The 144,179-nt window shown below is 41.6% G+C and overlaps 2 protein-coding genes across 12 annotated transcripts; one reads left to right on the top strand and one right to left on the bottom strand.

Moving 5' to 3' along the window:
• Positions 1 to 14,998: 14,998 nt before the first annotated feature.
• mapk10 (mitogen-activated protein kinase 10) lies at positions 14,999 to 39,964 on the bottom strand (the record flags this gene model as incomplete). Of its 7 annotated transcripts, none has more annotated exons than XM_083794025.1 (13): positions 14,999 to 15,141; positions 18,357 to 18,434; positions 18,765 to 18,828; positions 22,170 to 22,196; positions 23,184 to 23,308; positions 24,956 to 25,138; positions 29,284 to 29,355; positions 30,555 to 30,720; positions 33,153 to 33,291; positions 33,430 to 33,488; positions 34,108 to 34,237; positions 38,147 to 38,316; positions 39,896 to 39,961. In XM_083794025.1, the coding sequence occupies 13 exons, from the start codon at positions 39,959 to 39,961 to the stop codon at positions 14,999 to 15,001; spliced, it is 1,422 nt and encodes a 473-aa protein (XP_083650151.1). The 7 variants fall into 7 exon arrangements, with proteins under 7 accessions (XP_083650151.1, XP_083650152.1, XP_083650148.1 ...); XM_083794026.1 differs by lacking the exon at positions 22,170 to 22,196 and adding an exon at positions 21,786 to 21,809; XM_083794022.1 differs by lacking the exon at positions 22,170 to 22,196 and having other exon boundaries at positions 23,157 to 23,308; positions 39,896 to 39,964.
• Positions 39,965 to 63,030: 23,066 nt separating this feature from the next.
• On the top strand, positions 63,031 to 140,322 carry ptpn13 (protein tyrosine phosphatase non-receptor type 13). 5 transcript variants are annotated; one of them, XM_083794018.1, is made up of 49 exons: positions 63,031 to 63,354; positions 71,340 to 71,459; positions 80,132 to 80,298; positions 81,866 to 81,931; positions 84,077 to 84,262; positions 85,296 to 85,383; positions 91,374 to 92,003; positions 103,275 to 103,367; positions 106,202 to 106,301; positions 109,550 to 109,775; positions 109,883 to 109,957; positions 110,618 to 110,792; positions 111,280 to 111,430; positions 111,684 to 111,822; positions 112,226 to 112,378; positions 113,527 to 113,709; positions 113,828 to 113,990; positions 114,639 to 115,101; positions 116,796 to 116,902; positions 117,762 to 117,821; positions 118,683 to 118,772; positions 118,958 to 119,065; positions 120,083 to 120,214; positions 120,749 to 121,278; positions 121,731 to 121,847; positions 123,828 to 123,921; positions 124,427 to 124,512; positions 124,648 to 124,807; positions 126,311 to 126,525; positions 126,755 to 126,853; positions 127,061 to 127,443; positions 127,901 to 128,060; positions 128,991 to 129,146; positions 129,892 to 130,063; positions 131,988 to 132,198; positions 132,640 to 132,725; positions 133,304 to 133,359; positions 133,868 to 134,023; positions 134,998 to 135,163; positions 135,445 to 135,534; positions 136,024 to 136,112; positions 136,363 to 136,418; positions 136,856 to 136,956; positions 137,153 to 137,301; positions 137,401 to 137,491; positions 137,673 to 138,010; positions 138,482 to 138,697; positions 139,197 to 139,259; positions 139,750 to 140,322. In XM_083794018.1, the coding sequence occupies exons 2-49, from the start codon at positions 71,345 to 71,347 to the stop codon at positions 139,825 to 139,827; spliced, it is 7,788 nt and encodes a 2,595-aa protein (XP_083650144.1). In that variant the 5' UTR covers positions 63,031 to 63,354; positions 71,340 to 71,344; the 3' UTR covers positions 139,828 to 140,322. The 5 variants fall into 5 exon arrangements, with proteins under 5 accessions (XP_083650144.1, XP_083650142.1, XP_083650141.1 ...); XM_083794016.1 differs by having other exon boundaries at positions 136,853 to 136,956; XM_083794015.1 differs by having other exon boundaries at positions 121,731 to 121,862.
• The last annotated feature ends 3,857 nt before the right edge of the window (positions 140,323 to 144,179 follow it).

The raw sequence follows: 144,179 nt of genomic DNA, 5'->3' as shown, positions 1-144,179 counted from the left end.
TTTTCACTCTGATAAACTTCTCACCGGACCTTCCCGCTGAACACCAAGCGGACTTACGTAGGATCAACGGTTGCCTTGAAAAGTACCCACATATTCCTCCCCTACCAGCGGGAGATCTACTGACCCAGACTGATAAAGTCCACTGGCAGAATACAACGGGTGAAAAATACTGGCAGTTATGGCAGGGCTACTTAGCCTGAATATGTCTCCTTAGGACTCCCACGATAGGAACCTCCCACCTCGGCCCTCCTGTATGGAGTTACCACTAGCTCTTTTTTTCCCCCCCTCTGCCCTGGAACCCCCCACTGGATTGAACTAAATAAGAATATTATATTCGGACATTATGTTCCTGTGAAACTACAAATGTAAGACTCCTATTTGGCTTGTTATTAATGTCATTGATGATGATGTAATTCTTTGGTTTTAGTTAAAACTGGAAAAAAAAACAACAACTAAGACTATGATAATACTACCGTGGGACTTTCCTGGGCTTATGGGTCGCGAAGCGTCACTTGAGATTACTTAATTCCATCCACTTCTCTCGGGTAAAAACGAAGCGACACTTTATTCAACTCCATCTAAGACTCTCTGCGCACACGCGCGTGCGGATCTGCTATTTCTCTGTCTTAAAAAACATCACTACCACGGGACCTTTTCGCTTTCTTAGTACAGTACAGACGCTCTAGTACGCTCTGACGACACTGCTATAGACTGGGCTAAGACATAAACTGGGCAACAAAAACAACGACTGTGATAACACCAGCACCGGGCCAACTTCAGTATCAATCATTATGCCTTTGAAACCCCCTCAAGGACCGCTGGGCGTTCCCGTACATACCCTACTTTGAGAACCACTGGGCTAAAGAATGATGGGAGAGCTACAGTACAGCCAGGTAGTAAGCCATAGCAATGGCACAGGCAGGGTGGGGTGGGGGCAGGGTTACGCTAGCAGTGATGCCAGTGCTGGCTTGCTCTGTTGTGGCTATCTTGCAGGACGGAGTGCGCAGCTGCACGTGTGGAAGACCTGCTATCTTCTTTTCCTCACTTGTCTTGTCATCAAACAGTCTATGTTGTCCGGACCTGGGCGTGGCGTGTTTTGGATCTGAAGCGACAGAATATTAGGAAAGGATCACTTAAGTGAAGGAATGTGGTAGGAACAACATGAAAACAGGTCACTGTGTGCGCGTGTGTGTGTGTGTGTGTGTGTGTGTGGGTGGGTGGGTGTAATAAGTAATAGAAAATGGTGCCATATTATCATAAACATTAGTGAGGACCAATTATATGAAGATAGGTTGAAAATGGGTGAAGTCTTCCTTCAATGAGCATGGACTGGACTGCTCCATCTTACATGGCCTTTTCCGCCATCAGGTGGCTAAATAGAGCAAATCCACCCAAATGTTCTGAAAACTAAATTTTAACTCCTGAAATTTAATTCACATGTAAAAATCAAAGAAAATAAATAAAGAACTAATTATAAATGCAACGATTCAACACTAAACCAATTAGATGATTGTTAATTGTATACTGTATGTAAACAACAATGTAAAAGTACTAATCATAATTAGCACTTCACATTGATGAAAGTCTGTGACATCATAAGGGTGTAACAACAACATACATTTATTACACTACAATGTATCACATTATCCGTGATATTTCTATCCCAACTACTCTACATCAATCATAACTAATATGGACACTAAAATCACTGACCACGGTTCAGAACACAGAACAGCAGCTGTGGAACTACTAATGTTTATGATGTTAACTCTACTGCAAAGGGGTTATGATAATGACATTACTGACTATGTTAACCACTGTGATGTTTTGATGTAAAATGAGTTAGTATTTATAAAACCTTGTTTTTTGTACAGCTCCTGTTCATCGCCCACCTCATCCTCGGTGACCTCTGACCCCGTCGTGTACTCCTCGTCCTCTGACAGGAGGGACTGCTGCCTCTGGCAAAGGTCAAAGGGTAGAGGTCAATGTGAATACGGACACAACAACTCAGCGAACAACACCAATCATGTCAATATTTGATTCAGCTGATTTTTCTGAAGCGACGGGGTAGAGAATTTACATTCAAGTTACGTTTCATAAGAGTAGACAGGTGCAAAACGACACTGAATAGAGCAGTGGTTCCCAAACCTTTCAGGTCGAGACCCAAAAGAGAGATTAGACGTTTGCCTGGACCATTACTTCTTAATTATTTATTTGTTTATTTTAATTTATGGGATTTCTTAGATTAGTTTATTTAAGGCCCAATTGCTTCTCGCCCACTGACTTGTATGACAGACTTTCCCATGTAAATAATCGATCATTTCAGGAGCAAAAGCTTCAAAATCTCTTTTAAATCTATAGTCAACAAGGCCTGCAGTAGGCTAAGCACTGGAAAAATGTGCATGACATCATTTCAATTAACTAAGTCTAAGAACACGGGGAAATGTTAGCCATTGTTCACATGGTGCTCGTCTTTCACAAGCTTCATGGGCTTTTTATTGAACAAACAGAATGCACAGGTGCCAATACCCACCTGAGCAAAATTCTAACATTCTAACAGCACATCTGTGTGATGTTAAGCTGTGTAATATGTGTATATGTTCAACAGGTGCACGCCTTGCTGTTTAAGTACAGATTTCAGCACGGTAATGCACCCTTTTGGGTTTTCTGGGTATGTGGAATCTGTCGCTGGACACCATCGCGTTATCCTGGTATTCCTATTCTTGCTAATAATATTGCAAATGATTGTATGTGCAGGCAAAATAACATTTGGCAGCTATGGCAGGAGATGGAAGCTTGTTCAACTTAGCAATGGTTGCTAAGCATTGGACAATCGCTTTTGGGGAGGGATTTAGCAAAAGGTAAAAATGAAGAAAAGTCATACAACATAATTTATACACTCCAGGAGTTAAATTAACGACCTGTGTAATGCAGTGTTTCTCAAACCTTTTCATGTCAAGGACCCACAAATGTCTATGTATTTGGCTGCGGACCCCCAGCTGAAAAGGTTTTGTACCGGGGACTCCCAGAAGAGAAGATTCATGTTTAAAAATAGCAGAAGCATAATCTCGCAACACGGCACGAAGTGACGCGCTGTGAGATATGTGTGCTATTTTTGTATAGCCAACATATAAATGGATAAAGTGGTTAAAATGATTGTGACGCTATGTTAACTACTTTTGCTGGGGACCCCCTGAAACCCTCCCCCAAAGGACCAATGATGTAATGATGAACATGAAGGGAGAATCCTACCAGTTGCAGACTTTTTCAACAGGGAGAAAGTAGGTGAAGTTAGAACCGGAGGATAGAAAGAGAAAAGAGATAGAGAAAGAGTGAAATACAATTTACAATTTACAATTTAGGCATTTAGCAGACGCTCTTAATCCAGAGCGACTTACAATAATCAGGAACAAAAGCATGGGAATATATCACAAAAGCATTTATCATAAAACATGCGTAAGCTAAGAAAGTAACAGTGGAATATCTATATTATGAGACTATACATATAAGCTATATATATATACTACTATGCTATACAGTACATATGTACTATGGCGTGCTATGACTATATACAATGCAATTATAGTGCAGAGGAATTATAGGAAGAGGAGGATGAAGAGAAGAACCTACAGTGCTGCCATCTCCTCTTAGCGGTCCCAGCAGACCTGGCTCCAAGAAAACGTCACTGTCCAGAGCCTTGGTGGATCCACTGGACGAAGACTCTTCAGTCCTGACCAGTGGTGGAAAAAGTAAAACAAAATGTTTTACTCAACCCATTTAGACCTGTTGTAACCTATAGGTTGTCATACCTTTCAATCCGGGAGCTTCCTCTGTGTCTCGTTAATTATGTTGCTATACAAGTAGCAACATAATTATTATTATTTTATATTTGAATAAGAATTTCTAGGTTTTCAGAAAAGCTTCTGGTCTAAATGTAAAAGTATCAATACCGCAATGTAGAAATACTGTGTTGAAGTCAGTAATCCGATTTCCAATCACGTGATCGGATCGGGACAACCCTATTTTGTAACTAGTCAAGTAACTAAAGTTTTCAAATCATTGTAGAATAGAAGTACAATATTTGCCTCTGAGATGTAGTGGACTAGATGTAAAAGTATAGAAAAATGGAAACACAGTACGGTAATAAAGTAAAAGTATAGATTTGGTAAAGGACATGATTTAGTCATTATTATTTATTTATTTTTCCCTATTGCACAGTGGTAGGAGTCCTGACAATTTGTGGCATCTTTGGTCCCGGGGGGAGGGGTGGGTGGGATTGTTTGTTTGTTGTCTGTTTTTGTGTTCCTTTCTTTTGCTGTTATGTGTTATTTTTATGTGTTATTTTTTCTTTATTTCATTCATGATGTTAACATGTTTTATTGTGATTTTTTGTCTAAAATAAAAAACAACAAAAACAACAAAAAATAAAATAAAGTAAAAGTATATCAACATTTTACTTAAGTGCAGTACTTGAGCTAAATGTCTGCATTTATGTCAAAAGGTGGAAGGGAGGGTAGTTCTGCAGCCATGTCTTTGTGCCTTTATGGTTGCTTGAATTGCGTTTTTTTCTTTCCATTCATTTCCACCACTTTCGGTTTGGCCTCTTATCAGTGTAATTTTCAACTTTGCGGACACATCAGCAATCTGGCATCCATTCATGTGCTCTGCTCACTCACTTTACTCCTTGTTGTTGTTGTTAGCTGCTGCTGTTAGCTGTTAGCTGGCTGTCTCCATAGATACAACAAAAGTTTCCGTGTTCCGTGGATTCTTTAAGCTCTGAAAAGCTGCATCTCTCGTCGCCAATGTAATGAGCTGATGTCCACACAGCTGTGACGGTATTGTAGTTAATGCTACGAAAGTATCGTGAACAGTACAGGACAGGCATAGAGTATACATTCTGTCAACAACTACCACTCGGCGGCGAAGAGAAAGTGGTGAACGCACATGCGCAGCGAACCTAGTCGGAACACTATCGTTTCTGATTGGTGGAGGCGCTGCGCGTTGTAACCATGGTAGCGCCGCAGCGCGTTATTTAAGTTGGGCCAGAGTCAGGCTGTTTCCACACTAAAGCCCCATTCACAAAATAGACTGTAAAAAAAAGGTTTTAGCACGTAGTCGTAGAAGCTGGGTGGGCGTGTCTCAACTTGACCGTGACGTAGCCCCGACCTCGCTGTGAGGCGCCGCGTTGCCATGGTTTGTCAACAAGACACGTCACGTTAAACTGCCATGCAGTTGTAACGTGACGTGTCTTGTTGATGGAGTTCGATGTTACCATGGTTTCCACTTCGTTTTTGTTGATTTTGATTCACTTAAAAGGACAAGTGACAGGATACCATAACTCATTGTGAAATCAGCAGCTGCATGTTAGAGTTTTACAATAGCACCTACTGTACTTAAACTACAAAGTGAGCAGAATGATCGAATCAAAATCCCACAAGTTGGAGAACAGCACAGATTGTCCTTCTGGTTCCATTGAAGAAGGGGAGACAGGAGAAACAGCAGGGTTCCTGAGATGGGTGAAGAAACGTTTGTTCAAAGTGCAGAACAGCCCCGATCCAGTAACGCTACTGCGTTTCTCCAGAGTGGAGGACATCATCAGCACAGACACCCATGGGTCCAGTGAGGTGGAGGAGGGCAGAAGAACGACAGCAGGCTACCAAGTGAACAGATCGGTGATCAAATCAAAATCGTACAAGTTGGAGAACAGCACAGATCATCCTTCTCCTGGTGCCAGTGAAGATGGGGTTACAGGAGAAACAAGGGGATTCCTAAGAAGGCTGAAAAAACGTTTGTTCAAAGTGCAGAACAGCCCCGATCCAGTAACGCTACTGCGTTTCTCCAGAGTGGAGGACATCAGCACAGACACCCATGGGTCCTGTGACTACAAAGTGAACAGCAGGAAGGAGAAGAAGAGTTTCTTTGGAGCATCAAAGAGTACAAGCGGTTCTTCACTCATCATCAGCGCTCCAATGCAATCACCTCAAGCCCAGGATGAACCTTTTGCTGAAGATGGCTTTAGCAAAATCTGCACTCCACCACCATCTGATACTGAGCAGCCATCCACTGCCACCAACATTATCACAACTGAATCATCCATCCAGGTTGTAGCATTAGTTCATGCTACTGAGCATCCATCGTCCACCGCCATCAGCATCATCATCACACCTGAATCCAGTGAGGCAAAGCCGTCAGTAGTTCAAACAGACCATTGGGAAGAGGGTGCTGATGGAAAAGACAAACTGATTGAAAGTCTCCTCACGCAAGAAGAGATGAACGAGATGACGGCGACAACAAAGAACAACAACAAGGTCCTGAAACTGGAAGGAGAGAAGAATGGGGTGTTCAAGAAGAGAAGAACATGCCCCAAGTCTCTGCCCAGAATGGTGGATGAACCCTGGGCTGGAGATGCAGGGAACTTCACTTCAGAAGATGATTCAAACCTCATCAGCACACCACCTCAGGCCCAGCTTGAACCTGGGCCTGAGGATGAACCTGCTCCACCACAACTAGTCCAGGAGATTGGACCTGCTCCACCTCTATCATCGTCACCTCAGTCACAGGATGGACCTCATGCTGCTGAAGATGCAGGGACCTTCAGCACCTCAGAGGAAACTCCTAAAAAGAAGAAGAAAACCTGGAAAGTAGTGAAGGAAAGAATCAGGGACACTGTTGCTAGATGCATCATCACACCTGAATCCAGCAAGGTGAGGCCAGCATCAACACATTCAGATGAATGGTACGAGGCTTTACTAGAGATACGACAGATACTACAACTAGATGAGTTGGAACGCCAAGCATCTCAACAAGCCCAGGAGAATGGATCTTCTTCACCACCTCAGTCACAAGTGGAGGTACCCTGGTTGGAGGAACCCTGGTATGTCCAAATTCATCAAAAGTTGGTCAAAGGTTGTCAAAGCATCTATGATGCTCAAGATATGGCATTTTTGGGCCTTTTTGGAGATTTTTTAACCGTAAAAGAGTATCTATGCAGAAAAACAGCAACAAACGAACCGCATCTTTCAGAGGCTGTAATAGAAGCATGAGAATGCTTCGCCCCGTGGGCACCTACTGGCACAAGAAAAACTGACTAGCATCTCTCCCAGCCTGGTATCTTATCCCAACAAGTCTCATGTTTTCATGTGTCTTTATACCTCTCTCCCAAGCCAGGCACCCAAGGGTCCCATGAACAAGAAACAATAGGTGTGGCAATGTGTAGCTCTGTGTACACACTGTTTGTACCCCCTCCAACTGTATATATTTTCTCCATTTTCAACAGTTTTTATATTTTGACCCTTGCTTTGACAATGTAAATGTATGTTTTCTCGTGCTAATAAAGCTTCTTTGAGTTTAATTCAACTGAATTGAATTGCTGTATTGTGTATACAGGTGGGGTGTGCCCCCTGAAAGGACGTCAGGCAAATGACAACTTGTGATATGCTTACATTCAAGAAATGGTAGATCAATAAATGACAGAAATTGCCATAACACTCCCTCCTCTTGGCACCTTTTGCATACATGAAAATTGTTAGATTAGTAAGATAAACAAAAAGAAAATTGCAAGATAATAGGCCTAGAACAATACACAAACATATTACATATCCATACGTTATTGCACACAATGTAAACAAATAGCCTATAACCGATAATCGAAATTGAAACATACAGTACATGTTAATGTGATAATGTGATGCAGAGTACACGAGAACTCTGCATTGATGCTTGTGTTTTTCTATACATGCTTGTTTTGCTTATTTTAAGCACTTTACAGTGACATAAAGTGTGTGTCACATGGACACCCCCCCCCCCCCCACACACACACACAAACACACACCGGTGGAGTAACAATGTTCTGATTTGAATCTACGTAATATACTTTTAGACCCACATGTTTGTGCCAGCATGGGTGATTCACACTATTTCTTCATCACCTCTTGTCTTGATTGCTTAAACATGACATCATGGGCCGCTATATATGCTTGGTAACAGGCTTGATAAGCCGGCTTATTGATACCGGCTGGGTACTCAATAAGCTTGTTATCGGGTTTTACAGGTTATCGGGTTTCCAGCTCCATCCCAGGAGCCTGGATGGCTTGGTTCCAGGCTTAAAATAATCAATATATATATACATTTTTTCAGAAATCTCTACAGGGAAAATGAATGGGCTTTCTATCTGTGCAAGCAGTCAAAATGACCACCACTGCACTGCTATGCCCTATTCCTTCCATGCTATTGGCCAAAAAAAAAGCTATATTGTATAATCATTAAACAAACAACCCAGGATAAAACAATTAAAGAAACACTTCTCCAAGGTCAAAGATTTTGTTTATTTTCAATCACATACATATATTTTTATTTTTATTTGTTTTATGTTTTATACATACACAGTTCCTTTAAAATGTTGAGTGTTTACAGTAACAGCTTCCAATATTCATTTAATTTTTTTAACTTTATTTTTTTCTTTAGCATTTTTGTGATTGGAATGCTATATCCTGAAGCTTGAGACCATCAGCGTGAAACGGATACATTTCTTAAATTTATTTTCAACCTGAACAATGTCAACAGAATAATTTCCTGAAACAATAAACAGCACAGTCAAAAAAAGAGAGAAGAACCAATCAAAGGATTAAGGAATACAACACCACCTGATTCTGAAGAACCAAACTGGCTTTTCATCCATTTTAGAGTTTAGTTTTTCACATAAAGAAACCCCCCTCTAAACAATAAATATCAGCTTCACCTCATGGCCCTTGCAGTACAAAGTAGCCTGCCTCCCTGTCTGACTGCACTAAAGTGTTTATTGCATTTTGCATTGTTTCCCATTTACAATATGACATCCATCAGGAGAGAACAAATTGAGAGAGAGAAAAAAAGAAAAAGAAAAACGTCAGCCATCACTACTGTCTGAAGCCGCTTCCTGAAACCACATTTGATTTGATGGATTTGACTGTCTAACAGTTTTTGAGTGATGCAGAAAAGAACATAATAGCAAATATACAGTAGATACTTATAGCACTGGTCCTCAACATCAGTACAGGGACCACTAGGGGTCCAAGAGTAGCTCTGCTCCATAGCCTTAAGCTGTTGCGGGCTTAAGGCTAATTGACCGGAGCTATTTTACTAAAGATTTGACCAAGATTTGACATTAAGGTTGCAGTATAGTTTACTTCAGTCATTCTCAACTTGTTTTTTGTTGTTGCTCTGGAAGCCCAATCTACACTGTTAAACAGTGCCCCTGATACACCAGGGGGTCCAGTCGGACCCCCGGTGGTCCCCGGGCCGTACCTGATGTTGAGAGACAGTGACGTACAGTATGAATGTGCTCATCCTGAATCCTAAAGAAATCAGCTTACGTCCCCAGTGGTCAAATTAGGAGTGAAACGAGACAAAATATGGTTTGAATAGTCACAAAACTGCAACCTGTCTTTTGGACAACTTTGTTTTAAGCATACATTTTTATACAGGGTTGGGGGGGGGGGGGGGGGGGGGCATCAACACCATTCTAATTCTAATGTTGGTGTGACCGTACATGAATACACACACCCCTCCTATTTCCAGTTACACACAGTAGGCCTACTGCAACCCATTAAGCTATCACACAATTACACAGAGTACACAAAGAGTATTATGGCTCTTTACCAAAACCTCTCCATTAACTCCCTTAAAATCCATCACACAAAACTCAGGTCTGCTTCTTAAAGGCCAAAATATAAACACATTTATAATCTGAGCACATGTGTGGAAACTGCCTTTTTGACAAGAACCCAGATCATATACAATTCAGCCTTATAGACAGACAGATTGTAATGAATGCACACGCACACCGCACACACACACACACACACACACACACACACACACACACACACACACACACACACACACACACAGATAACAAAGCTGACCAGCTTTGACAAGCATCATAGAAAAACCACTCTTTTCTACATTCAGTGCTGACACCACGGTTTCTTTGTATAAGATTAATGAAGACTCAAGCCATTTGGAATAAAAAAAGGTCTAAAGAGCACCTTTTAGAAAAACAAAACTCTCTGGAAGGATATTCAGGAAAATGAGACAAAGAAAGAAAGAGGCGTTTTAAACTTTTTGCATTGACGACCGGAATAATTATGCTTATTGAGAGTTCATTACTTCAAGGTAAAAATTAATTTCATGGGTATGGTTAAAAATTCCCAGTAGAAAAACTACAACAGTACATTGGGAGAATCTGCAGTACTGGAGCCCACTAATATCACTCTAAAACCAGCGGTAAGAAAATCGTAGTCATGAAAGTTCCACCCTGTTTTTTCTAAAGAATGCCCTGAACAGACCCTGAACACAAAGACAAGCTATAGCTTATTCTGGAGAGACCGCCCTCAGTAACCCCCGTTAGATCTGTGGCCATAATCTTTGCATGTTTCACTCTACATAAGCCACTGGCAAAGAAAGTGTAAACTAAATGTAGTTATTAAATATCATGTACTATAGGTGTAGGTTTGGGGTTACGATCCTGTATGTACATGGTATATTATAGGCGTAGTTCATGCAAAAAGTCACACCGACACCGATGCAAACAGTACAGGACTGTCCAAGTAGTGTAGCCAAAATATGTCAACGAAAGGTCTATGGAACAGTCTTACTGTATCTGTGAGGCCTCGATCTGCAAAGACTGTATAGTGGAAACATCCCTCATTGTGTGGAACAATATTGTATAGTGATTAGTATAGTACCTTTTATTCTGAGTCACGTACTCAACACAAGCCATGCTACAACATACAGTACAAGCTATTTCCATAAGTTTAAGGGTTGATTCAATTCAATGTTCAATGTTGTTTGAACGCATTTTCTTTTGTTAAACACATAGCCTAATGCTGATTTGATTCAACCGTTTTCAATCTTGATTCGGAATCAACCACATTGGTGATCACTGTGAAATTATATAAAACAAGAGCAGATCACGGCCATTCCGTGAATCCGTGAAATAATCTGGTCCTAGTTATTATGCAAATGATGCATAGTGATTGCACTCAAGGTGTGGGTAAAAGACATACAGTAGCTCACAACGTTTCTACTTTCTACTTGTATACAACACAAATATCATGACCTCTGTAACTCTCATCAGCTGTGCCCAATAAAAACATCAACACTACACGTGTGTGGAGAAACAATAGAATGAATGAATGACAGAATATTGTCCTTTTTAAATGTAAAGCAACTGACCTAGTAAGACATACACAAAGTACAAAAACTAAAACTAATCCAACATGGGTCATGTGTTCCATTTGCTAATTGATAGGAGTACATCGTAAATGGTGGCCGCTACCTGATTACAAGTATGAGTAACATAAAATGTTTTGTAATAATTCTAAGATGATTGATTATTTGGAAATTGGATAAGATGTGATTGTGGATGAAGGTGGTGCCGTATTAGCCGAATGGAGAATGCAAATGCTGTTCTACAGTGTGTGCATGTGAGGGGTCGTGGAGAACTTCTAAACCTGGGCCCAGATGTTGACAAGAAAACATCCCCTGGGGGGTCCACGGAACTTCCAGACCCACAGGAACGCGCCCAGGGTTCCGGCCTGGTTCAGGCGAGCCGCCCCGCGTTCCAAACAGTAGAGAGAACAGAGTTTCCATGTGGGGGTCCCTGTACTGTACTGTCACACCCGAAATCACATAATGGCTGCTAAAAACTCAGCTTCCCATCATGCAGCTGTGCACAGTGTGAAGCTCAACAGTGCCACTTTGTCACCTGTTGGTACTCTAAACAGACATAGGGACACACATTGCTGTTCCTTGGAGTGGCTGCACCACTCAATAACGAAAACATTGAAAGAATATTGGGGTGGTGCGAGTTTATGAAAATTCCAGTTTGAGTGTGACGGGTTGTGAGCTTGCAGAGTAGATCTGCTATTCTTTGGTGTGCGACACCAGCACGCAACCAAGTATGAATCAGATATTAAACCTTCACGATTACGGCTTTGACCACTTGACCAGGCATGTTACTCTGAGAGAGGAGATTGGTAAACACAGCATAAAAAGACAGGCCATGTACATTTTCACTGTAAACTTGTGATCTGTTATTTTAACTTTGTTGTGCAGCCATGTAACTCGCCCCAAATTAAGTGATTATCGGCAAGCAGCGCAGTCTTACGTCAAAGTCTAAATTAGCCATGATCCAATGGTCGCACCTCCTTAGTGTCTCACACAATGGGCTCTATCAGTAGCTTCAAGCTTCAGTACCACGACTAAAATGGATAAATTCTGTATACAGTGAGAGGGAAAACAAAATCTGTATCATTCCAAAAGGCACTTGCCATAATTCAGCTTTCCGCGTCTATCAAAATAAATAAATTAAAATATACAATACATCTCAAATGTGATCTTTTCAACGCAACTGACTGTTAGGTAGTCTGTATATCCAATTCCCTTTTGATTTAACACAAACATTGCATGAGTCGTCATTCAGTGAAGTGTGTTTGATGTTTACATTGGAACAAAACATGGTATGAGGTAAACGGTGTGGCTCACTGCCTTCTCTATACCGACATTATCACATCTAGTTTTCCGTAACATATTTCCTTGTATAGTCTTCTTCTAGTAATGCCACAATAACTTATAAACAGACCAGGCTCATGTGTCTACACAGTGAAATCATCAGTGTTCATTTAAAGGTTATATAAGTGTTTTATTATAAGTGTTATATAGCTATATTCATTGATATAGTATAGACTAGTGTTGCAATGAAACACTCTTCGTGGGGTTGTGGATGACATTGTTGTCCCTGGAAATGTATACCAAGCTGGAGAGACAGGGAGATTGACCCCTGTTACTGAACAAACTATCTATAGAGACAGGGAGATTGACCCCTGTTACTGAACAAACCATCTATAGAGACAGGGAGATTGACCCCTGTTACTGAACAAACCATCTATAGAGACAGGGAGATTGACCCCTGTTACTGAACAAACTATCTATAGAGACAGGGAGATTGACCCCTGTTACTGAACAAACTATCTATAGAGACAGGGAGATTGACCCCTGTTACTGAACAAACCATCTATAGAGACAGGGAGATTGACCCCTGTTACTGAACAAACCATCTATAGAGACAGGGATATTGACCCCTGTTACTGAACAAACTATCTATAGAGACAGGGAGATTGACCCCTGTTACTGAACAAACTATCTATAGCAATAATTGCTATTGCAACATAGATCTTTACCGTTTTAACAAATAACCCAACAATATCACTTACCACAGCTTTACTGTAACACAGAGATGGCAGGTAGATAGTGTACACTCTCAGAGGAAAAGTGGGACGATTTGTAGTTTGTTTGCCTGTATGTTAAAAACTACAGAAAGGTAAAGACACGGGATGCTGAAATGTAGCACACTTTGTTGTACAGTAAGCAATGCAGCTGCAGCTAATATAATTAATAATGGTTTAGATTTAATGTGCAAATGGCAGTGTACCAGTGTAAGGTCAGCCATCTATGTTTTTATCCATCTGTAGTTTTTCCACCTGCACAGGAAACAAAGTACAAAATAGGCCTTTCAAGTCCCTTTAACCACTTGAGTCCTTTGATATACTTTATCACACCATGTTATTGTGTGGCAGAAATACCCTATCTACAAGCTCAAAATGGGTTGCATGGTGCCACGTTGTGAGCTTGTAGATCTCCTAATTTTCGCCATTTCTTTGCCCAAAATAGGGAAATGGTTAAATGAACACTCAGGATTTGACAGTGTCTGTGGGAGTGATGGGCCTGTGGAGGGGTGGAGGGATGTGGAAGGATAGATCACACAAACTAAGTAAAATGGAGTCAGGGACATTACACTGGAATCAAGCCTCATCCAGAAGAGCACCGAACACAATGCAGTGAAGTGTGATTTGTGAGTGCACTGACCCTAAAAGGCTTGATCCCAGCCCTAACATTTACAGAGCAAAGTGTCTATGCCTCGCTCATACACACACACACACACACACACACACACACACACACACACACACACACACACACACACACACACACACACACACACACACACACCCTATCCTCTGACCAGAACCCCCCGTGTTTGGAGCTTATTTACATTACATTGTATATAAACAAAGGTCTGCAGATTACAGACTTATTTCAGCATACAGTGAGATTAGCATAGTTTCATCTAGACATGCAGATCTATAGCTACACGCAGGGGCAACTAAGGTGGAAAGCAACGATGTGGCAAGGTGCGCTCATCAGAGAACTCCCAGTGTACTGGCCATCGGTCCCACTCTGCGCCCCTCAGCTGTACACAATTACATTATTTACAAGTAAGACAGGGTCTGCTTCAGAGCAAAATACATACCCTGGTGGATGGAATAGTCACACACAAACACACAAATATGGCAACCTCACATTAGGGGTGACATGTGTTGGATGGGGACAGGAAGGAGAGTCTCTGGGGCCATCCCTGTAGAGACGGGCTTGGGGGATGAAAGTGAATGGAAGTTTACAGTGTTGGTGAATAAAATGGCAGCCCACCTTGTCACATTGACTGAAGCATAGATGCTTGTGTAGGGGATTAGAAGACCAGCAGCCAGTCAATATACACTTTACAGAAAGATGCCAGTTTTAAGCATTGTTGATGCCATGTACAATAGGGGTGGGGAGATATAAGCAAAGCAACTAGAAGTTCATAAACATATATCTCAGCTCATTTAATTGAGCGTCAGTACCATTTTTTGTTTCTTTTTTGAATGAAAATGCGCAGGCTTTAGATTTTCGTCATTTCAGATTTCGTTATTCTACCCGTTTCCTTAAGTCCGTTTTTGTTCTCGACATACCCATTTTCATATTTTCGTATCATTTATTTGTATTTTTAGTTGTCGTCGTATTTCCGTCAGTCATTTTTCTTTTGTTGGGGTAGTAGCAGTAGGTTGGTTTCCTATGTATGGGGGGGTTCTTTCTTTCTTCACCTTCGGAAGAACGTGGGGTTGCGCAGGCAGGCGGCTAGTCACCTGCAACACCCCAGGGGTCCTGCGGAGGTCTCCAGGCTGCTGTCGGTGTCAGAGGCCAGGGTCTGGTCGGTGGACATGGATGAGATGTCGTTGACGGAGGACGAGGGAGGGAGGCTCTCGCTGCTGTTCACGGCTGCACCTGTGCTAAGGGAATACAACGGCAGCGCGGGGGGTTCAGTGGTGGAAAAACAAAGGATACTCGCATGTTTTACTGTAAGTCAGTGATTTTCAACCAGTGGTCCGGGGGCCACCAGTAGTCCTTGAGGGGGTTTCAGGTGGTCTAAAAGATGGATAGTTAGGGAGCCATAAGTGGACCCTTATAGTATAGATCTGTAACTGATAAGAGCATAAAATGAAACCAAATGGATCCTTGCGGGTCCATTTGGTTTGATTTCACACTCTCAAGAGTTAAACTATTGTTTAACATGTGCATTAAACTGAATTAAGAAGTTTATATAATTAGGGAATTAGAATAATAATTGTGATTAACGTTTGCCTGTTATCTCCCTACCACATCAATACAGCTGATGGAATTGTGGAGATAATCTTATCTAACAATAACAAAATATTCAAAGTTTTGGGTCTGAGAGGCTAAATCTCATTAAATGGTGGTCCGTGGCTCAAATGCAGAATAAATATTGGTCCTTGATATGAAAGTGGTTGAAAACTTAGCCATTTTCAAATAGCTGAAATGAAGTGATTATATGTATGTTTTGTAATAATAATCTAAATCTACAAAGTAACTAGTAAATAAATACATTTTTCAAATAATTATAATTATATTTGCCTCTGAGTTGTAGTGTGGTAGAAGTAAAAGTATTGAAAATGGTACTTAAGTACAGTACTTAAGTAAATGTAGTTACTTTAGTTTACACCACTGAAGGAGTTACAGTGTACAAGGTTCAGTCTAGGGACAGACGGCAGAACAATGAACAAAACACGATAGATAACAACAGAAAACACCAATAACACCTACAAACAGTGTTTGGGATGTAACACCGAGAATTCTGCCTAATTTATGCACCATCCCTGCACGCCAGCACCGCGTTAATTATAGCCGACCTGCAAGCTCACAACTATCAGGATTTGTCACCTTGTGTTTTATTTTGTAGTGATCTTTTTTTGTTTCCGGTTTTCTGTGGTGTATTCAGGTTGTAGTTTACTGTCATGTTCCTGTGTTTATTTTGTAGTAACGGCCTTGTGTTTCCTGTCTTCCATTGTAATTGCTACCTGTTTTGTCCCTGTTTTCCCACAAAAACAAATTTCACCCACTCTTTTACTTGTAAAACCGTGATGTGACAATAAAGTTGATTCTGATGGTGCTATCGAAATTCTAAATTACATTTTCAGCGTTCGCATAAGCCTGCTTCTTTGAAGCTAGGGCAAGTGCTACGGCAAGTGCTAGTCTGAAGAGGTGAGTCTGGAGAGGTGAGTCTTTAGACTACAGCGGAAGATTGGGGGTGAGTCGGCAGTTCTAATTGCAATGGGAAGTTCAAAGCCTGCAATGTTTCGTGTTCACCTGTTTCCAGTTTCTGCATATGCCTTATTTTTGTTAAGTGTCTGTTAGTTTGTTGTTCCAGTGTGGTTTGCGAATTTTGTGTTTGTGCTCTGTATAATTGTATATTGTTGTTGTTTAGGGTTTGGGTCTGCCCAGTTGATTAAAAAAACTTTAGTTTAAATTTAACTAAAACCTTTTGACTTAGGGGTCAAAAGGTTTACATAGAAGTCAGTCAATTTGGCTTGTTTGGAGGGGGGATTAGGGGGGGCTACGCCTCCACCAGAGGGGGTTAAAGCGCTCCCTTGCACCCCTCTGTAGCCGTCCCTGTGTACTGTGTGTGCGGTGGCTCAAGCAGAAGGAAATGCACTCGCTCTCTCTCGGCCCAGGAAGATCACTTGTATCTTTGTCTCCCATTTGATTGCTTTAAGTGCATTGTTTGTTCAGTCACAGTGGTCTCTCCAGAACTTCAGTAGGCCTAAATAGAACATTTGGCATACCAATTTCATCCAATGAGGAGAGAGAACGCATACAGGATAAACAAGTGAAATTGGAAGTGATGAAACAAAAGCAATGAGCAGCAGACAAAAGAGACCCTTGTTACTGAACAACCACTCTAAAATCATACTGCCAGGCTTTGCACTGCAATACATTGGTTTGACTCACTGCGCGGCAATACTACGCTGCACTGCATGTGACTTAAGTCATGTAGGCCTGAGTCATTTTCAGCTTTTTACAAATTATCAGTACAGTACAGAGTGCAGCACTGCAATATCCTGAAAAACATTGCATTACAGTACTGCGTCGACTAGTCTCAGCATGTGCTTGATTACAAATGATGGAGAAAGAGAGAGACAGAGATATAATAGATTCATCAAAAGAACCTATATGTATTGTCTTGTCTTGAATGTAGGCCTGTGCATTGACCTGAGCAAAACGATCTTCTCTTGTGGATAATCTAACCTAAACTGAACACACGAGCAACATTCAACAGTTCCCATGAATGGCTGCATAGGAACAAAGGTGAAGCACACTAGCAACACACATTCCCTTTCCTGAGTCAACACTCAAATGTTAGGGAATCCCAGGGAGACTAAACATGCATAGGCAGCTGTTATCAGCACTGGATTCTGTGTGGCCCATTTTAAGCAGTGAGTGATTCACTCCACTATGACCAATACTGCACTCATGTGGCAAAGTGTGATAATTACACTCACTTTCCAAAACTGGTGGAATAATGCCATTAAGAGCAGACTAAATACAGCACAGACAGTACACTGTACTTGATCCAGGACCCCAACCTTAAACATAGATAAACATTAGCTCTGGTCCATAGCTCTAATGCCTTCATTAGAGCTATGGAACCGCCTTTGTATTGGTGAGCAGCTTAAATGTTTTTGGAGGAGAGGCTGGTCTGCGTTTCATGCGAGGGCTAGAAGCAAAGAGTGGCAGAGCCTTAATGCAACAGCAACAAAGGGCATTAGGGCTATGGACCAGAGCTATATAAACATGAACAATTTCATTAATAGTTCAATAGCTATAGGAGTTCCCGAATGAGAGTGCGGTGGCTCTGGCAGCAGCAACGACCAAACACCTTCAGGAGGTGGAGCGGGCTAGGAACAATGGCAATGAGTACTGGTACAAATGTTCAAAAATTGCTATTGTAATGCAGTGTGTAAATTAACCTTACATACATTATAGCGTTGCACAAATTTGCAATCAAACAAACAAGATGAAAAGGACAGAGACATATGGGCAATGGGCACAGTGTTTTTTCTTTGGTTACAAGAGTAATAACTCCATTAAGTTATTATAGTAGGTTCACTTACAGAGCGATTAGGGCTATGCAGTGAGAGTACCTGAAGGTGAAGGCTGTCCCTTCACGACGCCATTCTTCGTTCTCTCCTCAAAGTTCATCACCTCTTTGTATATTAGTTCTGTCAAGGAAAAGAAAAGCATTCAAACATAGTAACAGAAGAGTGTGAAATGGAACAAGAACAAATTCCATTTGACTCAGATTTATTTCTTGATCGCCTCTTGTCTTGATTGTTTAAACATGACGTCATGTGGGCCACTATGCTCGATAACAGGCTTGATAAGTCCAAAGCTTATTGATACCGGGTACTCGATAAGCTTGTTATCGGGTCTGTTTGTGTATCGGGTTTCGAGCTCCATCCCTACTCAATGCACAAAATTGAATGTGCATAACATATCCCCGTGTTTGAACTAGTATAACCACCTAATATAATGAGTTTTCCCAACATTACCTTTCCATTCATCAATGGAATGTTCTCTCTCATCAAGCGCTTTGTCATAGATGGCAGGTGGAGGCTGGAGAGAAGAGAATACAGAACACATTTAGATTTGGCTTGGTTGACCAACCACACGTCACAGAATAAACCTAGTTGTTTCAAGTAGTAAAAAAAAATGAAATTCGTCACTAGACAACTAAATACTGTAGTCCCTGAAAAGGCATCAAAAAATGAACAACCCCGTTACAAAACTGCTTTGTTCAAAACGTTACAACCACTGTGGAAGTACTGTGACTGGGTGCAGTCACAATGCATCATCCTCAGAATATGCTAAATGAAAAGATATTCATTCACAAACTATTAATACAGGGATTTCAAACAGTTACTGTTACTGCAGTACTTTTGTCAACATGACAAAATGTCACATTCAGTGGCAGTAGAGCACTCTGACGCTGTAAGAACTTAATTAGAATGAAAACTATTTGAGGTGAATGAAATAAAATGAGCAGTTAATAGCCTTGGTTATTTATCATACAAACGACATATCGAGCTTTAATACACTGTACTTGTTCATTAAAATCACTCTTGATATATATATTTTTTCTTTTAAGATATTTTTGGGGCTTTTTTGCCTTTTTATTGATAGATATTCAGTAGCTTGACAGGAAACGGGAAGAGAGATGGGGGGGAACACACAGCAAGGTTCGTCGGGTTCAGGACTCGCACTGTAATGCTGGATTACCAACCAAGGTGCCTAGACCGGCCCAGGGCCACCCTTGATATCTTTACACACACACACACACACACACACACACACACACACACACACACAGCCAACAATGAAGCAACTCAAAACCTCATAACTCTGACCAGGTGTCCAACCACCTGCTCATGTCCTATTTTGACGTCTACTGGGTTTTTCCTTGTCCTAGTCTGGTTATTTTATCCCTGTCACAGTCTAGTGTGACAGTTTGTCCCTGTCCTAGGCTGGTTATTTTATCCCTGTCACAGTCTAGTGTGACAGTTTGTCCCTGTCATTCTGAACCTGTGTTGTTGTGCTAGTCATTCTGAACCTGTCCCAGTGCTGTCCCTGCCTCAGTCTAGTTTGAATGTCTATCCAGTATCCAGTCTAGCTCTTCTGAATCTGCCTCAGTCTCAGTGGATGTTGGATTCCCTGAAATAGAAAAATAGAGTCGCACTCGGCACACTGCATCACGTTCCCATAGGTAATTTATTATAATACCTATGCCTCTAGCTCTTCCTCAGACAATCAATGTAGCTGGTATTTACTTTTATCTGTCAAAAAGATGAAACATAACAAAGCTCTTGAGCTTATTTCTCCCCCCCCCCCCCCACAGTTTTAGTCATTATGCCAATTACCGTAATTCCTCCCCACACACATTTGTCACTGCCATCATGACCAATGAAGGGCCTTTTTCAGGTCTTCAAACCAAGTACCGTGCGGCCCACTGAGAGCCAAGGGCCCCACTGGCCCAATGGCTCATTTGTCCCTGAGCCTCCGTCCTACTCCTCCCGTACAACGCTCCCTGCTGACAGGTGCCGCCCCAGCCCGTCGGAGTACGTGCAGCGACAAATATCACCCTCCCCGAACACGTGCCAATGGGCTATGCACGCACGCCATTTTGGAAAGAACTTGGGCCCCTTCCCTACTTCCTTCACAGGTGTTACATAATGATACTAATTAAGGCTCTGTTCCATTCTGGTCAGACAGTCAGGGTGCTGCTATCGTGCACGTTGGCTCACTCTGCTACACCAGTGGGTCTCAAAGTGTCCTTGAGTGGGTTCCAAATGGCTCCGTACGGGTGTGTAACTCTGAGAGTGTACAAATGTGTGTGTGTACATTTTGTGCACTCTCAGAGTTATGGGGGTCCTTGAAAATAAAACATTTGAGAACCACTCCTAAATGGAACAGAGCCTTAATATCATCGGTAACACCCGTGAAGGAAGTAGGGAAGCGGCCCCATAGTATAGGAAGAGTTATTCTGTGTGCATATAGCCCATCGTGTTCATTATAGACTCCCGACAAAGCCAGATGTACCGTGGTAGATTCAAACCCACACACTCTGTAGGGGTGGGCAGGTACTTAACCACTGCGCCACCGGAGCACCACTCCAGCAGCCTCTCTATTCCATGTCAATGTTTTTCATTTTTCTGTCCAGCAAATTTTGCGCCTTTCTAAACATTGAGTTGGATTCACTGACAGGACCACACAGATATACAGTAAAAGTCCTGAGCGTTCATTTAACTCTGGGAGTGTACAAAGGACATCAAATGGACATGTAAGGGTCCATTTGGTTACATGATTTGTACACTCTGAGTTATAAATGGATAAATGAACGCTGAGGGTTTCAGCTTGGGGTGACAATTATACAGTAGATTTAGTGGACTGGATGTATATTCAGAGAAATGTATTCAAATCTATACAGTTTGGTAGTATGTAATTGTAATGTGATAACAGTCTTGGACTTTAAAGTACGTAAGACATGAATCACACAGACTTAATCATGTTCAAAATATGGAAAGAATGAAATAATTATTACCACTAGCCAATTACTTTAGTTTGGTAACAATAATTTGAAGAAAAGTTGCATGCATTCTGAATCATTAATCTACAATTCTACATAGTATTTCCTGAATACATGCAAAATATAGCAGGGCTTCTATTAACCCATTCTGAACGGGGACCCATTTTGGTGTCAGCATCATGTTATGCTTTAGCTATTGAAAAATAGCAGATCTACAAGCTCATATCGCGCCACCAAGTGGCGCGATACGAGCTTGTAGGTCTGCTATTTTTGAAAAATCGAAGAACGACTGACATTTTTAGAATCTGATCTCAGGTCAGAATGGGTTAATCAGACCAGTGTGTGTCCAGTGGAAACCTCGTATGAATCTGATCTCAGGTCAGAATGGGTTAATGGCAGAGGCCTATACTGTACCTTTATACTGTACCCTTGGTTACATTCATGTCCTACAGCCTGGGTGAGTAATATTCTGTTTCACAATAATCACTTGAAGGGAAATGTGCTGATTTCCAACCTAAAGGGCATTGTTCTAGTCAGTGAGGAGATCATTTTTAAAGTGTGGCAAAAGAATGCCCTATATCTTCTATGTATTTGTCACGTATATGTCAAGGCTGTGACTTTCTGGTGCAAAAGGCATATTATAAACACTTACATTCTACATGGTCAATATTGTGAAATGATGCATTTGACATCATTGTTTTGCAATGTCAACATTTCGCAGAGATCTACACCACAATATACAGATCTCCTCACATCAAAACCATGGGATTTAGGATGACAATATCACACATTTTCCTTTAACATAAAGCACGTAAAATGTGTCTTATGCCCACAGAATGAGATATTTCCTTGATGTCGGGCGGTGGCTATTTACCATGGATATTTGGACGAGATCTCTTGCCTTCATCAGCATGAAATGATATTAAGAGAGGGGGGGGAAAACAGCAGAAAATGTGTTGAAGGAGAAATGCCATTGAAAATACATCACATAGCCTTAAGTGCTAACATGGAAATGCATTAATATAATAACCAATCACCCACATCCTTAGCTAGCTTAGTAAGTAGTCGCTGGTATTTGGAGGAAGGTTAACTACAACAACAGAACTGAGACATCATGCTTGTTTTCCATAATTATGAATCAGAATGTGAACTACCCTGAAGGTAGTATTTTGGTGTGAACTCAGAAGTTAAAGGGGCACTAGACAACATTCAGCCACTAGATGTCTCCCCTGTACAACACCTGTTACAGTACACAATTAAGGTTTGTTATTTCCCTGGTACATCTATACTGTATAACTATAAGTCAGCAAACATGATAACGCTATCGTGTTACTATGTTGCAAGAATATATTTATGGATAATGGCTGCCATCAGCTTACGTCTTGCAAAACCTGAATCCTGCCGTCCCGACAAAATTATTAAAATAATTATAATGTTTTTTGGGAGGGATATTAATGATGTATTTTATTTCTAATGGTTAATTTTCATAAACGGGTATTCAAATGAACACTGATTATTTTAGTGTGTAAATAGGGGTCACAAAGCTTTAAACAAACGAAGATCAGGGTAAGAGAGTGAATTTGATATGTGCTCATCCACCTACAAGACTTTTTTTCACAGCAGCCATTTTGACATGAAATAGTAGGGTCAAATTGTAGGTGTTAACCTGTCGTTCAGGTCAAACCGAGTCAATTGGTGCTGCCACTGTATAATGTTGGCTCAAAAGACTCTACTACGGAACAGAACCTTAATAGTATCATTGACAACACCTGTGATTAGCCGACTATTTGTTGTCAATATGGCTGGCTGAAAAAACCTGTACAAATGCACTCTGAGCATCAATAAATGCTGACACACACACCCCCAAAAAAGCAACGGGGCAACTCACCGCCTCCACCTCAGCGGGATCGTACCACACGTTGATGTAAGGGTGCTGTAAAGCCTCGTCCACCGATATCCGCTTAGCGGGGTCAATGATCAACATCTTAGACAGCAGGTCTCTGGCCTGGCTGGCTGCGGTCGGAAGAACGGAACAAAACAGAAAAAGGATACATTTAATTAATTATTTCTACCAATCTGTATGGTGTAGTAGCCTATATAAGTATGTTAATAATACTATATATAACGTATCATCTCTGTCGGATGGAAACCTCATATGTTCAACCTTTTCAGGATTTAAATAAAACAATTCACACCTGTGTGAAGCAAAGTGAGGGGGCGCTCTTATCATCTATTGCTTCATTGTTAATGGGAATTGACTTGTGTAGGACCGAAATAGCCAATTTGCTCGTCTACATTGTGTAGGTATAATGCTCAGATACATGGCATAAATTCTCCATTCATTGTCAATAGGAATTTGTGTTTGTGTAGGACAAAAATAGACTATTTGCTGAGGGGTTTCTGCACGACAGCAACGTACGTTAGCACGTCTGTGGTTGGAGGTGGCATTCCTACTCCTACTAGGATAGGAAATATCTCCCCTGGCCACGCAGGGATTTGGGACCCCCCCTCTCTCTTCTGGAACCCCTCTCTCTCTCTCCACACTAACGACTGCTTCCTCTTCCTTACATTCGACTCATAAAATACATAGACCTGATACTGTAGGTCTTCAATACAAAATGATACTTTGTGATATCTCCATTCCTCTCTCTCTCTCAGTGGGTGTGTTTCCTCTTTACCACAGAGATCCCAGCATGCGGCGCAGGCAGCCAGAATACAAGTGATTCCTAGCTGAGAGTTTTACCACATAAAGGCTTTGATGCGAGCGCAGTGGAGCATACGGTATTCATTATCTTCTTGGTTGGATTTTCCACATTTAGAAATGGGCTGCCTACCATAATAAACATCCCTCTAATCTCAAATGAGTCAGGGAGGTGTTTTGGCTCAACCTATTCCCTAGGTAGTTCAGTTAACACACAATATTGTTCTCAATCTATTTCAGTTGGTTTATTATCATAACTGCATTGTGGCTATATATCTCACAAGCTCCATGCTTGAATTATTGAATAAGTCTCGATCACAAAACCACATAACCATATGCACAGAAGAAGGCATCAATACATCTGCAATGGTTCAAGTACTCGTAGTACGTAGAAAAGTATAACCATTTTAGGCTACATTTAGTATGAACGTTCGTTATAATAAGGAAAGTCATTCACATGGTCAGTGCAACGCAACATATAGTTTTAAGGATATTTATTGCACTGCTATATATAATTATAGCTCCAGCATTCTGTAACATTAGCCCCTCCTACACTATGTCCAGCTTTGTTGTCCTAACACAAACATTGTATGCCATTGACGATGAATGGACAATTTTAATTGAGTGTTTGTGTAAGCACAAACATTGAAGACGAAGGTGAGGACGCAAATTCTGATTGGCCGGAATGAGATGATGTATGATGATGTGTACGATGATAAGAGTGCCCCTCACTTCACATGGGTGTGATTTTTGAGAAACATTAAATGCCATTGACATTGACAATGAAGGGAAAAAAGGGTTAAGATCAATACACACCATTAGTGTTAAATTGGAGTAAAAGTACTCACATTTTCCAAAGGTGAGTACCTTTGCTTTTTTACTAAATAGCAGATCTACAAGCTCAATTAGTAAAAGTACCTCAGAATGGTACTGTGCCAAGCAGTTTTACAGGTTCTCACCTTTGAGTTTGTTGTGTTCGGAGTCAGCAGGGAACAGACAGTCAGGGAATAGTTTTGGGAAGGTAAGACCAGCGTACTTTGGCCGGTTCTCCACATAGTTCCTCACGGTGGGTTGCAACTTCTTCATGAATTCAGGTGTGGGTGTACCTAGCTGCTCAATCACCTTGTTCCATTGGTCAATGTCTGGAGCGAGGGGTGCGGTTAAAGAAAACACATACACACAGCTGCCTAATGCACTCACATTTTCAGTGGCACATCAACATAAAATACCACAGATTAATTCTGATATGAGTGAAGTATATGTTATTTAATGTCATTACATGACAGCCACATTACCAACACGTACAAAACATTTTTGTACGTGATGCAATTTTTTAAAAGTAGGCTAGCATTTTTAAAGTAGGCTAGCTGGCGCAACAACACAGTGTCCTGAAATCAAAACTGTCAAGAGGACATTGTTGGAAATAGTTTAAAAAGTTACCTGAGGCCTTTGGAATAGTGGTGCTGGAGTTACATATTATAAATATAAATATATTATAATATAAGAAAAAAATATTTTTTTGTAGGCCTATATATAACTTTGTAATGCTACTGATTTTTGTGCGCAACATTATTGAAAACAAAGTATTGCATTGTGGGTTCACATTTTTTTATGTCAATCAATCAAGTTACCTTAATTCAAGTGATGCCATTTTGTCATGTTATCTACTGGTAGATCGCGATCAACCTTTTCGGCACCCCTGTCTTAATAATTGTTATTTTGATCAATGTTTGCCTGTAATCTCTCCTAATTGTACCAACATCAATACAGCATGGGATTGTGGACAAAATCTTATCCAATGATAACAAAATATTCTTTAGTTTTGGGTCATGCTAAATGTCATGAAATGGTGGTCTGTGGAAATGCTGAATAAATAATGGACCTTGATATGAAAAGGGTTGAAAACCACTGGGCTAAAGTGCCATAAAATGCCAGACATCCTGCATGTGTCTTGTTTAAAGATGTCACATCCTGTGTTTGGCCAAAAGCTCAAAGATGTCCCAACGATGAACCCACTGATAGTCTCACAAATGAGAGATGAATTCAGCTGCACACAGTAGACTAATGTGAGTGATTAGCATCTTACAACAAAGCAGGACCCATGGATAGACGATCATTTTGTGCGCGCGCTTGCATTGCACGGAAACTGAGTGAGAGAGTGCGTGTCCGTCCGTCAATCCATTTGTCCACGTTTGCGTGTCTATTTAAATTGATTCAAGACAGTTGCATTCAAGAACGTGCATGCATGCGTGTGTGTGTCTGTGTGCGTGCGTGCATGTTGGCTTGTACGGCTGTGCGCGTGTGCGCGCTTGTGTACTCATACACCCCTTCATCCCATTCAAACATCCTTCACTATCCCCATCCTGCCTTCTCACAGACACTGCCAGTAGAGGTGGGAGGCTGCCAGCACCGCCAGCGAGCCCCCCCCATTACCTCATCTTACTGGAACGTCAGTCACACACTGCCACCTCTCCCTTAGTCTCCATTGCACTTTGGCTGTGCACACGAGAGAGAGAGAGAGAGAGAGAGAGAAACACATTATGTAGACAGAGGGGGAGGGGGGTTCTTATATACAGGATGTTTTATCCATGGTTGTGAAGCACTTTGCTGGATTCACCCAGTTAGAATTCCTGCTGATCTGAGGTTGTGCACAAATCCCTCTGGTGGAATAGGGGGAAATCGGGTGTGCACTGTGAACAAAAGAGGGAGTCATACTGTACAAGCAAAGTTTCCGGGTGTAAATTCAACTCTTGTATATATGTGGTTCTCAAACTTGAGAGTGGTTCTCAAGTGGTTCTCAATTTTTTTAATTTCAAAGACCCCCAGTTTGGTATAGGCCACAGACCAATGATTTACCTGATAACCCCATAGAACCCCGTAGAACCTTACAGGGTTCTAGGGGGTAATCAGATAAATCATGAAGGACCCCAGCTTGAGAACCACTGGAGTGTAGTTTGGGGACAGGCATAAGGATACGGTCAGTTCCAGGGAACAGCACTGTTCCTCTTATCACCTCTCCAAAGATGCATCCAACTGACCACATGTCCACTGGATTCGTGCACATACACACACACACACACACGCACACGCGCGCACACACACACACACACACACACACACAGGCATATTGTCAACACTACACACGTATTTAGGGTTTCTTCTTGGAGGCTGAAACCTTGACAGTCAAACGTGCCAATGAAAAGGAACAGTGATATAGTGACATCACAATATCATCCCCTCCCCTAACCCCTCCCCCTTTATCAATTATCATACAAAGCTGTTGGTGCGGCTTCAGTTCAGGTGGAGCATCACCCATCACCACCCACCAGGCAAACCAGGCATACTTAATGAACTGGTGCGCATGTCCACATAAAAAACCTAATTTTAACAAATACTGTACACTTACAATTCTTCTATATAATAGAAGTTCTAAATTCTATATAATAATAATACCTGATGATCATGTTTTAGAGTGGAAAGAATCACGGCACTCCATCTTTAACAAATTGAGGAGGACACACACACACACACACACACACACACACACACACAGCAGTGTTTCTACCTCTAGGTATATTGTACATCCCCTCACACATTATGTAGGCAGCTCTCTGCAGATGCTCTAATTAGCACAACGGACCATTAATATTCATAGTGCGCGAGCAAAGGAAGGAGAGAAAGGGAAATGAGCTCCTCCTGCCAAAAGAACGCCAACAATGGATCGGAGGCAACAACTGTTGCTTCGCCCACACAAAACAAAACAAGGAATTCAATAGACTGACTTCATGCCTGAATGTTAATGTATGATGCATGTTATTGCGTGATTAAAAGATCAGTAGAGGTAGATGCTGAAAGAGATGTTACAAAGTCAGCCATGTGTGAGTTTGTTTGGGTTAGAGTAACTACAGCTATACACCTCAGTATTGGGACAGTGAACTTATGGTACAGTGCTGACCGAATCGTTCAAAATTATTGTTTTGTTCGAGTGCCTGCTCACAAGTACCCACTCCAAAGGGTGATAAAACAAATGTAAAAGGCAACCAGTAATTCATTATAATTAATTTGCAATAATTATGTACAAAAACATCATAATTCTGTGTTGCCTTGCCCAGATGATGCATTTCTCCAATTCATCCTGCCACTTTCCACAGCAATGCTGTTGTTTCGTGTCTAATTTCTTCTGTCACATTGTATCATGGATGGTTGGAATGCCATCTAGCTTTCCTCTTTCTGTTCATGCCAAACCATCTTGAATAGAGACAACAGTATCTATCGTGGTGCAGAACCAATGATGATCCACAATCCTTTTAGATTGTTTGATTTTATTTTATTTATTTTTTTAAACCATAATCAGACCTTGTTTATCCTCTTTTACAGCACCATGCCTAAAATATGTACAGTATGTAATAAGAAAACACTGTGTGACAGTGTATCCATTAAATATAGGGCAACAGTCAGATGGGACAACAACTGCAGATATTTACATAGGCTACTAGTCCATATTTAGACAACATCGGCTTCTTAAACAAAATACTGTATGGAAAGAAATGTCTTAAAATAAGAACATTTCTCGATAACTGCTGAAAAAGGAGCTAATACCAAAGTGGGGTTGCCAGCCACTGCTTGCCAGCCCCCACCATAGACCAGGGGGAGGGTGCAGAGTAGACCACCACCTCCTATGGTACACATGGAGTGACCAGCCCCCACCATAGACCAGGGGGAGGGTGCAGAGTAGACCACCACCTCCTATGGTACACATGGAGTGACCAGCCCCCACCATAGACCAGGGGGAGGGTGCAGAGTAGACCACCACCTCCTATGGTACACATGGAGTGACCAGCCCCCACCATAGACCAGGGGGAGGGTGCAGAGTAGACAACCACCTCCTATGGTACACATGGAGTGACCAGCTGCCACTTGACAGCAGAGGAGGGCACAACGCTAACGGGAGAACACATTTATATCCCTCTTAGCTCCACCCTGACCAGTAAGTAACTAATGCAGCAAGAACACCATGCCCTGCACGCCTGAGGCACCGCGTTGCTAATCCAGTCCCCATGCTAATTATTGTTCTGTTATTGTAAATTAAAAAAACATATTTCTCTATGCTGAAATTACTGCTTAACCTCTAACCCAGATGTCCCTATTTTGATCGTGCGGATTATTAAAAGATGTTTGGAAAAGTATTTGTCATTCGCTTCGGAGATTAACAAGTAAAAAAAAACAAAAAAAAAACAACAGTTACCATCAGATAAAGTCACATATCAAAGCTGTCTGTTAAGGATACAGTCCCGTCCAGGGAAGAGGATTTTGTGGCGCACCATTTCTCCCATAATGCACCCCACCGACCATATATCCACTGCACACACGGAGGTGAGTGAGAAAAGGGAGAGAGAGACAACGCAGGAAAAGTTAATACGGTGTTAGATAAAGGTCTACTCCTCTAAGAGATGAAACAGTGAGTAGACAGTCTCTGTTATTCAGTGTGGGAGAAAAGCATTATTCAGAAGGATGATATTATTATGAAAAGCACAGATGGTGGAGTCTGTGTGTGTGTGTGTGTGTGTGTGTGTGTGTGCGCGTGCGTTGTGTTGCGTTGCGTGCGTACGTGCGTACGTGCGTGCGTGCGTGCGTGCGTAAACACACAAGGAGATACTGTTTAGACAGAAGGAAATGCAGCAGAAGAAAAGAGAAAGCCTGAAGCCTGAGCCTCGCACATCCATCCATTAACATTGTTGTCAAAGCAGGACCATGGTTATAATAGTTTTGGATTTTTCATTATAGTTTAGTTTTAGTTAGTTTTGACAATAATAAAAAAAAGAAATCAGTTAGTTTTAATTAGTTTTTAGAGCGGGTTTGAAATCGCTTTAATTTGAGTTAAAAATTGTATTAGTTTTAGTGTCAGTTTTAGATTGATTCATATTTTGGGTCAGGTGCAGGATTCAAAAGGGTCAGAGTTAAGGTCCTCCGCACACTGAGCGAGTTTTTCGGATTTTTAGCAGAGCGTAGCGGAGCGTTTCTCCATCGGTTTTCCGAAAAACGCGTCCAGTGTGTGCAACCACCTTAAGTAGTCCTATTGTGTAATAAAAACTCAACAAAATACCATTTAAAAACTAGTGGTAACCAGAAAAATTGGCATTTTGTCTATAATTTCAGTTTGTTTTCATTAGTTTTGTAAACGCACAATACAGTTTCAGTTAGTTATCGTTTTAGTTTTTTTATTATAGTTTTTATTTAGTTCAGTTAACACAAATGATTTATTTATTTATTTATGTTTAAAATGTACAGTAGTTAACTATAATAAACTTGAGCAGGACAAACTACTAAATGAGAGGTGGGTAATTTAACATGTCCCGCAGGCAGTGCTGAGGTCCCAAATGGCATCACAACACATATTTTCGCTCCCTGAGAATATATTAATAGGGTATTTACGGAGGGAAGAAATCATAAAAGCATCAAATATGGATGGAGATACAAGGTTTCTGCTGAACAGTGACAAATATGCACAGTATATGACATGAATATTAACAGTATGTACAGTACTCACTCCACACTCACCATTCTCCTTGTATCCCATCCCCAAAATGACTTCTGGGGCTCTGTAGTATCTGGTCACCACATAGGGGGTCATCATGAAACTTGTGCCGGCGGTCCTGGCTAGGCCAAAGTCCAAGATTTTCAGGGTACAGTCTGACTTCACTACTATATTGCTTGGTTTTAGGTCCTTGGGAGGAAATTGAAATGCACATTTAGGGCTCATTAGAATAGCGGTTCCTAAACTTTTCTTGATATATCTCTGCTGTCGGGAAGAAACCACCTACCTCCTAGTTGTTTTTAGATTAATTGGCATCGGTTCGATTAATCAATCAGACCGATTAATTAATCCGTCCGATTAATCGGTCTGTCTTTACAGATAAACAAGCCCAAAGTAACAGCTTGAACAGATCTACAAGCTCACAATATTAAATATAAAGGTATTTAAGTTAAATATGACTTGCCTAAGCCTGCAGTGCAGACAGACATGTTACATGTATTTTTCAGAATGGACAAAATTATTTTGTCAAAATTTTCAATACAGAATGATATCATATCGACATCGGTAATATCGGTGTCACGGGGCAACCCGTGCTCTATATATACACATAAAACTGCTCTCTATAACATGAAAGGACTAATGTTTTAAACTGGTGTGTTGGTATTTTCATGTTCACTGATTGCTTGCAAATTTTCTCTCCTGCACTGCTGGTGGCATTTCCCGTGATGAGGAAGTGGCCAAGTGTTATGCAGGAGAGGGGTGTTTCTTATGCTTTGAGAAATTGTCATTGAGTTTCATGCAGATTTATACTTGTTTAATTGTAACGCATTATTGAGAATGTGTAGGTTACTTTGTATTCAAGGTGTTATTTATGGAAGTATTTATATTAGTGAAGTATTTGAGAAGAAATGTTGTTAATTGAATCTATGTCCTGTGGTAGGATACACTCCTATTTAAAGGAGGCTGCAGGGACAGGCTAGTTAGTTAGATGTGGGCAATGACACAGTAACATCCCTGAGGGAGAGCTACAGGGCCTTGTGTGATCAGTAACACAGTAACATCCCTGAGGGAGAGCTACAGGGCCTTGTGTGATCAGTAACACAGTAACATCCCTGAGGGAGAGCTACTGGGCCTTGTGTGATCAGTAACACAGTAACATCCCTGAGGGAGAGCTACAGGGCCTTGTGTGATCAGTAACACAGGTAACATCCCTGAGGGAGAGCTACAGGGCCTTATGTGATCAGTAACACAGTAACATCCCTGAGGGAGAGCTACAGGGCCTTGTGTGATCAGTAACACAGGTAACATCCCTGAGGGAGAGCTACAGGGCCTTGTGTGATCAGTAACACAGTAACATCCCTGAGGGAGAGCTACAGGGCCTTATGTGATCAGTAACACAGTAACATCCCTGAGGGAGAGCTACAGGGCCTTGTGTGATCAGTAACACAGGTAACATCCCTGAGGGAGAGCTACAGGGCCTTGTGTGATCAGTAACACAGTAACATCCCTGAGGGAGAGCTACAGGGCCTTGTGTGATCAGTAACACAGTAACATCCCTGAGGGAGAGCTACTGGGCCTTGTGTGATCAGTAACACAGTAACATCCCTGAGGGAGAGCTACAGGGCCTTGTGTGATCAGTAACACAGGTAACATCCCTGAGGGAGAGCTACAGGGCCTTGTGTGATCAGTAACACAGTAACATCCCTGAGGGAGAGCTACAGGGCCTTGTGTGATCAGTGACACAGTAACATCCCTGAGGGAGAGCTACAGGGCCTTGTGTGATCAGTAACACAGTAACATCCCTGAGGGAGAGCTACAGGGCCTTGTGTGATCAGTAACACAGTAACATCCCTGAGGGAGAGCTACAGGGCCTTGTGTGATCAGTAACACAGTAACATCCCTGAGGGAGAGCTACAGGGCCTTGTGTGATCAATGACACAGTAACATCCCTGAGGGAGAGCTACAGGGCCTTGTGTGATCAATGACACAGTAACATCCCTGAGGGAGAGCTACAGGGCCTTGTGTGATCAATGACACAGTAACATCCCTGAGGGAGAGCTACAGGGCCTTGTGTGATCAATGACACAGTAACATCCCTGAGGGAGAGCTACAGGGCCTTGTGTGATCAGTAACACAGTAACATCCCTGAGGGAGAGCTACAGGGCCTTGTGTGATCAGTAACACAGTAACATCCCTGAGGGAGAGCTACAGGGCCTTGTGTGATCAGTAACACAGGTAACATCCCTGAGGGAGAGCTACAGGGCCTTGTGTGATCAGTAACACAGGTAACATCCCTGAGGGAGAGCTACTGGGCCTTGTGTGATCAGTAACACAGTAACATCCCTGAGGGAGAGCTACAGGGCCTTGTGTGATCAATGACACAGTAACATCCCTGAGGGAGAGCTACTGGGCCTTGTGTTTTCGCACTGTTGAACCTGTACTGGACTTTGGTGGAGGAGTTTGGGGGGAAAATAAAGACCCTTACACTGCATTTCTGACTGTTCTTGGAGCCTTGGCCGTTCTGGCAACTTCACAGGCCATAAAAGCAATTAATTACATTGGATAACGATATCGGCCAAAATGTCTCATCGGCACATCCCTAGTTTATATATATATCCTACCCTGTGAATGATGCCAGCTGCGTGCAGGTGTTTGATTCCACAGAGCATCTGGTACAGGAGGTAGGACATCCTCTCATGGTCTAACTCCATCTGAATCACCTGGCAGAGGTTAGCATCCATCAGCTCCATCACTAGGTACCTAGTAGAGAGGACAGACAGACTCTAATTTCTCTGCATGATAATATAATCCAAGAGTTATGAACACATCAAAGCTCATAGAATGACATTACATATCAAATATTTAAAAAATGATTGTTTTTTTAGTTTATGTACTTACACATCCTGGAATTCCTCTAATGATTTCTGTTGCGTGAAAACATTTAATAAACTGATGATCTGTAAGAGAGGAGGAGACAAGAAGACAGAAGGAAAAGGTTCAGCATACAGTACACATACAGTATGGATACAAATGCACAGACAGACACTACAAATGAAAGAGAACCTTTTTCTCAGAACAAGTGCACACACCCCCAAATGTCCTTATGTCCGAATGGCTTTTTCATGAACATTTCGTGACATATTATTTCCTAGTGAAACAGGAGCTGGAGAACAGCTATTAACAAGCCTATGTCTACGGCTTTGAAAACCAATCATATCACCGTCCCAATAATGAATGATTGGTTCTGCCTTTTTTTTAACTGAGCATGTCATAATATAGGCAGACATTCAGCAAAGATTTAGAACGTTCAGTTGAAGCAGCAGATTTACAAGCTCACAACGCAGTATTGCAACATAATGCATTATGGCCTTATAAATAGGCTATTTTTTATCTATTTGATGTATAGGTTTTAAGAATTTAAACTCACACATTTTGTGAGTTTCCACTCCGTTTAAGCAACAAAAGTTGTGAGATTATCCTCTCTAGTTGAGTGTAGCGTTTACCGTGTAGAGACTGAAGTCTATTATTTTAGGTCATCTATTGACTCATTCGCCGTTCTTCCACACAGTCACTTACATTTTTGTGATTGACACATTTCATGAGCACCAACTCTCGGTACGCCCTCTTGGCGTGGGTCTGGTTCTGGAATGGCCGACTCAACTTCTTGATGGCGACGTTTCTGTCCAGGACGGCGTCATAGCCTGCACTGCAACACAACAACAACATGGAGAAGAGAAGAGAAGGCAGGAGGACAACATAATGAATCAGCCAGGGAGTGTGAGAGAGAACCTTTAATGTGACACTGAGGGTGAAAAACTACACTCTCTAGCTGCCGTACAGAGTAAAGACACCTGCAATGTTAGTACTCACAATGCATAAAGCAGAGGGGCCAAGAACATAGCGATGATGGGATAAAAAATATATATGTCAAGCTTAATATATCTTAATATGTCTCCCTCTGACATTCAGAGAGAGAGTTAGAGAGAGAGAGAGAGAGCGAGAGAGAGAGAGAGAGAGAGAGCATGCATTATGAGAGAGAGATAACGGTGTCTGTCATTGCGTTCAAGATGTCATGATCACAAGTGCAGCTACACAGTAAAATAAAAAATTCTGAGAGTGTACAAATATAACCAAATGGACGTATGGATGTATTCTTTTTAGCGTTTTACTTTTACCACTTTTTCTCCCCAATTTAGTTGTTATGCCAATTAATTTCTCCCCCCATTTAACTCCTTATCTCTTCTTTTGGACTATAGAAAACATATGTTATTATACCCAATGCCTGATTTGTGTTTTTTTTTAAGAACTTCAAGATACTGTAGTATGACCTGACATCTGTTCTATGTGTAAACCCACTCTGTAATATAGTAGTAATAGTTGGAGTGTATCAATAACCACCAGGCAGTGCTATAAAGACCATCATAATAGAAGTTTTGAATTGAAGAATTGAGTGCAATTTCTAGACTCCAGTGTGAGAGTACACAGCAGGGTAATTACAGTAAAATACAGTATACTTAATACTGTATTTTACTTTACTACTGTTTATATACCAACTTAGTACAAAATGTTTTCTAGCTACGGGCGATTAGAGAACAACTGTTTCTCTCAATCCCCAAGTGCTGCCAGAGGACTAGAAACAATAAGGGACTGTAGTTTGAACGCCTTGATGCAGGCCGTCTCGTTATTGCTGATGTTACAGGTAGAGTAAATGGAACACTTTGCAATTTCAGGGAGAACAGAGATACTACCACCCTCTTGTGAATTATAATATCGACCTGCCCTATCCTGAGCTATTGCTTGCCGTATGTAAGGCAAAGGAAAGTCGCGATTTCCTTCACTATATTTTCACAGCTGAATTCCCGCAGTGCTCATTGCTTTCATCTAGAGGAAAGTGTCAGAACAGAATCCTTTCAGTCTGTTTCACAAAGATATGGAACAGGAAGTCACGGAGAGTCATGACACTAATTTACTTGCCTCTCCAAAGGAAGTACTAAAGTAGCGTAGATAGAGCAGTGATTCTCAACCCTTTTTAGTTCAAGGACTGGCAGTTTGATATGCGTTAGGCCAGAGACCCCCGTTTAAAACCATTTAAATATCTCTGGGACCCCAATTCGGATATGCATCCGCACACACCCATTATTGCATGATGCTGGGCTCAACTGTTCTTACCGGCAGCTCTTTCAGGGCGCATTTGTCACTCTGAGAAAGCACCCGTTTCTATTGAGATATTGAGGCCATGTCAAAGGTCATGTCCACACTCCAATATATTTGGGAGTCCAAACTGTACACGCTAAGAACCGAAATCAGACTTTACAGCAGCAATGTGAAGTCAGTGCTGTTGTATGGATCGGAATGCTGGCGAGTCACAACACGGGATATGAAGAAGGCCGATGCCTTCCACAATCGATAACTCGGGAAAATCTGCAAATCTTCTGGCGAATTCAACCTGGTAAAGGTTTGAACTTATTTTGATGCTGTGAGTGGAATGTGTGCGTGCGTGGGTGGGTGGGTGCATGTGGGAGAGGAGGATACAGTATAGTATTCAGTGCAGCTCCTTGTCTCTCTATGGAGAGATGAGATGCTGTGTGGCCATGGAAACAGCAGAACCCTGGATTTACCCAATAGGGATTTGGGTAAATCCTCCCAGCTCTCCAAGCCTAGTAGTGAGAGATGATGTCAGTAGCAGGTGAACTCCTTAACGCATCCCTCCATCTTACACAGCTAACAGCTTCATGAAGCCCCTCGCCCTGACCAAGCCTTCAGAGGCATGCCGATTATGTGCTGATTGTGTGGGGTCAACTTTACCAGATTAAGTCTCGGCAGTTTCAAAGACACAAGTACTGTTTACCGTTTCTGTTGGACGTTTCTTGGCCTTTACGTTACATATAAGGGAAGCATGACATGAGGCATAACGATGTTTATGTATGTTAAACCTTTGCATCATATCTTATTCTTGGGCCTTGGCTGTTAACAATGTTTTTGTGGCAGGCCCTTATAGATTGTACTGCAATGAGGACAGTTAGATGTCAGGGACAATTCGTTTCATTTATTATTACAGATTATTAAATGCCAATTGTAAACTATAAAATAATTTAAATCTGAAAAGGTTTAAGGACATATACGTATTTGAATGTTGATAACGACTTGGAACCCAGCGCTGTGTTTCTATTCTATGTCTGAGCATAGACATGTCGCGCGTCATATCGTACTTGTATTATTTATTTATTTCCCACCACGGAGTAACCTCACGGCAGACTATCCTATATAGTCTGCCGCATATACAGTAGCTATCCACCTCGGAGGAAAGTCTGGTAAAGGCTGGCAGTATCGGTCGGTCAATCAGAGGCAGGCGGGGTGTTACAATGTCTATGCTCAGACGTAGAATAGATCTAGGCGTTTCTACTTTCTACATATTGTAGATTGTCTATTTTTGGCAGAGATTTGGTGTAGATGGACGGCTGGATGGCATGCCATAGACTGTAGAAAGAGATTGACCATAGACTGTAGAAAATAGAGATGGACAAAAGCAGTTGTAACACAGGTCCATATTTTTTTTACTAAGAATAGAGGGTGGATAGAAAGCTTAGAAAGACCCTGGAGGGTATCTCACACCTCTAACAGCAAAGGACATATTATGAGTAGTTTAGGATTCTAAGGCTTTTGTTTAAACTGAAAAACAACAGCATAAAAAAACATATTCGTCTAGCAGCACATCCTATCAGACCCTGTTTCCCCTGGCAGTCTGCTACTGCAAGATTGCATCTACAGTATGTGTTACTCCTTAATTCATTTTCATTATACGTTGGTTCTTTTTGCTTATTCATTGTACAATAATGTACTTTTGTATATAGTGCGTAAGTAGTTGAGAGGCCTCTTTCCATCTAAATGCATGTAGCCTATGTCAGTCAGTGAGGTTTATTTAGTTCATGTCGTCCTATAATAGCATCACATATGACACAGAATGACAGCTTTGCGTATAACCGAGGGCAGCACCGAGCAGAGATCAGGCAGAGCAGAGGAGCAGAGGAGGCTCAATTAGATTTGGTTCTCTCTCTCCCTGCCATCCAACACGCCGACGTCCCGCAAACAGACCTGACCCACACATTAGCAGTCATAGCTTGTCTAAGCTCTTTTGCAAATGTATACAATTACTTTGGAAGGGACTAGGAGATGGAATGAGGCCATGAGAAGAACGTGACGGGCGGCTGAGGAAGGAGTTATGATGAGAGAGGAGAGGTGGAAAGCAGCAAGATATGGGCTCATAGTCATTTCTAACAGAGGTACTCGGATTATATTGGGCCGTTATTTGCATTGTTTTTTTACCACCTATAGTTGGAAGCGATGCAAGTCGGGAACGATGCAAGTTGGGAATGCATGCCCCACCCATGTACAGTATGTATGTGTATGTGTTTCCACTCATCTGAAAGCCAGGTGACACTGGTGAATGCAAGTGCTATAATTGTTAGGATCATCCACCCACACGTTATTTTAAGATTAAGCTAACTAGAGGATAATTTCTCACATTTTCTCCATGATGATGAGATAAACAACAATCATAAGATGATATGATGAGGGACAAAACGACAGCAAACATCATTCAGTGTTGAATTCTTACCAGACGATCCCCTGAGCCCCAGAGCCAATGGGCTTTAGGTTCTGGTACCGTTTCAGTACTGTGAAGGTGGAGTCTCCCACTTCCACACTGTAGAACTGGTTGTCCACTTTGCTTTTACTCATGTTGTAATGCTTGGCGATGTACGACACATCCACTTGTTTACCAAAACCCTGCATGAAGCAAACACAATGGAGGGCATGCATTAATATAGCTTAACACTACAATGGAGTAGCTGGTTTACATTTAATTGAATAGCATAAAATGGTATCACTTTGTGCAGTAATATAGAGGTAAGGCAGTGCACAAAACAGATGCACAAACAGATTTCTATGTAATTATAATTGAAAACGAATAGTCAGATGGTATAAGTATGTCTAAACAGAGATGATTTGAATCAAATATTTAGGAAAAGTCATGGGAGTCAGGGAACCTTCTGAGAGCTTCACTGGCAAAGTTAATCAACTTCAAAATCTCAAAATGGGTCAGAAAGACTCTCAACAGGCCCCGACAAATAAACAAATAAAAATAAAATGTAATTCAAATTGTGATATAGTATTACTTATAGCTGCTTTAATTACCTGTTACTCCAATATAATCAATAAAAAACAAACAACAGAGACAGATGAAACAATATTTATGTGTAAACAATGGTCAAAATGAGGGCATGGTCCTGGGAACAAGACAATTGACAGGACATACAGAGGTGCAACACTTTTATTTATTATACTTATTCTGTAATAACCAGGTAGTGCTTCTAATAGCATTCTTTTTATTAGAATATTGTTCTGGACTGTCTGTACAAATCAGCAAATGACAGTCTAATTGCACGATAGCTCACATAAGGCAGTATCGCCAAGACAAAACAATTTGAGATCATCTATATGAAGACCATTTGAATGATGTGTGAGAAAAATACATTTCAGTAGGCTTACATTAGAGCTAACATTATCCATTATTTATTGCAACATCAAGTTCAAATTTGTGATTGCCAAAATATGCAGTTAAATACAGTGATGAACTGAAACGGAATAACTTTAGAATGACCTCAAGTCAGAGCAGTATAATGCAATTCCAACAGCACACCATCTCTCACACATGACTTAATAGAATGCGCCCTTCATATAAACATCCTTACAGTATGATTACACTATAGTCCACAATTCAAATACAGATCAATTAAAGGGAAACATGCTTTTAAAGCACATTGATTCCAGTGCATTGTTGATGATTATCATAGTCTATTCCCATCATGCATTTTGTGGGCAAGCATGGGTAACGTATGGGTATAGTCCCGATCTAATATGGTTACATCATCCTGAAAACTCTTTGATCTATTATGGTTACATCATCCTGAATACTCTTTTCTGAAGTAAGAACCTTTTTTTTTGCCATAAGCACACCGACAAATTCAATAATTTTGTGACACTTTCTTTTTATAAATAAAGGTTGCTTTTGTTCATATACAGAGGTTGACACTAAGGTCTCAGAGGCACTTGCCCATCGGGTGAATACAAGTCATGTTCCCTGTACTTGCTCAAAGGTCACCTTCAAGTGTTTAGGCAAACTACAGGGACGTAGTTGCCTGTTCGGGCAACCTGAAAGCATGCAAACTACACTTGCCCGAACATTTTATTTACTTGCCACAGGCAGTGTGGCAACCGTTAGTGTCAACCTCATAAACACATAACAATGGAAGGGGAATGGAAGGGAATGTATACTGTACCTTTTTTACCTGTACGGAACACACACCTGACAAAAGGCTATCTTCACATCCAGGATTGGTTGGCTGCAGTTATATAAGAAATGTCTACTCATAAATACCTGCAAGACAAGACAGAAGCACAGGAGAACACACGTTCTGCATATCAAATTGTGGGAGTTCTTGAAATGAATGAAAAAGTTTCAGAATCACTGGTCTAGATTAACAGCCACCAGGAACAGTAAGGACTAGTTGCAATGGTATGGTCATTTGTCTTTGTTCATTCTGCCATTTCTGGAAGTCATCCGACGGATCGTTAATTTATGTGATCTTATTTTCTTGCTTTTTGAGTGGTGCAACCACTCCTACAACCAGCTTGCAATGTCCTCGTACGTGTTTGTGTGTCTGTGTGTCTGTGTGTCTGTGTGTCTGTGTGTGTGAGCATGAGTATGTGACTTAAAAATAGCAGTAGGGGGCGCCAGAAACAGTGAGAGGGGTAGTGACTCTAATGAGAGAGAGTGAGAGAGGTAGTGACTCTAATGAGAGAGAGAGATAGAGAGAGAGAGAGAGAGGGGGGGGGGGGGGGGGGGGAATTGCACCACTCAGTTCACACGTGTGTGATTTTTTTTTTTACGAAAGGAATTCAGTGTCAGCAGCAAGTCAGCGTTTATAAGCCTTGAACTAGAAATTAATTTAGGTTTTTGGACAGACCTCGGTTGTGTGTGTGTGTGTGTGTGTGTGTGTGTGTGTGTGTGTGTGTGTGTGTGTGTGTGTGTGTGTGTGTGTGTGTGTGTGTGTGTGTGTGTGTGTGTGTGTGTGTGTGTGTGTGTGCACGTGCGCGTGTGTGTGCGTGTGCAAATACTATAACCTCCATTGGTTGTCATTAAGTGACACACTATTAAACAATAATTGGCACATTGATCATTACACTTATTATTTCTTACTTACAGAATGCAATAATAAAATTCAATTGAAGTTCATTCCAATTATTAATTATTTTAGCAAATACCAAAATTTCAACCAATTGCTGTGGTTGAAAAGTACAGGCTATTATATTAATCACTTATACTCTATACTTAAAATATTGTATTGTGTTTTCACCTGTAATGGCATGCGAAAAGTAATAATAAGAAGAAGAAATGTCAAGAAATAACAAAGTAGGGATGCCAGGTTTGAAGTGGTTGACAGCTTTTGTCATCTCACATTTGTAATGAATCTATCATTACTGGTCACGGTATTCTCCACCTGCACTCTGATATTAAAGCTTAATATCTTGGTCAAATCCAGTGGGAGCAACACGGCAGTTTTAAAAAAGTGATCTGGGGGAGGATTTTAAATTTATGCCTATTTAGGTCACCCATTCATTGGGACCTAAGCAGTTATTAAGTGTACCATTCATAAATTAAAGGAATAGACCTACTTCACCCCCAAAAATACTTTTTTCCATTACTCACGTGAGAGAATACTTTGTTTGAGAGTTTATTTATAGTTTATAATCAATGTTAATTTAACTCTGTACAAATGGAACCAAATGGACCCGTTCACATGGAATCAGATTTTTTCCAATGTGACTTGAGCCACATTCAAAATCTGATTAAAATCTGATTTGAGGAGATCTGTCTCAGTCTGAATGCAACTCGACTTGTGTGTGACTTGTTTGCATATAGACTTATTTAAACAAATCAGATTCCAATCTGGATGTGCCACAGATCTGATTCAGGCTGGATTTGGCTGCCAGTCTGAACACGCAGATCAGATTCTGGTCACTTGCAAATGCAGTGTGAATGGTCGGGCCAAAAGATCAGATTTGAAAAATAAATCTTTATACCAAATTTGAATCAGATTTGACTGGATGTGACTGCAGTCTAAATGGAGCCTATAAGTACCTCTTCCTCCTGACCCTGGTGTCTCTATTTTGAGCATGTGTGACAGTGTGACTGCTTGTTTGTCTACATTCCCTTCTCTCAACTTTCTCTAAAGCCCTTGTTTATGCCATATTCATTAGTCCAGTGGTTCTCAAAGTGGGGAGAACCCCAGGGGTACTTGAGGGAGTTCCAGGGGGTCCCCAGCTAAATGATAGTTTGGAACCAAATGGACCCTTTATGGTTCTGTAACTTTGAGAGTGTACAAATGGAAGCAAATGGATCTGTGACGTTATTTAAACAAATAATCTGATTGTGGCACAGCTAGATGTGATTCAGGCTGGATTCAGGCTAGAGTTAGCTGCCAGTGTAAATGGGGCCGTATTGTTGTGGGCCAAAGAGAATGTCATAGGTATACAGTAGAGTAGGCTATTTGGCTGCATAAATGTATGTACAGTATGCTTGCTAAAAGTCAGTTCCACTCTGCAAGCCTCCAAGAGAATGTTGAACCACAGCTGTATGTTTGGCATGGCTAACATTACAGCCACCACCACGCCAGCACATAGCTCAATATTTGCTGTTAATCCAGCAGGTCAACATTGACTCCACACCATGTGTGGACATAAGATATTGAAACTTGTACATTGTTTGTCTTCCAAGATTATTAACTGGATTGGATTTGAATTACCCCTGAACCATCCCTGGACTCATGCGCTCTCCCAGGGTGGTCTCAATTTGTCCACTTCACAAAACAAACTGAATGTGAATTATGTCAAATTTGCACTTCCTACAGCTCTATTTCTGTTCAGATTAATATATTTATTCCAGCTGTATTGATATATTTTTCCAGGACCTGCTATACATTACATCTGTTCATGCTAATGTTTCACAATGTTATGGACTGATGGAATTACACACCATGAAGATGGAATAAAAACGCTACACAGAAGGTTAACCCATTCTGACCTGAGATCAGATTCATACGAGGTTTCCACTGGACACACACTGGTCTGATTAACCCATTCTGACCTGAGATCAGATTCTAAAAATGTCAGTCGTTCTTCGATTTTTTTCAAAAATAGCAGACCTACAAGCTCGTATCGCGCCACTCGGTGGCGCGATATGAGCTTGTAGATCTGCTATTTTTAAATAGCTAAAGCATAACATGATGCTGACACCAAAATGGGTGCCCGGTCAGAATGGGTTAAGAAGACCTACAGTAATGACCAAATACTGTACTGCAGGGGTGCCCAAAAGGTAGATCGCGATCTACCAGTAGATTACAAAGGCTGTGCAGGTAGATCACATGACATGCCCCTAAAGAATATTTAATTGAAATATAAAGAATAGACTTGAATTAAGGTGACTTGATTGATTGATATCAAAAAGGGCCTTTCAGCTCAAACCCACAATGCAATCTTTTGTTTTCGCTGTGCACAAAGGTCGGTAGCATTACAAATTGAATACAAAAAACCCTACCTACCGGTATTCCATTTCTCTCCCTCTATTTCCCAGTCCAAGTACAATGGTGTATAATTATTTAAAGCGCAAATAACATGCATTTTAAAAATGCTTTTAATATTTAATAATCATATTGTCTATGTCCCTCAAAGTTATTTCTAATGGTTTGAGCCTCAATCACCACTCTGATATAACCAGGCCTTGTCAATTCTTTCTGGACTTTGAAAGCAGTTTTAGCTGCAGTACCACACTGTCCTGAGGTGGAGAGGGTGCTGATATGCAGATTATTTAATATTTGAGTCATTATAATACTCATGCTAGATAAAACCAGGCTTGTTTCCATTCCATGCCAGCTTGGAAAATCAACAATGGTGGACATTGTAAACAAAGTGGAAATGCAAATTTGCAACTGAAGACTGAAGAAAAGGAGGAATTATACAAAGTAGGGTGACATTGATGACATCACGATGAGGCCAAAATCAGTCGAGCTGTTACTGAGAGCAATTTCCATTAAAACACCCATATGACATGAAGGCCTGATTGTTCAAAATTGGTTATTTGTGGGGATAGAAAACACACATGGGAGCCCCAAAAACACAAAAGAAATTGAAAAAGTTGAATTTTATGTTATAGGTCGTTTAACACCAGCTCTGCTATTCCAAAGCCACCTCAGGTACATATTTAAACTATTTTCAGCAATGGTTTAATAATTCTTTAGGTGGGTAGATCTTGTTGAGCCGGTCATTTTGAAAGTAGCTCTCAAGTCAAAGAAGTGTATAGGCACCCCTACATACATTTGATCTCTGAGTATGACTATGAGATATGACATTGTAAAAGGCTGTGTTCATCGTCTTTGCACACCACTAGTGTTCAGTTGTAACTGGTATCATGTTGCTCAGTTATGTCATGTGTGACAAATATTGTACTTTTTACTCCACTACCATTATTGGAAAAGTTTGGTTGATTTTGACACACACATCAAATAGCCAATCTACAGCTCTCATAACTGCAATGCAATGCATTGTGAGCTTGTAGAAGGGCTATTTTTGAACGGTTTTGTACTACTACTTTTGGTACTGCAGGTATATTTTGATGCCAATACCTTTGTTGTTTTACAACAGTACAATTCTGAACAGGACTATTAAGGTCCCTGCACACTGAGCGCGTTTTTCGTATTTTTAGCTGCGTTTCTCCATTTGTTTTCCGACAAAACGCGCCCAGTGTGCAGCCACATTTATTTGGATTAGTATATTATTGTTAAAAATCTGATTGCTTCATCCACCACTGTGTTTTGGAGGGGAAAATAAGGTTATGCAATTCCACTCTACAACAAATTATCAGCAAATGTTTGAATACTCTTGTCATTGTCAGGATATTAGTAATTGAGATACCGGTAATTAAAGTACAAAATCATGGCATAGGGGAAGGAACACATTATTTCAACCAGTCGTCCCCCCCCCCCCCCCCCCCATCAGGCCATGTAAATACAATCTAAAGTACAGTGATCAGCAGTCTCTAGAGTAACACAAACCATTAAGGACAGGTGTTGCCATTTCCTCCACCAATTTACCAATATTGTTTTATGAAAATGAATTCACCATAATTAGTACCAGTAAGACGTCCTGAGGGCGAGAAGCGAGGTCGCGGTGAAACGACAGGTCTGGGAATGCCCATTAATTAATTGACGTTTTCGGTCCGGGTATAGGGCGTAAAATGTGTGCTAATTAGTAAGGCCAGGCGCGGCCTCGGGCCAGCCCAGTTAGGTTCCAGTTAGGGCCCAGGTAGGCCGGGCCTTCATTTTCCGGCCTGTTGAGAACTCTATTTTTCGACGGCTGCCAGTGTCAGGCACCGCTGCACTACCTGTGTTACACTTAGCTACATTAAGATGTTTCACAATAAATATATTTCAAGCAATAACAGCTAGAATTGTGTATAATGTGTCAGTGACCTGCAGACATAGTTTCATTCCCTCCTAATGTTGATTCAGTCTCATCATTACAACACACCAGGTGGCTCGTTTATCCCTCCCTGAACTAAAACCTGCTGACTGAGTTTAAGTGCTGGTCTGGTAGTCTAGTCTGCACCACAATGCATCATTCCGATTGCATGGTGTCTAATCAGGACAAGCTGAGTAAGAAATTACAAATTAGAAAAGTAATTTACAACCTGGTGTCCCGCAAATAAGGGGAAAAGGCGAATTGCCAGAAAGTTCACAATGCATCGTATGACTATATGAGCTGTGAGTTTGTACATTGTCCATGGTGCCATCGTCAAAAAGGTGTAACATCGGGCCTATGAGAAAAGAGACTGTTCTGGCTACAGCTAATACAGCTATTCACCCATTTCTATTCTCTCTAAATAAGATACAAAATTCATAGTTTATATTATGCAATGAGATGCGAGAGTGTGGACTATAGCCACCAACTTAGGACTCCTGGATGGCTGCCCTCCACTCCCAATATTATCCAACGTGAGGGTCCGGAGCCCTGCAGTGTTGCTAGCTCCACTGTCACACTGAAGTGCATGGGTCTACATGAAGTGGGTCTACGTATAGGTGGGGAGCCTACATGTATTTCCCCACCAATGCAATAGGTGCGTGACGTGCGTCCTGTGTTGGCTCACAGTGTCAGTTCACTCAATGAAATGTTCTGGGTGCCTGACACAGTGCCCTGCTAGCCTCATCCTTGGCCCTGTGGAAAGCAGCCACGGTTCTGATACAGTCCACCCATCAAGTGCTATTTGTAGCATTCCTGTGTATAGATGCCATCCAGGGCATTGTCCTGCTTGTACTGTGAGCGTCCGTGTCCCACACAGTAGTACCTCCACCGAAGCCACGAAAGCTTTAGTTTAAACCCATGCCAGATGCACCCGAACTTTCAGATCCAGTTCAGTCCAGCGACATATTTGATATATTCAAATATAATTTCTATTTAACACACATTCTGGAAATCATTGGTGCATAATGTAGTTAATTCATACTGTAGCCCATACTTTCTATGTTCATACTACTTTATGTAATCTTCCATAACCTACAGTAGCGATACTGTACCTGACCATCTCATATCTTAGCAGGTGAATAAGAAGCCAAAATGGCTTTTCAAAACACAACTCAGCTTGATTGTTATTTGTCGGTGGCAAAGGTGGGCGTGTCATAGCATAGCAAGCACACCACTAACTCCTACCTAGTGCAGGAATCTCCTTAAACGTGTCAAAGAAAAGAACGTGAAGTTAATCAAAATGTAGTCATTATGGAGATTGCCTATATCACCAGCATGACAGGTCAATCGCTGGGATTATCACCCCTCTGCCACAGTCCCCATGATTAAATGGGATTTCTTCATAATCTGGCCAGATGGAGGATTTCTTTTTATGTAATCACATTATTAGATCAAATATGAAATGATACTGCCCCCAAATCCTCATTTGGTTTTGGATGGTTATTGTAGTGCTCAATTACTCATCACATTATGAAACTCTTTTGCAACCAAAGTAAGAAACGGATGATATTCAGAAAAAAAATGAAGAAATGTGAAGGAAACTGCCATGTCAGCAGCATACTGAGGTATGTGTACATGGAATAAACTGCTACCTAATCGCACACACACACACACACACACACACACACACGCACACACGCACACACGCACACACACACGCACGCACGCACGCACGCACGCACGCACGCACGCACGCACGCACGCACGCACGCACGCACGCACGCACGCACGCACGCACGCACGCACGCACACACACACACACACACACACACACACACACACACACACACACACACACACACACACACACCTTTTAATGTCCCAGTATACTATGCATTCACCCACTGACAAGACAACAGCTTTTGTATAGTTGGAGTAAAATAAATAAACTGAGTGAGAATGAAGTAACAAAAAAAGGATGAAGGACCTTTTAATGGTCCAGGATCAAGTCAAACCCTATTACTAATAGCGAGGCCCATTAATCTTTAAGTGTAGGCCTGCCATTGCTGAGTAGCATGTCTGTGAAAGGAAAGAGCGAGAGGGATAGAGTGATCAGAGAGAGAGAGAGAGTGTGAGAGAGGAAGAGAGAGAGAGAGAGAGAGAGAGAGAGAGAGAGAGAGAGAGAGAGGATAGTAGGACCCTGCATGGTTACTTGCTATTCAGATTGTGTCCCTGCTAAGAGTCAAGGAAGTAAACACCAGGGAGCACGGGAACAGGACTGCGTTACACCAGCGCCCTGCTGGCCACGATAACTCATAGCATGGGCTAAAATATCACAGTGAACTAAACCAGTTCTCCTCCATGATATGTTTACTAGAAGCATTGCGTCCAATGTATAAGACATCTGCTGATTAAGATGTGATCCTGCAGTCCATCTGATTCTGGTATGAATCTATTCTATACTCCAGGGGTGGGCAACTGGCGGCCCGGGGGCCACATGCGGCCCCCACCTTCACTTAATGTGGCCCTCAGGTTAATATCAGAATACTGATATAGTATTGATTTCAGCTGTTTACAATTCCAAACCTGCTTTAATTACTTCATGACTAGTATTAAATGATTATAGTACTTAATGACTAGTATTAAATTGTTATTGTCTTTTTGTGTCCAATGTATAGTTATGTTAACAGTTCAGAAAGTTTGAAATTCAATAAAAAGGTTACTTTTCAGGATTCCAATAAAAAAATAGCAAAGAATTATTCAGGTTTTCAATTCAAATATAGCCAAAATAGCCGATCTACAAGCTCAAAACGCGTCGCAGCACGACGCGTTTTGAGCTTGTAGATCGGCTATTTTTGCTACGACAGTAACATGCACTGTGGCCCCTCTGGAGTGAGTGTGGAAATATATATTGTCCCTCGCCATCGTTAAAGTTGCCCACCCCTGCTATACTCTATTCTTGATAGATTAAAAGAGCAGTATTCCTAGTCCAAAGATGCAGAGATCGAAGCCTGAATTGATATGTATGGTAATTAAGTAGCCTAAGAAGGTATGCCTTCATAGAAAAGCCGTTCTGTCATTTGCATTAGAGTGCATTCTGCACATATTTAGCAGACTACTGCCACTAACACAGTTTGTCGATTAGAATATTTGCGTCAATATCTTTGTCAAGTCAACCACTCTGGGGTTTGGCAGTCAGTTGATTAGAGTAGTACCATACTATACACTATTTCAGGTTTAATAAAAATCACTGTAATTTATACTCGTCGTACAATGAAGTATGAATCAGCATTTTACTGTATCCAGCTGTTGAGTATAGCCAGACTGTAGACAGCTACATGAGTCTGCAAGACAGACAACTCTTCCACAACCAAATGCTACAGAGAGCTACATGCAGTTTCTTTGCATTTTCAGCACTTCCATCCTGTTAAGCATAACGGAAACATCAGAACATTTTGTGAGCCAACAGTTTGTCTTGGCAGAATAATATCAGCTTATCTATCAGCATGTCAATTGATCGTACACATCTTGCATAATGTTGTTCTTAGACCGTGAATAAGCTGATAAAGTGCTAGAAAAGCAGAGGGAAAGCACACTCACTGTCTATTCCAACTACAGTATGTACTGCAAATGTCTGATATCAATTCTGTAAGCTCCATGTTTTTCATATCTTCTCTGGTAACACCCCTCAGAGCTCTTCTCTCTCTACATTGCCACACACACACACACACACACACACACACACACACACACACACACACACACACACACACACACACACACACACACACACACACACAATTGAGGCAGCTAGACTCGAGTTCAGCAACACATTATTACATGAATGTCAAAGAACGTCCCCAGCTACATTCTCCTTATTTATTTGCTCATTCATTCATCCCTCTCTTCATCCACGGACCACAGCTCCATACAGATCGTCTCTCAGCCACCCCATCCCACCATCCCAGGTCCCAGCTTCCAGCCTGACTGCAACCCTCTCTCCCCTCCCCCTCACTCAGCATTCCATTGTGAGTGCCTGGTTCAGCAGCTCTCCTGCAGTATGCAGCCTTCCCTTAGTGTGCAGTCTGAGGCCGAGCCAACCGCGGCACAGCCTCCCATCTGGGCTCAGGGGAGGGGAAGGGAAGGGCTTCACGCTGTAGGCCCGGTCAGGAAAAACAACACACAACAACACTGACACTCTGAGTTGCTGCCGCATCTACATGCCGTGGCAACCAGAATGGCCGCCGAGATCTGTTGATTTGTTTGTTTATGAGTGAAAATAACACAAAGCATGAGCTTTCTGTCTTCCTCTGTTCCATCCTTTGTTTTTGCTTACATAATAAAGGATTTGTGAGATGAAAACTTGCTGACATTGCAGTTTCCAGACGGGTTGGATGGTTAACTTAACATGCCGTGCACAGTGGCAGAGGATGCTTGCGTTCATTTATCTAGTATCTAGTCTGCAGCACCTCTTAATCAACAACACAATGGGAGTTGCAGGCCTCGTGCTGAGACTATTCAGCCCTTTTCTGGCCCAGCTTCTTACAGACAGCTCACAAACAAAGATGCACATTTTTAAATGTTTTGATGGTGTATATGTGTAGTTGTTTTTGTTGTAAAGAATCAATACACAAATTGCTATCTATTCTAAAACTACTACTATAAGGTACGGTTGCTTGCTTTGGTAAGCAATCGTACTTTTATTGGACTAAAATACCCGGACTGTGGCATGATGACAAAAAGATCACGATTGCTATCTAGTATCTACTCATTGGCACAATGGTAGATGATCACATTTTCCCAATAAACTAAGGAATGGTTAGAGTTAGACAGTCATACAAAACCAATCACAATTGGTAAGCACTGTATCTGCACTTCAGAAATACAAGGTAGATTTTCAGAATTGTCATTAGTCCAGGATTAATACTCCCTGACTGATAAATCCTTTGATGGCTTCGGATGTTGCTAAATTGTTTGACCCTGGGTGACTCTTAATTCTCTTTACAGATGTGATGCTTTTTGCAAAGCAACTCTACTTGAATTTGTATTAGCAGCACAAGCTTAACGTCCAGCCCTCAACTGACTACAGAGAAATGAAAGCCATACATCAGATCAAATCCATTTATGTAACTATGCAGACTATACATGCGACTGACTAGGCTGGGTTTGTCCATCGCAGTAAGCAGTATTGCAGCCTAGGGTAACAGTTGCATGTCGTATTATGCATTCATTTCAGAAATTAATTTAGTTTGCATGCATTTTGTATAATCAAACCTGAAAGAGTGTATTAACATCATAATGATATGATAGAGTTTAGGGCGGCTATACAGCTAATCGGGCCAAACATCGTTGTGTAGGATGTTACAACTTCATCTTCAACAGAACAGAGCTTTGAAGGCCAATCGTAGCCAATAGGAATGGACAAAATCTGTAGGAGAATTAATGGCAGAAACTTTTGTCAGCTAGAAAGTGAGCCAAGGAATACTGAGGAAAATATTGGATTGTATGCTAGTAGAAGTTCTGGGCTAAAATGTGAAGCGCCACCATGAGGCCAATTTGAAACATTTAGAGCAGAGGCTCTTCCTAGCCTGCTGGGAGTGTGCGCTAACCTGACTTTGCCAGATGGGGGCGGTATTGGGTTCCCCAACACCACAACCATCTGGGACCTCTCAGGGAGTTCAGCTAACACCGAACCACTCCCGGTTCGAACCAATCAGCGTGAGCTAAGGGCGGGATATGTACGAAACCGGATGTGAAGCTATTTAGACACGTCAATATGATTGGTTGTGTTTGCACGCCCACACGGTGATAGACAGACGGTCCCATCCAATCATCTACCAAGTATCTTGAATTCATCCGCAATCCCAGATCCCAATAAGCTGTGAAACAAATTTGTGTAGCAAGCTTCTTGGATCTGGCAGCGTCAGGTTAAGTGTGCACGGCACTGGGTATGTCCACACTACAGCGGATTTTTTTGTCGGCAGCCGACACTTTCGGTTGCCGAGAGCCGACACTTTGACTTCTTCCGGGGCTTTGGGCGGTCCCCTACACGGAAGCCTATTTATGGCCTGTAGTCCTCTATTTCGAAGTGGGCGTGAGAGTGAAAAGTGAGTGACAAGCAGTTGACACAGACAAAGGCGCATTCAAGTGTAGGCTATATAGGTGCTGCTTTGCTATGCGGCCATTGAGATGACAGTCCAGTCGACTGGTTAACAAACGTGCCTTTGGAACGGGCAACCCGGGTTCGCCTCCCGGCTGAGGCTATATTAGTTTTGTTTTCGTCGACGACGGCCAGTTTACATCTGACGCGGAGGTCGGCCAGCTTACATCTGACGCGGAGGTCTCAGATGTAAGCTGCCGCCTGCCGACAAGCATAAAAATGAAGTGTGTCACCCGGCGGTGAGAAGGAGAAGGAGATTTTTTATTGATTGATTTAAATATTTATTAACAGTTTGCAGAATTACAATACATTTCAAGCACAAACTCAATACAAAGACTGTTAACTGTGAGTGGACAACCCAATTAAGCATTACACTTGTTTACAACAGGGTCCACATTGTTCAATTCATCAAAACACTTAGAGACGTACAAATAGACACTTCTATATAGTTAAAAAACAGAACAGGAATTAATCATAAAACAGTGTTCCCTGACCGGGAATCGTACCCGGGCCGCGGCGGTGAAAGCGCCAATCCTTAACCACTAGACTACCATGGAGAAGGTTGTGGAGGCTGAAGAGAACGCGCTCTTTTATAAGAGAACGGGCTATTTTATAAAGTATAAAGTTATTTTCAATGTTCAATCAAGGATCAGGGTTACAGTAAATGACAATGTAATTCAGCCAGGGGTGCCATGGATGAAAAGATTACAGGGGTGATCTGAAGCAAACATGAGAACCAATGCTTTACTTTATTTCTTCAGACGATTTTGGACGGACAATGTTACTTTGAGGTGCCCAGATATCTCCCTGTATCCCTCGACATTCACAAGTTCCTCCCAGGGGCGTTTGGGTCTGTGAAAGAAGAAAACTCCAATTGAAACTCCGCCCGTAGATGGCCTGCAGGCTGCATCTGTTCCATTGGCTAGTGCATATCACTGCCGGGTGACACACTGCTTGTCGGCAGCTTACATCTGCCGCAGAGGAGAGCGGCAGCTGTAGGCTGGCCGCCGCGGCAGTCGTCTGCGGAAGTGGAGCATTTTCTCCATCCACCAGCAGTCTAAAAATCCGGTTTTTCGGCTCTCGGCAACCGAAAGTGTCGGCTGCCGACAAAAATTTCCGCTGTAGTGTGGACATACCCACTGCGTGCAAAGTTTCCTGCTGAACAGTGCCGGAGAACTGTTCACAGACACACACACACACACACACACGCGCGCGCGCGCACACACACACACACACACACACACACACACACACACACACACACACACACACACACACAGTTTCCTGCCGGCCTTAGGCGGAAACTGTGGCGGAGACATTATAGGCACTATAGTCGAAACTAAGATCTGAAAAGCTGAGAGTTATCAACGTCCATTGTTGATACATTGGAAAGTGCACATGACATGAAAGAAAGCTAATGAACATTACATTATTTACACACAAGTATGCACACACACAGCCATGCATACACACACGCACGCACCCAAGCGCACGCACGCACGCACGCACGCACGCACGCACACACGCACACACACGCACACACGCACACACACACACATACACACACACATACATGCACACACACTGTTACAAAATATAAATAATGTTACGTATCGGACCTATGATACAGTATCTATATGATATGACCTGACCAAGCTGCTCCCTGCTAGGATTAAAACTAATATTAATGCCATTCCGTTGACGATGAATAGTTTCCTTGTGTATGAATTGCTTTGTAGGTATACAATATACTGTGTGTTAATTCTTAACCCAGTCTCCAACGTGAAAGCTAAAGAACACTGTAGCACCCGAGCATCAACAAAGGTTGGCCAGCTGTATACAGTAGCATAGGTGCAACAGTTGAACAAATGAATCGATTATTTTACAAAATAATTGTTAATTTTGATTGTTATTGTTGTATGTATTTTGGTGTACTCAGTCTGGGGCTGGGGGAGGGAGTTGTTAAGGGATGAGCCTGGGAAGTTGGGATGGGCACAAAATTCATATCCTTATTAGGCAGGTGGTCCCTGTGCTTGCGACCCGTCAGCAGATGTCACACATGCACGTGCACGCGACCCGTCGTTGCAAGACACACACACACCCGTGACCTTATGCAGACCGCGGCCATCTTGCCAGCAAGGTGCTAACTAGGTGCAACTTCCCATTGACAGCCCAATGAGCCCATTCATCCAAACAGAAAAGTCCTATCTAATTGTATTAAACAACGTCAAACTCACCAACATTGCAGCTGTACGGAAAGTTTGAATTATCCTCTTTATATTTATAGTGTTTGTTTCATAAAAGTCCACCGTAGACATGTTATGAGCTACTTCCTGTCAAGTAATTCCTTGCAGATAATATTTTTTCTAAGTATCAGAATTATCAGTAGAGCAATTAACCTCATGCTGCCTCATGCATTATGTGCAAATTCAAAACAGGTGGTACGCATGTGCTATTCAACGAGTGCTTCCAAATCCCAACACAAAAAATCAGACCTGCATTAAATGAGTGGTACAGTACAGTACAGTACAGTACAGTACAGTACAGTACAGTACAGTACAGTACAGTACAGTACAGTACAGTACAGTACAGTACAGTACTGTACTGTACTAGTCCTCCTCCCTGGCCTGTGTGTGTCTCTGTCTGTGTGTTAGGCTGTGCAACAGTGACACTTGGTGGTGAAAAAACGCTATAACGCTATTTTCGTGCTCGAACACAGGTACACAGGGACAGTCTCAGGGACACAGCCACACACATAGCTGTCTATAGGAGTGGTTGCACCACTCAAAATTATATTAAATAATTGTCTCCACCAGGCCGAAGGCATGGGGACAGAGCATGTTGTCCGTGTGTGTGAGTCCGTGCGTGTGTCCGTCTGTTACCAGCTAATCTCCGGCTCCGTTAACCAGGTCGAATTTTCCAGAACGGCCTGTTATAGCGCCACCAGGAGGCCGACTTTTGAAATACATTTTTATTTATATTACTCCTCCAGATTCTGTCCAAGAATGCCGCAAATCGTTACACACTATCTCTATAGTCATCTGTTCAAGATAGATATGTCCGATATTTCATATTTCATCCTAATTGGCTAACATTGGCTTTCAAAGTTTGAAGGATTGGCCCGTTTTGATTCAAAAGCCTCAATTCACAGACGGTCCTACTAGGCTGAGGAATATATCCCACCCTTTTCACATTGGCCTGTTATAGCGCCACCAACAGGTGGGTTTTTGCAATACACATTTTTGGAACAAAATGCCTCAAATCATCCATTTGCCAACCAAGGCGTAAGAAGAAATGGCACCCTTTTCACATTGGCCTATTATAGCGCCACCAGGAGGCCACAACCTGACCTGGCCTTTAAATGTCTGCTTTTTACCCTTTTCTTCTTCCCAATGTAGTCATTATGCAAATTGTTCCTCCCCTCACACATCCGTCCTACTCCTCCTGACAGGTGCCGACCCAGCCCGTGAGAGTACGTGGGGTGACAAACATCACCCGCCCGGCTTCCCTGCTCCCCCAAACACGGGCCAATTGTGTTCGTATTGATACTCGACAAAGCCGGATGCACCACAGTGGATTCAAACTCACATAATCCGTGGTGGTGGTCATTACGTATACAAAAGTGTTAAATGACGCCTTTCTACATATCTTACATGTTACTTACTATATTCTATTATTCCTGGACCACACACACTCTTTGCTCCAACCCTATATTCCTTTCTTTTGGTGCCTACCCAACTGTTCATACGTACCATTGCTGTGATTAAGGTCAAAACATGTATCAGTGGTGATCAGACAGTCACTAAGTACATTTACTTGAGTACTGTACTTTTGTATTCGTGACTTTCACTCCACTACATTTCAAAGACAGATATTACTTTTGTATCTATACTTTGAGTCAAGTACTTTGGTTGAGTACTTTGTCCACCACCAGTCCACCACTGAATACATATTCAAAGGACTATGGTGATATTATGGTCAGTGTAATACGTAGCTGAGAAGATAGTGAGTAGACATGCTATAATATGCCAGGATTATCAGTCCCTGACCCTGTATCCATCTCTAATGAGAACTGTTGTTTTATATAACTGTAAAAGAAAACACCACACAGTTACTGCATCCATTATATACCTGGATACAGACATCCAGTATGTTGACAACCATGACCCCATATGGGATCAAATTTATACCAATACATCTCACATAATGACATGCCCCGAATAGGGACACCAGGGTTAATGTGGTTAATGATAATGATAATAATGATTATAATGTTCTTGAAATTGAGGTCTTGATTGTTAGTAAGTGGTGTGAGTTGAAAGGTTGTCGCTGTGCTCCAAGACATTTTATATAACTTCTCGAACAACACAGCAGCACATCAATGTTGTACTGCTGCCTACGGTATCTACTCTCACTCTTTCAGCCTAACATGGCAAAAATAAATGCATTATTCATGTATTGCACTTGCATCCTCCAATTCCATCATTATATTATTTTGTTATATAACAAAGCAGCATTAATATTGCGATGATTATCCCATAATCCTGATTCCCAGCCAAAACAGGCCTTACTGTAGCTACTGTCAGAGAACAATCTACCTCTGACCATTTTCATTGATGACGCTTTGGTAAACAAGCAGCCTACCTCGAAATCAATACCAGTGATCAACAGATGTTTTGTATAAACCTCTGAAGACTAGATATTGTACAATTATGCTGAAATACTTTAACACTTTACCACCAGGCAATTAATTATTTTCTGCAACACACAACTGATGATAAATTCAGAATGAGGAGGGTGTGAATGAAGATGAGGAGGAGAAGGAGTAGGAGGAGGAAAACATATATTTGCTCAAGCTTTGTCAAGGGTGTTTGTTGCTGCTGCAGCTTCAGGGTTATGGAAGGCTGCTGCTCAGTCAATTAACACACAAGGTCACAGTTTATTTCTTTCCTTTTCTTTTAACAAAGGGGTTGGTGACAAACACCATGAAAACCTTCCTGCCTTCAAGGCATCACACTTCTCACATACTGACTGGTTTATTTGTGAATGACTTTGGGCATGTATCCATGAAAGTGGGGTCTGGGGAGCCTGCAGGGGACCTTGAAGCAGTTCCAGGGGGTCCCCAGCAAAACGAGGAAAAGCTTAACCATGTAAGCCCTATTTTGTACTTAATCAAATATAGATAAAATCGCCAATGTCATGAGCTTGTTACGGCTATTTTTCAAATAGGGATGCCTGCTTAATTGTCTCCACCAGGCCGAACGCATGGGAAGAGTATGTTTTGCACTTCGTCCACGTACAGCTAATCTCCGGCACTGCCAAACTGTGCACACACACACACACACACACTCCCTCGATGCCAATTCTGAATCTCTGACCCAAATTTTCCAGAACGGCCTGTAGCGCCACCACCAGATTGTATAAAGTACATCACGCAAATCGGTACACACGATCTCTATAGTCATGTGATCAACACGGATCTGTCCGATTTCCCATATTCCATCCTGATTGCTTTCCAAAGTTGGCAGGATTGGTCCGTTATGAACAAAATACCTCAAATCATGAACACAGCGCACGATTTCTGTGAAGTTTTGCGCCCACATTCCCACTAGGCTGAAGAAGAAATGCCAATTATTTTTCAAATCAGCCTCATGGTAGCGCTATAACAGTCCGATTTGTGTTTTTACCTATAACTGCATGCACCAATATGTGTAAAATGTTTAAGCAGAAGGGAGTTCCAACCGCGCATCAAGCCTATGGCAGACCAGTCTGGTGCATGTCAGAGGCAGGAGGAAGGAAGGCACTGGAGCAACTCATTTTATTATCAGGGTGCAAGTATAAAAGAGACCTTTCGATGTATCAGTCACATCTTTGCCCCCAAAAACACATATATTTATATTAGCCTACTTACACATCACAAATGTACTTGACCTGGTGGAGACCTGTGCTATACGAGGAGCACTTTTTCAAGTTGAATTATTATTTCTCTGGCTGTAAGTTAGTTAACATCTTCTCTGATGGAGGTCCCTGGCACAAAATATTTTCTAATGAAAGAAATAAGAATTTATTTGGGAGTCCTTGACATGAAAATATTGGGGAACCACTGCCACATAAAAAGTGTGACAATGTGGAAATTTGCAAACATGTTTTAATCATGCAGCTAAACGGAACGCAGTCTGTTCTGTTCACAGTGGTCCTGTTTACATAGGCTATATGTGAAATCGACATAATAACTTAACAAACTGTCTTTCCTATGCATGTTGAACATAATTTATAGACAATCAAGCAATTGCCAAAGACTTAACATGGCTCTTCCTTCCTTAGCATTTGAATTTCCTGTGGTTGTTCGCAGAGATGGGCAGTATTTGAAATACATGTATTTGAAATACGTATTTGAAATACTTTTTCTGTATTTTGTCATTTGTATTTCGCTGGGATGGAAGATGTATTTTGTATTTTGTATTTAGATACATTTTTTGACCCAGTATTTGTATTTTGTATCAAAATACATTTTCAATGTATTTTGCCCATCTCTTGTTCGTTGTTCCATTATGGTGCTGCATTAGCAGCACTGGGTATTAGGCCTGATCTGCAGTGTGTTAACTTCTACCTAAATCATTTTAAAGGCAGCTTGATCCCAAAATCTAATTTAGTTTCATTAGATTTTGATGAGGTATAGCCTACACAAGACCTTTAACCTATAAACCATGCAAACTTTACTTTTCTTTGCAGGCCCATCATGCAGTCTTATATCACCAATATTAAACAATGTTGACAATAATTATGAATTAATTAAATTGGTTCGTTTATTTTAGGAGTCATGTAGGCCTACTGCTAGGCCTATACATTTATGCAACGATGAGGATATCAGGATAAGTAGGCTATATCTTCCTCTATTTAATTTAAGGTGAGATGGGACTGGGAGAAATAAAGACTGCATGTTCAAGATACGCAGCTGACTTGTGAGGGGGAGGAGAAGGGATGAAGAAGACCTTGATGGAAACGATGGCTGCATGTTCCGTTTATGGACAAAATAAAGGGTCGTATAAGGCTGGCTTGGCTATGTTTTGAATCTACAAGAATATGCAGATTGCTTATAACGCCAGGCTTCATAACATCAGGAACATTATAGGCCTAAAAAGCAATGAATAATGTAAAATTCAGGGGAGCAGCGAAACGAATGTGTTACGTTTCATTTTGTTGAGGATAGGCTATCGACAAAACCCAATTTCCCAAAGTGAAATAGGCTAACGAACCCGGACTGTTTTTAAAAATCCAAATTAATTGTCTCATCATCATCATGATGATATTCTGGATGAAACATGTCAGGAAATAGACGGAAATAGCCGACTAGATAACATAGGCTATTTTAACATTTAGCGTTGTCTTTATAGGATGGATAGAGTAGGCTAGATATTGAATAACCTGGCTGACAAAATAACACTATCCGCCGGGTCAAGACAGTTCAACGCCACCTTAAAATGTCCTCGCATGCAGTCCTTGTTGCAATAACATAATCTACTCGACGCGCTGGTGCCTGGTGGAGTTATAAAAATGGGGTTTATTATTGCTGCTGTCCCTTTCAACTGTCAAGTCGACTTCATTAACCTTCCTTGTAATCAATATTCATCACCCCACCCTCCTCCGGCAGGCTACCGCATCCACGGACCTACCATTCCGTGCCAGCTGGTTACGATCCGGAGTCCGGTGACAGGGGTGACAGTCCTAGTCCTGCACGTTCAAAACATTCCGACGGGAAACATGTTTAAAACAAACAAAAAAATGTCTTGTCTTCTTGAGTTTGAAAGCAAAGAAAAAAGCAAAAAAATGATGGAGAATAAATCCACAACAAAAATTAAACGGCGACAAGGAAATAAAAAACGGATGGGGAGAGGAGCCGAGGCTAGCAGCGATGCTGAATCACTCCCCGCTGCGCTGCGCTTCACCACCTTGCAAGTGCAACCATTGTGCTGCAAGATGCTGGCTGGCTGGACCATTGTGGGAGCTACTGGAGGAGAGGGAGGGAGGGGGTTGGGGAAATATGTCGCCATGGCAACCGAAAAGGGAGCACATCTGACGTCAAAGCCTGGGAAGAGGTAGAGATCTGTGTGGATTGGATGGGGATTGGGAGGGAAGGGAGAAGCCGCTCTCTGATCCATCGTCCCGCGCAGAATGTGAACACGAATGCAATCAATGCAGTGATTCCTCTGAACCGGTTTAGTTTTCATGGACCTCCAGTTTGATATATATGCGTTAGGCCACTGACACCCATTTGATACGATTTTTATCTCTTGTTGGACCCAAATCTATCTAGACCTAGCTATACAATCACAACTCTGAGTGTAAAGGCAGGTGTCTGAGAGTGTGTGTATCCTATTCTGACAAACATTTAGCTGGACACCACTGCAGGAACCAATGCCAAAATTAGCTAGGCCTACTTTACACATCACATGGGAGCAATCCTCAAACAGTTCTTCTTACAGAAACTTAACAGAATTGACTGATAAGTTAACAGCAACAACATCAATAATGTTTTAATTGTTTGCTTGTGTGCGTAGGCCTATACACACACACACACACACACACACACACACACACACACACACACACACACACACACACACACACACACACACACACACACACACACACACACACACACACACACACACACACACACACACACACACACACACACACACACACACACACACACACACACACGTATGTACCATGTACACCACTGCAACTCTAGCTGTTGTTGACAGAGCTGGACATGGGTTCTCACGAGTCACGACAGAGGGCTACCATGAGCAACTGGTAGGCTACTGTTTATATAATACACTGAATGCAATGCTGTTTGTTAGCCACTAGATGGCGAAGGCTGAGTAAAAAATGGAAGAATGGCACTTCAAGAGGAAGGAAGTACTCAGCAGTGAATTGCTTCCTGACTCCTGGGATGGGAACTTGGCTCCCAAAGAACAAAGGCCCTTGATGTGGTTTTGTGGTATGCCTTAAACATGGGCAGTGCATGTGCTCGTGTTCTATTGGGGTTAAACGATGGGAATTTCCTTATACAGCTTTCCTTTAGATATAATGTAGGCCTACACTTGTTATGTTATCTAACTTACTTATTTGCACCCTGTCCCGTCTGAAAGGAAATAGTTAAAATGCTAATTAGCTACTGCAATATTGTAAGATAAATCATAACATAAGATACATAATGAGCCCTTACTGAGAAAAACCTTTGCATTAGGCGTATTAAAGGCATTAAGGTTAAGTGTGAAGAACACTGCAATTCAAAAGACTTAAGCTTCTTGTGTTCACTTCTTACAGGATCACTGAATAAGAACAGACTAAGTTCATTCATTAGTGCTGTGCAACTTAGGGACTCTTTCTTATTTGTTTATTTATGGATGTCGTCCTTTGGCAGCAAAATAAGTCTATATACCAGCCTCGGTCACATTGTTCAACAAAAAACAATAAATAATACTGAACAGTTTTGTAGTGTACACCACACTGCTCCGCAAGGTTGCATAAAGCTCACAGCTTAATACTGAACAAAAACGCTGTGGCCTCCTGCTTGAAAAATGAGAAAAAAGAGAAATTCCCAAAGTAGACTTTGCCTTCTAGTAGTATTACGTTTCTAACAAAGAAGGTAGCAAGGGCTTAACAAAAACTGTCGGACTAGGGTGCATTTTCCCACTAAATTCCATTGTTTGTGGTACAAAAAAGAAAGAAAATCTACTACTAAGTCATATAACTTTAGTGAAAACTTGACAGTGGACTCTATTTAATGCTATAGTCACAGCAGACCAAAAACATTTGTGCCACTATAATTATGTCTTGCTGCTATGACCCATGATTATGTATGCCAGTGGAATGAAGAGAAGCTAAAGGAGATTGGTGGGGGTGGGAGGTGAGGCAGAGGGAGATGGTGAAGCCAAGGGCAGAATTATAGTTTTCAGTTTTTTGGGTTCAGGTGACCTGACCCATGGGCCATGATTGGATTCCTGTGTAGCACAGAACATATTTTAAATCAGTACAAAGGGACTGCCTCTATAGTCTACACAGTAAAACTAAAATCCTTATGTTAAAGTTGACTTTATTCATTCAAATAATTTCTGGATTGCAGCTTTAATTCATCCATACACTCTTAGAGTTAAATTAATAAACAGTGACAGTTTCTTTATTTCTTTCTCCCCCTTCCCCCCCCTTTTTTTTGTTTTTTTGTTTACTGTGTATGATAAATACAGGACCAGCTTTCTCGGTATTATTTTCCTCCTGGTCGCAGGTTACTATAGAGACGCATCTTGTAATACGCTCCCCCAGCAGAGAGCCAATGAACGGTGGTAGTGGGGTGTCTGGTTACTCTGAGGCATATATTGAACAAGGAGAGGTCCTAACCGTCATAAAAGTCACGAGCTCTCCTCGGAAATGAGATTAATTGATTGATTGATTGATTGATTGATTGATTGATTGAATACTTTGTTAAGAGTTTGCAAATTGTACAGATGTTTACAATGATTGTTAAAAGGGATAACACAAAAAGCCTTATAGGGGCTTGTTTGTTTCCATTGTGGTCCTTAACAACATACATGTAGTCTTATTTTGTTGGGGGTTGGGGTTTCCTCTGAGGTTGAAAGCCTGGTGATGTGAGTGAGCCAGTTTGGTAAAAGAGGTAATGAAAATACATAATAATAATAATATTATTAACAATAATAATAATAATAATAATAAATCACAACGAAATGTTGTTGTCTCCATGTTGTCTGTCCATCCGTCTGTTACCAACTAATCCGGCACCGTTAACCCGGTTGATGCCAAATTTTCACACACACTTGATGCATGCCAACGATGAACCTCTCCCCCAGATTTTCCAGAACGGCCTGTTATAGCGCCACCAGGAGGCCGACTTTTGAAAAACATTTTTTTTTATATTACTCCTCCAGATTCTGTCCAAAAATCCCGCAAATCGTTACACACTATCTCTATAGCCATGTGTTCAAGCCGGATCTGTCCGATATTTAATATTCCATCGTAATTGGCTAACATTGGCTTTCAAAGTTTGCAGGATTGGCCCGTTTTGAACAAAAAGCCTCAAATCATGAACGCAGCGTGCAATAGGCTACGTGAAATCTTTCACGAAGGAATATATCCCACCCTTTTCATATTGGCCTGTTATAGCGCCACCAACAGGTGTATTTTTACTAAACACATTTTTTGAAAGAAAATGCCTCAAATCATCCAATTTCCATCCAAGGCGTAAGAAGAAATGGCACCCTTTTCACATTGGCCTATTTATAGCGCCACCAGGAGGCCACAACCCCTGGTGGGGACCTGTCCCCCGAGGGATACCAGAGAACTCGCCAGTTTACCAAGTCGCCACTATTAGAGCTATGGACCAGAGCTAATTGTTTCTGTACTTTGGTGTTTAAACTTTTAGCATTCCTACTTTCTTTAGTGTTAACTTTAAACAACTATCCTCTCTCTCTCTCTCTCTCTCTCTCTCTCTCAATTCAATGCAATTTAAATGAAGGTGAAGTAAAACAAAAATGCACTAAATCGTAAACTGGCGAGTTCTCCGGATACCGCCCCGATCGGGCACTTTATCTAGTTTACACTTGTCCACTTCCAGGTCCAGTTTAACTTGACGTCTATGTGTCCTCTCCTTGTTCAATGTACTCCTCGCAGTCAGATGCAGTCAGACGTTCCAAAGGGAGGGAGCGGGCCGGGGAAGGAGGGGTTAAATGCTACTCAGCAGTGGTAATGGGAACTTTGCTGCCAGAAAGGAGTAGCTCGCTGTCTACTATAGTGCCTCTAAACGACTTTTTAAACTAAGACTTTTATTCAGTTTCGCTCGAGAGAATACTAAAATAACAAAACAGCTTAATAAAATATGTTCTAAAACGCTTCTGGCGTTTGTTTTTGTTTTTTAAATAGCCGAATGTGCTCGTCTCGAAGGTAAACCTGTTGCCTAGTTCCAAGATGTTTCATTGTGGTGGATGGGATGGCGCTGCGCAGCATTCCTCCTCCTAGCCTGGTCCTGGACGGACGAGCAGCGCTTCTCTAAGAACATTACTTGCCTGGTAAGTTTTGTTTCGTGCCGAAAGTGTCAGATAATTAAAGACAAGCTCCCGTTGTTTTTTTGGGAAGAAGTTCCATTGAATTGCTATTGAAGCGATAACCGCCTGAGACAGCCACTTTGGTATAATGAAAACAGTGAAACACAGACAGCGCTGCTGTTGCCTGCTGTTGTAATGTTGGTAAACAATGCGTTTATGTATTGGTGTCTTCGTCAGAATTGGAGTGTGCAGATTACATACTGCAACAATGTCTGCAGAACAGGAGGCATCACAGAATTGACTAAAGCCGATGTAATTCTTCCCAAGTATTCTTTTTCATTTTTTTTTCATGAAACGGGACAGCAGTTGCAATACAGTTTTATCAAAGCTGAAATCTTAAATGTTAACCCATCTAACATTTCCCCGCTAGCTACCGCCTCCCGCTGTCTATTTTAAGTAGCAATGGACATGGCCTACTAATAACGTTTGCCGAGTAGCTACAGATAACACACACACACACACACACACACACACACACACACACACACACACACACACACATTACATTGATTAATTTCTCAGCAGAGTTGTAGGGGGGGATGAAAGGTGCCAATTTGTAGGGTCCCCTCTTCTTCATTAACATTGGATAGTTGGAAGTTATTTGGAGCCAAAGGTCATTCAGTTTTTGGTCTAGTTTAGTCAATTCAATGCGAAAGGGGACCATGAGGTGATGGCAGTGACAGACTAAAAACAGTAAAAAGCCAGGTTTATACTATTGTATATGTATTGTTTATTATGTCCTATGACGGGACATAATACATGAGGCATTGGATGTTTTCATCTTCTGGAGTGGCTGCCTGCAATGCGATGAAGACTCTTGGGTGAGTTGGTGAAGAAAGGGGAGTGAGGAGGAGTGTGGTGGTGGGTGGAGTTTTGGGGGGGTCAGAGTGTGGTTTAGTAAAACCATGCTGTGCATGTCACGGTCCCCATAGCAACCCTGTGATTAGCAGGAATTGGGCGGATGAGGTTGAGACCAAAATGGGAGCTGCAGAGGGCTGTCAGTCCAGAGCTGTTGGGCTGATGGGGTTAGAATAATCCTCAATCTGCCTTTGACTGGCCTGACCTGGGCTGCCCTTGAAAACACAGGGAGACACTGGATGACACTGACCAACAAGACGTCTCCCTTTTTATTTTGGGGGGGTAGGGAATTGGGATGCCACTATGTGAACGTGATGTTCTCCTCTCTCTTCCCGTGTCAAGATGACTAATCCAAGAGCGTTCAGTCAAACAGAGACAGGGGCAAGCAAGTTCTCTGTGCAGTGCAGAATATACCTTTTTAAAGTGAATCGTATTCTTTGCTGTAAAGGCACATTTCAGTAACGACAAGCTTTCATACCATCAGCCGTCTTCTTCAAAAGTAAATTCTTTGTGTGTGTTTTGAATTTGAAGAGATTGTTTGCAGGCTGAGGCAGCATTCTATCGTTCTGGGAATAGAGGTTCACTCAGAGTGTGTTGCTGGATTTTCCTGGCAGGAATGACTTCAGGGAGATTTTCACCTCAAATTTGGCACATAAGAATATTTCTCTTGCTGGTTCCTCCTGGCCCAAATGTCTTTGCCAGCTGAGACCACAGCTCTAATGTATGGAGGAAATTAACCAACTCTTTCGTTCTCATATCTTGGAATTATGCTGTTGGAAATGGTCAGTTGGAGCTTTTGCTTTTTCACAGCTGATTGTTTCAGAAGGAGTTGTGGCTCCTTAAGTTTTCAAGCGATGTTGAGGTTGGAAAAAAGAGGATTTGGAGAGAGAGCGTGGTATGTGAGTTTCCTATGTCTTTGGTCTCAGAGAGATACAGTACAGAGCGATGGGCTCTAAAAAGAGGACTGTAGAAAATTAGTTGCGGTAACTTTTCATGAGATGCTCAGCCAAAATGCAATTTCTTTAGAGCTTGTTTTCAGATCCATTTCATGCCGTCTTAACGGCTGCATCATCATCGATCGCAGACAGGAAAGGCAAATGTAACGAGTACCATCACGTTTCCAGGATTATTTTCTTTAAAGTCCTTGTGACTGTGGCCGAGACTTGGAACACAGAGCAGCAGCAGCCTAAAGCTTTGTTTATGAAAGAAATCTGTTAGTACTGCTATGCGTGGGTTGTATGACTGTCTCCAAGCTCTGTTTTAACAGGCACATGTATTTTGAATATTTTTTCTCCATGAAGTAAAGTAGCCATTCTAAATATAGGCATTTTCCTTTTCTTTTCCCCACTTTTGGATTCCCTAAACCAAAGAGTATTTGGACTTACAAGCACTAAAGAGATTTTCTGTTTTAATGAAGTTCATATCTGGCAACAACAAAAATACATTCCAATTGCAGGAAAAGAAAAAGGCATAGACAATGTGAAAGATGTCTGTCTGGTCTTTTGGTCCCCTGCTAGGTCTACAAGCGCTTTAGGGCTTTAGGGAAAGCCCGATTTTATATTTAGTCGTGCAATGGTGTCCTGCATCAAAAATGGACTATCTACAATCTCACAATGCTTTGCACTGCAACTCGTTGTGCGCTTGTAGATCGGCTATTTTCCGCGCGGGACACCGGCCCGTAACAAAATATAAATCACGCTTAAGCCCCTTCAATAATGAGCAGCACCGCACCACGGGCCAATGTGAGACAAGCTGGCCTCCACGCCACAGCAGCATCAACGTGGATAAAAAACATTCCACTGTAGGTCTCTGTTGAAATAACAAGGGCCGCAAAACAATCAGCCTTCACAGCGCCCCGCTCAGCCCATTCTCATGGGTAATGAGCCGGATGGGTAGTAACCCACTTTCACTCTCACTCCTCACTCACGCCTCCCATTGACCAGAGTGGTTAACATGCATTCCTGCATAAACATGTATGACATGCTTATTCATAAATCTTCTAAACTCAGAATGACCTGTAAGGACAGCTGGTGTTGTTCCATCTCACTAATAAAAAAAAGACGGCCTACATGAGAATGAATGAGAATTGGGGAAATAAGTCCCAAACTTGCTCAATAGGAAAAGAGAAGTCTTAGTACACCCTTCAGCCAGCAGAAGGTAGAAGGGCTCGTCGGTGCTCAACAGGGACAACTTTCACCCGAGAAGATCATATCTGGGCACTTCAGGAGAGACTACCCAAATAAAATGTACTGGTGCACTCGACTGGTCTGCACGTTTTCCCTTTATTGTTTTGCAGGGGTGACGTTTTGACTTTCGTCGTCCCCTCGGAGTCAAACAGTCAAGTGCGAGTCGGGTGCTCCAGTATATTTTATTTGGGTAGTCTCTCCTGAAATGCCCAGATATTATTTCCCTTGGTCAATAGGAAGTTTTATGAATAAAGATCCACTGTGTTCACTGCCTTCCATTGTATTTGACAACCTTTTAATTTAATTAGGGTAATTATATATATATATATATATATATATAATTTAAATCATAACCTGTCTAGTGTCTGTTCCGCATGGTTCTCCTCTGTCTTGTGCAATTTATCTGAAATTGCACATGGGCATTGACCCTTAGCACATGCACACAACGCCTCGTTTTCACTTTTCCCAAAAATTAAGCTGTTTATCAATGGCTTATGGGATCTTAGCAGCTGCCGAGACACTGACACACACACACACACACACACACACACTGGAAATGTATAAAGGAATTTCATTTACGGCCCCAATCCACAGTTCCACACACACTGCATTTTATGATTGGGATGGCGCTTTGGATATCATCTTCATAGCACTGACACGCAGAGTGACATGCAAAATTCGATTTAACTTATTGGGCCCCTCGAGGGTCAAGAAACTGATCACAGTTATCGCAAAGGCACTGTGTGTGTGTGTGTGTGTGTGTGTGTGACTATGTTCATGCATATGAATGAGTATAGTCTTTTATTGTATGTTTTAGTACTGTATTTATTGTCTTATTGTGCACTTTCTACTTTTACTCTACCTACTCTCTGTGCTGCTGTTCCCTGGGGGATTATTAAAGTATTATCCTATAAATCACAATCTACAAACAACACGCCAATCACCAAATGCATGGGCGTTCATTTACAGTACTTACATTAATTTACAAATTTAGTTTTTTTTTTTGTAAATGTGAATGGTAAATGATGCATTTATATAGTGCCTTTATCCAAGGCGATTATGCATTTAGATTTGTGCATTACATTCACCCATTTACACACATTTATACACCGATGGCAGTGGAAACATGCAAGGCACGAACCTGCACATCGGGAGCAATTAGGGGTTCATCTTGCTCAAGACATTTCGACACTAACTCTGGAGGAACTTGGGAACCTTCCAGTTACGAAGCGGCCACTTTACCCATGAGCAACTGCCACCCTGGCCTGTGTGCACTATGCCCTGAAATGTACATGTATACTGAGTACTGACCAGTTCAAGTATAAAAAAACATGAATAATTTAGTGAATTCCCCAAAAAGCTTCATAATGCCTATTACCTACTACACATAAATTAGTCATTACTACACCATGGTGGGTGTTTATAACTTGAAACTTTATAACTGTGTCAATATTGGATAAAACAAGGCCACATTGTATTGTGACATTTAATGTCTAACTGGAAATTGCAGACAGACAGACACGTAAACACAATCTCACACTTTTACGTTCACTACTTCACTTAAGGGGAACAAATCGCCAACTCCTGTCTCCACCATGTATTTTTAGATTAGGATTTGTCTGGAGATGTTTATTACAAAATACATAGCCTACCCTTTTAACCTCCTTTTTCTATGGTGATCACCAGCTGTGAATATTATGACAGGAATGTATTAATATATATAACCCCTGCTATCGTTCGTGACCGTGAAACTCTCCCATGCGACGCCATGTCCCAAAAGTGAACCATTTCTCACCACACTGCAGTTGCAGTACACCACAGTAGACCATCAGAGAAGCAGTCCTATGGCACACGCACATAGAGACGCACACAGCTATTTAGGCTAGGTGCTGATGGTTTTTGCCTAGTCAAATGTAATCCTTTAAAACCAGAGCTTCCTATTCCTCCCTTGCATCCCGTCACGGTGGGATTGGGTGGATTTCGACATCATTGTCACCACAGCACAGCAGCTGTTGTGTTTTAGGTCCACATGGTGAGTGATGAGGGCTGAACATACTGTATCTCGTCTATCCCATTCTATCATCACACAGCATTTCATGGTTGATTGACTGCCTGGTTTATTATGGGCACTTTTCTTTTAGGTAACGCTTTTTTTTTAAAGATTTGTTTTGGGACTATTATGCCGTTCATTCATAGTCTGACAGGAAATGGGGAGAAAGATGGGGAGTGACACGCCGCAAAGGTCATCTGGATTCAAACCCATGACACGCTGTCAGGCTACATTTGCAGCCTAGGAGCCTGAACCACTAGTACGCCAGACAGTGGCTCTGGCCGGTTTATGGGCACCTTCAGTCAGCAAAGTAGAAATGCTGAAGCTAAAATGTTGAATGAACTTCTTGTGTCTACAGGTCAAGTCGTATAAAACAGCCTGCTGAGTGAATTCAAAGAGATTTCTCCCTGGAAGCACAGCTTGTTGTGACATGCCTGTAGTCTGAAGGTGTATGAAGGTGCTCCTGTAAATAAAATTGGGGCTTCACCTCCTTTCAGCCAAACGGAACAACATAAACTGAAGCTGCTGTATTATTGTCTCCACCAGGCCGAAGGCATGTGGGGAGAGTATGTTTTGCACTCCGTCCGTCTGCGTGTCCGTCCGTCCGTGTGTCCGTCCGTGTGTCCGTGAACAGCTAATCTCGGCCACCGTTAACCCGGTCGATGCCATATTTTGCACACACACTCCCTGGATGCCAACGATGAACCTCTGCCCCAAACTTTCCAGAACAGCCTGTTATAGCGCCACCAGGAGGCCGCTTTGTGCAAAACAAGTTTTTGCACAGTACACCTACAGATTTGGTCCAAACATCACGCAAATTGGTACACAGTCTCTCTAGAGCCATTCAACGAAACGGGTCTTTCAGATTTATCAGACTCCATCCTGATAAGGTTCCAAAGTTCACAGGAGTGCTCAGTTTCAAACAAAATGCTGCAAATCATGAACACATCGCGTGATTTCCTTGAAATTGTGCACCCACATTCCCACTAGGCCGAGGACGAAATGCCACATGAACAATTTCAACTCAGCCTCAAGGTGGCGCTATAACTGGCCGAAAAGTGTTTTCACCTCTAACTGCACGGATCTGTGGATAACCTGGTGGAGACCTGTGCCCAGAAGGGCACTTTTTCTAGTTATTACTCTTCTCTGCAAGGAGATATCTGTGCTAAGTTTAACCACTTAAGAGCCCTATATGTATATACATCACTTGACAAAAATAGCTGATTACATGCTTGTGAGTTTGAAGATCCCGGCGAAAATAGGTGGGGACACCAGGTGGAAAGAGGTTAAGTGACACATGAAAGCAAGTTGAAACGTAATAAACAGTGTTTGTTAGGTTGTTTAAGTAAGTAACATTTTGTGACTGTAAGTGTCACTGTCAAGAGGGCTGTCAAACTCATGTAAAAACAGTAATGTCCACTGTCGTCAGAGTTCAGATTTGTAATCTCTTAGAAGATGCTTAGTCATTTCAAATATCCGGTTAACTGAACTGAACTGAACTGAACAAAAGAAGCACTGTTGGAAGCTGCTGTCTTGACGATAGAAACTAGCTGGAACTTAGAATAAATAATGAACAGTTACTAAAGAATCTATGAGCAGTTACTAAAGAATCTATAGTTACCGGTACTCGAGTAGAATTGTACTGTATGTGTGTGTTACTTTGTAACTGTGTGTGCGCGCACATCATGTGCTTGCCTTGTACCTCCTCATCTTCAGACTCCGAGCATGACTCAGGGCTCACGGCTCAGATGTCAAGGTGGTGGGAGTTGGCCTTAGAAGTTACATTGCGAGGATTTGTTTCTCAGAAATAACTGAATAGTCTTCTTTATGAATGTAGCTTGGCTAAATGCCTAAGACTGATAATCAGAATCAGAATGTTGGTGTGATTTGAGTTTTTGTACTGTATGCCATTCCTAGGTTATCAGACACATACTGTAAGGTTTTTCTGGCGTGGCCCAGTCTAGATAGTGTTGTTGTTTTGCAAGAATTCTGTATATTTAACGTTGGTTATAGGTGTATGTAGTAAGTGATAAAGATCTATATTCTGACAGCCCTATCATTCCTATAGACCAGTGCTGGGTTTCAAGTTCAACCCCTTTCATATCAAGGCCCATTATTTATTGGGTATTTGAGCCACGGACCACCATTTGATGAGATTTAGCCTCTCGGACCCAAAACGTAGACTATTTTGTTGTTGATGGACAAGATATTTCCACAATTCCATGCTGTATTGATGTTGGTACCATTAGGAGAGAACAGGCAAACGTTGAATTGTGTAGACGTCTTTCAAATTAAGTAATGCAGATTTGGGGTCAATTGGGGTCCATTTGGTTTCATTTTACGCTCTCAAGAGTTAGATTTATTTTGTTACCAACTCCATCATTTAGCTGGAGACCACCTGGCTGGAACCCCCTCAAGGCCCATTGGTCTACAAGATTCCGCAAACTCACATCCGCAAAGAATTGTAAGCTCGTAGATCGGCTAGTTCTTGTGCGCTACATCATCGTCGGACGGAAGTGTTGATTTTGGCAGCAAAGGTCATATTTTAGTCATCTGAAATGTTTTAGTGTTAGTCTAGTTTTAGTCGACTAAATATCATATGATTTTAGTCTACTAAATCTACAGTTGATTTACCGGTAGTCGACTAAAATGTATTTTGGCGGGCCTGTTGCCAATCTACAAGTTTAGTTTTTCATATATTTAGTTTTAGTCATCATAGGTTCATTTAGTTTCTATTTAGTTTGTCAGTGAAAAAAGTATTGGTATTAGTATTAGTCGACAAAATCAACACTGTACTGTACATGCACTACAGAATGCAAATGTTCATGATTTTCGCAATCTCTTCATTTGCACAGGGAAGATGCACGTGTCCCTGGCAGAGGCTCTGGAGGTGCGAGGGGGTCCGCTGCAGGAGGAGGAGGTCTGGGCGGTCCTCAGCCAGAGTGCAGAGAGCCTCCAAGAGCTCTTTCACAAAGGTATCCATCCCGCCGCATTCTGCAGAAACGTTGCCAGGCCACAATAGAACGTATTCACATGGGCAGCTATTTGCTCTGACTGAACTTCATACTCACACATTCACAAATTATATGTAATATTTCTGTTCATTATCATATATTGAAATCGTATTATGGTCGCTTTTAACCCCTTACTTGTCAGGAAATGAGAGGCGGGGAAAAAGTTTCCAATGTTCCAATGGATTCATGGTGATTTTTGTGAAAAGCTCTTGTTTTATATTTGTGAAGCCCACAGATGGACATAAAGGGTGACCAATGATTTTAGGAATTGATTTATGAACACACAATTAATGAATAAAGGACAAAGAATGAAAAAAAGAGATTAGGTTTCTTCCCGACAGCGATTATATAAATATTTAATATCCCCATCATCTAGCATTCTTATGTGGAGTCTTCTACTCTCCCTCTTTATCTCTTTTGGTTGTGAAATTAAATAGCTTAACAAGAATCTGGCTCAGCAGTAGAAAGCATGTCCCTAAGGTCAGCAGAACTAGGCATGGTTACCTAGTGATATGCAGCTCTAGACATCACACCGGGACTATGGATCTGACACACCACCTCTCTCTCTTTGGCCCTGTGTTGTTGTTTTTTTGTTTGTTTGTTGTTGTGTAGGGAACGTGAATAAAGGTAATTCAAGCTGTAACTAGAAAAAGTGCCCTTCTGGGCACAGGTCTCCACCAGGAGGATAGGAGTGTGTGTGTGATGCTTGGCCTGTTGTAGCGCCACCATGAGGCTGATTTGAAAACTGTCAAGTGGCATTTCTTCCAAAGCTTAGTGGAAATATGCATGCACAGTTTCACCACAATTGGACGCTGCGTTGAGTAGTTGTGGCGATTTGTACAAAACGGGTACAAAGCGGGCTACTCCTGAAAAGTTTAGAAGCTAATCGTAGCCAATGAGGGTGGATTATGAGAAATCAAACAAACCAGTCTTGATCACATGACTATGGAGAGCATGTGTACCGATTTGCGTGACATTTTGATAAAATCTGAAGGAGTAATATTAGAAAATGTGTTTTACATATGTCGGCCTCCTGGTGGCGCTATAAAGAGCAAATGTGAAAAATTCCAGGCAAAGGTTTTTCCTTGGCCTCTAGGGAGTTGGCATACAAAGTTATCCACAGATCCGTGCATGGCTCTAGAGAGACTGTGTACCAATTTGCGTGATGTTTGGACAAAATCTGTAGGTGTACTGTCCAAAAACTTGTTTTGCACAAAGCGGCCTCCTGGTGGCATTCTGGAAATTCTGGGGCAGAGGTTCATCGTTGGCATCCAGGGAGTGTGTGTGCAAAATCTGGCATCGACCGGGTTAACAGTGCCGGAGATTAGCTGTTCACAGACGGACGGATGGACGGACGGACGGACGGACGGACGGACGGACACACACACTGACGGACGGAGTGCAAAACATACTCTCTCACCATGCCTTCGGCCTGGTGGAGACAATAACTTTGTAGCTAACTCTACTTCTAGTTTATTTTTTATCCACCTTATTTGTGCTTATTACAGTATATGCTTTTACGTTTATTTCCTGAAAGGCTAACCTTTCAGAGATGGCCCTTTTTAGAGAGATTTATGTGACAATGGCATGTGGTTCAGCTGTCTCTGGCGGTGTGCCACATAATCCGGTTTCTGTTTAGCTTCCGTGTTGTTATTGGATGAGAGACGTAACAATTTCAACCCTCCTAAATGCGCTGGTCACCATCCGTGACTCCTTGATTTATCTCTGTGTGACGCCATGTCACCATCCACCCACTCACTCTTACAGTATGTGTCATCTGTGCTGTTCTTTGTAGTGACCAGTGGACTGGTCACCTGACTCTGAATAGTTAGACAGCCTATATTAAAACAATTCAACTCTTGTCTTCGGATTCAGAGAGTGACGTGGGAGTTCACTCCTTTTCTGTTTCATCAGCTTGATACATTGTAGGCCTATACAGTATGTAATATAGTTGTTTTCTAATAGTGAGAACATTTTTTTAAGTAAACCTTCTACATCCTGCATTTTGTGAGGCGAAAAGCCCACACTGATTTGTAGAACAACTATTATTCTGTCTGAGGGGGCTGTATTTCGCGTGTCTTAAGTACCAGGTCTTATTCCCTAATTTGAGTAAACTAAAGACCTGGAGGTGTGATCAATGCCATTTGGCTATTCTGAGTGGCCAAAGAGCATTGACCACGCCTCCAGGTCTTTAGTTTACTCAAGTTTACTTAAGACACGCAAAATACAGCCCTTAATCTTTAACTCTTGTGTGAACTTTGAGGCTGAAGTTGTTTGTCATTTGTCAACGGCATTCCTAATACTCAAATGCAACCTAAATAAGTAGAATGCAGCTATGCTGCCTCACAGCCAACAAGACTAACCTCAACACTGTATTTGAAAAGTTTAAATATTTGACTCAAGCATTGCTAAATCATTGTCCCATATGAGATAGCTTGGTGATATTGTGGCTTTTGAGTCTTAACCTTCACATGCCTCTTGTGGGGTTTAGAACTATTTGTTTCCTTTTTTTAATGGGGTTTGGTGTTCAAGGTATTCACTGTCTCGGTCTCTGAGCTATATTAACTCATTTAGACCTGTAAAGTCAATACGTTGTAAAACCTTTCAATATGGGAAAGCGTTTTTCAAATCTGCCTCAAGTTAAACAGCAGTGTAAAGAGGAAAGACGTGTTCTAGACTAGAGACAGGATGATATTTTACACGTGTACCAGTACCAATATACAAGCAATTTTTTTAAATATCTGATTGTATTGACCAAAATAGGGGCACCAGGTTGAAACGTGCAAACTGATATAAGCGTGCGACCATCAATTTGTTTTTAACTTTTGACAGAACTTAGTGAGTGCTTTAGCCACCAAAATGACCATTTCCTCAACATGAAGCATGTTGCTATCCAGTCATTTTATTCAATGAAAGGTATTGTAGTTGGCTGTCTGACTCAAAGCTCTTATGCAATAAATGGGAGCATTGAGCATTGTCTTTTGATTTATACCCCAAGCTGTTCTGCTGGACAACGCACTGTCCATACTGGGCTCCCAGATTAATGGTCATGGCTCTGGAGTTAGCATGTTAATCTGGATACAATAGCTTCTTTATTGTTCACACACAGATGGACAGGATTCTCATGGAAGAGGTTCAAAGCAAACAAAACCCTCTATCGTTTTAAATTTCTTCTAATCTACGGATAGCAGCCATCTCAATCTCGGATTGGTCACATTTGAGAAGACGTCCCTCACAACAACCTTCACTAGTTACATTTTATTTTATTACTTTTTCCCATGAGTGTGTGTTTTTCAGACTTCAATCTTAAAGGACCACTTCACCACTTGTCAACTTATCTTCATATAATTGGTCGTCACTAATGGTTTATGATAAAATACCACAATTGTTTCCTATTCGGTCTGTGTCTCATAGGATTATTTTTTAAACAAGATTTTAAAAGAAAATATAGAGATTTGTGTTATCGTGAGAACGATGGCTTCCATTATTGCATTGCAACTTTCCAGGAATATAAATCCTGCAGTTTCTCTTTGATTCCCCATCGGTGATGTCATGTGGTGGACGGGTTTCTGAACTGCCCACAGCCCTCCTATGAGACAGACAGAGAACATTCATTTTTTTGGGGCATTTTATCATGAAGATTCGCGGGGATCAATTCTATGACGGTAGGTTGAAAAGTGGTGAAGTGGTCCTTTAACCACTTAAAACCCTATAGTTGACCGGGGTCCCCCAGGGTTCCATACATGGCCCACTCCTTTCCTCGCTGTACACTAAATATTTTGCCTGAAAACATTGTGTATTTGCTATGTTTGCAGAATGCTTGCCCCTTGGGTAGGGATGCTAATGTTCATGTTGTTAATTTTCAAACTTAAAACTCCCAAGCTCCCAAGAATACAGCATTAAAAAAAGACTAGTGTTTTGAGATTTACTACGAAATAATAGATCACATCAAAGCTGAAATGTATATTAAATGGAAGTTAAATTCATGAAATAATAATAAGCCATCACATTTTCCTATATACCCTTCTAGTGCATGTTCAGGAGGCACAGTTCAAATTGACTACTGTACTCTAGTACTATGCCATCTCTTGTTAACCAGGGAACCCATTGTGGACTTCATTTGCTGTTTCATTCTGAAACATTTCGATCAAGCAATATCAGGACATCTTAGTTCAACATGTCTAAACTACCGACCCCTCGTTTGAATTTAGGGATTTTCATGCAAACACGCGTGCACGCACACACAAAAAGAGCACCACAGACACTTTGTGTACAACTTGACCCAGCGGCAGTTTTGTTTTGTGTCTATTGAATTGATCGTCGTCTCTTCCTACAGGGTGGGTGTGTGTGTGTGTGTGTTGATGATGCAGCAGCAGCAGCAGCAGGCTTGGCATGAACATAAAGATTGCCACTATCCTGAGAATGTCGAATCTGGCCTTAGGCCAATAACTCCTGACTGCAGACATCCTTGACATACACTGAGTCTGGACTATGTACAGCACTTTCTGCTGAGGTCATAATTTTTGGTAATTAAGGATTTCACTCCAAGGCTAATATTTCAGACTCAAACCCAAGGTTGAATCCTTGGAGCATTGCTTTGAAAGTCTTCACTTCATTTCCCAATAATGTTTACATGGCATTTAGTGTTGCACTGCATTGATTGCGTAGGCCTTTGTCAGCTAATATTTTTAACTTATGTTGTTAGTGTAGCCATATTGAATAGATTGTGGTCTCTCATGTGCACGGTTTAGGAATGCTGAGTGAAGCTTAAATGTGAAAAGCAGATGTCAGAAGCAGTTTTTTTATGCAGTTGCTTAACTATGTTAAGGCATTTCTACCTACAGAGTACATTGATTAATGGTAAACATTGTCTAATCCTGTAATTTTAAGTTCTGTGGATATAATTAATTTAATAGCTTATACAACTTTATTTATAGTGTGTTTTAAAATGTTATTTTAACCAATCTATACGAGTTTGTTACAAATGATGTTGAGGAGGAGCATTACTAGCTAAAGTGGCTGAAGCTCATGAGCGAGATTTATCCCTTGGCCAAACAGGGATTCAGAGATGTAGGATATCGGTCTCCCACGCCACTTCAAATGTTTTTATGCTGTGCAATATGACTTGTCAGGCAATGGCATGCATGTGTGGATGACACCCTGTGGGTGTCACATTGTATACGTATTTGCCTCACACTGTCCAAACACTAATCCACCACCACCACCACAACGGTCATATTCATATTCCATGTGTAAATGGTAGCGGTTAGCTACTGTGTTTGTATAAGAACGATTTGTTTGAATTAGTTATATCCCGAGTATTTATGATTCCGCAAAGAAATGCCTCTCCAGCCATAGTCTCAGGCTCTTAGCTGTAGTCTCCTCTAGGTAACTAAGAGCTTTTCTTTCACATGATTTGCCTGTACCGTATGTTTGATCTTAGTATTTCCTGTCATTCAGACTGCAAACTAAGATCTTCTATGTTAATTTAAAGCTGTAACCATAGGTGTTACGCCCTTCCCATTGCACATGCTTCAAAACTTGGTCTCCTGCACGAGAAACCAAATTTTTACTGTTCATTCAAGAAGCAATCCCTACTAGGCCAGGGGGAGTTATTGCACATAATGAGTTTAAGGGAGTACCACTTGTAAACTAGAACTGTATCCAACTCCTACCCGACAGGGTCTAAAGTTCTCAAAGGAATAGACACGGCTCCTCTATTCAAATAAGTTTCATATTCATACTGTAAGTGGCTTTGGTACATACTCTCAGCCAGGGATAAAAGAGCTTCAGATTCGTATTGTTTAAAATTAAATATAATCGTTCTAATATTGATTAAAATAAGTTTAGGGTGGCGGCTTTGTATTCATGTATTTTAGAGGACAACTCCCTGGTCTAGGGGCTGATAAGAAGTGTGCCCTATAGCGACAAGTTGTGTAGGGATTCACATGGACTTGTTTGGAACCAACAAACAAACAAGTAATTGAAGCAAATGGTAATTCTAAAGATTATAGTTTGCCCCCAAACCATGGTGGGTTGTTTTAATCACTTAAGCCCTATACTTTGTCATAGAACAGTGAAAATAGCCAATCCACATGCTCATAGATCAGCTATTTTTGAAAATGCAGACCGTTTCTGAAAATGTTAGATTATAAAGAGGTGCCAAAAATAGGGATGCCAGATTTAAAGTGGTTAAACTTTCACAGTAGAGTGGATGTATTCCAAAATGATGACGGCTTGTACTTTTGTCTACATTTTATTGAGACCTTTCAACATAATTTGAACATCAAAGAGCGATCTAATTCCCTAATGCTCTGGATGTGCAGTTTGAGTTATAACAGACTGTGTGTAACCTCATCCTTTTCTTTGCAGTCGGTCCCCTCAAAACGTTCACGGTTTTTAAACAGGAAACATTTATTTACTTGGTAAATTCCAGCTTTTGAAAACATTATTTTGGTACCTCAAACCCCCGTTTTCTGTTCCTCGTTCTGTCCCGTTTCGAAGTGAAATATCAGTCAAAGAAAGGAATTTTGCAGAGCTGCTCAAACATTCCTTTGTATATTTTAAAAAGGGGACTGTAACCATACCACTGACTGTGGCTTCGGAGGAGAAGAGAATGACTCTTGTTTCCCTGTGTATCCATTCTGCTCTGTCCAATGCCTCTTCAACAGTTAAGGCATACTGGACGTGTTTTTCGGAAAACCGGCGGAAAAACGCTGCAGTGTGCAGGGACCTTTATTCTTTGCATGGCTAAGCTTTCCTTAGCCATGTGTTTTTTGTTTACTTCAGTCATCTTAAATTCCCATAAAGCCACCGGAAGAAATGTATCTGCTGTGGTTCCACGTGTGTGTGTGTGTGTGTGTGAGAGTGTGTGTGTGTGTGTGTCTGTCTTATCATGTTGTTAATCTAGAGTTCTGTATTTTGTACATGCTGATTTAGTGCACTGCATGCAGCTCAACCATGCATATAGCAATTACAACAATGTGTATTAGAGCTTGGATCGGGACAACTTTTTCCAGCCACGAACCGGGCCCGTTACAAACAGCTTTGTGTCCTGAACACCGACGCTTTTTTACTAGGGATGTGTAAATGTCTCAAATTAAAATCGATTTGTATAATTTAATATTAATGATTAATCGATTAATCGTTTGGGGGAGCGGATTTTTTTTTTTTATGAACCCTACAAATAAAAAAGTCTTCCCCCCAAGGGGTACCTAAGCCAAAAAAGTTTGGTACCCCCTGATGTAGATGATTAACAATAATTTTAATTATTGAGAGTTAATAAGGGTCCATTTGGTTACTAACTCCATCTTTTGGATGAGGACCACCTGGAACCCCCTCAAGGACCACTGGTGACCCCTGGACCAGTGTTGAGCCAATTGATCACCATAGCAAACCCTCTGTGGACACTGTGGGCTCCATTTCCGTCACCGCTAAACCCCTTATCCCTAAACTTCTTTGCCTTTTTTTTTTTTTTACTATTTTGCTAATCATTTTTGAATAGTTAAAATACAAGCTCACAACGTGTCAATGTAGATTGGCTAGTTGAACTATTCAAAAATGTTGTTTCAAAATAGTAAAAAAGGCAAAGACGTTTAGGAATAAGTGGTTTAGCGGTGATGCATGCCTACACTGCTTGTGCCCTTGGAATGCTGGGTGACTGACATGACATTCTTGTTGTATCGCAACATATTCTGCACCTGAACTATTTATGTCCTTGTATGCAATTTCCTCTGTGTGGACATAAATAAATTGTTAAAATGTGTGTGTGTATTGTTATTTTGTTTTTTCTCCTCTGCTTCATAGACCACTTTGAAGACCATAAACTATTTAATTTCAAATTATGTAAACAAATTGGCTATATTGCCTTGTGGTGTAGACACCACAGTGTATCTGACTTACACAATATTTGTTGTTGTTCCATGTCAGACTCGAAAACCAAAGTGTTTCCAAACGACTGAATTGGTTTTCAGTTGTTGACCGAAGGCGCTCTCCCTCATGTTGGCTTGAGCTGAACTAAACGTGTCACAGTATGACTGAGTTTGGCCTTTCAGGGTACGGACAACAATGTGCACCGCTGTAAAGGACAGATATGCTCTGGATTTATAACACAACGTTTTAACGACAAAACACAAAAGCGTCATTGTAAAACGGAATGCTGCACAATAATCGTTTCTCTCGATTAACTTGTTCACTTTCCATAAGCACTGGAAGACAAAATCTTAACTACAGAAAAATGTAATTACCGAAAGCAACCCTAACTAGAACTATATTAACCAATGATGCCCTATATACTTTTGAGCGAAAATAGCCGATCCATAATCTCACAACGTGTCACATACTACATACTGTAGTGGCTTTGAACGTAATTAAAAAAATATTGTGAATTTGTGTAGGCAGGCACAATAGTTGATGAATCAATAGGGAGTCCGTGTCCGTTTCCAGCACTTGTTTGATCTGACACTCTATGCCAAGAAAAGCTCTGGTATTTTCAGGCTATATTTCAAGTGGTTAAGACAACACATTTTGTAGTTCAAGATAGTAGATAGTGATAGTAGTAGTGTAAGCTCAAGATCGTGTTATGCAGTCCTGGTACTTAATATAATGTTTTTGTTTGTTTGTGTTCTCTCCAGACCCCTCGGCCCTGGGCTTCATCATCTCCCCCTGGTCCCTGCTGCTGATGCCCTCTGGAAATGTCTCCTTCACGGACGAGAACGTCACTCAGCAGGACCTGAGGGCCTTCACAGCTCCAGAGGTCCTGGAGGGGGTCGCCCTGGCCTCCCTCTCTGACATAGAGAAGGTAGGTGTTAATTAATTAATTAATGGAATAGTCGCTAAGAGAATAATTGATAGTTGCTGTCCTAGTTGCCTCTAAATTCAATGTAGCTTCTAAAACTGGGTGGGAAAATAATTGCATAACCAATGCAAAGTCAGGATAGGCATGGTCTAAGACTAGAAAGCAACCTCGCATATCAACGAGGTGGTAAGCAGGTATACATCAAGGGGTTGTTATCACACACACAAGAGTGATTACTGTCATATACGTAGGTTACAAAATCAATCGGGTTCAGTTAGGGGCACAAGTGCAAGATTGTCAAAGTGCAATAGAAAAGGCTGCCACGCTTTATAGAATTTTGAGATGGAACCACACAATGTGTGTTTAATCTTTTCCATTTAAAAGAAGTACTGTATGGCCGGCTCCATATATGCAGATCTAGGTTATGATCCAGTCTTCATGTATGGCTATCCAGGGTTTGATGAGATCAGTGTTGTGGTCTTCATATATGGAGACGTGATGTCACGAGGAGTGATAGACTGATGACCATATATGGAGGCATGACACGACTGACTGACGGACGGACATGCCTCCATGCTTTGCAAGTTTTCATAGTAATCTGCGAGCTACAGTCGCAATCAGAGACTGTGGTTGGATACATGTCATCTTTGATCAGTTCAAATAACATTTCTCTGTGCAAACAATTGGGATGGTGAACTAATACGGGGTGGCTTTAAATTTCCACATTTAGCAAATGTGAACGTGCCTTTAACCTATTCTGACCTGAGATCAGATTCATACGAGGTTTCCGCCGGACACACACTGGTCCTGATTAACCCATTCTGACCTGAGATCAGATTCTAAAAATGTCAGTCGTTCTTCGATTTTTCAAAAAATAGCAGACCTACAAGCTCGTATCGCGCCACTCGGTGGCGCGATATGAGCTTGTAGATCTGCTATTTTTAAATAGCTACAGCATAACATGATGCTGACACCAAAATGGGTGCCCGGTCAGAATGGGTTAAGTTTGTAGGGTGCTCTGTTCCTGAAAGTCCTTGAAGGCTATGTTGCATTCTTTGGAAATCCGTGAGTTATTCTTTCCCCTACCAAGACCTACTTACGGGGGGAAGTGATTTCTCTCCCATGCAGTCGGTGCAGAATAGTGAGGGAAGGAAAATGGATTTAAGCGAAAAAGTCTGCTTTCAGCTCCATGAAGCAGATTGAATGAAACGTTCCTTACTATCACGGAGGGGCTTTAGATGAGACACATGTTACTTCATCAGCGACGTGAATTCATCACCTACACCCTTCGTCTTTATTTGATTTACATCAGACATTTTATACACGCACGCCTGCACGCACACACACACACACACACACACACGCGCACACACACACGTTGTACACACGCATACTTGTTGGTTTTGGGGACATTGCCTTGACTTACATTTACTTACTATTATACTTACTTACCCTAAGAACTTGAGTACAATATAATTTAGTTGCTGGCAGCTATTTTGTCACCAATCGGCATCAATGTCCAACTGATCTTGTTGCTTGTTTATCTCTTAACTGGTGTTCATTTTCACAGATGCACATGTACTCCCTGGGGATGACTCTGTTCTGGGGAGCCGACTACCAGATCCCTCAAAGCCAGGTACAGTAGATCCACTACAGAAGATCAACCTGTCCTAATGTAGATCAAACTTGTACAGTGTTCTTGATCCTTGTTTAATGGTCAGGCAATGAGGGCAACTTTTGTGTCTATTGTGCAACCCGATACATATTGCCCATCTAGGTCTGTCCCTTAGAGTATATATTTCTAGAGAAGGCACCCAGAGGAAACCCTGAGGCGAAATGGACATAGTGGCCGGATTTGGTAGTGCAGCTCGAGCCAGCGCTGCTCCGTTGACTATTATTGCGCACGTTCATGTGATTGGGGCCATGACACGTGAACGAATGTTTCATACGTGAACGCGCACAAACGGCACAATGATAGTCAACGGCAGCGCGTTCATGTGTTTGTAACCAATCAATCCCAGAATGCACTCTGTTCCTACCAGGAAGGAGGAGTGAATCCGCCTCATGCGCTTTTGAGCAACTTAATGCAAGTGGATGGGAGGAGAACTCGGGTGTCTTCTCTATAGATATATAACTCTATGGTCTGTCCAGGTACTAGCTAAGCCAGCTAGCATCTGTACTCTGTCTCTGGTTGTGTTTACTAGCATTATAAATATGCAAATTCTTAGCATTCTTTTAGAGTGGTGACAGTGTTGACAGGCAATGAGTTTCTACCTCGCAGGCAAGTTTTAGCCCCATTCTCCTTGTGTGTATCTATCTATCTATAAGTCATCCAGACCACAAATCATCACAGGACTCCTGAATGAGTTTATAGGATGCTACATCTAAAGGAAAATTTGTCAAACCACCCTGAAAATGTCATTGCTTTTCAATTCTACCCCTTTTTCAGTGAAAATACATAATACATACTAAATACATAATTACTACATTGTTTGACATAATTGGCCGTAGCTGAGCCACATCGAGCCTCGGCTCACCCAGTCTGTGTCAAAGTGTTCCTAAGCAATACCAGGCACTTAACCCTTAACCCATTCTGACCTGAGATCAGATTCTAAAAATGTCTTCTACATCCTGACAGTTTTCTGAAAAAGCTATGTTTCTATGTCAGTCGTTCTTCGATTTTTCTAAAATAGCAGACCTACAAGCTCGTAGCGTGCCACTCGGTGGTGCGCTATGAGCTTGTAGATCTGCTATTTTTCAATAGCTAAAGCATAACATAATGCTTACAACAAAGGGGGTTCCCGCCCAAAATGGGTACTGTTCCCTGGACTAAAAATAGTCTGCTGCTGTTCGTTAGGAGTGCTAAATGCAGAGGATGAATGTCGGGTATGTACAAATATATTTTACAAAAATACCCATACAACATGAACTAAACGGGGCACAATCAATTATTGTATTCAATAGAGATATGCATGCACATTGTACATATAAAAACTCAATTCAACTTTATTGTTACACAGGTGTAAAATGGTGGATGAAACTATTTCTTGTACAAGCTACGTGGTTAAAGAATAGAGAAAGAAGCAAGGGAAACAAAGTTGGATAACAAGAAGACACATTGTCAAATATACAATTCATTGTGTAAAATGTGCATAACTTGGTGCATGGTCAAAATAGAACTTAAATGGGACAGAAATGCTTCTTGTGCAAGTAGAGAAACATTGGCTACAGATATAAATAGCAGCAGCAGGTATAGAATCACAGTCTCGTGAGCGACAGCAGCAGATAATCAAACTTAAAGTAATCAATTTAGGAATCCATTGGCAAAAAATTTAAAAACGGCACCCCAATAGAATGTGGATAACAGGATGTTGGCCCGTTTGGTCCCTCTACCGGTTGTGCGTGTGATTGTTTACATTCCTAACAACAGGAGTTGCTGACAGATTCTGCTGCGGATCTCTGAATTCAACATTAAGTAAACGGGGCACAATTATTATCTTCAATAGAGATAAGCATGCACATACAGTATATATATTTGCTTCTGGGGGTCCATGGAACAACATATTTTGAAATGCGGGTCGGCGGCTGAATACATATATTTTGGGGTGGTCCTTGACATGAAATAGTTTGAGAACCACTGACATAGAAACATAGGTTTTTCAGAAAACCTCTGGTAGAATCTGGTCTCGGTTCTCAATGGGTCAATAAGTGATAGTGGATTGATGATTGATGTTTTCTTTTTCTTCTTTTTTTCTTTCTTTCTTTCCCATGCACAATTCAGCCTATGAAACTAGGTGAGCATCTGAACAGCCTCCTACTCAACATGTGTGATGATGTGACGTTGAGTCGGATGTCTGTGCGCACCGTTCTGGACGTCTGCAGCAAACACATCAGAAACTCCAGCTGTGAACCCCCTTTCACCTACGTCCGAAAACTGGTCCGTCTGGTACTGGGCAGCCTTTCCCAGGTACAATGCATATATATCATTTGTGCATGTAATGCACACACATATATATATAATGAATTGTATATATTCATAATTAATTTGAGTCAGTCATCTGAAGCCATTGGATTGGATACAGCTAATGTCACCGCAGGCAGCCAGCCAATATCTGTGTATTTGCTACTACTACTTGCTACTTCCGGGTCACACAGCCCATACAACGAGAGGAGGAGCAAAAAAGTTGTACGAGCAGTAGCCGACATGTCTTAGCTTTCGCTAGAAGCGGTAATATGTCGGGCGCGATGCAATACATTTTTTTTACATCTGAACGTCGGACGGATTGGACAAGTCGAACAACTTTGGAGTATTTTTCTGAGAAAACAAACGACAAAGAAACTACAATGAGTGGATCCTTATGGGGTGCGCGCAAATTAATCCTCATGCTGGGAATAACGTAGGCGCTGCCTGGCAACCTGGACAGCACGAAAGGTTAGTTTTGAGCTTTCGGCTGCTTGGAATTGAAATAAACCTTATAACCCGCCGTATGGCGACCTGTGGGGTAAACTCTTAACCCGTCATCTGGCGGGTTATGGAGCCGCTTGGCGTCCTGAGTGTTAAAGGAGAATTGACTGGCCTATAGTAACGGGAGGGAATGTGTTAAGTCTCTTGCACTCCTGGTAATCTCATACGGTCTCAGAAAGTTACCATATCTGATTTAAACTGGTGTGTTTCTCAGGTTTCTGCGCCACGCTGCATGCCATTATCTCAGTAAATAGTTTTCAGTGGAGGTCAAACAACCTTTATCTGCCCCATCAATAGGCAAGTTGAATGACAGCACGTCTATACATTCATTCTTATAATAGATCACCTCTCAAACAGCCACAACTAAGATATGATTTACCCCCAAGCTAGAAGAGGAAGAATGGTATCCTAACCACAGCTTTTGTCACTATTCTTTCCTCCTTGTTTCCTTCTCTATTCTTCTCTGACCTTTTGTACTCTGCCTCTTTTATACTCTCACCTCACATCTTCATTTTTTGTCCCCCTTTGGTCACAGCTGGATGGCCTGCTGACTGACAGAGAGTCTCTGCCAGAGCGAAGTAAGGAGATTCGGGAGAGGTTGCGGGGCAAAGGACTTCCTTCAGGTAAGTTGAGTGCAGCTGACATACCTGCGTACATGTCCTTACTGAAGCCTACTGAGGTTCAGTACTGAAGCACTTAACTGAAACGCCCTGGGGGTCCCAACAAAGTGCAAGCTGATCAGAGAGTTATACAACTACGTTGCCTTGGGGTGTTTGTATGAATGAAATATTGCAAAAATTGAACGGTTTTTCACTGGTCTCGATCTGTGTCATCCGCACACAACCAGTGCTCGGGAGTATAATGTCTTGGCATCCTGCTTGAGGAAGGAAATGGTTATTTACTTCTCACAGTCGATTTTCCAAAACTCCACTGATTGCTGCCATTAGCGCAAGTGCAGTGCAGTGCAGTGGGCATCGTGCTTTTTGTGTAACTGGGCGGCTTTTGTTCTGTGTAGAATATACACCTGATATAAGAGAGCCTGTGTGGGCTTTATTCCGTTAGAGCAAAGTATCACATTTCAGCTGCAAATGCTGCCATTTTTGAGGGGTGCTAGCCCCTCCTATGCACAGCTTTGTGTGTATGTCCGTTTGAGCGCGGAATGTGTTTGTAGCACGGAGTGTGATGATTTGATTGGCTGAGCACTGAATGTGATGTATGATGATAAGAGCGCCCCAAAAAACACAGCAGTGTGCACTGTGCAGGGACCTTAAGATTAACTCTTTACTGAACATAATAGCCTAATCCTGACTCTTGACTGTTGGAAAACATAAGAACAGTTATTTCATTTTGGGGGGTTTGGTTCACTGCTGAATTGAATACACTGTTGGGAAATAAAGTTCTCGATGTGTGTGTGTGTGTGTGTGTGTGTGTATTTTCTTTATGATTTTGTATGGTATTGTGTGTGTGTGTCTATTGTTTGCATCAGGGGTCAAACTGGGTCTCTGACTGGCACCCCGACACTTTACCCAACAAACCGCTACAACGTACATGTTATTGGTCAGAGTATGTCATTTACTCCGAGAACCTGGCCTGTGATATCATCTCCGTACGAAGTTTTAATATGAATTTGGCTTCCATGAATGCTTGGTTTTCCATAGAACTGAACTCATTTTGCAATGTGGAGAATTCCAACTAGTATGTGGTTTTCACTGTCGAGTTTGCCCCTGAAACAATCTATGAGGAAATCCATATTACTTTAATAACTCCAGAGGCCCTAACGTTTTTATTAGGACATTCTATTGGCGGTAATAAGAAAATAAACTCAGATTGTGAGGCATATCCACATGCAAAAGCACCCATGGTTTTGCCCGGAAGTACTGCTTGCAGCTAGCTACTGTCTATTTATACAGTTTTACTGCAGTCTATACTTGGTGCCTATTTCCCCAGAATGTTCACCTATTATGACACTTTCTTACGCGCGCACACACGCATCAGAAGGCAAATTGCAAGAGTACAGCTGGGGCTCTCCAATCCAATGAATCACTTCCTTTATAAATCACAGTAGATCGACCCCTGGGCAAGTAATCTATCAGCGGCTGCCATATATTCATAAAGTTATTTTCTCTCTCTTTTAATTTGGCACTGAGCCTTTCCATTGGAAGTACTCTGTAGATTTCTCTATACCACTGAGTCACTGATGGAGGTTTTTAGTGAATCCAATTAAACAAAATGCATGTTCTAGCTACACAGAGAAGCTTATTAAAGCTCTTCTAGGATCTAGCACCCCAAATTCAGATGGCAGCCCTAATAAAAAGTTCCCAGGATCTTTACAGATCGTAGACTTCATAATTGAACTCAATTATTTTGTCACACAAGACCAGAACCTGGCTATTTTGGAACATTCCCAGAAACAGATTTCTTTTTTTTAAATATCCCCTTTTTTTGGCATCCATTGTTGGGTATGACCATACGATGACCACGGATATGTTCTAAAAGTGTTGTTTCACATTTCACTACACCTTTTTAAGCATTTTTTACTATTTTGAAAAACATTTAAAAATGGTTGATCTACATGCTCACAATGTGTCGATGTAGATCAGCTATGAAATGTAGGCCATAGGCATTAGGCAAGATAGGGCCCTATGTACCTTTTTTATAGAAGTTTAAAAAAATAAAATTCTGATCTATTCCGATTTTGCAATGCTGTGTTAAATATGCACGGGGAGGAAGTAATTGATCAGTACAGTAGTTTTGTGTTCACCTCTAACCCTAGCCCTGCCTCTGATCATATCTGTACAACAGCGTTTGTAAAGCCATCTTAGGAACTCTCTTGGGAATATTATATTATGTAGTTAAGTATGAGTAGAACGTTAACTATTTAAATCCTTTACACTTTGTTGACCAAAATAGGCGGTAGTGTTTCAACGTCTTGTAGATCGGCTATTTTTGTCGACTGGTGCAGTGGTCGCCTCAACCGGGACGCTAGGGTTCATGTGGTTAAGCTAGAGAGACTACAAAAGTAATGAGGAGTTACTGCTACTACACTTGTGTGAACAGGTAACAGGGGTGTGGTGGCAACATCAGGGCTCCTTTTCACAGATCAACATGAGCAGCTTTAGTTCGTAAACAGGATTAGAAGTGTTTGTATTCTTTCTAATACAAGTTATGTTGCTAGACCATTACTCCTGAGCTGTGAAACAGAACAGTGTTGTGCGACACGTCCCGTGACAAAAGAATAACAAGCTTTAGCTAGGATACAGACCAGAAACATTGTACATGATTGCTAGTATGCAAATCTTGGCGTTTTGTCCATGTCAGCACCTAGTGCGAAACGCTGGCAGACTAGCTTGGAGCTGTGGACAAGTCAGAACATTACAGAGGGAGTTCTGAAGATAATGCTCCTGTTTCACTCGCACATTGTTCAGCTAACGTCTGGCCTGGTTTGGTGTTACAGTACCAATGAGTCAGTAACAGTTATTGTTTTTTAATGTCCTCTGAATGGTTCTTGCTGTAGGGTGGAAAAGGTGAGATGTAGTTTTATATTTTGGCAGCCAATTCCATGTTACAGCACTGAGACACTGGGCTCTTTCCACACCAAACATTGTTATTTGAAATATTCACATGGCCGTCTCACAATAGGATGGTAGGATTTAACCAGTTCACCAAACGAAACCTCCGTTTCAGTTTAAAACCATTACCCAAACCCCTGCCTGCAAGATTTGGCACAAATATATTTACCCAGCATTGCCTTTAGTTTACCTCTACTGTATGCTGCCCGTGCCAGCTAAATAAAAGTGCCTCAGGGTGTGGTCACACCAAACTTTTATTCAGCCTATGCTTTTCAGTGGGAATGCTCTGTTCCCACTATGCGGCAGAATTTAAAGTTCACTGTGACTGCACTCTTAAAGATATTTCTGTGAGTGCTGGTATTCTCCTTGATTGTGAAATAATAATAATAATATTATTATTATTTATTATTTCGTTCACCCGGTAAGAAACTAAACTAAATTAAAAGAAAGTAGTTGTTCTCGTATTCTCTTGCATTGTTGTACATTTACCACCCTGGCTGTGAGACCTTCCTTCACTCAGGAGGAAAAATAGTTCTGACATCTCCTTCTAGCTCAGAGTGAGGAGGGGAAAAAAAATAGGGGGTGGGATATTCTGGACTGTCTGACTTGAAAAAAATAAACTGAAACTAGACATGAAGCACCACATAGCAACCCAGAGTGGGATTTAATTTAGGAAAATATGACCAAATCTTCCCAGTGGTTTTTGAGAGAACTCGGATATTTCTCTCAGGCAGTGGGAGAGGAGAGCAGAACACAAACATGGCCGTCATTCTGGTTATGTAAGCAGCCCGGCATGGCATTGATTACAGATATACATATTTTGGAATCACCAGTGAAACTGCTGGTCTGCTGTTTGTATCAATGCTTTGTTTTCCAGGTTGAGCACCAGCCAGCCCTAGGGAAAGTACATGCAAAGAGTATTACTCAGTTCTGAAGTGTCTTTCTTTCCCGAGGAGTGATTCTCACTTGTAGTTCAGTGGCTCCAAGCTTTAATTGTTGCTGGCCCATACTGGGAGAATTATGTCTTTGTTTCTTCTTTTCGTGCTAGATGTTTTATGCCTTATTGCTACATCTGTCCTGCAACGTCACAATGCTAATGGTTGTCAAACGTCTGGCAACGATTCAGTCAGTAAAAGTGGTGAAACAAAAAACTCTGACCTAAATTTTCAGTTTTAAACTTTTTTGTTTTTCGATCTATCCCTGGTCTGTTTCCACTGAGTTCCTGGAAGACTGAATTTCTTTGATGTTGTGTTCATAAAGAACCGACATGCTTTGTTCTGTAGATTAAAGGACCACATGCACTGTTTTACAAGCATCTACCTCCAGTCATGAGTCTCTCTTACTCTCGTGGTCTCTCGTCATTTATATCTGTCTCAAGCTTTCTCACTGTCTAGACTCTAGAAAAGGTCATATGTCCTGTCTGTCTGTCTGTCTGTCTGTCTGTCTGTCTGTCTGTCCAGTGTCCACACAGCTACAAAAAAAAAAAAAAATGCTTGGGACATGATGGAGATGCGCCTCAGTGGCGCGTCTTTGTAGTATGTTTTGCTTTGCTGCTACACACACACACACACCCTCACACACACACACACACACACACACACACACACACACACACACACACACACACACACACACACACACACACACACACACACAAATCAGTCTCTTATAGTGGCTGTGGTACAGTGTTTCAAGAAGAGATGCCTAGATCATTCTTATAAATATTCTAATTTAGTCCGCTTTAGTTGTTGTTGGCATAGGCATATTTGTATAGGTAATGATGACACAAAATGTGTCTTCTGTATTTACAGAATACTGTATGAAGCAGTGGGAACTAGTATTAACCCATTTTGGGCGGGAACCCCTTTTGGTGTTGGCATTATGTTATGCTTTAGCTATTAAAAAATAGCAGATCTACAAGCTCATAGCACGCCACCGAGTGGCGCGCTACGAACTTGTAGGTCTGCTATTTTTGAAAAATCGAAGAACGACTGACATAGAAACATAGCTTTTTCAGAAAACTGTCAGGATGTAGAAGACATTTTTTGAATCTGTCAGAATGGGTTAATACAGTGCCACAGTTAGGGCTAAATGTCTGGCCCAGGGACATTTTGACGCATAGACATGGCAGGCCGGGGTGCCAACCGGTGACCTTCTGGCCTCTCTACCCACTCAGCTGCAGCCGGCTAGTAAATGCACTGGCATCCCTATTTCTTTCTTTTCTATGTACTATTTATAGGCCGAAACGTAAAACGAATAAATTAATAAATAAAAAATCATATAATGTTACAAAAACCAGATCTATAAGCTCACATGCAACAGATTGTGAGCTTGTAGATCAGGCATTTTCACTGTGTCTAGTGGCGTTAAGTGGTTAATTAGTTAATTAAATACACAGTTTGAAGTGATGATGTTAATGCTTGTTGTTGTCCAGTGGTTTGTTTACTTTACAAATTGATTTAACTTAATTCAATTTAATTCATTCACTATCAATGGCTGGTTGTTGTGAAGCTCCATCTCTAGTCCAAAGAGGTTTTGGATAGATAGGAAACCTGACCGAACCAGATAATAATTTGTTCAAGATCATTAGAAGTTGTTGCAGCGTCTGGGTCAGCGTCTGGGTGCCGAATTAGCGGGTTAGCAAAAGTAAGGATGCTGGCGTATTCCTCTGCATGTTATGAAACGGCTCACTGTCTCATAAAAACATCATGTGGTTGTCTACCCCTCCTCAAGAGACCAACTAGCAGGGGTCAGCAGTGTGAAAGGGACAACCTGGGGGCATTTGCATAATGACTAAATTGGTAGAAAAGAATAACATACGTATGTTACAATTGTTACAATTACAATTACATACATTTCGATTATTGGTATTTGTAGTTTTTGTTGAGAATTATTGGAAATTATTTTGATGATCTAACTTTATTTTCCAAATTTTGGATTTCCATGGTTTCATTGTGATTTTTTTCCTATTTGTCACTCAATGATACTCGATCTAGCAAGTTCAGAACGAAGCTAATTGTTTTAATATTCTTTCACTCTCACAGGGAGAAGTGCCGCACCCAGGGTTCTAGAACGCTACCGGGCTCGGACTCAGGAGCAGGCTACTTTGAACCGGGGTTTGAGTCGCTCCATGGGTTCGTTGTCCATCCAGGCCCTTATGTCGGGGGATGAGGCTGCAGCGCCACTGCAGTACTCTCCGACTGACTACGACCCCGGGTCCGAGTCCCCCACGGACCTCTACGCCAAACCCCACACGCTTCAGCACCAGCACTCCCACACCCACCTGCAAATCCCCCACTCTCAGCAAAGAGCACGGCCTGTGGAACTAGACCAGAGATCTTTACCCTATCGCAGTGGAGATCTAGGGCCGAGCCGAGCAAGGAAGAACTGGGCCTCCTCTGTGGATTTGGCCTGCATAGACCCCGACGCTCTGCGCTTCGGGGCTCTGGAGGACGCGCGGAGGGGCAGCAGTGCCTTGAGTACCCATTCCGTTGGCAGGCAAAAGACATCTACGCAGGCTTCCAGGGCTGGTCGGTACTCTGAGTTCGGTGGACTGAAGAGCAGGAAGCCCCATTACCACTCAGCCCTGTCTGTTGGCTCAGCCCTTAACACTGCTTATGACAAGATCAAGGAGAGACAGCGGAAGCTGCAAGTACTACGGCAGGCCATAGATGGTGAGTACTTCATGAAGCGTTTTCAAAGGTGCTCTTAGAACCTTGTCTGCTGCTCCTTACAGTAGATTGACTGTATCCTGATCATAAGACTCTGATGTTCTAACATTACATAATATTTATGGCTCATACTAGGTACTTTTTTTTCCTTATAATTTTTATCCCATGATTTTGCAACCTCACACAGTGTCAATTATCTAATGTAATCCTGGGCGCTACACTTCCTCCACCAACATGGGGGGGCAGCGGACTGACCTCATGCTTCCTTCTATGCATGAGTCCAAGCTGCTTCTTTTCACCTGACAGGGGGGGAGTTTCCCCGGCCGGACGTAGCGTGTGGATGGAACACGTTATTCCGACCAGTTCCTTTCCCCTCCATCAGGCACCCCGGCTGGCCTGGGGGAGGTAGTTTAGAGACCAGGATTACTGCATGTTTTTTGTGAGGGTACCTACCCTACGGGACACGGGGAGAACATGCAAACTCCAGCACTTCACTCCAGACTAGGTACATCTCTAAAGATTTGGTTTAAGTTGTATGTGTTGATGGTAAGATGTATGATCATCTCCGAGAGCCTGGCTTGTGAGATCAACACAGAACTTCTTAACTCCCCCGGAAGTTTCAATTTTATGAATTTGATTCATCCTGATTCCTGAGTCCCGACTAGTCCTGGCTAATATGTGTATTTTAGTGTTGAGTTAGTTTGCCTCTATAAATCCGTTGCATATTAGACGGTAACCTTTTCATGTATTTTCATATGTACAGTCTAAACAAAGGAGAAGGAACGCACCGCAGTTTGAATGGAAATAGTGTGTGCTGTTAGGTGAGCTTATCGGAGAGGTTAATGTGATACTGGTGTGATAGGATGATGTTAGCACAGAGTCACTCTGGCTGCACAGTAAAATGTGTAAGTGTTCATGTTGAAATTGAACCTTTTTTACAGGTCAACTTGTACACTCTCTCAGCGTTAACCCATTCTGACCGGGCACCCATTTTGGTGTCAGCATCATGTTATGCTTTAGCTATTTAAAAATAGCAGATCTACAAGCTCATATCGCGCCACCGAGTGGCGCGATACGAGCTTGTAGGTCTGCTATTTTTTTTTTTATCGAAGAACGACTGACATTTTTAGAATCTGATCTCAGGTCAGAATGGGTTCATCAGGACCAGTGTGTGTCCGGCGGAAACCTCGTATGAATCTGATCTCAGGTCAGAATGGGTTAAATGAACACTCTGAATTTTATTGTGTGCAACTGCTGTGTGGGATGAAAGCTGGCTGCTGGCTGGCTTGAATGAAACACCATCGGTGGAGGCGGTGCAATAATGTTTAGACAGAATGTATGAGTCAGGCGTACAAAGTTTCCCAATAGCTGATTCTAAATGACAGGTTAGCTTTATTCTAACCTGCTGCTAACTGTCATACATTCTGTATGGCCGAGAGTGTCTCTCTTTGTGGACACGCAAACACACATACACATACATTTTTGTCCATAAACAAATATTGCATACAACGTTCATTAACCAATTCAAGCTATACTTGTTGACCAGGGTCCCCTAGGGCTCATTGATTGATAGAATACTTGTATTAGTCAGAAATGTAAATGGCACAAGGTACAGTCAGTCAGACATTCAGGCTAAAAGGATAACACACACAGTCACAGTCCTGTGGTACTCTAGTCTATAATTGGTTTCTCCCTCTTTCCCACTACACTAAATCTCTTCACCGAAGAAAACAAATCTTTTCAGTTTGGAGATCTGCTATTCTCGCTGAATGTTCGCCCCCAGAATACTATACGGACGCTGTGGTTTATGTGGTTAAGGCACACAAACCCATTATTCAGAGAGAGACTCTCACGCTTTTAAACCCAACATGTGAACCAGCAGCACCTCCGCAGTCAAGAGCTATAAGCTACTCTGGAGCGCTTACTGAATTCTCCGAAAAGTCTTCTTAGGCAGCCCGGCTATATGTAACGGGTCACATGTGGAACATAATGTTTACATCCTCAGTTAATATGTTGTGTGTGTCTGCGGGCCATCTGGGGACAGTGTACATGAGGAGAGCATTGGATGAACGGCCTCATAAACTGCTGCCTGTCATCCAACCCTTCTTCTTCTTCTTATTTTTCCTCCTCTCCTCTCCTTCCTCCACACTCCCGAGTCTCCATTTCCTCCTAACTGCACACCCTCCCAGCTTTTTGGGCAGCTATTTTTAATTCTGACCGAGCCAAACCAACCCAAGGCATTCTTTTCTCTGACAGTATGGCTGTTCATCCCCTGCAGCAAGGCCTGCCTTCCTTCTCTCTCTCTCTCTCTTACTTCCCCTCTTACTGATTATAATCAGACGCACTTGGTTTTCTTTTGTATTTACTATGCGGGTGTGAAGAGAAGAGACGCGCACTCTGTGTGTGTGTGTGTGTGTGTGTGTGTGTGTGTGTGTGTGCGCGATGTGAAGTGAGGGGCACCCACTGTATTTATATCAGCCACAAGACATTTTTGGTGCCCTAAACATACATGAAAGTCCATAGACTTTGCTGGCAAACGATTTATTTCACAAGTGCTCTAAACAAACCGTGCTCTAAAAATCCCATAGACTTGGCTGCCATATTCAAAAGCCATGATTAGGAGGAGCTAGCGCCACTCAAAAAACAAAAATCACACCTGTGTGAAGTGAGGGGAGCTCTTATCATCGTACATCATCCAATAAAAAATGTAATATACTTCCATAAATTAATTTGTTTGAACTATTATCTTTTAATCATGTTTGTGTTGGCACAAAAAGCTGATTTGCTCAGACACATATGACGTAAATTCTCCTTTCATTGTCAATGGCAAATGTGACACGAGTTATGACAAGAAGCTGTATATAGGAGGGGCTAGCGCCCCTCAAAAAAGTACTCTCAAAGTACAGTAATGCCAACCTGTGAGAGAGAGTGAGTGACTCTATCCAATAGTGACTCTCCTTGAATGGGCCTCTTGTCTATTATTTCATAGTTTTCAACAGATAAGAAAATAGCTGATATTAAGAGACCCCGCTGTTGATGCAAAGGAATGTTCCCTTCCATTAAAACAAAGGGGCTGAATATGAATATTTTCATATTCCGCCCCAGAGAGAGCTGTTCTGCAACAGCATGAATGGGGCCTAATTGAGTACAGGCCATTTGCAGGGCCTCGTAGATGTGTTACTTGGCACAAATATTCTTTCTTCTTTCTCTCTCACTTTTTTCTGTTCTTTTCTGCAGGAAAATGATGGCGCAGCAGTGGTCAATGCTCTCAGGTTTCCTCCAGTTACACGGTGCCAAAGTTTTTGCTCGCTCCTGTCTTCCTTCTCTGCCCTGCGTGTGTGTGCATGTGCATGTTTATACCCTCCCACTCACTCGCCCACCCCCTCCCCAACCCCAACCCCCGTTTCTTTAGTGCCAAGGTGCCTCAGTCTGTAGAAAGTTTCCTAGCAGACCCTGAAGTCTGTAATTGGAGTCATGTGTAGCGGATGAGGGAATTCCAAACGTTATTGGACTTTCCGGCGCTTGGCAGCGGGTCATGTGGCTCTGGGCTGGTTTGGGCCGGAGAACCGTTGTGGAATACTGTAGTCCTACAGAAGGGGAGGGGCCTATATATAAGCACAGCCCCCCCAAATGTTCATACTATTTGGTTTGGTTGGTTAACTTCAAAGGCCGCAGGTATAACAGTAATTGGTGCTTGCAAATGACAAAAGCTTTGCTGGAAGCTTTTGGTCGTGAGCAATGACCATTTTTCAGTTCAAACTGAACTACCCTGAACTCAACCTACTTCAATTTAAAAGTTACAATTTAGGCATTTAGCAGATGCTTTTAATCCAGAGCGATTTACAGTAAGCAAGAACAACACATGGTAATACATCAAATTCATACAAAATTGTCATCAAGATTTATAAGCAAGCTAAGAACCTAACATCTGTCTTAACAGTAGAAAATCTGTACAGTAAAGCGCTATTGTCTAGTGCTATGTCTACATAAAATGCTATCTAAATTACATAAGTTTAGCCGTTGCTTCTGACGTTGCCAATCATTCTAAAAGCACAACAACAATGTTCAGCTATAGTAGATATAGTCGTACAATTTTTTTGTTATCGTTTCCACTCAATCTTCACTTGAAATGAGTTTTTGTACAAAAGCTACATTGTGTGGGGTTTTGTGCTGAGTCAAGAAACACGGAGGAAACATTAAGTTGCAGTAAGCTGTCATTATCCACTTCAGCATATGTTTTGGTGGGAGTTCCTCCTCTCCCTGAGGCCACCAGACTGTCAATAACTTCGGTGTCTGAGTTTGTGTCCCCCCTCAGCTAGAGCTGCCCCAGAGGCAGACTGTTTAATCTAATCCTAGAGAGGGAGTAACACCTCATTTGTACTTGGTTGCCCATCATGTCACACACCTAAAATAGCCAGTGGTGGAAGAAGTACTCGAATGTGTTACTGCACTTTACTGTTGAAATGATCTGTTACAAGTAAAAGTCCTGAATTCAAAAGGACACTTTTGCCAAATGTAAATGTTATGCAGAATTCACAATATTATCGCTGGACTGTAATTAACCCATTCTGACCTGAGATCAGATTCATACGAGGTTTCCGCCGGACACACACTGGTCTGATGAACCCATTCTGACCCGAGATCAGATTCTAAAAATGTCAGTCGCTCTTCAATTTTTCAAAAATAGCAGACCTACAAGCTCGTATCGCGCCACTCGGTGGCGTGATATGAGCTTGTAGATCTGCTATTTTTAAATAGCTAAAGCATAACATGATGCTGACACCAAAATGGGTGCCCGTTCAGAATGGGTTAATAAGGCATTACTGTGTTTATCATGGTTAGCTTAATCTATAACAATGCAGTATAATTTATCAGTTAAACCATTTAACTGGTAAATCCTGACCCAAGTTTTCTGAAAAAGTAAAATATTTATAAAAAGTCATACCCGTGTGAAATTAGGGGCGCTCTTATCATTATACATCATACATCATCTCATGAACAACCAAATTTATGTGACTGGTTAGCCGATTTGCGCGTCTACATATGATGTACATTTTCCCTTCATTGTCAATGGCATTTAATGTTTGTGTTGCCACAAATTTACGTCATATTTGAGGCACATATGACCTAATTTCTCCTTTCATTGTCAATGGCAAATATGAGACGTGCCCTCAAAAATCACACCCTGTGAAGTGAGTGGTGCTCTTATCATCGTACATCAAACATTCATTGTCAATGGGAATTTAATGTTTGTGTAGGACAAAAATAGCCGATTTGCTCGTTCACACGGCGTAAATTCTCCATTCATTGTCAATGGGAATTTAATGTTTTTAAGACGAAAATTCATATTATAGCTGAATATAGGGAATTTTTTTTTACAAAACAATTATGTTGCTAAATACTGCACCCCTGTACTGTACCCCCAAATGGGGTTCCCATAGGTAAAAACCTCAATGGGTTCCCGTCCTAAATGGGTTAATGTATGTTTTGTATTTATAATCCAAAAGCCCAAACCGCACCAATGATTCACTCCTTGCAACAAACTCGTTTTTAGGTCATCAACCCTACCTATGCAACTCCTTGCAACTGCTATTGGGGATAATGATTGCATGGAAAATCATTGGTGCGGTCTGGGCTTAAATCTTCAAATAATTGTAGTGGAGTAAAGAGTACAATATTTCCTCTGAGATATGTGTAGAGGAGTAGAAGTATGAATGTATAAAAAAAAAATACTAAAGTGAATGTACTTGAAAATAGCAGCTCTATAAGCTTGCAATGCATTGCGACACGGCGTAACTCTAATATTTCTGGTGAACGACACTGTCAGCTAAATTAAAAACTAAGTATAAATCAGGCTTAGACAAGAGGCAGCTCTGCAGAGCTCTGCAGAAAAACACGGAGAGGAGGAGGAGGAGAAGAAGAAAGGGCAGGGAACCAAGGAAATGTGATGGAAAAGACAGGATATGTAGAAGGAAATCAGGCGTTTGCAATGCATCAGAAAGACTCGTCTTGTTCTGCCGGTTTGTGACTCTCCAGAATGAGATGGAGCCAATGTAGAGACCACTTGGAAAGGAGTCCGAGTGTTAAATCATTGGATGGGCCCCTGGCTTGCTGCTGATGAAGAATGGTATAATATAGTAGATGAAACAACTGCTGATAATGACTAACATCCTTCTCTTTCTGTACCTTCTCTCTCTTCTCCCTTTCTCTCTCTCAAGACGTGTGTGTCTGTGTGTGCGTGCATTTACTGACTATACCCCCTTATGTGGAAGAATAGTTTGCTCAGCAGTAGCGCTGTTGATGCCTTCTCGTGAATTAGCTGTTAAATTGGCCATTAATCCTTTGCCAATTTTACCATTGTCAAGCTGCTGCTTGTAATGTTCTGCTTCCAAGGAGGAGTAGGACAGACAATGATCTTTACAGATGTTCATTTGAGACATCCAGCTGTCAGTATGAACACAGCATCAGTGTTAAAAGCTGCAATTCATGAAGGTCGTGTGAGAGACCACATTTCTACCAGTCCTCCAAGAGGCAATCCCAACTTGTCCATGCTTTGATTGATTGATTAGTTCATTGAAATGAATTCAAAAGGATACGGATTTCAGACACAAGAAAGCCGGCAGGCTTGAACAAAACGGACAAAAAACTAAATACGGTATCTTTGTATTATGACTTGCCCCACCTTCCTTTTGGGAACGGGGGCAGTGACAGACAAAACAAACATTAAACTCTGTTCATTGTTAATGGCATTATGTTTGTGTTGGTGACAAAATAAACATTAAACTCTGTCCATTGTCAATGGCATTTTGTCTAGACAAGACGAACATTAAACCTTTATATATATATATATATATATATATATATATATAGGAGGGGCTCCTCAAAAACATGACAAAATGAAAGAAAACGCAAACGAAGCTCAGGGGGAGATCTTGTGCTTATGGTCTTCAGGCAGTACTACAGGTGAACCAGTAGGTGTCCTACCCCGACACTAGGGTCTAAATCTCTCGATGGAAGTGGGTGTAGGGTGAAACATTACATTATGCCAGTTCTTTCTCTCTCTCTCATATATTCCCTCCCTTGTCTCTTTCTCTCTCTCTCATATATATTCCCTCCCTTGATCCCCCCCTCTCTCATTCCTTTCCTCTGTGCCTTAAGGGTAGGCGGTGTAAGCTCATGTTGAAATGTTTATTCCAGGTTAGCATGGTGTGTGTGTGTGTGTGTGTGTGTGTGTGTGTGGGTGGTAGGACTCCTCCCCTGGGGGAACTGGGATTGACCAACAACCAGTGATGACTAAACCAGTGCGTAGTTCTCTTTCACTGTCATGCACCATTCATTTTACTCCTCTGCCCTCCCTTCCTTGATTGCCTGACTTGCACGGCAGTTTGATTTAAAACCAAAACATATATATATTTTTTTACCATCATTCTTCGGGCGTCTGAAACGGTTAATAGAATAAAATGTATTGAATTAATTGCTGTAGTTACTAGTGATGGCTGTGTCATGTAAATATGTCTAATATTTGATAACCCATAATGCGAATGCTTGTCTTTGTTTCATAATAACTGAATAGATGATTTATTTTACCCCTTTTTCTCTCCCAATTTAGTCGTTATAACAATTATTCAGTGCCAATCACGCGTTTTGACGTGTTTTTCTTCTTTTTTTTCAAAGGCCCACAGTGTCACGCGCTTTTGAGCTTTTAGTTTTTACAGTAGATGAGCGGTGCTAACTTATGATCCACCGTTCGAGTGCCAGTGAAGCCAAGCACCAGTAAACTCAACTTTATTGCATTATTGTAACATAATGTTTATAGTGATGAATTGGATAATGAATTGAGAGATTATTCGGTTAAATAACACTTCTGTAAACTTGACTCTTACCTCCCTCTGAAAGACTTCAAAGAATCACATGGTCTCACCTCAAGAACAAGATCTAGTATTCCTATTTCCTATACTGGAAATGGCACCTCTACAAGTTCACAACGCGTGACACATTGTGAGCTTGTAGATCTGCTATTTGCGGTGAGCGACACGGTTGTACGATGAAATATAAATTCCCTTCTGCTCATCATGAGCAGCCGGGTGATGCTGAAACTGAATTTGTTAGGTTTGTCTTTTAGACGACATATACTGTAGCATTTATGTACAGCATATGACTGATCCTTGACCAAGTTGGACTGACCAAGCTTAATTTTAGATTACTTCACGTTTTGGGGGAAGCTTGCCAGTGTCAAATATTCCTCTTAAAGGGACCACTCACTAATGTTCATGATAAAATGCCACACATTTTTTCTACTCTGTGTCTCAGGGGAGCGCTGTAGGCAGTTCAGAAACCGGTCCACCAGTGACATCATTGATGGGGAATCCAAGCTAATAGAAACGTCAGGCGTTTAAAAAATGTTTTAGACCGGACGGTGGCCGGCCGTAGTGTCCCTTTTATGCCCATATATGGAGATATCTGTCTCTCTGTGTCCCTTTATTCCAAATATGGAGTGTTGTGATGCCAGAGCCCGGGCAGAGATCTTTTGTGGCGGTTCTGGACAACCGTGGTTTCGACCGACACCAGGCACTGCACTCCCTGCGGGGGTTTGGAACGCGTGTGTCGTATTTGAATTTGGTGGGGCGAACGGTTCTTGAATTACGTGGATTACACACGTACATATGGAATTCTTTGTCAGGCATGCCCAAATATGGAGTGTTGTGATGTCGGAACAGGCCAGCTCCATATATGGAGCTTGGGCAGGGGCCCTCTCCAGATCCCGGGCAGAGGCCTTTTGTGGCGGTTCTGGACAACCGTGGGTCCGACCAACTCAACACCGGGCACTGCACTCCTTGTGGTGGTGTAGAATCATGTCTGTGTCGAATTTGGAGTCGGTGGGACGAACAGTTCTCGAGTTACATGGATTACGTACTTACATACACAACACACACACAGATACTTGGTGCATTTATAGATAGAAAAATAATCTTGTTTTAAAAATAAAAAAAAGCCTAATGATGATGTCACTGGTGGATGGATTTCTGAACTGCCCACAGTCCTCCTATGAGACACTGGCTGAGTAGAAACAAATGTGGTATTTTGTCATGAACATGTGAGGAACAAATGAGGACCAATTATATGAAGATAAGTTGAAAAGTGGTGAATTGGTCCTTTAATAACAGGCAATTGATTTAATCTTATACATTTTAAGTGACCCAGTTCTCAACTCCTTCAAAGGGTCAAGCCGCAGCGTGTGTGCTTATGCATGTGTGTGTGCATGCAGAAATCTGAGCATGTGAGTCTGAACAAATGCCTGTGTATCTCTGGACTTACTGTGTTGGCACTGTACGTTAATTTTGTGTGTGAAGTTAAGGAACTGTAAAGTCACACAGAAAGCACGACTCTTCTTATTAGAGACCGACCGATGCCAGATTTTGCGTCCAATCCCGATTTTGGAGAGTCCTGATGAACCATGTTTTAGCCGACATTTCGTCAAAGCAGAAAATGTAATGCATTTTTGTAAGCAAAGAAATATAAAAATAAACACAAATGCCTTTTAGCTAGATCAGAACATTGAATTATGTTTATTTTATTATACAACGAACAGGTACATTAAAAGGTAAATACAAGTACAGTACTGTATGAACTGAACTGCCTAGTCTGGAAGTTCATGCACCAAAAATAATCAAACAAAAAAAAGGTTTATACTAGACACATCGGCTATACAACTGCTGATACTAATGTCAAAGAACATACTGTATCAGTTAAGGCAATGATGGAATCAGAAAATGGCCACTATTGCCACTCCATATAACTTGTAATACATGTGACACTGTTCATCCAAGGAAGTTTTGGGGACTTACTGACGAACAACGACGTCTCAGTTCTTTCAGGTGACGGGACAAGACCAGTCCTCCCCATTGCTACTGTGATGACACACATAAAGCAGCTTACTGAAGATGTTTACAGACACAGAATATAATGGGGTGAAACCAGTTGTACAAAAGAGCATCTATGGAGCCAAGTCTCTGAGCAATGACTAGGGAATGCCATTTATCCGAGCTATGTAGGTGCGATTGATACTCGGGAGCCGGACTTTCAAGTTCTTTGTACAAGGGAGAACAAGGCTTGATTAACTGGGTAAAGGTACGGTCCTGAAAGTGTTAGCGTCCCATTGTAATCTTTACACTTAAAGGAACGATTCACCCATTTTCAACCTTTTCAATGTATAAAGTAATTAAATTATAGATAATAATTCAGACCACTTTGGTTGTTGTTATTGTCTGTTTGTGTGTGGGGGAGGGGGATTTGTCACCGTACTTTTGCAAATGTGTGAAATGTGTCCCACGGAACAGTTTACGTGTCTTACTCAGGGACACTTTGACAATGGTACGACGTACGAGCACGCCTTCTGCAAATAGCCTCTCGGGCTGCACAATCGATTCCATTTTTATTATTCACCATTTTGGTGGAAAATTTGTTTGTTCGATTATTGACGTTTGCAGTCCAAGTCTTTAGTCTACTTCCTAAACTACTGGCTTCAGGGCCTGAATTTCAACGTGGATTGTGTGGATTCACAGCAATGTGGAAGTACTGGCTTGGAAGTGGTACTTTTGGTTCCCAAACTTTTTAGACTGTGGCCCAAAAGAGAAAGTATTATATTATTATTAACCCGGGACCCAAACTAGTGAAAATAGCAGATCTACAAGCTCATAACGCGTTCCTTCGCGCCGTGTTGTGAGCTTGTAGATCGGCTATTTTCAAGCCGATTTCTTAAACATTTGCTTTCTAATTTATGGATTTTCCTTGATTTCTCTTTGATTTCTTCATGAAAATACTGAAACAAATCATTGCATTTGTTTTGAATTTATAAAAAATAATCTGAATGTTTTCGGCATGTGATAAGTCTATCATACGGCTAAGTGTATTCAAATGAATGGTGATAGTTATGATACATAATCTTGATCTCAAGTTATTGATCAAAATTATTGTCTGAGACACAGACCATGTCAACAGAAATCACACCATGTTGAAAAATGGCAAAGTTCCTTATCAAGGCAAAAATGTGAACCATTTTGAAAGTTTTCACCTAGAGTGAAATGACCGAAATATCGATGCCATTTTGAAAGTGGTTAGATGAACACTTTAATGCCTCCTCAATGCATGGAGCTGTCAGGTGAATCTGTAAGTCAGAGCGGTCCTATATGAATGAAGATGTTCTACGATCAAATAGAACTTTCCACAAATAGTTTTGTTTTCCTCATGCACTCCCGTGTGGTTGTCTTTTCTCAGATCCTATCCACGGCCACCAGAGATATCACAGTGACTACAGCTCCTCCAGTGAGAGTCCATCAGTAACGTCTTCTGACCCAGACTACAGACAAGGTACATACCTATAGTGTTCAGATTAGGATTTGGCTTCATGAGGCATATATCATGACTGCTGGTTGTCGTAGTTGGTCTACCTTCTCTTCTGTTGAGAAATGTACATCCTGTTTACAAGAGGTATTGCATGAATGTCAAAATTGCAATTTGTCATCTACCCAAAGGGACTTTCTGTTGTGGATCAACATTTGAAAATTTGGCATTCTAGTTCGCACCCTGGGTTGGACATAAATGTGATGGATGAATGGTTAACCTTATGGTTTAAAACATTTGTAATTAGTGCAGAATGCAGATGGACTTCTGAAGCAATTCTCTAGTCACTAGAGCCTTGCTTCAGAAGTTTTCTTTCCCCATCTCCGACTTGCATCCATACAACACTGAAATCACATCTCGCAGATAGAGTACAGCGCAATTCTTACAAAAAAAAGACTAATTTGACATATTTTAACATGGTTTAATCAGGTCAAGGTGACAGTAAGATAATGTTGTACCACTTCATTGGAATACTAGCTATTATTGCTTTTCTTTGGATAATAATTGTGTCTATGCATAATCTAGCTTGATCTGGTTTCCGTGATTTATGTTTCACAACTTGGCTAGACTTAGCTAAAGCTGGTCACATAACACTGCTGTACTTGGATTAAAGTTCTCAGTCGCCACGGCTGATTTCAGTCTTTTCCATTGAAGCCATCATCATCATGTCTTCTTTCTTTGGGGCATCAGCCAAAACATTCTCTCAACGCATTGCACATTGAGAGCTTGTAGATGATCTCTTTTCGGTTATTATTTTAGAGCATTTGATAAATGGTAAATGATGCATTTATATAGTGCCTTTATCCAAGGCACTTTACATAGATTGTGCATTACATTCACCCATTCACACACACATTCATAGTACCGATGGCGGGGAAAAACATGCAAGGCACCAACCAGTACATCAGGAGCAATTAGGGGTTCAGTGTCTTGCTCAAGGACACTTCGACACTAACTCTGGGGGAGCCCGGGTTCAAACTGGCAACCTTGCAGTTACCATCCAGCCACTCTACCCCTGAGCCACCGCCACCCATCAGGACGATGTGCTCGGTCAAACTGGCAATATGTTTCCGAGGCATCTTCCATAAAATCTGTAATAGTCTCGGTCGGGTATTCAAAAAATATAAAAAGCAAAGCCTGTGATTTCGTTCGTCCTGGTTGACAGCAGGGACAATACTAAAAAACATCATTTTACATATTGTGTTAATTGTTTAGGAAACGGTGCTACTGTGGGGGGCGGCTCCTTTCACGCTGTCTCATATTTCAGTCGTGAGATTTAATTTTTATTTTATACTGTAACATAAAGGATTAACTGTACTTAATGTTATTGATTTATTTTATACAGCAATGGTTCCCAAGCGGCTTACGGTGAAACCGAAATCCTATACGTCACTCACTCATGCCCTGGGTCGCGGAAGTAATTTCTCTATTAGAATCACATTGGGTCATCTTAGAATCGTCTCATATAAGAATTCTGGTCCAAAAATAAAATGATATTGTTGGGGAGGTGGCTCTGTATCGTTTAACAGTCACTCATTATTTGATACAGTATGTTTCTGGCAAAATTTGCGTTTTCTCACTTTTTTAAATAGTCGACCTACAAGCTCACAAAGTGACACATTGTGAGCTTGTAGATCGACTATATTCACTATTTTAGAAAATTTGTGAAAGTATGAAATATGGTTTAAAGTGGTTAAAGCAGCACTATGTAACTATGTTTTTATGAATATAATGTAATTATGTCCAATCTTTATGGTAGAGTATGTGGTCAAGATTCAATTCACGAGGATGGTAGTGCATGCACATCTGTGGCCCAGGTGCAAGACAAGCAGAAATATCACAAAGGGGAATAGAGTTTCAGGACATATACAACTTGTATATCTCCTGATGAAGATTTGATTTAATCAGCTTGGGTGTGTAGATTTCTTGTATATTGAGGGAATTGTGCCATATTCTGATTTGATAGTTAGAGGAATCCATGTAGTTGTCGGTACAGAACTCTCAAGTGTTTGCCATTAGTTTCACAATTCTCCCAATGCTGGGCTGACAATTATGTTGAAATGTTCTTGCTAGGCAATGAATGAACAGAGGTAATGGAGAGTGATTATAGTCAACTCTGTGGTTTTCAACCTTTTTCATATTAAGGTCTATTTTTTCAGCATTTGTGCCATGGACCACCATTTTGATGAGATTTAGCCTCTTACTAGTCCCAAAACTATTTGGGTAACTTTTTTTTTTTTTTATAGTAGTATGGCAATATCTGTACTATTTTCCTCCTGTCATTGTAAAGAGGTCCTAGATTTTAAAGCAGCACATTTTATAAACATTGTATTTTTAAGGCCACTGACACATTTCTTTTGATGTGGCTGAACACCTTAAAACTGCATAGTTGCCAGGAAAACTACACTTCCAGTAAAAAATGAATCATGTTTTCTTAAGAAATTTCAATGCTTTTTACATCCTCTGAGGCAGCCATTCTGACCTTGTGTTTTGTTTCACACATGACATTAGCATATGATGTGATGGGTTGTGGAGCGTGAAGCTGTTTGCATCGTGTCTGACACTAACCGAGCGCTTATCTCTTGAGATAATGCCTACACATTAGTCACTGTTACACTCGCACGATCCCATTTCTCATGCCTTTGTGTTGAATACAGTTACTTGTCCACATCTTAACTGTGTGCGCTGCTCACATTCAGATATGATCATTTTGTGCCCACTGCACATGTGGCGTGTGCGTGTGCGTGTGCGTGCGTACGTGCATGGCTGTAGAACTAACCAGACTGTCCCTTCTCTCACAGCTAAGAAGCCAGAGGACTTCAGGCGGTACAGCTCACAAGTGGCCTTGTCGTCAGATCATGACATCCTGTCGTTGACGAGTCACAAAACACACAGGCACAGGTAAAACACACATATAAACACACACCCTCTCTCTCTCTCAACGTGCACGCATGCACACACGCACCAACACACTCACGCACGTGCGCCACAGTCTGTGGCAGGCCGTGTCCCCCGAGTTGTCAGTGAGTTTCATCATTTACATTCCTGTCCTGTCATGCATGTTGCAGATGCCTGCATGCCCAACGTCGCATGGCCTAACCTTGCAAACGTCTTCATTCAGGTTACTCGGCTGTTAATGTTCAACCGGTCCAGGTAGCACAGGATGAGCTCATTCCCACGGCACAACACTATCACTATTGCCTGTTTAGAGAGAGAGGGGGGGCTGTACATTTCTCTATCTCTAATTATTAAACCAACCATGTCCATGAATCAAGCACTTTCAACCTGGCCCTGCCTAATGTCATTATAGGCCGAATTTGTCCAAAATTGTCAAAGCAATTTTAAAAAGGCCTAAATCTACAAGTTCACAACGTGTTGCTTGCAATGTGACTTGTGAACGTGTAGATCGACTATTTTCACTATTCCTCGTACGTCAAAGTATGTAGGGCTCAAGTGGTTAACTTGTTACTGTTGGCTATGTACCGACTGTATGTTAAATGTTGTGTCTGTAAGTCCTGTAATGTCTGTATGACTTGGCTATGTAGCTCTTTTTTGCCCCCTTTTGGTACATTTCAGTACTTCAAGCCCCATTCCAACATGGATAACAGGTGCTCACTTGTGCTTGCATTAATGCGCCAGTTGCATACTGCAGGTGGTTTTATAATTTACTTTGGGGTTGGTGGGCCTGTATTTCCCCACTTTCCTCCATGCACGGTATTGTGCATTTTATTTTATCTTTTTATCTTTTGCTTTTTTTATCCCTGTCTGGTTCTTAATACTACAGAGCCAAACAGGCCCCAGATCAAGCTGTCCCGTCCGGTTCTTTGGGCCACACAGCTGGTGTGGCTTGGCAGGGTCATCCCCATGCTTCCCCAATGAGGTCACTCTTAATTCCAAACCCACATTCAACTATCTATCTCTCTAATCTCTGGCATAACAGAGCAGAAGTGCCTCATGTTGCTATGCTTGCCTGTTCCCACCCCCTGCGACTGTTTAAATAGCAACCTTATGCTGATTTTACCTCTGGTGTTAAAAGCAAAGAAATCATGTTTCCTTTTTCCTTTTTTTTCCCTTCTTTTTCTTAATTTAAGTATTGTATTGTAAGAAAAAAAAAACATTTAAAGGGAATAGAAACAGTTGAATTGACATTACCCCACTGCTCATTTGCAACATCAACCCCTCAAGTAGTGCAACTGGGCTGCCAGTGCCACCAGACAGTTCAAACCTCAGTCTTTCCACCCACCAGCTCTCTCAACCACGAGTCGCATTTAGAGACTGTCTCTGATTTCCATAGCCTCAGAATGCATCTCTTGGCAATTGTCAGGCATACACTACAGCTGCATCGGAGCTGGGCTCATGTCTCTCAAATGGAGCGGACTGTCCAATTAAATAAGTCCCCAGGACAGGTGACCACGTGAATGCCAAATACTGTACACCTGAGGTTCGGGGTGGCTGTGGTTCAGAAGGTAGAGCAGGTTGGTCGGCGGTTCGAATCCCGGCTCCTCCTGTCTACATGTCGAAGTGTCCTTGGGCAAGAACCCCACATTGCCTCCAGTGGTTGCCACCATTGGTGTGTGAATGTGGGAAGTGAGGACGCTGGCATTGACTGTTCGCTGCTTCACCTCCCAATGTATGAATGAATGGGCCGTTGTAAAGCGCTTTGAGTAGGCATGTAGTGCATAGAAAAGCGCTATAAAAATGCAATCCATTATTATTATTAGCTGAGCATTACCAGAATACAAGATGTGAAAAAAAACATGCAAATCTGGACAAGTCCAGTATTGGCAGGCCAATAGGCACCACCAGATCCTCACATGCACCACACACCAATGACAAACTAGGAAAGATGCAGCTGAACCCTGAGCAGTTCAATCTGCAGAGCACCTCACACCAGACCAGAAAGTCATTTAAAAGAACATACAATAACCTGAGGAGGAGTTGTACACTAGTAGAATGTAAGCCTGATAAACTTGAATGTTGATCAGCAGTGTAAGTGATGTGTTCGGAAATTTGACAAAAGGCTCGATTCAGTACTGTTGACACTAAAGGAGTAAAGAAAAATGGGCCAAATGAAAAGGGACAGTCTCAAAATAATGTGGAAGAGGGACATCATATTTGTTTGCCATGTAGATATGTGTCATTAGTCAAACTTTCACATTGTCAGTGAAATATTGCTGACACACTCAACATCAGGAACATCCAGTGATGGGTTATGCTCACGATACCAAGATTCTCAAGTTGGAAATCAGAGTGCGCTCGCAAACTCTAGACTCAACCACATCAGAGTGGGTTGCTTTGAGCTAGCAGTGTTAAAAAAGCATTTTCTAATATATCTGTCTGGTGAAGGCTTACTTCATGCAGAGACATGATTGCAATGTTTATTTTACAGTTTGTTATACTATTTTGTCACAGGCTGAAAACAGATTTTAAAGTTCAACATTCGCCACGATGACATACGTTGTGAGCTTGTACTGTAGATAACATGGGTTTTTTTCAACCAAGGTTCATGTTTTAGGTTGTTATTAGAGAAACTAAAAGGTGAGTGTTAATTTTCTTTCATTTGCTGCTTTCTTTTGCTTTGGGGATTTGAGCAGTTTTTGACAGGGGGGCGGGGGCATTCGAGCATGGGGCTAAATATGTATTTTTTTACAAAATATTATGGCGATTATTATTATTTACTATAGTCCTAATAAACCCCAAGAAATTGCATCTGACCACAAAAGATCATCTATTGAATGTGTCAAACTGACATATTGAGCCTATATACACACACAGTATAAGCCTTCCCCCAGTAGGCTACCTTCACATTCAGTAGATCCTGTGATCTGCTGTGGCCAGATGTAATTTCCTGGGGTTTATTAGGACTATAGTAAATAATACAAAAATAAATCACCATAAAATGTTGTAAAAAAATACATATTTAGCCCCATGCTCGAATGCCCCCGCCCCCCCGTCAAAAAGAGGTCAAATCCCTAAAACGAAAGAAAGCAGTAAATGAAAAATAAAATAAGACTCATCTTTTACTTTCTCTAATAACAACCTAAAACTAAAGTTGTCCTTTAACTATGAATCAGACTGAATGTAACGGGAGTTCTGAATATATAACTAGTCATGTATATTTCTGATGTCCATGCTTCTACTCTTAACAGACAGTATGAGGGTGCTTCAGATGACGGTGTGGTCAGCGCTGAGTTGCTCCTCCAGAGGCAAGAAGAGGAGGTTCAGCGTCTCCAGGTCCACCTAGCCAACAGGTTGTCTAGGGCCAACCTCTACGGTACAGACGACCCCCTATCGCCACTAGTACGCTCCTCCATGCTGGACCTCCGGGACCCTCTAAGTACCTCTATGTTGCCACATGCCCACCGCAAACCCAAGGTAATAAAAGCCAAAATGATGGGTTTCTATCTTGGTGTATGATTAATAAATATCAAATTACTTGAGAGAGTAATTTTGCTGTCTATTTTTTTATTTTTTTATTGCAGAACTTCTATGGCCCCGAGTTTGTGAAGATGACCAGTGAGCCGTGTGTCAACTTAGCTGTTCCTTCATCAATAATGGTGAGAATGTGAATTTAATTATGATTATTTATCATAGTTACGAACCAAATGGACACTTGTAATGGGTTTGTAACTCAAACGGTGTACAAAATTAACACGACGTTATGGGTCCCAGAGTTAAAATTGTATCAAATGAGGGTCTGTTTGGGAACCACTTTCCTATAATAGTATAGGATTATATCAAAGAACTGGGGGTTCTTGAAATTAACCCATTTTGGGCAGGAATCCCTTTTGGTGTTTTAAGCATTGTTATACTTTAGCTATTGAAAAATAGCAGATCTACAAGCTCATAGCGCGGCACCGAGTGCCACGGTACGAGCTTGTAGGTCTGCTATTTTTGAGAAATCGTGAAAATGTGGTGCAAATCTTTGAGTATTATAGTCTTTCAGAGCAAACGTTTTTAACTCAAATTCTGCTTCTGGGAGGTCCCTGGAACAACATATTTTCAGATGGGGGGTTGGCAGCCAATTACATATAATCTTGGGGGTCCTTGACATGAAAATGTTTAAGAACGACTGACATAGAAACACGAGGTTTTCAGAAAACTGTCAAGATTTAGAAGACATTTGTAGAATCGTTCCCAGGTCTAAATGGGCTAAAGGGGTTGAGAATCACTGTCTTGCAGCCCACTCCTATTATTCTGTTTCCCTCTCTCCTCAGAACAAGCGTGGTAAGGTGGAGGATGTTCCGAGGAAGGTGGGCGTGGTGCTGCTAAGTGGTCAGAAGCTTGAGCTGAGCTGTGACGTGAAGGCCATTTGTAAAGACGTTCTGGACATGGTGGTGGCTCATGTTGGCCTGGTTGAGCACCATCTGTTTGGCCTAGCGTATCTTAAAGGTATAATAAGTTTGTGTGTGTGTGTGTGTGTGTGTGTGTGTGTGTGTGTGTGTGTGTGTGTGTGTGTGTGTGTGTGTGTGTGTGTGTGTGTGTGTGTGTGTGTGTGTGTGTGTGTGTGTGTGTATACCCACCACAAGTGTTGTAGAATTTGAGAAATGGACATTTTGGACAAGTGAAATTGTCCTCACAAGAGAAATGGTTGTTTTAACAAGGTGTGTGTGAAATTGTGGGAATAGCAGATCTACAAGCTCATAGATGTGACCTTGTGAGCTATTTAAAACAAAATGATTAAATATGGCCTGTTTTGGCCATTATATATTTTATTTATTTTTGTTTACAAAGCCTAAAAGAAAAAAAAAACAGCGTACTAATGTTCATTGCAAAAAACACAAAGTTATTATTAAATTATTTGAATGACAATCGTCTAGTAAAATGTCAGGTTTGTGACCTACCCCCCTCTGGTCTCCTCATCTCCCTGCCTCCATAGATAACGAGTTTTTCTTCGTTGACCCCGACATCAAACTTTCCAAAGTGGCACCTGAGGGGTGGAAGGATGATCCCAGGAAGAAGAAAGCTGATGTACTTTTTAATCTGTTCTTGCGGATCAAATTCTTTCTGGACGATGTCAACCTCATCCAGTAAGAACATTAAAATTAGTTCAAATGTCATGTGACAAATTCCACAATCGTCCAATGTATCCAATGTAGTTATTATTTCATGACAATGTCTTGTTAATACTTTTCATTGGTTAAAAAAAACAAAAAAAACATCAAAAGATCTACAGCTAGGTACAAGCTGTTTGGCCCACAGGGACAAAATTTCGGGTTTCTTTAATATTGTGGTGCCTTGAATAAAAACGTTGAAATGTCTCTTCTGCACCGCTGAAACCAGGCACACCATGACAAAACACCAGTACTACCTTCAGCTGCGGAAGGATATCTTGGAGGAGAAGATGCGCTGTGACACAGAGAATGCCATGCTCCTGGCATCTCTGGCACTGCAGGCTGAGTTCAGTGACTATCAAGCTGAGGTAATGGTTTTTGTACAATAATTCCTCGTGTTGGTCAACATCAACTTTATTGTCACATCATAAGTTTACAGGTGCAAAACTATTGCAGTTTCAGAAGTAGTCATAAGAATAGAGAAAGAAACGAAGTCAAATTAATGTAAAAATGCACAAGGTCAAAACTAAAACATAGTCTCTTGCAAGTAGATGACACCTAGCAGGATATCTACAATTATACATAGCCTCTGATATCACTGATATCTGCTACCAAGTGATGCCTCTCACTTGTACAAAAAGGGAAACATGTTTGTTAGAATTTCGGATATAGTTGGAAGCAAAGACGTCGCAAAAGAACAAGACATGGAATGATATATGATTATGTTTGTTGAGCTTTGTTCTCTAAATGTAATTTTGACGCTTCTTTCAGCTCCATGGGAAGACGTATTTCAGACTAGAACACTACCTGCCAGTTTCTGTCCTGGACAAGCTAGACCAGACCTCCATGAAGGAGGAGCTGCCTAAACTTCACAGCAACTATTATGGTGCCTCTGAAACCGAGGCAGAGCTTGAATTCCTTAAGGTCTGTACGCCCAAATAAGCAAATTAACACAATTACTACAGCATAATGGAATACGCAGAATTGTTGAGGATTTAATGAAGGCATGACTGCTTAATTAAAATATTTTATTTTGAATACTAAATGTACTATTTAGGACTACATTATTATGACAGGCATGTTGTACCTTAATGTCCCATGCCTGAAATAGAGCGCCAAAAAGTCGAGGTGTCTCTGTATCGTTTATGACAGTCAGTCCCTCATATTTGATACGGTCTGTTTCTACCGGAAATATAACTAATTCAGCAGCAGTAACATTAGCGTGTTCTCAGTCGGTTGTTTCTTAATATCCATATGAGTGAAACTGCTGGGCTGATTTGCTTATTTTTTCAATCACAGTTGATCTAAAGTCCCCCTATGAGGATTACAATGCAAATAAAAAGTACATGAACCCCATGGACTTGGCGCCCTCTGCCGATATTGATCAGACTTCGGTGCTCTATGGCAGATGTACAAACTCATGACGTTGCGTGGCACGCATTGTGACCTTGCAGATCGTCTTCATGACGGAACGCTGCTGTATGACTTCATATATTAACCCATTCTGACCTGAGATCAGATTCTAGAAATGTCTATTACATCCTGACAGTTTCATTATTAATCCATTCTGACCTGAGATCAGATTCTAAAAGTGTCTTCGATTTTTCAAAAATAGCAGACCTACAAGCTCGTATCGCGCCACTCGGTGGCGCGATATGAGCTTGTAGATCTGCTATTTTTCAATAGCTAAAGCATAACATGATGCCAACACCAAAATGGGTGCACGGTCAGAATGGGTTAACCCATTTTGGGCGTGAACCCCTTTTGGTGTTAGCATCATGTTATAATTTAGCTATTGAAAAATAGCAGATCTACAAGCTCGTAGCGCGCCACCGAGTGGCGCGCTACGAGCTTGTAGGTCTTGTGGGTTTTGAAAAATCGAAGAGCGACTGACATAGAAGACATTTTTAGAATCTGATCTCAGGTCAGAATGAAAACTGTCAGGATGTAGAAGACATTTTTAGAATCTGATCTCAGGTCAGAATGAAAACTGTCGGGATGTAGAAGACATTTTTAGAATCTGATCTCGGGTCAGAATGGCTTAATTCTAGTCCATGTTGTTCCTCCTGAAGGTGAGCCAGAGGCTGACTGAATACGGGGTCCACTTTCACCGCGTGCTTCCTGAGAAGAGGTCCCAGACGGGCATCATGCTGGGGGTCTACTCCAAAGGGGTGCTCATCTTTGAGGTCCTGAATGGAAACCGAAGTCCAGTGCTAAGGTTCCCGTGGAGGGAGACCAAGAAGATCTCGTTTACAGTATGTGTTTGTGTTGAATATTATAAACTGTCACATTGCACCATATCCCTACATTTATATAGCACTTCAATCTGTAAGAAAAAGAACATATTAAAATCCTGCCCTTGTCTTTCCAAAGAAAAAGAAGATTTGCCTCCAGAACACGTCGGATGGAATCAAACACCTTTTCCAGACAGATAGCAATAAGACCTGTCAGTATTTGTTGCAACTTTGCTCCGATCAGCATAAGTTCCACTTGCAGATGAAGGCTCGCCAGAACAACCAGGAGCTGCAGGACCTTGGTATGATTCCTTCATCCACAAGCAGGACCATCGTCTAAATTAGTTTGACTCGCCAGTGAAGAAGTTACAAAAAGGTTAAAATTTTAGTGAATTGGAAAAAAAGAAAAGAAAACCACTCAATTTATTATGCATTGCACTGATCAGTTTTAACTAATTAACATGGCTTACCTAAACATATTAGTACTGTAATAACTGAAGCATTATCTTAAAAAAAGCTTAAACTAGCTGTGAATAACTCAATATTGAGCATCTGCATGGCATGTTTCTCGCCTAACAATGTAAGAATAAAAAGAGACCACACTCTGATTGATGCTCCCAAGTGTAAAAGTTTACTGTGGTAACGTTTCGAGCTGTCTAGGCTCTTCTTCAGACCTTCACACTACATTTATATGCAGTGTGACATCCTGATCACTTTATCACTTTGAAAATCAAAATTCATAACAAAATTCATGACAAAATCTGAACTTTTGTTTGGCACAGTAATGTTGATGTCATGCGGTTACAGCTGTGTGTTTATAGAGCATTTTACGGCTTCAACAGCCCAGCCAGGTTCATAATCAAGAACCGGAAAGATTATATAATCAATTTTTGTAACCATTCATTCCTAGGTTAAAAACATTTCTTTCCCTGTCCTTTTCTGGTTGGCAGAGAACTGCCCCCTGAGCAACCTGCAGTATTCCCATGAAACCCTGAGTTCGGATGCGATGGGACGGACCGTGAGCTCCATCAGCCTGAGCCCTAGCTCCTCTTCGCGCTCCAACCCAGACCAGCTGAAGAGGATATCCTACTCTGAGGTGGCCCTCAACAAGGCAACCTCTGGCCGGCTCCTAGTCCAGGATGACCTGGTCTTCCCAGGCTTCACTCCGGGCGCCGGAGTTCTGACGAACCCACGGTTGAAGAGCCGGTCCCACCACAACCTGGGCCAGGTGCCGGAGTCTCCGGAGCATCGAGTTGCGTCGCCAGCCTCAGCGGGGGGTTCATATAGTAGCCAGTCGCACTCTGGAATCAAACAGGACCAGCTCAATCTGCTGGCCTCTAAACACCACCATCCTCATCATCATCGAGCCAGTTCTGACACAGGCTCCATCTCTGTCTCACCTCAACAGGACAAGTGAGTGTTTATCTAAATAACTGCATGAAGTATTTACAATTAACAATTAAAACTGTAAAAAGGTTAAATATCACACACACGGTAAAATTCCAGTGTAAATTTACTCAGAAGTGTGTGTGTGTACAAATGGAACTGAAAGGACATGTAATATGTGTACGTTTTTTCCACACACACACACACACACACACACACACACACACTCACTCACTCACTCACTCACTCACTCACTCACTCACTCACTCACTCACTCACTCACTCACTCACTCACTCACTCACTCACTCACTCACTCACTCACTCACTCACTCACTCACTCTCTCACACACACACACACTCAGTGAATTAGCAATTGAAGTAAATATAATGTGGCAATATAGCAACGTAATTTCTATTTGAAACCATATCAGTGGCAGAGGCAGATATTTGCAAAACATTGTTTTGTACAGATTCTGTCCATTCTATCCATCACACAAATTGGTACACAGTATCTCTATGGTCATGTGATCAAGACAGAGCTGTCCAATTTTTCATATTCCATCCTAGAGTTCTCATCAGGCCTGAAAATTAAAGTGCGGCCCTACCCTAACAATTGCCATAATGTTAGGCCCGAAAAAGCCTGAATGAAAGAGAGAGAGAGTGGCGTCCTGCGCTGTGTTTCAATTGTTATACCGAGTGAGTGTGAGAGAGACTTATAGTCACCAGAATAAAGGATTTATGTAACTCACGTTGGCTGTTAATCTCCATTTTCACCATTCTAATGGATTCCATGGGTGAGTATTGAGTTAACATCTGAGTCTGAAGTAGCAGCTCCCTTTAAGTGATGCAACTTTTTCAACATTCACCGTTGTGCAACAGTCTCACAATGACAACTGCCAACTTGGCTATAATATTAATATAGTAGGCTACTGTAAATTTACATGGATCATTGCCTCTCAACCCCAGATACATAGCATGCGACGCGTAATGTGCGTCACGGACTGTGTCCAAAAGAATAGACATACTGTACAAACCACCAATGCAGCGCTCATGGTGTCGACAGCTGATCTGTTATTTTGGACACATAATAGGAACGCCGCGCGACGACGGCTACAATACTAAGCATTTTGGACGAAATAGCCTGCACATTTGACTGTAACATTGGGTGGTCATCATCTAACTTGCTTGTAGCTTATGTGTAATGTATGCAGTGAACATTAACGTTAGTGTTTACATAGTTATAAGGAGTGTTACGTGGTGACGTTGATTAGGTTATTATTCACCGCACCCAGCTGGGCTTAACGAGATAGCAGCACCAGTGCAACATGAAACCTGACGTTTCCAAAACGTGCTCACCGTTGAACAGGAGTACTATGTGAGATTGTTAGCAGTTCTGCCTAACTCTACCTCCAGTGCATTACTACATCACTAGTGGCATTCAATTCCAAAGTCGGCTGATAACATTGTGTGCATCAATTAATGTAAGTAGTTAGAAAGGAATTGAGTACAGTATGCATCTGGCATTTTGTAGTGCATTTCAATTGCATTCAGTCGTAGATCTTTTTCAGACGGCTCATGTTTTGGGCTGCTCTGTGTTTCCCCTATGCCCTACTGTGGGAGAGATGGCATGATAACAACAAAAACATCTTACTTGGCTTTTATTTTTGCTGTGGGAGGTCAAAATTACTATTTTGAAGCTAACCTCACTATTCCTTCTCAGAGCATTTGGCAGTGTGGCTCATAGCAGTCCAGCGTGGAGCAATAGGAGATGCCAGAAGGAGTCTGATTCTTCGTCAATAGAGGATACTGGCCAAGCTTACGTAGTAGGTAAGGTTGTTGACCTGACTGTACACTGCAACATCTTCCCTTTTTTATTGGACCCATAATGGGTTACTCTGACTGCTTACAATTATCCATTAAGGGCGGGAACGCATCTGTGTTGCCTTTTAGCTTTTAACCACTTTTAACCATAATTTTAAACTTTAGCTGTCGGAAAATATAAGATCTACAAGCTAATAGATTTCGATTTTTGAATTTTTTTGAAAACGTGGTGCAAATCTTACGTTTTTAACTCAAATCTTTGCTTCTGGGAGGGGGGGGGGGGGTGTCACTGGAACAACATATTTTCAGATGTGTCCTTGACATGAAATTGTTTGAGAACCACTGACATTTGTTTTTCTTCCGAAAACTCATCATTTAGAAGATATTTTGTAGAATCTGGTCTCAGGTCTTAAACACTTAAAGTGTCTATATTAGTGAATATACGGTATAATGTTATTTTTTTTGAGGGGAGCTATAGCCCCTCCAACATCTGGCTTTTCATCATATGGAGGACAAGTATATGGACTTTTAATGTTTGTTTACAGAAGTTAAACAAACATTACTAGGCGCCCCTCACTTCACACAACTGTGAAGTCTGTATGGTAATGTGTGATGATAATGCACGAGAGACCTGGGTTTGAATCCCAAGAAGAACGATACATGTTATGAATTGCATTTGCACACTGGAGTCAACACATCCGTACACTCGGTGTACAGTAATTGTTCCAGAGCTAAGGGTCAGCTGCACCACAACATAATGTCTTGCAAATGTGTCTCACAGTGAATATAGCAGATATCCATTTATATGTCAAAGTATAAACTATGTCTTAAATGTTTAAACCGTTCTCTTTTGTTCTCTACCCAGGGGTTAGTATGCACAGTTCCTCTGGCCTCCCTTCAACCCCTGCCTCCCTAACTGTAAATGGTAGGCATTAACACGACATGTCGCCACTTTTTTTGTTTAATGTCATACACTTAACTCACTTAACATTGTTCAGTCTACTGAACAGCATATTGGCCATATAGCATCTCGATTCTCTAACTATAGCGAACTACTACAAATACAACATACAAAGAATGTCTGTCTTGCTCTCCCCCAGATCAAAGACTAAATCTTCATTATATAACCCAGTGTAGAGTCTCCGCCTGCCTGTGGACTATAATTCTGTCCAGTCTCTCCGTTTAATACCATTATTCTTGGCACAGAACTCATGACCTTTTCTTTTATCCAGGCTTAGCTCTTCTGTTCAGGGCCATTAGCCAGCAGCGCTAAAGTACATCAACAACACTGCAGGCCTCTGTTGCATTTAGCCTGATGCTGGTCTGGGCTGACTTGCAGTGATATATAGATCTACTAAAGCTCTCAGGGCCTGTGGAACACATTTCACATTCTGTGTAATGCTGTGTCTTTCACTGCTCTGAAACTAAAGATGGAATTTAGTTGAATACATGAACGCTCGCCCCAAAACACGCTCGATTCCGGCAACCTCAGAACAGTCGCCACCAGGCATTCCTACACGTAACCTCAGTAAAATGATGCCTAAACCTAACCTTATTCCTAAATGTGACCTCAGTAAAACTATGCCAAACCTAACCTTATTCCTAATTCCGTTTTGGGGGAGCCTTCTCTGGTTATAATTTAGTTTACTTTCTGGGAGGGCTGTTCCCTTGTACTGTATACTGGGCAGACCGAGGGGGGGACCAGTGACCTTCTGATTGGCAAACATCCTCTCTACCCACTAAGCTACGGCCGTCCCTGATGCTCTCTGTCTTTTGATTCACACAGACTCGCTAAAGAAGAAATTGAATGCCTTGCCATCCCCACAGAGAGAAATCACAACTGTAAAGTTGAAAAAAGATGTCAAATATGGTCTGGGTAAGCGGCTAGTTCCATGATGTGCCTTAAAATAATGACTCCATTTCACTACTATCTGCAGCTCAGGGTCAGATTTGGCACGCACACTAAACAGAGTTCTGAGGCTTTTGTTCCATATCCTACCCCATGTCAATGTGTCTGAAAGTCCGTTTATTCTTACACGTGCATTTTTTTTGTGCCTGCAGGGTTCCAAATTGTAAGGGGTGAGAATTCTGGTCGTATTGACCTAGGCACCATCATCAGTTCTATCACTCCCGGCGGCCCCGCTGATGTCAACGGCTGTCTCAAACCTGGTAGGCCACAGTTCAGTATTATCCCATTCTGACCTGAGATCAGATTCATACGAGGTTTCCGCCGGACACACACTGGTCTGACGAACCCATTCTGACCTGAGATCAGATTCTAAAAATGTCAGTCTCTCTTCGATTTTTCAAAAATAGCAGACCTACAAGCTCGTATCGCGCCACTCGGTGGCGCGATATGAGCTTGTAGATCTGCTATTTTTAAATAGCTAAAGCATAACATGATGCTGACACCAAAATGGGTGCCCGTTCAGAATGGGTTATAGTTTGGCATTTTCAAGTACACACAAATGGCTACAAAGGAGATAGATTATTTCTCTGCTGTCGTGAATAAAATGTACATTTTTGAGGAAATGAAAAAATATAACCTTTTCAGGAAATTAAGAAATCTTTATATTTTGAAAACGAAGCAATACTGCCTCATCAAAGTTGGTGTTGGAGAGGTGGTAGAGTTAACAGCTTCAGGAGACAGTTGGAGGCTTCAATGGAGTTGTCCAAACGTTTGCTACTTTCCATTGGTTCGAAAACCTCAAAAATGTTGTTAGGCGGTTTCCTCCCGACAGCAACGAAATATGTTTGTTTGATTGATAGTTTATACGTGTAATCTATTAAATAGATTTATGTATATTGTGGTTCGTTTTAGACAGGAGACAGTAAAGATACAGGAAGGTAGATCAAGCGAGGTGAACGGACCCTTACAGTTCAATTTGGTTCCTTTTGAACACTCGGAGTTAACAGGTTCTTGTGGTTCTCAAATCATTTGAGAACCACTAGTACTAGTTGGACTCCTAAAATGCGATAGTGTCATAGTAAATAATTGCCATACATATTCTGAAGAAAGCCCGGAGATTGACATTCAGTATGTGGGTGTTATGATCAAAATAATGGTGTGTAAAACAGAAAATAAAATAAATTGCCACGGACAAGACCAAGTCTTTTCCACGGATACATTTGTCAGTGAATTCGGACATGTTGGTGACCTCTCAAAACATTGTATGCTGGGTGCAGGCGACCGTCTGATCTCGGTGAACGACGTCCACCTGGAAGGACTCCCTCACGCCGCCACTATAGAGGTCCTCCAGAACTCCCCTGATGACGTCACTCTGGTGGTCTCCCAGCCCAAAGAGAGGCTCTACGAAGGTATAGTAGCAGACGATGCACATTTAATCGAAATCGGCCATAAAAATACCATATATCTGTATCTGATTGATCTCAATTGTCTCAAATTAATGCAGATTATTTTCACCGATATTGAGGACGCAATCACAATGTGGCTGTGAATGTCAGGAGGATTGATTGATTGAACACTTTGGGCCAATCCCCTATAGGGCCTTAGGCTTGTTTCCCTTGTGGTCCTCTGTATAATATCGGAATCGGTCAGAATCAGTATCGGCAGATACAGACCCTGCAAATTATCAAAGATGGGATATCGGTCATAATTTCATAGTCGTGCACCCCTAGATGCAATACATTTTATTTGGGCTTTTCAGTGTAGTGAGGATTAGTTTTCATTTCTACGTTAAGGTATTTGGTAATTGGTTATGCCTCCCTTCCGGACATGGTTAGGTGGTCTTGCTGACGTTACATTTTGCTGTTCAGTATTAAAAGAGTATTTTGGATCTGATTCGTATTTGATTTTGGCTAAATCAACATTATTCTTTGTCTTTTTGGCAGAATCTCCAGCAGCCTTTGTTCCCTATCAGGCCACGTCTTCGGTGACTGCACTTCCCTCTGGCCAGAGACACGAACTAGACTTTGAATCCTCATCTGAGGAGCAAGCTGGAACCCGAAGCCCGAGTCCTCCTCTACACAGTGCCGCCAGCCCCTCGTCGTCCTCCCCGCTCCACCAGCGCTCCAGCCTCTCCTCCTCCTCTCTGCTCCACCTGCGTGCCAGCCTAAGCTCCCAGGACTCGAGGAGAAGCAGTACTGCTGCCAACACCACCCAGGTTTCTGCCAACGGAATACCCCGGAACACTGTTGAAGCTTCTCCTGATGCGGCCGCCGTTGCTGCGCCTGTAGTTCATCAACATAAGCCAGAACCTAGCCTTAGTCTGGACTCTGCTGCTCCGCCAGCTCTGCCACCCAAAACCAGGAAGGCTAAAGTTCCAGAGGTTCCGAAGGTTTCAGAACACTCTGACTGGGGTGATTCAGACATGGATGAGGAGACTTACTCTAGTAGTCAAGAGAAACTGAAGCTCAAAAAGGTGCGACCCTGGGTAGCATGTCTGTGGAAACCTATATCAGTTCACTGGAGTTAAATTAACACTGAGGATTCTTTAAATTTGCACCAAACTTCTGAGCTTTACTTGTCTGACCAGGTAGCCCGTAACTCTATGAAATTGGTATTTTCATGGTACAAGACAGCTGCAGATCCTCAAAACAGGATTTTTGCTTGATGTAACTAACTGCCTGCTATCTATAATAACATTCGCTTGTTGTTGCATTTATGTCAATGCAAAGGCAGATTACGCTACGTATGCCGCATGTCATGTCATGTCATGTCATGTGGATATATGATCTAATACGTTTACCACTCCCCTCTTATTTCCTTATCTCTCCTTCTCTTTTTCTCTCTCTCTCCATCTTCTGTCTCTATCTGTGCGCATGTCACGGCGGGTGATAACTCCACACTCACGGCCCTGTTCTCCGTTTACAGGAGTGCATCATGGAAAGTTTAAGTGGTAATGCCCCAGTGGTCAATAGCCTCCGTCCAGGAGAACTATTTGACATTGAGCTGTCCAAAAAGGACAGTAGCCTGGGCATAAGTGTCACGGTACTGTTCGGCAAGGTTTTAATCCTCTCTTTGTTTTTTTCCCCTTTCCCCCTTAATTTTGTGTCTATACTGTATATACATATTGTATGTGTGCTGCTTTTTTGTGTGGCTTCCTTTTAGCTGTGTGCTGCTACTATCTAATCTTGAAGCTGTGCTTGGCTTTATGTGCATGTCACACTTACTTAACCACTTTTATCCTGGCCACCCTATTTTGGGCATGCCATAGTATAGGGCGAAGGTTTACAAAAACATTTGAGACTTTTTAGAAAATCTACATGCTGAATATTTGTGAAATAGCTGACCTACAAGCTCATATTGTGAGCTTGGAGTTTGGCTATACGAGACAATGTATAAGCTTGTATTTTCGGATCTGTTTTTTAAAAGTTGTAAAAAAGTAATTTTTTTCTTAAGTCATTCTAGGCAAAGAATTTCATTTTTTTTCCTTTTTCTAGGGCTTAAGTGGTTAAGAATTTTTATTTCATTACATCTTGTAGCATGGCATTTTTAACATAATTTCATAACATAATTTCATTCATTGAATGAAGAATCATTTTAATGTTATGGACTATAAGTAAAAGGCCTTCTGCACACCTACAATGGACAGGTGCGTTGGAATGTTATTGACTAAAATGGACTGTTATAGGATAAAAGCCCAATAGGGTAATTCATTAAGATTAATCAATTAAATAAAATGGTAAAGTTGTACAACCGGTGCAGTTACCTGATACCAAAGTCACTTGGTTACATACTAATAACTAGAGTGATTTGGACCGTGACTGGTACAAGTTCTCTCTCTGAATATCTCACTGGTTGACTTGGCTTTTTCATTATAGAGCAGTGGTTTTCAACCCTTTTCTTATCAAGGTCCATTATGTATTCTGCACTTGAGCCACGGACCACCATTTGATGAGATTTAGCATTGCAAACCCAAAACTAAAGAGTACACATGTCTGCCTCCCCCTGGCCAGCCGGGACGCCTGATGGAGGGGAAAGGACTTGTTTGGAATAATGTGTTCCTTCCACACGCTACGTCCAACCAGGGAAACTCCCCCCTGTCAGGTGTAAAGGAGCGACTTGGACACTCAAGCATGACGGAAGCATGAGTTAAGTCCGTTGCTCTCCCTAGGTTGGCGGAGGGTGTGTAGAGCCCAGGATCACATCACAGGATGATTGACACAGGGGTGAAAAATGGGTTACAAAATCGTGGGACAAAAAAAATATATAAAAGAAAAGAGTACACATGTTCATGCTGTATTGATAGGAAAAGGAACTATAGGAAGACAGGCAAACGTTGATCATCATCGTTCTCTAATTGTGTAGACTTCTTGTAAATTAACTTGAGTAAAAGATCTATAATGAAGAGTTAAAGATCTATAATGGTCCATTTGGTTACCAACTCTCCATCATTTAGCTGGGGACCACCTGGAACCCCCTCAAGGACCACTGGTGGTCCCCGGACCACTGGTTATAAACCACTGTTATAGAGGAATATTACCCACGAGGGATAATATTCCTCTATAATGAATAAAAGTGTGTCTACAGACAACATATATGTTCTGTTGTGAGAAATATTTAAAACTGTTTTGAAAATATAGTCCGGTCATCTTAGTTAAATCATTACGTAACCATTACATTTGCTTGGTTAACAAAATGACACTTATTAACACCATCACAATGCAATGAGAAGTGTATGGAACGCTATTGTGCAAAGATTAAATAGATATTCAACTATTATATGAAAACCATAATATTAGTCCATTACTGCACTTATTCATATGATTATTTATAATATCATAACTGCATATTTATTTAATTTGGGCACAATTGGCATTCCATATAAGTAGAGAAGTGCACGGCATCAATAGTTTCATTGAATCATTTGTAAATAACACATCACAAAGTCACCCATCACCCCATTAAAAATCTAACATAATGAAGCATTATTGCTTGTTCCCCTAAAACCGCTGTGGTTCTTTCCAGGGGGGAGTCAACACTAGTGTCAGACATGGAGGCATCTACGTGAAGGCAATCATACCGAAAGGAGCTGCTGAGCTGGATGGAAGAATACAGCGGGGTAAGAATAAAAAAACGATTCAGAACTTAATCAAATGAGCAGACAACACCACTGACAACGGTAAATGGTGCATTTATATCGACCTTTTTCCTGGACACTTTGACACTAACTCTGGAGGAGTCCGGGATCGAACTGGGAACCTTGCGGTTCCCAACCGGATCCAGCTGCTCTACCGGCTACTCTACCCCTGAGCCATTGCCACCCCATATGGTGTCTTTGTTGTCTCCATCAGCCACACGTTTCACATTGGCCTATCCACCAACCAGTGGATTTTTTGCAAAACACAATGCCTCAAATCATCCAATAATTGCCAACCAAGGCGTAAGAAGAAATGGCACCCACAAAACATCTGGTTTTGTTGTGTATTTTAGGAGAGATAGAGACTATGCAATTGCGTAGGGGTGAGGGGTCCATTTGAGTTAGATTAGAACACCAAGGATTTGACTGTGTAGCTGCAGTAATGAAAACTACATGACATGCAATAATTATCATCCTCCGTGTCTAGGTGACCGTGTGTTGGCCGTCAATGGAAAGAGTTTGGAGGGAGCAACTCATAAACAGGCGGTGGAGGCACTTCGAGATACTGGACAGGTCAGAAATTACATTTAAACAGCCATTTTTATAAAAAAGGTACTAGACTGTACACCAATATTTCCCATGTTTTAATTACAAGTTTACTCCAACTAAGTTAGTCATGTCAATAATAATATTTTTCCCACCACTCAGACCGTTCACTTGCAGTTGGAGAAGGGGCAGCTTCCTGCTGACAGCGTCCATGCACCGGTCACCCCTCAGTGCACGCCCCCCTGTGTTGTCAACGAGAGCCAGGCCAAGAACAAAGAGAAGCGTATGGAGCCCAAACCGGATTACAGCTTCATTACAGATGGTAAGGAAACAATATAGTACAAAATGCACTTGGAGAACTCGAGTGTGATTTTACTGTAACCGGTGACGTCCGTAATCGACTAATCGTGGATGTCATGTTCATATTCCATGTAGTCCATATTCCACATGGCTTTTGTCCTGAAAATAGACTGAAAGCAACAACACCTTAGTGTTTATCTGTCATGATGGCATCATATGTACCCTCTAGTCAGGGCCAGATTAAGGCTTTTTGATGACCACAGAACCACAGACAGGGCTTAATTTGACCAAGTTAGTCTTTATCATATTGTCCAGTCACAAAATTAAGTTGGCCACATTACATGTCGCCAGTACATCTGATCATAAAATACAATAATTCCACAATCGCGATCAATGAAGGAAAGGCCACTGCAGTAATTTCCAACAATCCTTCTTACATCGACGCACACAAGCCGACAGTCTGGAGGCCCGCTGTCTGGAGGGTGTGTGTGTGTGTGGCACTGTGTGCTACCCGGAGCCTCGTGACCCAGGCAGCAGCCCGGTGAGCCTGTGCATTTCCCTGGGCATGCCTCTAGTTAAAAATAAGGTTGGAGCTTCTTCTGCAGTGCTTCTCCTGGGATGCTTCAAGTTGCAGCGTCGACATGCTGCAGGTGTAGCAATGTAGCATGTTCACATCATTAACATTGCAGTAGCCGTTGCTTCTGGAGCTGGTGTGGTTTGGTGGTGGGTTAGCTCTAGGGTTTTTTCAGTCAGTGGTCCAGACCCTGCTGATAGGGCAGCCTTACTCATAATGTTGGCCGTGTTTTAGTAGTGGGGAACCCTACAAATGTGGTTCTTTGTGCTATTGGTGAACACTGTACTTATTGATGCATGTAACACTAGAGGCTGTGGTGATTAAGAAAAATCCTTTCGTGAACTTTAGGCAGGATTGGTCCTGCCACCAATCCAGATTTTCAGCTTAATTTGTTCCTTTTAATTCCAGCAGAATAATTTGTTCAAGGCTCAAGTGCAAATGTATTCAGTTTTTAGAAATATATGTTGAATTGCTGCAAGCTGTCTGGAGGAAACCACATTTCTTTTTAGGTTTTAGTTTTTTTTTTTGCATAAATCAATGCTATTGAACATCCTTTACGTCTGTGTGTCGGTTAAAGAAATATTGAAAAGTAGTAAAAAGCCCTTCGGACAAAACCTCTTAACACCATTTGACCCTCAAACTGTCTGCTAAAGCAGCTAACTCTAATACCTCTTCCCCCTCTCGTGGAATTAATTGACAACATATAATGTCATAACATCAATTTTGAAGAGGCAGTATTGCTTTGTTTTCAAAATATAAGGTTTTCTTTCATTTCTTGATTATTGTTTTTTATTTCCTGAAAAATGAAAATTTTGGAGTTGCGTAGTTTCTCTCCCGACAGCAGAGATCCAGTATGTTGAATTGTGCCCTCTGCAAATACACCTGACAGTATAATCATTGTTATGAGGTATCCACCAAAGTACAGCTACATTAATAATCTTCTGTCTCCAGACAATGTATTTGAGGTTGGCTTGCTGAAGAACTCTTCAGGGCTGGGCTTCAGTTTTTCTCGAGAGGAAAACATACCCGAAGAGCCCACTGGCTCCAGCATGGTCCGTGTCAAAAAACTGTTCCCTGGCCAACCAGCGGCAGAGAGCGGCCGCATCAACGTAGGTGATGTCATTCTCCGTGTCAATCGAACCTCGCTCAAAGGCCTCTCACAACATGTAAGTCCGGTATCTCCATGGGTTGAAATCCCAGAGGGGGTTCAACAAACAATGATACATTTAACCACTTTGGCGAACCACTTGGCGAACATTAACGCTGTGAACTTGTAGATCAGCTATTTCCATCGTGTCACAAAGTATATGGGGCTTAAATGATTTCACATGTATGACGATTTGCAAGTTAGAATTGCATGCATGAGTTCTAACACGTATGCATACTGTACTGTAGGAGGTGATCTCAGCCTTGCGGGGAACAGGACAGGAGGTAACTCTGCTCCTCTGTAGACCAGAACATGGTGTTCTGCCTGAGTTGGATACTTCGGCCCTGGTGAGAATGTACTTTTTGATTGCTTGACTGTTTGTCAAGGGGGGTGTGTGTGTGTGTGTGTGTGTGTGTGTGTGTGTGTGTGTGTGTGTGTGTGTGTGTGTGTGTGTGTGTGTGTGTGTGTGTGTGTGTGTGATGATGTATACATAATGCACTTGTTCAAGGAGACTGAACAGTGGTCTTAATCAAGATCAATCTTTTCCTCAACAGACACCTATGTCTTCCCCTCGTAAGGAACCAGTCACCCAGGTGGAGTCCAGCCTGAGTTTGAGCAGGACAGCCTCTCCTTCATCCAGTGAAGGCAAACGGGCCTTGGGTCCCGTGGAAGAGGCCCTGGAGAGGCTGATGCTGAAGTCCCCTGGCCGCCGCAACAGCTACAGTGACAGCACTGATGGCGATGAGGAGGTGGAGGAGGCCTTTAGTCCCAGCGCCCTGGAACACTGTCGACAGACCTGGGACCACAGTGTCTACCAGACCCCCAGTAACAACTTGGGCCTGGGCCGCTATGACAGTCCTGCTCAACTGGACGAGCCTATCCACTCCATGTTCTACTCCCCTAACGCATCTATGACCAGATCTGACCTCACCAGGAGGTAATGTTTAATCAATTAAAAAGCATTATAGCAAGAGTTATGGCAACTTGGCGGTACTTGGAGTGAGAGGAAAGTGTTACTTATTAATTTAGCCACTGATTTTATAAACTGATCCAGACTTTACAGCCAGTGTGCTGTAAAGTTAACAACATGAACCCAAGTGTCCCTATGTCATAATTGGTGAAAATAGAAGAGCTTGCTTGTACAGAGAATACAGATATTGGGTGAAAAGGATCAATAAGACATTTTTGTTAGATTCAGAGCTGATCGAATCAAATGATGAAACCGTTTGCTAAATGAATCCGAGCAGGGCCATCGGACCCCAACTTAAATAATGTTCCAGGTTGCAGCTTTAAATAATGTTCCAGGTTGCAGCTTTAAACACAGGTGGTTTAGAGGTTGACTTTCGCAAGTGACACGTGTTCTATATATCTGTGTTTGTGGGTGTTTCGGACAGGTGTCCTTCATCTCCCCTGACGGCTGAGCTTGAATCTCCCCCTCAGCCCATGGTGACTTCTCCTGCTGCCCCCAGCCCAGAGCCCCTACCTCCTCCACTGCCCACACCCCTGAACCTCACCATGCCAGGGAACGGACAGGACATGGACGACTTTGTCCCGGTAAGAAAGAACTGAGCATGTGGAAACTCCTGTGGTCGGAAAGCTGGAATTCTAATAATATATTTCTGTCAGACCTCCAGAAACGGAGCAAGAGATGTGGTTTAAAAATATTAAAAGTGTATCTGTACCACAGATTTTCAAAAAACTGTACTAAACTAATATATATGGCCGCAGACACCCCATCTAAAGAATATGTTGTTCCAGAGCCCCCAGAAGCAAAGATTTGAGTTAAAAACTTTCACTTTGAAAGAATTTATATTCAAAGATTTGTGCCACATTTTCACGATTTTTCTAAAATACCGGATCAGCAAGCGGTGACACAGACGCGTCCTCGGGTATAAATGGGTTTAGTGTGTTCCTAGTCTCGTGTTGCCAGACTGTTGCCTCTCTCAATTCCCAAATATAAAATGGAAGTGGAGCCTCTTCCCCACTTCCGTTTAGTCTTTACAGTAGACCACATTTATCCTAATATAAATAGAAATAGCTTGTTGCTTAGCAGAGAATGAAATATCAAAATAAGCTCTAAAGACATTTTAACCCATTCTGAACGGGCACCCATTTTGGTGTCAGCATCATGTTATGCTTTAGCTATTGAAAAATAGCAGATCTACAAGCTCATATCGCGCCACCGAGTGGCGCGATACGAGCTTGTAGGTCTGCTATTTTTGAAAAATCGAACAGCGACTGACATTTCTAGAATCTGATCTCAGGTCAGAATGGGTTAATCAGACCAGTGTGTGTCCAGTGGAAACCTCGTATGAATCTGATCTCAGGTCAGAATGGGTTAAAATATATTTTCGTGAACGGAAATGGCAGCTTCCTTACTCTGATTTCGGGACGTGTAGTCCCAGACTCTCTATAGCATCCGGAGACTGTGTAATAGTTGTCTGGCTACGCGAGACTAGTGTGTTCCTATTTGTCGTGGGTCAGGACGTGGAGCTGAAGGTCTCGTTGGTGAAGTCGGACAAAGGCAGCCTGGGCTTCACGCTAACCAAAGGCAACGACCAAGGCTGCTACATCCATGACATCATTCAGGACCCAGCTAAAGGAGACGGTCGGCTCAGGCCTGGCGACCGAATGATCATGGTAAATGCAAAGCTATACCCTTGGGCCTTTAGCTCAACAAAAAGGATGTTTGGAAAAAAGTGACAACGCAAGTGATTTTATTTTTATTATTTTTATTTATTTATTTAACAGGGACAATGCATATTAATCAACACGTCATTTTTCAAATCCATGTAAATGGGCCAGAGTTAGCCATAAGCTAATTTCCATTCCATTTTGAGGGGCGCTAGCCCCTCCTATGTCCAGCTTTTAGTGTGCGTCCCCAAACTTCGTCTCAAACAAAAAGTTCCCATTGACAATGAATGGAGAATTTAACGTCATAGTGTCAAATAGGCATAGTGCCTATTTCACGCCATGATGATCTACGATGACAATAGCGCCCCTCACTTCACACAGGTGTGATTTGTATTCTTATCTAAAGGGTCATGTGATGAACTATGCCACCCCCTTGCTCCTAACCACTTAGGACATGGCACACCTATTTTGGGCATGCCATTAACTCATAATAACCACACAAAAAAAAAAAAAGATTTGTGGTTATATATATATATGAGATATAACATAGTGTAAACTGCCAATTCATAAGCTCGTGGTGCAACACATTGAGTTTGTAGATAGGCTATTTGCTATTAGACATATGACGGAGTACATTATAGGGCTTAGGCGGCTCCACCATTGTGAAATGTTTCAAATCCCATGACTGTGTTTATTTGTGTATATTCTGAATCGGGTTGAGTGAATTATTCATCTCATCTGTCCTCTACAGGTGAACAATACAGATGTCTCCAACATGGGCCACACTGAGGTGGTCAACTTGGTGCGTGCTGCTCCCCGGGTGGTGGATCTAATAGTGGGTAGGGTCCTAGAGGCCCCCAAGCCCCCGATAGAAGCCCACCTGCTGCCGGATATCTGCCTCCAGGGGCCCCAAGAAAACCTGGGTAAGGAAAAGTTCATCTACATTGACTCAGCATTTATTTAACAGAACAGGTAAAATGTGGTAAAGGTTAGTATTGCCAGTAAAATACATATAAGCTCTATTTATGCTCTCGCAAAGTTTAGAAGGGGAGATGGGTGTTGAGTGGGGCCAGCCACCCCACCCATTCGGCTCCCTCTCCAACATTTGCAGGGTTCCTCTAACAACCAAATTTGACCTGAGCCTCCGTGTATCTCAATTTCCATCTAATTCTGTGTGTGTAAGGACTAGTAGGAGAAAGTTGTTGTTGTAAAAGCATGACTTTGCACATGTTTTCCACACAACACACTTTTAAAAACTATCAATCTGGTACAACGGTATACATGGCCCAAATACTGCCTGTCTATTGTTGTCTCCACCAGGCCGAAGGCATGGTATGGGGGGAGAGTATGTTTTGCACTCCGTCCGTCCGTGTGTCCGTCCGTCCGTCCGTCCGTCCGTCCGTGTGTGTGTCCGTGAGCAGCTAATCTCGGCCACCGTTAACCCGGTCGATGCCAAATTTTGCACACGCACTCCCTGGATGCCAACGATGAACCTCTGCCCCAAACTTTCCAGAACGGCCTGTTATAGAGCCACCAGGAGGCCGCTTTGTGCAAAACAAGTTTTTGCACAGTACACCTACAGATTTTGTCCAAACATCACGCAAATTGGTACACAGTCTCTCTAGAGCCATTCAACAAAACCGGTCTTTCAGATTTCTCAGACTCCATCCTGATTGGTTAAGATTGGCTTCCAAAGTTCACAGGAGTGCTCAGTTTCAAACAAAAAGCTGCAAATCATGAACACATCGCGTGATTTCCGTGAAATTGTGCACCCACATTCCCACTAGGCCGAGGACGAAATGCCACATGAACAATTTCAACTCAGCCTCAAGGTGGCGCTATAACTGGCCGAAAAGTGTTTTTACCTCTAACTGCACGGATCTGTGGATAACTTTGTATGCCAACTCCCTAGAGGCCAAGGAAAAACCTTTGCCTGGAATTTTTCACATCTGCTCTTTATAGCGCCACCAGGAGGCCGACATATGTAAAACACATTTTCTATTATTACTCCTTCAGATTTTATCAAAATTTCACGCAAATTGGTACACATGATCTCCATAGTCATGTGATCAAGACAGGTTTGTTTGATTTCTCATATTCCATCCTGATTGGCCACGATTGGCTCCTACAGTTTTCAGGAGTAGCCCGCTTTGTACAAATCGCCACAACTCCTCAACGCAGAGTCCGATTGCGATGAAACTGTGCACGCATATTCCCACTAGGCTGAGGAAGAAATGCCACTTGACAGTTTTCAACAGCCTGATGGTATCCTGGTGGAGACCTGTGCCCAGAAGGGCACTTTTTCTAGTTGTTTCATCTTCCAAGCCTTCTCTGTTGCTCCGTCCAGAGCTTTTTCAAAATCATACACATACTGAAAATTATTGATTGAATTGTTTTGTGTCTTTTATTGCTCATTGAATAAAAAAAGTGATTTTAAATGTTTTATACGTAAATATCACTGGACTTCAAATAACAACACCAAACATTTATTAATTTTGCTTTGATTATGAAATCGTCTTTTTCGCCCAGATGTTTTATACAACTCTAGTCTTTCTTCTCATCATCCAAGATACTGATCTGTAAACAAACCAGAGCCCAGGCTAAGAAGATTGACATGGGAAAATACTTTTGTGTTTATAGAAAGATGCCTGTGAAGAGTAGGCTTCCCTTTCACACATGTGATTCAGCGCGAACAAAGGCATCAACCTCTATGAATGAGGCATCAACTATATGAATACGTAATTTTGATAGCGTTTATTTGTCACTCCCCCGGTGTGCAAAGACTTTACTCCTGTCTAATAAAAATGCAAAACATAAAAAAAACCTCCCTCCCTCTTTCTCATGCAGGCTTGATGCTAGATGGTGGCAGTGACAGTGTGTATGGAGTGTTGTTTGTGAAGGACATCCAGCCTGGTTCTGTGGCCTCCGAAGAGGGCAGCTTGAGACCACTGGACATAATCCATTACATCAGTGGAGCTCCCACCCTGGACCTGACTCTGTGTGAGAGCACCAGACTGCTGGAGCTCTCTGCCAGAGACCTCACACTCAAAGCAACACGGTAGTGAAAGAACAAGAATCATTCAACATGTGTGTGTGTGTGTGTGTGCGCGCGCTTTCATAATGTTCCAATTTGGTCTGCACATTGTTTTGTTTCATACTTTCATCACTTCCAATTTCACTTTGTCCTGGGTATGTCCTGAGTTCTCTCTACTGATTGGATAAAATTGGTATACCGAACCTGAAAATGTACTTTCTGTGTGCTAGAGAGATGGGCAGATCCCTGTTACTGAACAAACACTCTAAAGCGAATGCTAATATATAGCACTACATTTAAAGTTTGAGTACAAGTGAAAATGACCACAGAAGTGTTATAAAATGAAAAGTCTATTTATATAAGACAATTTAGGGAATGAATGGTTCCAACATATGGCTTTAATTTTCTTGGATGATTTGTTTTTGTTCTAATTTGTTCTGCTTGATTCCTCCTCTTCCTCTCAAGGGATGGAAAGCCAGTTTCCACTGAACAGAAGAGTGTCTCTTTTTTCAACAATAACGTCAGTCCAAAGGTCTCCACCAGCATGAACGGTACGGATCATGTCCGAAAAACACTGCTAATGCCTGGCATCACCCATGCTGTTCTGACACTGCTAATGCCTGGCATCACCCATGCTGTTCTGACACTGCTGATGCCTGGCATCACCCATGCTGTTCTGACACTGCTGATGCCTGGCATCACCCATGCTGTTCTGACACTGCTGATGCCTGGCATCACCCATGCTGTTCTGACACTGCTGATGCCTGGCATCACCCATGCTGTTCTGACACTGCTGATGCCTGGCATCACCCATGCTGTTCTGACACTGCTGATGCCTGGCATCACCCATGCTGTTCTGACACTGCTGATGCCTGGCATCACCCATGCTGTTCTGACACTGCTGATGCCTGGCATCACCCATGCTGTTCTGACACTGCTGATGCCTGGCATCACCCATGCTGTTCTGACACTGCTGATGCCTGGCATCACCCATGCTGTTCTGACACTGCTGATGCCTGGCATCACCCATGCTGTTCTGACACTGCTAATGCCTAGCATCACCCATGCTGTTCTGACACTGTCACAGCATGCAAAATGTATGATGCTACTCTTTATTTATTTGTTTAAGGGTATCTTAAAGGGGGAGATCAAAGAGACAACTGTCTGTCAATTTGTCCTTTGGAGGTAAGTACCACCTTGTACAATTGGCAATAACAATTTGGAAGAGAATACATGTTCTTTATTTTTTAGACCAAGGAAAAGAATGGTTAATATTGCTGGATCAAATGGCTCAATCTTCTAGAACTACTACATCCATTTTATGACGCAAGCTCTTTGAAATTAATGAAGTGAGAATATTACCCAAATCTGTGTAAAAGATGTATGTGTGTGAACAGCATGCACGTTAGATTGAGCCCTGCCATTGATTTTCTACCATTTTAATATTAATCTATGAAAATATTCTGGTTGACTGAATAGTTTCTAGGGGCAATTATTACACATTTGATTGAAGGCTTGGTTAGAATTATAATTTATTATGGGGCCATGAGCGAGCGCACACAGCCCAGTAATGTAATGGCTTGTAACGCGGGTTGAGTGAACACCTAACATTTGAACATTTTTAAACATCTCAAGCTCTCTGATGACAATGAATTGATTAAATATGTTTTTGTGCTATTGTGTTAATGTTAAGGAGGAGATAATTAAGCTGGAGCTGGAAAAGCCTCCCTCAGGAGGTCTGGGTTTCTCTGTCATTGGAGGGGAGAGGGGGATTTTTGTCAAGTCTATAACCCCAGGGGGAGTAGCTGACTCATCAGGAAACCTGCAGGTTGGAGACAGGCTGCTTAAAGTGAGTTTGTTACACCTTGCCAACACCTTGCTTTACTACAACAACAACAACATGCTTTGGGTTGAAGCCAGGGGGGCAGTCAGCCAGATATTTCGTGAAGCCTCATTTGAAATCGGTAGTTCATATAATGGCCTGTTGGACTGCTGGACTGGACCCAAAAAGCCCCATAGCTCCATAGAGGCCCATGTATTTTGGCCCAACTTCACCTAGACTGTATTACCTTAATAAACATGGTCATGAATACTTTCTTCTTCCAGTCACTAGTTTAAAGTCTCATTTCTAATGTCATAATATTCTTTTTGGAAAATTATGGTCCCATTAATTAAAAAAATGACCATAAAGTCGCGTATGTTCTGAGGGGCGTGGCTACCGTTACAGTCTATGATCGGGATTCCCCTCCCACTCAAGAGTCTTCTCCTCCCACTCGAGTCAAAATAAAAACCAACGGAGAAAAAGGGGGGAAGTCCCGCCTCGTTGTCTGGGCAGCCAATGACCAGCTGGTACAAAACGGAGCCAGCCAATGGCCAGCTGGTACCAAACGGATCTAGAAAGATGGCGACTTACATCAGGAATTAGCATATCATTACAGGCTTCATTTTACGTTCATGTTAGACCCGGGGAACGCTTTGTCCATATTTTTTACAGTCTATGGTTGAAGCGGACAAAAACAACTTCGACACTGTTATGTGTTAATGTTTGTTATTCAAATCCTAAGATCAGCGACATTCACTTCAAATCCTTCTGGTTTGTTAATTGGAACAGGAAGGAATCGTACATTGATTGCGTGTTTCAGCTGAGGAAAGTGCTGGTGATTTTTTTGCAGTTACATGATAGTGTTATGTCTCAATGAAACCTGTGTACAGTGTATATTATTAAGTCTTAAGTTTCAAAGATCAATAATATTTCACAATGACGTTTTAATTTAAGGCCTTTGTTTCTCCATCTTAACTACTGTGTCTGTGCTGTGTACGTAGGTGAATGAGGCTGCAATGACGGGCGTGTCCCACACCAAAGCTGTCACCACCATCCGCAAATCCAAAGGTCTAGTTCATCTCATGGTGTCAAGACCACCGGACCAAAATCCTACCACATACCTAGCATACCTACCCATAAATACTGACAAATGCAATGGTAACACAGGTATGAACACATACCTGCCCATCATTTCAGAAACATGCAATGGTACTAGCTACAGATATGAACACAATACCCATAATATTTAGAAATACTATTGGATTTATGCCTTTCCTATTGTCATATGCACTGGAAATCTTGACTACCGATAAACATTCATGTTTTTAGTGAAACCTTCCAATAATGGTAGCTTTTGATGACTGTATTTCCGTTAATGAACAGTGAACCTTTTGAGTAAATGTGAAATGCACGTGTGATGTAGTCTTTTGTCTTGGTGTGGTTCTCAGATATCAGTGAGGACAGTGGAGTAAAGACCAAGCCTTTTACTCCCCGTGATGGGCTGAAGTCTGACAGCCTCCCTATCATACCACCAACAGGTACATGCAGTTGATTGAACTTCCTACTTGAAACCCATTACTTCCGGTCCCGAAATGCAAGCGGAAACGGTTATTGGTTGGAAGGGCAACGAGGGCGGGTCTTCACTCGGTAGAACCAGTACTAGAAGCATAGCCTACTTTATCATTCATTTTTAAAATATATATAAAAAATATTTGGACACTATTTACTAAATGTATATCATGATACCGGGAATTGGAAAAAAGACCTCAAACTAGCAATTGAAAACAAAGTATTTATGAAAATGTTTCCAAAGATATTAAAATCAAGTGTAAAGTCCAGAACCTCATTCACTGAGTGCTAATGCTTCGGCAGCCAGCAGGGGGCGCCATCATTGAGAACTGCATGCTAAATATCTCTTGCTTGATGCTTGTTTATACATACTCACTTACTCATCTCACTGTTTTTTTGTTTTGTTAACAGTTAAACTTGCAATAAATAAATAAATAAAATAAAAATATTTTCTACAGATTATGAGGTGGGTTCTCCAGAGCAGAGCACAGAGCTGTCAGAGGACACCGATTGTGATGGTTCATCTCTACCTGAGGATTCACCTGAGGTAATGAATCCTCATGACCTGCCTCTGCATTTAATATGACCACTAGTAAATTGAATGTTGTTGTTTTTTTACACACAGAGTTCAAATACAACTCAGAATGTTACTGTGTACATTGAATGTATACAGTACTTCAAACTGTAGCCTAGTACATATCAGTTCATTGTTTTGTTTTTCAGTTTTTTTTTATACCTGGTAATATGATTTTATTTTATACCATAATATGATTTTTTTATACCTGGTGAAATTACAGAGTTCCCGGAAAGCAGAATGGAAAGAGGAGTGTGTGGATGACCCCCTAAATGAAAAGTAAGCTCTATTTTAATGACCTGTCCATTTTTCTTGTTCTTAAATGATTTTCTTTCTTTTTAACCAAAAAGACCTGATGCTGATCAAAACAGCTTTCTGAAAGACTTATGTTGCTTTATCAGTGGTGCTCAAATGTCTTCATGTCAAGGACCCCCAAAATAATATGTATTTGGCTGCTGACCCCATCTCAAAATATTTTGTTCCAGGGACCTCCAGATAAGAAGCAAAGATTTTAGAATAAAAGTTCCCTTTAAAATTTCAAGATTAATAATACAAAAATAGCAGATCTGTGTCACACTAAGAGCTTGTATATCTTCTATTTTTTGAATAGCCAAAGTATAAAATAATGCTTAAAGTGGTTACAATGATGCTCTCCCTGTTTGAATGGGTTAATGATTGACCTTAACACCCATGTGGTGTTTGTCGCTGGATAGCAGCTATATGCAGATCGGCGCTGGCCAACCTGAAGATGATGACGTGACATGGGGAAGTGATGAGCTGCCCATCGAGAACATGAACTCCCAACAGGGAGAAGATGGTGAGCCTTGATATGTGTTCTGCTCATCGTTACATTATCGGCACACATTGTCCAGATACAACAAGGCCAATATAAAACTCAAATGGGTATTTCCATGAAATGGTATGAAGTTCCTTATCTGGTAGTGCTACAGGTTTTGGACACATCCATCATTTGAGTGTTCTCAAAACGTTCAATTTATTTGACCCTTCCCCAGAGGGAGCTATCATCACGGAAGATGAGCTGACCTCCCTGCCCCTGGTCAAGGTGGTTCCTGATGGCCAGTACACAGGCTCCAAACTCAACACTGTGGTCCGCATGATGAGAGGACTTCTGGAGCAAAAGGTCCCTCTACAGGAGTTTGAGGTAATCACTTCTCATTCTCACTCTCATGACTTTCTATACATGAACTATGAATACAGAATTTTATTTGTTGTTTTTGTTTTCTAATATGCCCTCTGACAGAATCTTCAAAATCTTCAGCCACTGGACGACTGTTTAATAGGGCAGACAAAGGAAAACAAAAAGAAGAATCGCTACAAGAACATTGTTCCCTGTAAGCCAATTTCATTATATATTATATTGTTATTGTATAAGAGCTTTTATCCATGAGGCTCTGTGACTAGCGCTAGCCGACCACATTTAAAGAAACTATTTCACTTTTGGTGTATTCAAGGCAGGGTGGCTAGTATTTCACGTGAGTAAATGGCATTCTTTGGTATACTTTTCTTTCACAGTTGATACCACTCGAGTTGTACTTGAAAAGGATGGAGGCTACATCAACGCCAATTTTATCAAGATGCCAGTGAAGGATGAGAACTTCTTGTACATCGCCTGCCAGGGACCTCTACCCACCACTCTGGGTGACTTCTGGCAGATGGTTTGGGAACAGAAGTCTAATGTAATCGCCATGATGACCCAAGAGGTAGAAGGGGGTAAAGTGAAATGCCAACGTTACTGGCCAGATACACCCAGAACAGCAGAGATGGTGGACGACAGGCTGCAGATCACGTTGGTCAAAGACCAACACTTGGACAACTTTGTCATCCGAATGATCGAGGTTAAAGATATCAAGGTGAAATCAAACTCTGATTTGCTGTTCAGTTTCTTAGGATATCAAAAGGACAATTCATGTATTGATTGCACCGTAATCAATTGATATTAAAAAGGTGGGTGTTCAGACCAGGAGGCGTCAAAAAGCAATCTCGGCAGTAAATGAATTAACATGAATGCTGAATAGCTCTATTAGTCTGATAGAAATCATTGCTAGAGTGTGTTTTTTTTTCCAATAACAGGGGTCTCCCTGTCTCTCCAGCACAAACAGAAAATAAATTTAGGTCGGGATATCAATGTTAGGATGCTCATGAAAGATCTTTGTATGTTTGGGTAACATTAGTATCCTATCGTGAAAATGTATTTTCTGTTTACCAGAGAGATGGGGAGACCCCTAAAACGTAACAAACACTATAGCCTATAGGTGGCGTAGTAAATAAATAAATAAATACTGTACCACTTAACGTTTGTATTGAATTGTCCTCCACTGCAGACCAGCGAGGCCCAGCTCGTCACTCATCTGAACTACACCGGTTGGCCCGATCACGGAACGCCTTCTCAGCCAGAGCAGCTGCTGACCTTCATCTCCTACATGAGGCACATCCACCAATCAGGACCTATCGTCACACACTGCAGTGCAGGCATTGGCCGTTCAGGAACGCTCATTTGCATAGACGTGGTTCTGGGCCTCATCAGTAAAGATGCCGATGTAAGTATGCATGAAAGTTCTTGCATGAGAGCGGGAAAGGTGGTGGAGTTTGAGGGTCCAATGGAGTTGAGAGTTTTTTTTTACGAAGCGCTTTTAGCAGCTATTTTTGTCGACTCCAAATAAACCTACAAAACCCACTGATGCACCCAATTGAGACATAAGCTGTACGCAGCGAAAGAACACATTGTCCACACTCCACAGGTTAACGTTCATTTTGATATATTTACTGATCCAAGCATGTGCACATACAGTACAAACAGGTTCTTCCATGGTGGCTGTTTTCCTTTTCATTGGTTCAATATTCTTTTAACCAACATACAGACGTAAAGGTGTTCAATAGCATTGATATATGAAAAAATATATAATGGAGTTAGGTGGTTTCACCCCGACAGCGACGATATTTAAATACGAGCTTTCATTTTGATTTCAAATAAGGTGGTCTGTTTTATGTACTGCATCAGTTTGACATGTGCTCTGTGTTATTGTGTCTCTTCTGTAGTTTGATATTTCAGATGTTGTGAGGAATATGAGACTTCAGAGACAGGGGATGGTTCAAACCGAGGTGATTTTCTTACATTTGCACCAGGATCATGCCATCATCAATAAATGTCATGTATATGGTCTTAGACTGTTATGTTTTCATAAGTGTGCATATGTTCATAAATCAGTATTTTCTCTTTGGCGTGTTAAATAAGCCATGCTTTAAAATGCATTAAAAAACAAGGACAACATATTCTACAACATTTCTAATTAGAATGTCGATTACCTATCTCAAAGTCTTTGCAAGACTTTGCAAGATTATGACTCGAGTCATAATCAATCAGTTGATAAAGTCATAATCAATTGGTTTAAACACAATTGTATAGTAAGCCCTGTATACTTTGCGATAAACAAAAAACGGATCTGCAAGCTCACAATGCATCATGACACATGACCATTTTAGGATGATTAATCCAGCCAAACCGCTGGTATGGTCAAGTATTACACCTTCTAAATTATAATGCAATGTTTTCACAATCTTTTGACTAATACACATATATGTATTTTTACAGGAGCAATATATTTTCTGCTATCAAGTGATCTTATATGTGCTAAGATGTCTTCAAGCGGAGGAGAAGATCTCAGGATAGTGGATTAAATCATGAACTTTCTGAATGAAAAACTCAAATGGAGGACAGTTGACATGGGCAGATATTGCCAAATCACAATTCCAAGATTCTTTTTTTAAATTCCCTTAAACCTTAATTTCTTGAGAGTAAATCCTAGAAGTCTATATATTTTTATGTTTTATGTTTTGCTTTTTAAGTTCTCCCATCTTTGGCTGCTACAGTACGTCTCTTAATGCATTTATGTGAACTGTTGATTGTATGTTGTCTTTTCATCTACAACAGAACATAAATATATTTTTCCTCCAGATTCTTGGATTATGCTAAAATAATTATGAAAATGATGAATGAATTCATATTTTATGTGGAACAAAATTATACTTATTTTGAGTTTTAAGTATAATTGATGCTGGGACTTGCCTTGACAAAATACTATGACAGTATTTGCTTTGTAAATCTATTATACAGTAATTGTTAACTGCTTTGGGTAATTGATGAAAATAAAAGTGTACATATTCATCTCCTTTAAAATTAAACTGTGGATACGTTTTAAATGTCATTAACAAAATATGTCTCTTTTGTAAATATGAGTCCTCCTCATACTACAGTTTTACACAACGTGGCCAAAACTGTCTATACAAGCTTGCGATGCAACACGTGAGCATGTAGATCTGCAATTTGTGCTATTTTGTGTGGTTAAGTGTTTGGGGGGGGTATAACTGTTGTACAAATAAAGTATTAACAATAGCAATAGCTTGTGACTAACTACATTAGACCCATTGGAACACAGATTCAAATGGATTACTACTGAAAATTACTCTTCAGAATTTACAAAATTCTGAAAAGTAGCCTGTTTTGGACAACGGAACCAACTTGGATGCAGAAACAGTATGTCTCAGGTGTGTGTGTGGTCACCAGCAGAGGACACAGAAAATAAGGATCCAGTTTACTTAGCCTTGGAGACTGCAGGTGTTTCATTTTCACAAGAAAAAAGAAACCTGACCATGGCCATCATACTCTACAATGTGTCCATCACCATCTGGTCCAGTGCCCCCACTTATAAATTGAGCATTTGGTCAGATGAGTCATTGATTGTCATTTGTCAATGTCTGCAGTACTGCAACAGGACTGGGAAGTGAGCAAGAAAAGGACGATGGTGCCATCTGGAGGGGAGAGAACAGACTGAACAGATCTTTGTTCAGCATCATTCCGTTTATAGAGGCCCTAAGAGTTTGCACTGCAGTGGAGTCTTTAGAACAACTATTCCAATTTGCTTGTTGAAATGGGGGGGATTTAACAGCTAAATGTATTGATGATTGGTGGAAGTTCATGGGTAAGAAAATAACTCACTTTTACTCCCTGCATAATACAGCAGCTTGCAGTAAACATTCTGCTCTTCTTTTCCTTTCTGGGTTCACCCTGAACCTGAGGTTGATATTTGCTTGATCAGAATGGAGTTACCGAGAACATCCTGGCAGGCATGAGGCATCACTGCCTGCCTGGTTTCTGACCTGAGATCAGATTCTAAAAATGTCTTCTGCATCCTGACAGTTTTCATTCTGACCTGAGATCAAATTCTAAAAATGTCTGTCAGTCGCTCTTCATAAAAAAAAAAATAGCAGACCTACAAGCTCGTAGCGCGCCACTCGGTGGCGCGCTATGAGCTTGTAGATCTGCTATTTTTAAATAGCTAAAGCATGACATGATGCTAACACCAAAATGGGTTCAGTACTGGGCTTAGAATCTGCTAATTTTATAGATTTTATTTAATAAGTGCTGTTTTACTATCTCACCCCACTGTTATTAACTACCCTTGTGTGTGTATCATGTATACCAGGGGTGCCCACACTTTTTTGACTTGAGAGCTACTTTCAAAATGACAAGCTCAACCAGATCTACCGACCAAAATATATTATCCAATTACGTAAAATAGTTAAACAATATACCTGGGGGCAGTTAAACAATATACCTGGGGGCTTTGGAATAGCGGCATTGGCATTACATACTAACGCACTTGGAATGGGAAGTACAGTGGGTACTTTTTAATGCTGACATTAAGTGATACAATACTTGAAAACGAATTACTGACTGCATTGTGGGTTTAAGCCGACAGGCCCTTTTTGATCAAGTCACCTTAATTCAAGTTCCTTTTACATTTATTTTTAGGGCACGTCATGTGGTCTACCTTTTGGGCACCCCTGAGTATATGTCACATTTTGTCATGTTTGATCTGTTCTTCCGTTTCGTTTAATGGGAATGACACTTATTCCACAGTGATGCTTGATTGTGGGTTTTGTAATATTGAATATGATGGCCCACCAGTGACCACACACTAATTGAGGAGAATTCTTCCTGAACTCCAGGAAATGTGATTATGTGAGGTATGTGTTCAGTGTGGCATATTGTCTGGTGTGTGTGATCTCATACATACAGTACATATGATTGAGTGTCCACCATGGCCTATTAACAGTTTATTAAAAATAATCCATTATTTCCCTTTAGATCACCTTTAAACTCACCTGAAGTGCTAGTACAATAGTCAAACTATCCCATTTCCTGAATATGCTATTGTTGAACTGTACTGTATTCTAATACTGCATGTTAACTTAACTACTGCTGCTACAATGTCTAACACAAATAATTGTACTGTGCACACTGTACACAAGACAATAAAGAAAACCTTGAAACCACAGACACATTTTAAGGTAATTTATTACAAGTACATTATATAAGGTACATCATTATTTTTCACAAGAACGATTGAGGTATATAATTGATATGTATAAGTAATCATAGTAATGTATTGTTTAAAACAGTTTAAAAATGGTTAAAAACATTGTTTAAATTGTTTTAAACATCATTGTAGAAAACAGCTTTAAAGCCAAAACTAGAAGACTTAACAAAGAAACCTTAAATTCATATTACAAACACATTTGCATGTTTAGGTAATATAAAATATATTATGCATTTAATAAATGATAATGTCATTCATGTACATTATAAGGTACATCGTTATTTTACATCACAAGAATGATTGAGGTATTTCATTGATATTTACAAGTAAGTTATCAAACTTAAAACAGTTTAAATTGTTAAAAACATTGAAATTGTTTAAAACATCATTGTAGAAAAGTCTTTCAACTGCTTACCAGCCATACCCAGAGGAATGAGAGTCTTTGAGCTCTCCTTGGAGAGCTGTCCCATGGGGATACCTCCCTCTTGGGCCATGCAGGGGGTGATCAGCTCAGCCAGGTACTTCCAGAAGTGTGGGATATCTGTAGACATGTCCTCCGCCACGTCTAGGATAGCTTGAAGCCCTTTATAGTACTGCTGTATGGGCATTATGCCAGCCTTGATGAGCCGATGCAGCAGCTGCCCCATGTGGTCTCTGGCGATGGTGCTGCGATCTAGCGTGGACTCCAGGCCATTACGCACAAACACAAAGAGCAGCTGACTACTGTTCAACTCCTGTACACACTGCAGTGCCTCCTTCATGTCGTTGATGTGTAGGTACTCTTCAATGATCGCTGTGGATTTCTTGTCCACTTCCTCCTCGGTCAAGGTGGGGGTCTGGGGGTGTGGATGATTAGGAGCAGCGTCCTGCTTTATGTTCTCTGTTGTGCTCAGCAGCTGGCTGTTGTTAATGTCAAGAACACGAGTCTTGGTCATTTTACTGAGATGTGAAGTATCGACGCTGGGTTTGTTGTTGGTGGAGATGGAGTAGCTGTTCCAGCCCTTGGCCACCCTGCTCTGTCGTGGGGTGTATGAGTTCCGTCCGCCGGGCCGGCCTACACCCAATCTGTTGCCTGTGCCTCTGATTGACTCCTTGGAGAGGAGGGTCTGCTGGATATTCAACTGCTCCCTTTGAACCTCCATCTCAGCATCTTTGTGGATCTGGTCGATGGTTTTGGGACCCTGGTCTGCGCGCCTGGGAACCCAGTTATTCTGTCTGAGGTCCACCACATCCTGCAGCATGAAGCGGATCCTGGGGGAGGTCTTCCTCTCCTTGATGATCTTGTCCATCTGGTCCATGCAACGCTTGGCCAGCTGAATGTCCATGTCTTTCCCAACGGTGGAAATAAGTGTACACAGAAACTCCATGGACTCCTCATCATGTTTTAAGAGCAGCTTACTGATGATGCACTTGTCCAGTGTCGCTGCCGTTAGCATCTTGAGCTTGAACAACTCCCCAATTAACTTAATGTTGCCCAAGGAGCACCTCCTGACCGTGTTTTTGTAATGGACCAGTTCCTCTTTGCAAAGCTGCTTCTCCTCCCCCTGGGCAGCATCCAGATTCCTGTCGAACTCTGCTTTGCAACGGTTGAGCAACAGCCTGCGGAAAGTCACGCAGACTCCTGGCTTATCTGCACTGGGGA

The sequence above is a fragment of the Protomyctophum parallelum genome (genome assembly GCF_964188405.1).
Source record: "Protomyctophum parallelum genome assembly, chromosome: 21".
Taxonomy (NCBI): Eukaryota; Metazoa; Chordata; class Actinopteri; order Myctophiformes; family Myctophidae; genus Protomyctophum; species Protomyctophum parallelum.
This window is presented reverse-complemented; position numbering and strand designations above follow the sequence as displayed.

What these genes read in the sequence shown, in the direction of transcription:
- ptpn13 (XM_083794014.1), top strand. Translation starts at nt 71,345, where the DNA reads ATGCACGTGTCCCTGGCAGAGGCTCTGGAGGTGCGAGGGGGTCCGCTG. An exon ending in ACATGGACGACTTTGTCCCG is followed by an intron (nt 128,061 to 128,990) that starts GTAAGAAAGAAC and finishes GTCGTGGGTCAG; the next exon opens with GACGTGGAGCTGAAGGTCTC. An exon ending in TCCCTCTACAGGAGTTTGAG is followed by an intron (nt 137,302 to 137,400) that starts GTAATCACTTCT and finishes GCCCTCTGACAG; the next exon opens with AATCTTCAAAATCTTCAGCC.